General features: G+C 44.2%; 2 protein-coding genes across 2 annotated transcripts in view; both read left to right on the plus strand.

Annotated features, from left to right (window-relative positions):
* The first annotated feature begins 564 nt into the window (after positions 1 to 564).
* On the plus strand, positions 565 to 115,614 carry LOC8041528 (V-type proton ATPase 116 kDa subunit a1). The gene is made up of 20 exons (XM_029980659.3): positions 565 to 835; positions 11,929 to 12,007; positions 12,930 to 13,030; positions 16,237 to 16,365; positions 45,705 to 45,808; positions 45,992 to 46,118; positions 48,304 to 48,386; positions 49,656 to 49,749; positions 61,958 to 62,170; positions 65,928 to 66,078; positions 69,634 to 69,773; positions 71,735 to 71,883; positions 73,271 to 73,352; positions 89,341 to 89,459; positions 89,542 to 89,592; positions 90,226 to 90,460; positions 101,043 to 101,153; positions 108,040 to 108,403; positions 109,462 to 109,636; positions 115,301 to 115,614. Exons 1-20 carry the CDS (start codon positions 719 to 721, stop codon positions 115,395 to 115,397), a joined length of 2,721 nt encoding a protein of 906 aa, XP_029836519.2. The 5' UTR covers positions 565 to 718; the 3' UTR covers positions 115,398 to 115,614.
* A 25,479-nt stretch (positions 115,615 to 141,093) lies between these two features.
* LOC8042510 (homeobox protein MOX-2-like) overlaps positions 141,094 to 144,179 on the plus strand; it is a 10,857-nt gene continuing 7,771 nt past the window's right edge. Inside the window, exon 1 of the mRNA XM_040211641.1 lies at positions 141,094 to 141,541. Coding sequence (XP_040067575.1) covers positions 141,094 to 141,541 — 448 coding nt within the window. The remainder of the gene's footprint in view (positions 141,542 to 144,179) is intronic.

Here is a 144,179-nt window from a genome sequence, read left to right on the forward strand (position 1 = left end):
TCAAAATAAAAACGTAATTTTGGGGCCATTTTTTTATGTGTTCAAAAAAGTTTCTATAATGTTTCCTGGTGCGATAGGCGTCTGAGCGTGGCGAAACACCCAAATGCGAGACCCGCCTGTGACAAGCACCCATATGTAAAAAATCTGCGTTCGGTCCTTTTGGAGTAAAAACTTCATAAGCGGATTTCAGATTTGTTCTAGTGAAATGGCGGACCACCATATATAAATTCTTCGAACCTTTTTAAACCATGACCCCCACCCTCCCACCCTTTATTGTTTTGCTCGATTTAAGGCCCAAGTAGGAGACGTCACCGCAAAATGTTGATTTTAAGTTTCCAGCGCACTAAAGTGTTAAGTTTTAAATACACGTGACATTCTTGTCGGATACTCGCTCTCTTAAATAAACCATTTCAAACAAGCCAAACCCGCTCGCTCGCTCGTATGAACTTGGGACTCCCGGGCGTTTCTCGAGAGCAGCGAACAATGGACCGAGGGGGAGGCATCGAGCACAATACGATCGACTCTCGTAGCCAAGTGGGCGTCTCTCCCTCCGACTCACGTCTCGAGATTAGATAAACGCCGCGGAGCGCGACCGAAGGGGAAGCAGCATTCGATCTCAGAACGTCCTCGTATACGTAGCACATCGAAACGCGCGGTTCCCGCACGACGTTCTATCGAGTGAAAATTCCATTCCGGAGTGCTTTCATCGACATCCGCCATGGGCTCACTGTTCCGAAGTGAACCTATGACGCTGTGTCAGCTGTTCATCCAGTCCGAGGCGGCGTTCAACTGCGTCGCCGAGCTGGGGGAACTCGGTCTCGTGCAGTTCAGAGACGTAAGTGCGCCTGACTCGTTCACTCGCTTATAGGCTTTCCATGTACACATAGCTCGATACCGCTAGCGCGAACGAGCGATCGCCCGCACTTACAGTTTTACTTTCTTTAGAATCGAAAGGCTGTCTTCGAACGCTACACTCTGAAGATCCCAGTGCGTCTACTTCCACGCAGAGCACTTGAAAGAGCCCATCGCTGAAATCTATCGAGGGAGCTGGCCCATTGACGAGGCTGAACATGTGCTTAGACACTCTGGCACTGAGCAAGATGAAACGTCACACTCACAGCGGCAGCAATTGGCTCTATCAAGTACTTTACGGAAAAGTAGACCCTACAGACTCTTTCAAGTGTACGCTCAAAGAAAACGTGCATTATTCGTTCAGACGCAGTCGATGCTACGAGCTGATGAACCAATAGGACAGCGTCAAAGGTGCACCATCATGGAATGGTGTTCTTCGTGTTTCTATATACGTTTTCTATCATCGCTAAACTAATCATAAATAGAAAAGGCCCAGTGACTTCCGCTTTTGAGGCTGCCAGATCAGTCCAGTTAGCTCGCAGCCTCGGCAGCGCCTGAAACGTAGTATGCGGAGAGCAAGTCGTCTGCTTCTTTTGCGGGGGTCGCGAGGACGTCAGAACGACGCCGAGTTCTGATTGGCTCTGATTGAAGGATAGTGGGTGGAGCTCAAAGCAAGCTGCCTTGGGGTCTACCCACTATTCTTCCATCAGAGCCAATCAGAACTCGACGTTGTTCTGACGTCACCGCAACCCCTGCAAAAGAAGCAGACGAACTTGCGCTCCGCATAAGAGTTCACTTTCCTGCACTTCGGACAGATGCAACGAATCACGTCAAACAGTACAAAAATCCCAGCGAATGAGGAAGTTCAAAATACGAACAGACGAAAGATACAATCGACACCCAGAGACCATGAGAATGGCGTTTCACTCGCTCATTGTGGCAGCCCACATTGCGATTTTGAGATCTAATCGTCTGATGAGCTGATCGTCGTCTGCTCGGATCTTATCCCTTTTATTTTTCGCCTTGATTGACTGTCTGAGTGTTGTCCGGAAAAGCGAACTCGCAGATTGTTTTTTGTCAGTGCGTGGTTACGGGCAGCGTTAGTATCTCATTATCGTTCTACATTAAATGAGATTTGACATATGCGGATAAAAACGCCGAAGAATGAGCCATGAGGCAAGAGAAGTGAAGATAATAACACACGCCCTGCTGTTCTTACGCTGACGGTGACCTAAATGTGGCTGAAAATACCTATTTGCGGCATCAACATTGCCGGTAAAATGTTATACCAGTCCATTCACTTTATAGAAAGGAAATGTGAAAAAGATTCGCAGTCGCGTTCGCGCTAACACGGTCACACAGTGCTCGGACTGTAATGTCCCGCTTATTCGACACTCGTTGAACCAATTTCCTGCCGAACGGAACGAGTGTCTGGTGAGAAATAACAGTTTGAACTTTTTTCGTCGGGGGATATTTCTACCGCAGTCGTTGCAAAAGTCGTTTGAGCGACCAATAGATTACTTCGACCATTCGGGGTAAGGCTGCACATCCGCTCAGAGTGATCCTGTTAATGCATCCTAAGTATTTAATCAGCATAAAATTTGAGATGTAGGAAAAGTTCGTTGTGTTTTCGCATTTTTTTCGCATCATGGGGGCGCAATTTCACGTGACAAAAGCTTTGTAGGTGAAACGTCGATTTATGGTTACATGACACGAGCATATTTGAATAATCTTATGTGTAAAATTTAATTTTGTTGTCCTACTATCTTGCAAACAATTTTTTCGTCTCCATATACTACAATATCTTAATCACTTGACTTTCTGGTTATGTTCTTTTAACTTCTCTTTTTTTTTACTGGTTAACGAAATTAACGAGAAAAGACTAACAAAATTTCAACCTTGTGCTTGCTTCGCTTTTGAGGCACGTAATCAAACGACCTTGCTAGATAACTTTCGAGCAAAAACAACATTTTTGAGACTTCACCCTTCCAATCTAGTTTCTGGGTAGTATCATTCTGCTTTAATAGTCATGTCGAGCTTCGAGCAAAAATATATGAATAATTATTTCAGAATTACTACATATTCAAGCAAATATAACCTGAATGACATCTGGAGCGTTGTTGTGATACTTGTGGAGAGATGCGTAAAAGTGATTAACTTTAATAGGGTGAACAAAAATCGCACTGTTAAGGCAACTTCCTAATTGCGAGATAGTAACTCGGGCAGAAAAATTGACAGGAAGATTCATTGGTGGATTCTTAGCGAATGCGTTAGCATCACCGGTGGATGATGGGTCAGCCCTAATGCCGACTCCTTCACTTTTCACTTTTGGCTTTCTTTTTGGCCTTTCTCTTTTGCTTCCTCTATTTTTTGCTGCCCCTTTTTGGCCTCATTAGGGGGTCAGTGTTAGCGTTTCCCAAAGCAAGACGCCTGTGGTGTTTCCCAACGGTCATACTAACGGATTCTCTAAGAATTCACCAATGGCCTTTCCTGTAATTTTTTACCCCTTTTTGTACTCTGCCTGTCAAAGTATGCCGACGCCCTTGGCTGCGGTCATCCATATCACTCGTGGAAAGAACCGCATCCATATCACTTGTAGAAAGAACTGCATCCATCGTTTTAACTACAGACACACATCACAGCGAAGAACAACCGGCGATGGCAGAGCGGCAACTGAGCACGTCCGTATTCCACCACGCCGCGGTGCAACACCTCCTAGATAACAAAGCATTAAGGCTGAATGAGACGGAGTTATCAGAGACACAGATTGGACACGACGATTGCGTTAAGGTTCAGCTCAAACTTGACTCGAAGCTGAGCGCTGACGCAGCACTCGTTTCCAATCTGTGCCCAGCGTTGGCCTTCTCTGAAGACGCCATCCTATTCAGCACTATGGCTTTGTTACCTAGGAGGTGTTGTAGGGCGCCTCTTCCTCTCTGGCTGCGTGCCAGCTGTGCCGCTGTGCCGCTGTGCGCATGAATTTGACGAAAGGAGAGGGCTTGTTTTGAAGAAAACACGGCGGTGTCAGTCAGTCTGTCAGCGCCGGGGAGAGGGGGAGTGGTTGACGCGTGCTGACGTCAGCACTTCGGACCAATCAGAACATAGCGCGCGTTACCCTTTCCCCCTCTTCTCCTTCTCTCTCCGGCTCCGACAAGCGAAAGACACCGCCGGGTTTTCGTCAAAACAAGCATTCTAATGCTAAGGCATTAAAACGTTCCGCCGATGACTCCTTGTTTCTGCAGTGAAGAAAGTGTTAAGTACTGTTTGTTCTCTTGCCAGTTTTAAAAAAAGTGACGTATAATTTAATCGCGCCTGATGGAAATTTGCCTTCATTTAAAGATGACATTAAATCTGCTCTCCGCATGGCAAAGTTTTGCATTAACTTATAAAATTACACAAAAGAAATTGTAAGCTCTCGAAACGCTTAAAGCTTTACTTTGCAAGTAGACTTTTAAAAGTTTCATTTACTTTTAGGATTTCTTTTGATTAGAGGAAGACCATTTTTCTTTTCCCAGGAAAAATGCTGATACAGCTCAATCATGGTCATAACATAATGATAAAAGAAACGAGAATAAACTGTGAAAAATATTTTATATTGAATCCAGTTAAAATACAAAAGATTGAGTTGAAACCACATCTATTCTGAAGGCATTATAAACATTCCTTTGAGCAATTTATGAATGTGATCGGAATATTTTTCTCAGGTTATAAGCCAGAGCAGTAGCTTTTCCACGATAAGCATAGTTTCACATGCAAGAGTTTGTTAGCATATACATTACAGTATAGTGAAAAACCTTTCCTTTTCAAGCATTATATAAAAAAAAAGCTGCAAGCAAAAGTTACGAAATTCGGTGGACGAGGCATCACCCACCCAGTTCAGCGTATTTTGTTGACGTTGTAGATCTGTCATTTAGGGTTTATTGCAATAGTGTCACCACTACACCTGGCGTGCTTGGTGGTAGTGCCTCACTCCCACTTGCTGGTTCAAGCGATCACGTGACGAAAGCGGCGATGAGTGGTTTTTCCGTCGGAAGCCGGTGTACAGTTTCGGAATATAAATAATTGAACAAGATTTGGCAACCAAAAACCGTGTTCTACATATGACAATTTTGTCAGGTAAGACCAAAGTACTGCTTTATTTTTGTAAGGGATTTAATTTTAATTGTTTGGCTTTCGTCCAAGCATAGTTTGCCGCAGTCTGAATTTATGGCCCGGTAAATGTATACTGGTCGAATAAGAGGAAAAAAGACATCAATGGGTTTGGAGTGCATTGATCTTTCGTAAAGAAGTTACAGCGAACTTAGTTCAAAGCAATTTTTTCTAAGCTGGTGAGTTTGTAATTATAAAGATTTGAGAGAAGCCTACAAACTCGGTCTCTTCCACACTGCCTCTTGTACGAGGCACGAAGTGCACTAGACGCAGCAGGTGGTCGACGCAGAGGAGTTGAGTGAAGCAACTGCATTCTCCAAAAATTAAAAAAAAGTGAAAGAAAGCTTAGTAAGGAAAGGACTTTTTCCCCGATTTAGTCTCAACGTTAGCGAAAAGAAAGCCATGCAAAGTTAAATCCGCATACGAGCACTTAATATCTAACCGCCCCCCCCCCCCCCCCATTGTGCATCAAAAATACCTGGAGTGATGCAAGCAAAGCTTAGGTAAGCACAGCCAATATGAGGCGCGGTAAAATAAAATCTGCTGCACACGCGGCAGAAAAGCATCCACGTCCCATTCACATCTGTCATTCTTGGACGTAAATTTCTGTGCGGTTTACGTGTGCGTTCGGCGGAATATTCCAGCTTGCCTTAGAGATTCAGTTCTGTCTGAGACTGTCTGTTTAGCTAAAAGGTTTACTTGTATGCGTTCAGACTGTTCTAAACTTTGGTAAAAAATTCAAATTTTGATCAAGTTGTATATTCTAAACTTTTTAAAAACGTTCCTGTGCATTTTTAAAATGTCATGACTAATGAAACCCAAAGAATACTAGCTCAGATTGAACACTGAAAAAATACCCGGAAAACGTTAAAGATAACAACCATTTGCGACAAACAACACTTCCATTATTACGTTTTTTGTGAAATAAAATTGAAAAACCATGTAATCTCCCATTTTCTTCTCCCAAATTCCAGAAAAAATATCAGAGAGCATTTACAAGCTAGTGATATGGTTTCTCTAAAACAAATGTAGACATTAGAGTGAGACGTTAACTATTATAGCGTCCCTATTAATTACGTTTAGGATTGCTTTAAACGGACCTAATGTTGTACAACATATTTGATATTTTTGTTAATTTTGCGCTCTCATTTTACCGATGTCCCGCTCCAGCCCCACACTCTAAGGGGAGGCGGAAGCCTCGTCAAGCTGTGATAGTTCCCTACGCCTGCCTTGTTTCTTTCTCGCGATGAAAGCAAAACGCAAAAGAGTATACAGTCAACGACAGCTCAAGCCCAAGGCGCGTCTTGAGAATCACGTTATTTCTCCGTAGCCAACGAGACGGCGGCGTCGGCCGATAACAACGTGTAAGAACAAATCACGAAGCATCAACATAATTAACCACGCCCTGCGTTTCTCCCGCTGTCAGTACCAAGGATGCATCGATTCGATTTTTCGATTGAACGTATCGAATCGAGATATCACGAATGTGATCGGGAGGAAGAGAAAGAAGGAGAGGAACCGTGGGCGTATGGGGTCTGGTTCCCTATAGGTTAGATGTGCTACTGTCGCATCCATGTGAACGCAGCCGGGGGGAAGGGGGAGGGGGACGGACTCCAGCGTAAATAATCAAATGCAATTTTTGCGTATTTATTAAACTGCACGTGATAGTACAGGCTCTTTCAGGTGTCATGTCTTTATCTCTGCTTCTATGCGGTAAAAAATATCATTAAACACAAATACGTGCGCACAAAGATGCGGTTCTGAATACGAATGCATCTGGTATGACATAATTACTTGAATTTGTGTCAGATAGGACCAGTGCAAAAAGCATTAGGACTGAAGTTTATAACGAGATTTTACTGTACGCAACGATTTATATATAGTGTGGTTCACAGTCGTACATATAAAACGTCATCATTGCAAGTGCAGCGACCTCGGCCCTTGATTTTTTTTGTGTGTCGCGAAAAGGGCAGTATACACCAACTCATGTTTACAAACAAACCGGAGCGCCCCTAGCGGACGCCACCGGCGCCGCGCATGCGCGGTGGATGGTGGGCAAAAAGCCCGCCGTCGCCCATAAACAAACCATTGAATTGCGTTGTTGTCGGCGTCGGTGGGAGTCCCCGTGCTCTTTTTTACGTTAGAATTGTTGATTCTACGTCCTCCTAACAATGTCTGACTACTTGAGCGGCTTCAGAAAAACTATCGAGGCAAAACTTTGCGTGAATAATGTGACGTGGGGCGATTCATTTCACGTGGACGCCGCAGAATGGGCGCTAAAGCCTGACTCCCACGATGAGATTCTGCTCGCTATTTTCAGTCGCGACGTCGCTCGGACTGCAAAAGCGTGGACCGTAGCCGAGATGGTGGACATCGATACTGAAAACCGCAAGTAGAATCGGGCATTACAAGTCGGTGATGGCCACTGGTAACAATGATCAACAACTTCTTGTATCTGTTTACACCTTAGCCGACTTACCCCAACCAACCTTCAAAAGTGTTTTGAGGCCTGCACTTAGTTCTTATCGCAATTACCGGGTCAACGTTTGGTTTACGGGCCGCTGTCGTTTGAACGAGCTGACGACAAAAAGCAGCCAAGTTTGAAAGAGCAGACGACAGTTCGAACCCACGCGCAATGGAGTACGGGCAAGAAGCACCGCGTCCCGCGTCAACAAACCATTCGAATGTCACGTTGTCGGCGTCCTGTGTGAGTCTGCATACTCTTGTCGCGTTGGCGTTGTCGATTCTACGTCCTCATCGCAGTGTCTTACCACTTTAATCGCCTGAGCGAAATTATCAAGGCTCGTTACGTCGCTAAACTTTCCGTAAATAATTTAACGTGCGGAGATTCATTCGCATGAACGCCGCAGAATGGACGCCAAAACCATGATGAGATTCTTGTAGCTATTTTCGGTCGCGACGTCGCTCGTGCTGCAAAAGTGTATAAGGTAGCGGCGATGATCGACGTCGATACTGAAACTCGAAAGCGGGAACAGACCAAGCGTAACAAGTAGGTGATGGCCACCGGTACCAATAATTAACATCTTGTATCTACTGTTTACACCGAACCTACCTAAGCCTCTTGAGGCCTGCAATTACTTCTTATTGCAATCACCGGGTCAAAGTTTGGTCTACGGGCCGCTTTTGTTTGAACGAGCAGACGACAAAAAGCAGACAACTTTGAAAGAGCAGACGAAAGTTCGAACGATCAGGCGGCGTGTGAATTTGAAGACGCACTGAACCCGTGGGTGGTCCGGAACACTCGGGTGTTTTCTCTCGTTCATGTTGGAACAAAGCAAATACATCTGGCGACCACAAATTGTGGCCCGCACACGCAATCATAGTTCGAAAGCGTCTGGTTTGCCCTTTTCACGGCTACTATCCACGTTCTCGGACGAACGGAGGGTGCAAAAACACATGAAAACTGATCTTCAAACCTTTACAGACTCTATTGGTAAAGCCCCCATCGCAGCATTTTGACGAGATGGCAGGTTTTTTGTCTCGTTCCTTCCAAAGGAACACGGGAATGCATGCCTGGCACGGCGACTTCTGCCCACCGCCCCAGACCGGAAGTGCGTCCGGCGCGCCACCACCGCGGCGTGACGTAGGAGAGTTGAGTTGGTGTATAAGGCGAGCAATTTCAGAGAAAAAACGCAGACTGAGTTGTGACATTAAGCAATGCAAGCGTGACGTTTTGCATTGGTTAACGTCACAAGTCAGACTGCGTTTTTTGGTCTAAACATATGTTTCGACATCGTCATACGCTGAGCTGCCTCCGTAAGTTGCGCTGATTGGCTCTCCGAGTGTTGTGCGGGAAAGTAGATGCACGGAATTCTTTTAGAGTGTAGGCGTTCCCTTCTTAGTGTTCATATGCGCGAAGAACGCATTATAGAACACTTGCTCGCCGTATAAAGAATACAGAAAGTTCCCGAAAAAAGAGAACCGCGTTTCTCGGCCTGAATAAGTAAACCAATGCACTGCAGAAAACTCAAACTCCATGAGAATATGAAGTTACGTTTTGAAATAGAACGCGAAAGTTTGAGAGCATGAAGTTAACCGGATAAAAATATAATTGAAAACAAAACGAAATTTTTATTAGACGACGTTTAGCTAAGCCTAATATCATACAAACAAGAAACGATATTGTGAACGCCTGTTGAATTTTTACCGGTGAAACACACTTCTCAACAAGAAAGAGAATTCATTATTTTTGTTTTCTTGCTGACAATTGTTTTCCACTAACACGAATCTCACATGCGTCCACGATTTAAGTTTCTCCTTTGACAATATTAGGCCTAGGTGGACGACGATGATGATATTACAAGTAATGCAAAGGTGTAAGTGAGCTATACACGAACTCAACTCTGTGACGTCACGGCGCAGTGGTGGCGCGTCGGTCGCACTTCCGGTCTGGAGCTGTGGGCAGAAGTCCCCGTGCCAGACGTGTATTCCTGCGTTGTTTTGAAAGGAACCAGACAGAAACCTGCCTTCTCGTCAAAACGCCGCAACTGGGGCCATTCCAAAAGTGTCGAGAAAGGTTTGAAGGTCACTTTTCATGTGCTCGGTTCGTCCGAGAATCTGGATATGTGCCGTGAAAAGGGAAAGGCAGACGCCGTCGGACAACGATTGCTTGGGCGGGAAGCACTTTGTGTTGAATTCACATATACTTGTGGTCATCAGATTTATTTGTTTGTTCCAATATGAGCGCCAGAAAACCGTCAAGTTGTGCGGACCACTTGCAGACTACGTTTAGTGCGTCTTCAAGTTCAAACGGCCGTCTGTTCGCTCGAACTGTCGTCTGCTCTTTCAAACGTTTCTGCTAGTCGTCCGCTCTTTTAGACAACACCGGCCCGTAGACCAAACGTGGGCCCGGTACTTGACATAAGAAGTAAGTGCAGGCCTCATAAGCCTTAAAGTTTGAAGGTTGGTAAGCAGGCTCGATGTAAACAGTAGGTACAAGGAGGTGTTGATCATTGTTACCAGTGGCCATCGCCGGCTCGTTATGCCTGATTCACACGGTCCGACTCTGCTTTAAATTTTCAGTATCGACGTCGACCATCTCAGCTACGGTTCACGCCTTTGCAGACCGAGGGACGTCACGACTGAAAATTGCGAGCGAAATCAAATCATGCGAATCAGGGTTTAGCGTACATACTGCGGCGTCCACGCGGAATGAATCGCTGCATGTCACATTATTCACGCCAAGTTTTGCGGTGTAACGAGCCTCGTTAATCTCGCTGAGGCCGCTCAAGTAGCCAGACAGTGCCCCAGGAAGACGAGAATCAATAATTCTAACGCGAAAAAGGGCAGGGGGACTCACACCGACGCCGATAGCATCGCATTTCAATGGTTTGTTTATGGGCGACGGCGAGCTTCTTGCCCACACCCCTGTCGCGCATGCGCGGCGCCGGTGGCGTCCGCTAGGGGCGCTCCGGTTTGTTTGTAAACATGAGTTTGTGTATACGAGAACGACGAAAATAATCACTGGAGAAGGAAACAAAGGCGGTAACGGTCAAACACAAATCCCTAAACACGGCTAGGTTACTTGTGCGCGACCGAAAAAATCCACCTGGTCCTGGTATCCAACCAGGCACCTCTCTATTTCCAGTGGAGCGCTCTACCAACTGAGCTAATCAGGAGTTAGACGTCAGTAGAGCAAACGGGATTTATCAGCGTCGGCTTGTAGACGTCAGACGTTGGCTCATTGAAAAATTTCGTTTCTCAAAATTACCCTTTGATTCAGGTAACTTTATGTTTACAAAGTTTCACGTTCCATTCCAACGGCTAAACTGCCATTATCATCTTCTCACGGAGTTTGGTCTCTCTGCGATGCGTAGTATATTTACCTGGGCCAAAAAACACGATTCGCTTTTCTCGGTAACTACCTGTACTCTATTATAAAAGAAACATTTTAATGTTTTAGAAGGAACTCGTTTCCAGCGTAGTAGCGGAAACGAGTTTATTTTTTTTTTCTCATCATTTGGTTTCCTTTGATAATCTTTCCTGAAAATCAAGAACCGTTTCGTACCCCCCCCCCCCCCCCCCCCCCCGCTGAATTTCATTGTCGTGTTATATTTTTATAAAATAATTTCGCAATTGTTTTCTAGATGAACTGTGAGCGTAATGAATTTTAAACATTCAGTTCAGAAACACGATTCACATGCAGGATGCTCTGAAACCTTCTTGAAGCAAATTTGTTTTTGTTCCAGTATGTTTTTTATGAATGAGTTATAAGGCCATTTTTGTGTTAATTTGCTTGCTACAGGGTGCTTTTTGGTGCGCTATATAAGCGTAAAGGTTTCGTATAAGTAAATAAGTGAACTAAGTGCAATTAAGCTTTTAAAAATGTGTTTTTAGGCGGTACATTTATTTTACTAAAATATCAAAGGTGTCTCTAAAAGATGCAAGTAAAGTACGGTGTTTTTTATAGTAGGGAGTAAAACAGAAACAAACAGCCTGGTTGACGCTGCTGCTAAGAGATGGCGCAGCACATACTTGAATCTGATAGATCTGCATTCGGTTGGTCATACCGAAGAGGCTTTCAAGTTTTTGCTTGATGTTGTACCCTCTGCGGGTGGCAGCGTCAACCAGGCGGGGTGCTTTCATTTTCCTTCCCATGCATCGGAATAACAAGATTTATTGGCTTGACTTTTTCCAAGAAACCGACACCTACACAAGTTGTGTATGATTGTTACGCCACCTAAAGATGCATCCGCTAAAAGATTATATTACACTCCGCACCTAAGTTTGTCAATACGATATTTGTGCGTCTCAACTGCGTTCAGAAACACCGTGTAAGTTTATTATTTATCTTCGTGCATTTGGCACGCCCACTGATTTCTTTTTGTTGTATTTTCGAACGGTTCGGTTGTTAACTAACATTCGCGTTTCTAAAAACAACCTGTTTGTTTTCCTTGCTTCCTTTAGCTGAACCCGGACGTGAACGCCTTCCAGCGGAAGTTTGTCAACGAGATTCGACGATGCGACGAGATGGAACGAAAACTAAGTAAAGCAGAATCATGTCCTTGCCGCCAACTGAAACAGAGTATAATTCTCTCTGCCTTTGTAACGCGAAAGCATTGTTCCGCGCCCAAATAGAATCTGAATGTGATGCACCGTGACGTTCGCGTTGATATGGGCCTTCAAAGGTTCCCGGGAGGGGGGCGTTTAAAACCTTTCAGTCGATGTGGAAATTAAAAACAGGAGTCTTCTTAGTTGAGACAAGAATTTGTATTTTCTAATCTTGTACGTTGTGACTCATGAAACATGTGTGTGCGTTCGATCGCAGGTACTCTGTTCCACCACGTATGTGCATCGATTCTCAAAAAACCCGAAATAAGAACGAAGAGCCCACTAACGAATCTTTTTTTGAGAGCGCAGCTCTTAGGCGCCCGTTTCCGGCTTGAGCGGCGCCGCCGTCGGCGTCGTTGTCGCCGTTGCCGTCTGCGTCACCGTCGGCGTAACCACGCGTTGCATCCTGGGACATTTCCCATAATGACGTAACACGTGACGTCACGCCCGATGTCACGAGGGTGACGAGTGACGTCACATGGCGCATAAAGTTGGCGGGAAATTTTTTCGCTAAATTTAGGGGGGAAATTTTCCGCCAAACTTAGTGGGCGGTTTTTCCCGCTACATTTAGTGGGGCAATTTGCCGGGAAATTGTGGGACAATTTTCCGTTAAATTCCCCTCCGTAGCCTTCCCTCCTCCTCCTCAAGAAATACGCTCTAATTCGGCATCACATAAAATTGTAAACGTCTTCCATCCCCCCCTTCATTTAATTTCTTCCGCATTCTGGAGAGACTTTGTAATAAAGATTGACCAGCACGTCTGCTTGCTTGGAGGTCATTCATCTTTAATTATTGCTCACTATATTTTTAACATTGACTCGCGCTCTCTGGCTTCACACGTGCACTTGTCACCGCAGGGTTTGTGGAGCGGGAGATAAAGAATGACCAGCTCCCACTTCCTGAAGACGGCGATGAGGTGGGGAATCTGCCCCAAGCAAGGGACATGGTGGACCTCGAGGTCTGACAGAGTAACAGTTCTTATTTTTGGGGAAGCGGCCGGAACGGAATTGTGTCTCGTTTGTGGAGAGGCGACGAAGCTCGCTAATGCATTAATTTTTATCAGTGTAGCCAACAACACTACTTGATTACCCATTTCAGGTGCCTCGCTTACTCGCGGAATATCCGCAGATTTTGATGGGTATTTAAAATAATACCGGCCGATGCAGGAATAGCCTAGTTCAATTTTGTGTATAGTTGATAGTATTTAATACATAAGTTTGATGCAATTTCCAGAAGGCATTAGATGATAAAGGATATGTATACTCTAAAAAAGTATCAGCTTACACCCTTTTGTCTCATATAATGCACCCCAAAAAAATTCAGTTCGACGTACAGCCCACAATAGTCGAACAGACAGCCCTAAATTTTACGAGGGGCTCGATAGCGGTGCGATATACCTTATTAAATAGCTAAAGCACGTATCAAAGACCGCAGAAAGAAAACACTGAGGTTTTGCAGGAGTGCCGAGAAAACCCCGACTATTTTTTTTTGTAGTCAGTAAAATGTACATTAGCTACTTTAATAAGTTGTACCACACGGCTATGAAGCCTCTTGTAAAAGTTAGTACCGTCAGGTCGACGTCAGTGCGCCGTTCGTCGAACTGAAATTTTGGGGTGTCTTATATCGGACAGAGTGTGTAAGAATATACCCTTTTTTGCAGTGTAAGAACGCATTCGCTAGAGACAAGATTAGCAGATAAAGTGAGGAATCTGACTTTCATCTGGCTAAGCAATCATGGCTTGCTTCGACTTTTAAAAAAAGTTGAATTTCTGATTTTATTCTATTGCAGTGAAAAGTTGAGAGTGCTTCAAATTTTGTGAAAAGCTGTGCTGGGTATAGATTGTATTTTTCTGTTGGTCTCTTTTTGCCTCTTGGTGGATGACAACGAGGTATTCGGCAAGCTTTTTGTTTATACCTTAGCCTTACTTATTTGAAGCCTCCTGAAGCACGCACTGCCTATAACTTCGGCAGCAATTTGTTTATGGAATTTAAATGGTGTGTTTTACGAAGTGTGGGCGATTGGGAAGGCGTAGTTTCCAGATGAGCCCGTATAAAGCAATAGTGATGTTCAAGACTATCACGCAAAAATATATTGCGAATGGTGCGTATTCACCTACAACTGTGAATATGCGGCTTTCGGATAGGATGCATACGCCCTTGTAAATTATGCAGACACGGGACAGATGGGGATATAAAAATCAATCAAAGCAAGCATTTATATTACTCTCGGAGATGAGCACAGCCATAGCCTCCTCTATACGGAGAGGAGGCTATGGCACAGCATCATGGTACGTTTACACCTGAGAAGAAATCCGCTGCCGCGGGAGCGGATCCGCTCCTGGCGGCGGCGGCGACAACCGGGTTGCGTTTACATCTATTTCCTTCGAGCGGCGGCGGCGCCGTCGGCTACGGCAGCTATTCTCGTAACATGCCGTAACATGCCGTCATGAGTAGGCTCCCGCAAGAACGGCTACTCATGACGTAGGCAGCGTCGCGCTGCGCAAGAATGTCACTTCCGGTCAGCGAAATGCCTCGTTCGGCGGCAAAAACAGATCCCGGACCTATACGCCTCGCCGCCGCGTTTTCCGCCCAGCGTTTCGCCCCAGCGGCAAAAGCTGGGATGATTCGCTGACGGATCCGCAAGTGTAAACGTACCATTAGAGGGGCACTAAACCACTTTCTGCAGTAGCCCTCTCATTGTCCGATGGTGAGCAAATCTATATGGCACTAAGTTTGCCATCCTTAAGCGTTAATCTGGTACTTAATATTCCAACCCTTTCAGCTAAAATACGGCGTTGAAATATTATTCATGCAAACTTTTTTGTATTTCCGATAGGTGAATGAAGACTTCACATTTTATCGTGCGTTATTTCTCTGACATGAGTATGCATTTGTTTCAAAATAGCTATTTTTATGTTCCAGATACAATGCACAGGCCAAAACGAGCATCTTATTGTGCACACGTCGCGCATGGTAAAAGAAAAAGAAATTAAATTACACTAATCTACTTTTTGTCAAACCACTAAATGCAATGAATAACAAAAGCGATATGGCGATACCTATTTTACTTTAAAATAATTGGAAGTCACAAAAATTCATCTTAAAAGGGAGAAAAGTACTTACTTAAAGATAGTTTTATTTATAAATACATATGTGTATTGTGACCAATACTCTATAGTGGTATTATACGTATCCTAAAGCGTATGCATGCCAAATTTAGTTGTGGTGGGATCCCCTGTGTCCCTACATATCACCATAGATGTGAAGGGTAACGGAAAAAAACATGAATTTTTTTTTTTTTCTGTGTGTAAGAAGTGAAATCTAGCGAAGAGTGCGATGGTGAAAAGATAGCTAAGCCTTTATAAAACAAATGCAATGGTGGGTGGTGTCACAATTTGGAGAAATTCCCACCCAAAATGGTCCAAATTTACGCCATTTCGGGTCACCAGGAGTACTTTAAAAGCATATTTGACTAAATTTGCAATCGCGTAAAAACGCAAAAAGCATTGCATTTGATCGTTCACATTCATGAACAGTTCTTGCCGGATTAATGGAAAGCTGAAACGTTAAGCATATTTGAGACCACACTACAATTTTGTGCTCCCTGTTAAAGAGGACCTTGCCTGGGATATAGCGAAAAATTGGGGAAAAAAGAAACGCGTATTCCTGTTTTTAGTTTACCATTGTAGTGCCTTGTGAAATTCCTAGAGTGTGACACCAACAGTGGTTCACAGGCAAGACAACACTTACAGCAAGGATCCACGTAGTACGTTCGTGTGTTAAACAGCTAAGTGAACACAGACCATACTAACTTATCCATTTTGACAAAAAAAAAAACCAAAGCCCTAGTGTAGCGATAGTTACTGCTGCTCTAGATGAGCATTGGAACGAAGAGGAACGAACATGGGCAAAGAAAGGAAGAGGAAACTTCTGCGTTGTCGTACCTGTTCGTTTTTGTGCATATATTTTTAGTTTTAACACACTATTCACGGGTTCTGTAGATTCACTATTCGAACAGGAAGAAATGCACCATGCGAACGTCACACAAAGCGCAAAGGTAGGGATGAGTGATTTATGGGTGTGGTTAAGGGAGTGTACGCGGAGCCGAGACATCATGGCACCCAGGGAGTTGGGACTAAGCAGTGCTGTCTCCAAAACTCGTAGGCCAACGTAGACCGCTTGGAGTGTGAACTGCGAGAGATCAACGAGAACAACCGGCTGCTCCAGAAGAACTACGTTGAGCTGACCGAGATAAAGCTCCTGCTCAGGACCATCGACGACTTCTTCGACCAGGTGAGCGATCACGATGCCTGAGCAGTCACTCCTTCGAATTTCTGCGATCATACACACACAGCATGAGCAAGGCTTTAACTACAAACAGTACAACACAATAAGTTGCACAGAAGAATGCCAAAATGACTAGTTTCTTTCAATAACTTCATGTTTTTTTGTTTTTAAAAAAAAATATTTTACATATATTAATTTTAGAGATTAAATATCAATGAATCCTAAGCTCCGATTCAGTACGAAAACTTGAAAGTATAAAACAGCGAAGACGAGGACGGGAACAGGACGTCTTTTATTTAGCAACAACATAGAATGGCACATCGATAAAACCGCCCCCAAAAAGTTTCAACGTTCTCAAAGAGGGAAAGAAGATAATTGTTATAAAGGAAAGGGAATTTACTGTAAATAATAAAAGTTTAAAAAGCGCTGGCGTCACGACGAGGTATCACTAATCTAGTTATCTCTGATTACTTAGACTTCGACCTTTGTCGTTGTCAATGATAATGAAGGTGCAGAAATGTTGTTGTGTACAGTCCCAAAGGGAAATGTACTATAAATATAGAAGCTTGAAAAGCTCTAGCGTCACGACGAGGTGTCACTAATCTAGTTATTTCGGACTACTTAGACTTCGACCTTTGTCGTTGTCAATGATAATGAAGGTGCAGAAATGTTGTTGTTTACAGTCCCAAAGGGAAATGTACTATAAATATAGAAGCTTGAAAAGCTCTAGCGTCACGACGAGGTATCACTAATCTAGTTATCTCTGATTACTTAGACTTCGACCTTTGTCATTGTCAATGATAATGAAGGTGCAGAAATGTTGTTGCTTACAGTCCCAAAGGGAAATGTACTATAAATATAGAAGCTTGAAAAGCTCTAGCGTCACGACGAGGTGTCACTAATCTAGTTATTTCGGATTACTTAGACTTCGACCTTTGTCATTGTCAATGATAATGAAGGTGCAGAAATGTTGTTGTTTACAGTCCCAAAGGGAAATGTACTATAAATATAGTAGCTTGAAAAGCTCTAGCGTCACGACGAGGTGTCACTAATCTAGTTATTTCGGATTACTTAGACTTCGACCTTTGTCATTGTCAATGATAATGAAGGTGCAGAAATGTTGTTGTTTACAGTCCCAAAGGGAAATGTACTATAAATATAAAAGCTTGAAAAGCTCTAGCGTCACGACGAGGTGTCAGTAATCTAGTTATTTCGGATTACTTAGACTTCGACCTTTGTCATTGTCAATGATAATTAAGGTGTCAAAATATTTTTGTTTACAGCCACAAAGGGAAATGTACTATAAATATAAAAGCTTGAAAAGCTCTAGCGTCACGACGAGTAATCACTAATCTAGTTATCTCTGATTACTTAGAATTCGACCTTTTTCATTGCCAATGCTAATGAAGGTGCAGAAATATTGCTGTTTACAGTCCCAAAGAGAAATGTACTATAAATATAAAAGCTTGAAAAGCTCTAGCGTCACGACGAGGTATCACTAATCTAGTTATCTCTGATTACTAAAATTCGACCTTTTTCATTGCCAATGCTAATGAAGGTGCAGAAATATTGCTGTTTACAGTCCCAAAGAGAAATGTACCATAAATATAAAAGCTTGAAAAGCTCTAGCGTCACGACGAGGTATCACTAATCTAGTTATCTCCGATTACTTAGAATTCGACCTTTTTCATTGCCAATGATAATGAAGGTGCAGAAATATTGCTGTTTACTGTCCCAAAGAGAAATTTACTATAAATATAAAAGCTTCAAAAGCTCTAGCGTCACGACGAGGTATCACTAATCTAGTTATCTCTGATTACTTAGAATTCGACCTTTTTCATTGCCAATGATAATGAAGGTGCAGAAATATTGCTGTTTACTGTCCCGAAGAGAAATGTACTATAAATATAAAAACTTGAAAAGCTCTAGCGTCACGACGAGGTATCACTAATCTAGTTATCTCTGATTACTTAGAATTCGACCTTTTTCATTGCCAATGCTAATAAAGGTGCAGAAATATTGCTTTTTACAGTCCCAAAGAGAAATGTACTATACATATAAAAGCTTGAAAAGCTCTAGCGTCACGACGAGGTATCACTAATCTAGTTATCTCTGATTACTTAGGATTCGACCTTTTTCATTGCCAATGATAATGAAGGTGCATAAATATTGCTGTTTACAGTCCCAAAGACAAATGTACTATAAATATAAAAGCTTGAAAAGCTCTAGCGTCACGACGAGGTATCACTAATCTAGTTATCTCTGATTACTTAGAATTCGACCTTTCTCATTGCCAATGATAATGAAGGTGCAGAAATATTGCTGTTTACTGTCCCAAAGAGAAATGTACTATAAATATAAAAGCTTGAAAAGCTCTAGCGTCACGACGAGGTATTACTAATCTAGTTATCTCTGATTACTTAGAATTCGACCTTTTTCATTGCCAATGATAATGAAGGTGCAGAAATATTGCTGTTTACAGTCCCAAAGAGAAATGTACTATAAATATAAAAGCTTGAAAAGCTCTAGCGTCACGACGAGGTATCACTAATCTAGTTATCTCTGATTACTTAGAATTCGACCTTTTTCATTGCCAATGCTAATGAAGGTGCAGAAATATTGCTGTTTACAGTCCCAAAGAGAAATGTACTATAAATATAAAACCTTGAAAAGCTCTAGCGTCACGACGAGGTATCACTAATCTAGTTATCTCTGATTACTTAGAATTCGACCTTTTTCATTGCCAATGATAATGAAGGTGCAGAAATATTGCTGTTTACAGTCCCAAAGAGAAATGTACTATAAATATAAAAGCTTGAAAAGCTCTAGCGTCACGACGAGGTATCACTAATCTAGTTATCTCTGATTACTTAGAATTCGACCTTTTTCATTGCCAATGATAATGAAGGTGCAGAAATATTGCTGTTTTCTGTCCCAAAGAGAAATGTACTATAAATATAAAAGCTTGAAAAGCTCTAGCGTCACGACGAGGTATCACTAATCTAGTTATCTCTGATTACTTAGAATTCGACCTTTTTCATTGCCAATGATAATGAAGGTGCAGAAATATTGCTGTTTACTGTCCCAAAGAGAAATGTACTATAAATATAAAAACTTGAAAAGGTCTAGCGTCACGACGAGGTATCACTAATCTAGTTATCTCTGATTACTTAGAATTCGACCTTTTTCATTGCCAATGCTAATGAAGGTGCAGAAATATTGCTCTTTACAGTCCCAAAGAGAAATGTACTATAAATATAAAAGCTTGAAAAGCTCTAGCGTCACGACGAGGTATCACTAATCTAGTTATCTCTGATTACTTAGAATTCGACCTTTTTCATTGCCAATGATAATGAAGGTGCAGAAATATTGCTGTTTACAGTCCCAAAGACAAATGTACTATAAATATAAAAGCTTGAAAAGCTCTAGCGTCACGACGAGGTATCACTAATCTAGTTATCTCTGATTACTTAGAATTCAACCTTTCTCATTGCCAATGATAATGAAGGTGCAGAAATATTGCTGTTTACTGTCCCAAAGAGAAATGTACTATAAATATAAAAGCTTGAAAAGCTCTAGCGTCACGACGAGGTATTACTAATCTAGTTATCTCTGATTACTTAGAATTCGACCTTTTTCATTGCTAATGATAATGAAGGTGCAGAAATATTGCTGTTTACAGTCCCAAAGAGAAATGTACTATAAATATAAAAGCTTGAAAAGCTCTAGCGTCACGACGAGGTATCACTAATCTAGTTATCTCTGATTACTTAGAATTCGACCTTTTTCATTGCCAATGGTAATGAAGGTGCATAAATATTGCTGTTTACAGTCCCAAAGAGAAATGTACTATAAATATAAAAGCTTGAAAAGCTCTAGCGTCACGACGAGGTATCACTAATCTAGTTATCTCTGATTACTTAGAATTCGACCTTTTTCATTGCGAATGATAATGAAGGTGCAGAAATATTGCTGTTTACAGTCCCAAAGAGAAATGTACTATAAATATAAAAGCTTGAAAAGCTCTAGCGTCACGACGAGGTATCACTAATCTAGTTATCTCTGATTACTTAGTATTCGACCTTTTTCATTGCCAATGATAATGAAGGTGCAGAAATATTGCTGTTTACAGTCCCAAAGAGAAATGTACTATAAATATAAAAGCTTGAAAAGCTCTAGCGTCACGACGAGGTACCACTAATCTAGTTATCTCTGATTACTTAGAATTCGACCTTTTTCATTGCCAATGATAATGAAGGTGCAGAAATATTGCTGTTTACAGTCCCAAAGAGAAATGTACTTTAAATATAGAAGCTTGAAAAGCTCTAGCGTCACGACGAGGTATCACTAATATACTTATCTCTGATTACTTAGAATTTGACCTTTTTCATTGCCAATGATAATGAAGGTGCAGAAATATTGCTGTTTACAGTCCCAAAGAGAAATGTACTATAAATATAAAAGCTTGAAAAGCTCTAGCGTCACGACGAGGTATCACTAATCTAGTTATCTCTGATTACTTAGAATTCGACCTTTTTCATTGCCAATGATAATGAAGGTGCAGAAATATTGCTGTTTACAGTCCCAAAGAGAAATGTAATATAAATATAAAAGCTTGAAAAGCTCTAGCGTCACGACGAGGTATCACTAATATACTTATCTCTGATTACTTAGAATTTGACCTTTTTCATTGCCAATGATAATGAAGGTGCAGAAATATTGCTGTTTACAGTCCCAAAGAGAAATGTACTATAAATATAAAAGCTTGAAAAGCTCTAGCGTCACGACGAGGTATCACTAATCTAGTTATCTCGGATTACTTAGAATTCGACCTTTTTCATTGCCAATGATAATGAACCCAGGTAGCACGCCAGAGGAATGCCCAACTTGGGCAAAGGTCTGGCAAACATAAGGGCCCAACTTTGGCGCAGTTAGGTTTTTGCACCATGGCATTCATCAGTGCCAAAGTACGGTGCCTAACTATAGCCTAAGTTGGGCGATCCTATGGCATGCCAAAGTTTGGCTCTTCTCCGGTACGCCAGAGGAGTGCCAAAGTTGGTGCCATACTTGAGCCATAACTGCCATAGTAAATCCTAATCTGGGAGTTCGGGGCATGCCAAGGTTTGGCATTTCTCTGGTCTGCCAGAGGAGCGCCAAAGTTGGTGCCATACTTCAGCCATAACTGCCAGAGCAACGCCTAATTTCGGTATTTGGGACGTGCCAAGGTTTGGCGTTTCTCTGGTCCGCCAGAGGAGCGCCAAAGTTGGTGCCATACTTCAGCCATAGCTGCCAGAGCAACGCCTAATTTCGGTATTTGGGACGTGCCAAAGTTTGGCTTTTCTCGGGTCCGCCACAGGATTGCCGAAGTAGTGCAATACTAGAGCTATAACTGCCACAGCAATGCCCAATTTGGGTATTTTGGACATGCCAAAGTTTAGCGTTGCTCTGGTCCGCCAGAGGAGCGCTAAAGTTGGTGCCAGATTTGAGCCATAACTGCCATAATAAAACCTAAACTGGGAATTCGGGGCATGCCAAGGTTTGGCGCTTCTCTGGTCCGCCAGAGGAGCGCCAAAGTTGGTGCCATACTTCAGCCATAACTGCCAGAGCAACGCCTAATTTCGGTATTTGGGACGTGCCAAGGTTTGGCGTTTCTCTGGTCCGCCAGAGGAGCGCCAAAGTTGGTGCCATACTTCAGCCATAGCTGCCAGAGCAACGCCTCATTTCGGTATTTGGGACGTGCTAAGGTTTGGCGTTTCTCTGGTCCGCCAGAGGAGCGCCAAAGTTGATGCAATAATTCAGCCATAACTGCCAGAGCAACGCCTAATTTGGGTATTTCGGACACGCCAAAATTTGGCGTTTCTCTGATACGCCACAGGAGTGCCGAAGTGTGCCATACTTGAGCCATAACTACCAAAGCAACGCCTAATTTCGGTATTTCAGCCTCGCCGAGTTTGGCTTTTCTCTGGTCCGCCACAGTTGTGCCAAAGTAAGTGCCAGACTTGAGCCATAACTGCCGCAGTAAATGTTAATTTGTCGATTCGGGGCATGCCGAAGTTTGGCTCTTTTCTGGCTACCCACTGAAGTGCCAAATAAGTGCCAAAAGTGGCAAAGAAAGCCGAGAGGCCAGCCCAAGTTTCGAATATCTCTGGTGTGTCACAGAAGTGCTCTTTTACGCGTCCCAGGAGAGAAATAAAATAAATAAGCGTTGGAAGCACGATAGTAAGATGTCATCACCTCCGTTCCCAAGCAGCACGGCAATACTTTGCAGTATCGTGCCAGTGCCGGCCGAAAGTCGGTTACAATATCCCTCAACTGTCCAGTTTTGCACCACCGTTTGATACCCGGCAGGTATTGCCGTACAGCTGTTTCGCCCCGGCCTAGCGTTCGCGTAATATTGTGCGAAAACTCTACGATGCGTCTGCTTCGTATTGGCCGAACGTCGTGCAAGTATGTGTACGTTACATGTCATTTGTTGCATATCCAATCACTTATACGGACAAACAAATTTTTTCGATCGCTCCCAGAAGTTTATTAAACAACTATCATTACACACAGTGTATTCTCAACATATTTACAAAGGTCACACTTCTCTGTAAAACGAAAAGCAAATTATAAAATACAATTAACACTGTCCTCATGCCAGGCAAAACTCATCACACGTAAAACCGCGGAAAATGAAAGGAAAGCAGGGCGACTATCAGAATCATGCTTGCAGTGCACTTACTAATAAAAGAGCGATATCATGTAATCCTTGATAGATGCATAATCCAACTCAGGCACCCCACAAACACATTCGAGGAAGAACGTTGCGCACATTCAACTGACGTCTCGTCGTCGGCGAAGAGCAGTTTTTGTCGAAGCGTGTCCAACAAACACATCACAAGTATTCCACGAACTCCGGTGCAAAAAATGACTGTTACCGAAAAATTGGCATGGACGTATTCCGACCGTTTACGACGAAAAAACACGGCCGCGTCTGCAACGCACGAAAGCAACAGAACACTGAAGAGCCCAGTTCGAAAACCGGACCTACGTGGCCTGCTTATTTCTATAACTAGCCAAACGGCGAAAACGACAGCCCCAGAGATCCCATCAGCGTGACAGAAAACGTCACGTGACAAATTTTCGTCCAAACTTTTTTGTCCTACGCGTCCTATGTAGAGAGGTCACGCTGAGTAACGCGTTTCGCTTCATCCTTTTGATTTGCTTAAAGCGGCTGTCGCGCTCGCTGACAGCCACACGAAGACGCAAAAGCAGGTGGGGAGGATTTGCAAAAGGCGAGGTCGAAGGGGCATCAAAAACGCATAAAAGGAAAGGCCGCTTCTGCCGGTGACCTTGTCGCCTTGCCTAGTCTGTCAGCGTTCGGCTTCCATTAAAGGGCTCATGAAACGCTTTTCCAACTTTTTCCTGTTTCGCTTTCCTCCTGAACTCATAAATCGCGCATTCCACCAAACAGTTGAAGAAGACGAAAAGGGGTAGTCCCCTCTTGCTCGCACTCCCGTTTGTGTAATCCCGGACACATCCATTCTCCCCCTAGAAGATTAGCCCGTCGCTCAAAATTCAGACAAAAGTCGCTTTCCCCACCCCGTTCATTCCGAAGCTGACAGTGCTGTTGAAGCTACGTGCTCGTTGGGCCAGCCACACTTGCCACGTGAGCGTGGCAAATGTGGCTGCAGAGAATGAAGTCAGGTGATGAAAGGGAGGCGGCTGATTGGTCCGGCAAGCGTGTAGCTTCCACCACAGTGTCAGCTTAGGGGTGAAGGGAATAAGTGAGGTCCGGTTGCGTGTGACGTCAGTTTGGACCCGATAACGCGCTTTTGGGACCGCGGTTGTATCACAGTGAAAAGGCAGAGAGGTTGCGAAGGGGAGGAGGTACGAAATAGTCCGCTCTGTTTTCAAATTTTCGCACTGAAAGTCAGGCTTTTGACTTTCTACCTTTTTCTTTTGGTCCACTGAACGATGTGCTATTAGTAAAATCCCAATCTAAAATGATTTATCCCAACCCAAAAATCGTTTCATGGGCCCTTTAAGGGCCTAAGAAAGATAATCTCCTTTCTTGAGAGCGAAATGGACGGGGTGGTTATGTTTTCCGGGCTTGTCGCCATCCGATAGGCCTCAATTATTTCTCTCCCCATTTGCTCGCAGTGGCCTCCCATGGCTGTCGTGCCGGTGAAATTAGGAGCGCAAAAATACTCCACAAGCCGGGCGAAGACGTGATAAATGTAATAACAAAAACGGCTTGACATCACAAAAATAACAATTTAATTAAACGTTTCGCCTCCCATGCGGGAGGCATCTTCAGTAGAGCGCAGAGCGAGTGAGAGTCGCACAAAAAAGTTCGGTTATTTAGGCATAAAGTTTGTGTACACGTCCGGCAGGGGGCCACGGTTCTTGTTTACCAGCGATGAATCACTTCCGCGTTTGTCGTTCTGGATGAACCAAGATTCCAGCAGCTTCCTCGGTTCCCACCTTTTATCCCCCTCCAAGGTGGATGCGTTGTCAATGTCAAATTGGTGTCCTGACGTCCATGCGTGGTCGAAGTGTTCGGACATGAAGCGGGTGGCGGTCCCGTGCGTGTTCTTTTAGTCTTGCTTTTCTTTTTCGTCTCGTCGCTCCAATGTAGGAAGCGTCACATTCCTTGCACTGTACCTGGTAAATCACGACCCTTTCTGCCTCTGGCAGGGTCGGATCTTTTGGCTTGGAGATAACATTGGCGATTGTTCTGTAGGGTTTGTATACGGTTCGTACCCCCAACGGCCCAAGGCCGCGTCCCAATGCCTCCGAAACCCTTAACGTAACGTGTTCGTTCGGCTCGATCCAGGCGCCGATGGGACATTTGTTTGTTGGTCAACAAGAACGGTCTTAATGAGTTGAAGTCAGACAGCTCCATCATGATTTTAAAGGCCGACAAAGGAAAAAGAACCGTTGTGCTTGATAGGGATGACTACATGAAGAAGATGTATGAAGTTATAAACGACAGTCACTATTTCGTGAGGCTATCAAGAGATCCCGCTGCTAAGTCCGAAAGAGAGTTAGTTGACCACCTTCGAGAGCTGAAAAAGAAAGGACGCATCAGTGACGACCTATATCGTCGTCTCTTCTCCTTTGACGCCGCGACACCCAAGATGTATGAACTCCCCAAAATTCACAAACCGGGTTGCCCCCTACGCCCGATTGTATCTTTTATTAGTTCATCCACTTACAGCCTTTCCAAATATCTGGTTATGATTCTGAGCGCTCTTACAAGAAAAAATGAGTTTAGCCTCCGGAATTCCCGTGACTTTGTTGAACTTATACGCGCTCAGACCCTGCTACCGCACGAGGCTATGGTATCCTTTGATGTGATTTCATTATTTACGAATGTCCCCAACGCCCTGGTGGTTGATGTCGCCCGTGACCGGTTGTTGGCAGACCAGTCGTTGTCCACTCGCACAACCCTCCTTGTTGAAGACGTTATACTCCTTTTGCGTTTTTGTCTCAACCAGTGTAATCTTAGTTTTAATCGGGACATATATCATCAGGTCAGCGGATGCCCTATGGGGAGTTCAGTTTCCGTCACCGTCTCGAATCTCGTCGTGGAATATGTTGAGGAAAGGTAATGTCTGGCATTGATTTCCCCGTGAAGTTCTACCGTCGTTATGTCGATGACACTTTTGTAATGGTTAACAGAGAGAACGTAACTGATTTTCACCGCAATTTGAATAGTGTCCACCCCTCAATTCAGTTCACCTGTGAACATGAAACCGATAGTACCTTGCCGTATTTAGATGTACGTGTCCATAGAACTAGTGAACCTTTTTTTAAGATGGAGACATCCGTATATCGTAAACCATGTGACAGACAAAACTTTCTTGACTACCACTCTCATCACCCTACTCAACACAAAAGCTCAGTTGTAAGATCGTTACTTCATCGTTCAGAAACTGTCCCATCTAAGTCAACACTTAGCATTCAAGAACTTAGCCATGTGCGGGAGGCTTTGAAAAAACCTAACTACCCCGACTGGTTTGTCAATCGCGTTAAGAAACAAATGTCCCATCGGCGCCCGGATCGAGCCGAACGCACACGTGACGTCGTGTGCATCCCGGAGGCATTGGGACGCGCCCTTAGGCCGTTGGGGGTACGAAAGAACAATTGTCAATGTTATCTCCATGCCAAAAGACCCGACCCCGCCAGAGGCAGAAAGGGGCGTGATCTACCAGGTGCACTGCAAGGAATGTGACGCTTCCTACATTGGAGAGACGGGACGAAAAAGAATAACAAGACTAAAAGAACACGCACGGGATGTCGCCAATTCCACGAACGCCACCCGCTTCAAGCCCGAACTCGTCGACCACGCATCGACGTGAGGACACCAATTTGACTTTGTCAAGGCATCGACCTTGGCGAGAGATATAAGGTGGGGACCGAGGAAGCTGCTGGAATCTTGGTTCATCCAGAATGACAAATGCGGAAATGATTCATCGCTGGTAAACAAGAACCGTGGCCCCCTGCCGGACGTGTACACAAACTTTATGCCTAAATAGCCGAACTTTTTTGTGCGACTCTCACTCGCTCTGTGCTCTACTGAAGATGCCTCCCGCATTGGAGGCGCAACGTTTCATTAAATTGTTATTTTTGTTATGTCAAGCCGTTTTTGTTATTACATAAATTAGGAGCGCAACCGGGACATTTTCTCCCGTGAATGACTATCGGGTGCTTTGACTCCGAAGCAGCTCTTTCGGCGTCCATTTGATGTTCTCGGAGTCGGTCGTTGAGGCATCGCCCCGTTTGCCCGATGTACCTGGTCCCGCAGGACAGGGGGATCGCGTACACTTCCTTCGGTTCCTCTCCTTCCGCCAAGATTTCTCTTTCCGGTACTCCCACGGAGCGGGCGGGTTTTGAGGTTGAAGCCGAAAATAAAGTTCGCTCTTTCCACTTTTTTTTGCGTTTCCTCCTCTCCTGCCCTCCTTTCCTCACTTCACCGCCCTCCCCCGAGGGGCCAACGCGGAGAATGGATTAGGAGACGCCTCCGTTAATCCGGCATAACCCGCCGTAGAGGGGGCGTGCTGCTTGACTAAAAATTATCTCGCTGCACAAAAAACAAATAAATAAAATAAATAAATAAATAAAAAAAAAATAAAAAAGAAAAAACGTCGCGGGCAGCGATTTAATGCGCTTTGCCGGATGCGTAATGCTTCGTCCGCCTTGAACAAGCTGGTATGCATTGGACTAACATTTTTCGAAGCGCGGCAGGTTTAGTGTAGGTGCTATCATAATGGTCCTGCAAGACTTCCCTGTCCGCCCCAAGCTAGCCAATAATTCAAGGACATAACGACGGCAGCATATTCAAACAGTGTAAAATAAAATGTATATAATATTTATAAGAACACCATCGTCTTCACTGCTTGGCTTTCAAATTTTTAGCGCCGCAAATAATCGTAATCAAATTATTTTTATAATTGAAGACCCCTCGTCGTGCATCGAACCCAAAATTACGCTTACGTGAAACATGATTCGGCGCGGGAGCAACTCGAGTCACCGTAATTTTTTTTTTTTTTAACGTGGATTTTGTTTTTTAATCTAACTGAGGTACCACTGGCAGAACACGAATCGCATACTTGGAAGGATCTGAAAACTCATATAGCTGGTTGAGTGAATGCAATACTATCGCATTCGTTGAAGCTCGATTTGTTGATTCGAACTTCAACAAATCACACGCACCCATTCTCCCTATTTCTGTTTACCCAGTCATAGTCGTTCCCTCACGATGCAATACGAGTACAAGTAACGGCAGTTTATGCAATGTTGACGATACACAGCCGTGATCGCACGGTTTTTAGAAGCGCTATAGAACGAGCACAAGCGTCGAATTTCGGTACTCTGATTGATTTCTGTCTTCCCGCCGTGACACCACACGAGAAAAGCGATTTCGTTCTGTCTGTGAAACTAGGAACAAAGAAATCAAGATATAATCCCGTAATAAAACAACGCGAAATGGATCTCTGCAGCCAATACCCAACCGTTCGCGAGGTGACTGGGCAAAAGCATATATTACCTCCGTGCCTTTACCCTCTGCGCACCGCCAGAGAGAGTCATACAAACTCCTTTGCGCTATTATCAACACGATTGCGTTTGCAAGCCGGTAGTTTGACTCGGCTGGGATTCGTCCCTTCTGACTTTCATAGCTCTATGAAACCAGAAAGGTAGATACTTTTCTCCATTGGGTTGGTTTGCCCGGGGCCTCCAGTTATTTACGGCCAAAATCACATCAGAGGCGCTTCAGCAATGTTTACTCTGGTCGACACACGTGCTCCTTAAAGATGCCTGTCGTCAACTCTTTCCCAAAAGATACTTGAAGAGCCAATCTTAGAGGCCGACGGATAACGAGGCCTTAGACCTCAAAGAAATTATAACAGAAATTTGGCGTCGTCATTCCCAAACTGGTTGCCGGACGAAATCCAGGGTTGGTAATAGTAACATAAGATACGTACGGCAGAATTCCCTGCCATAAATAAAATGATTTGGCGAACGCCAATGTAACGCGAAATAGGTGCAAAGAGTTTTGCGATAGGAAGCGTAAACCGAAAAAAAAGAAAAAAAAAGAAAGAAAGAAAGAAAGAAAGAAAGAAAGACTGAAGAAAAGGAGAAATTAGAAAAAAAATCTCTGGTGACTTGGCCAAAAAAAATTCTGTTCATGTGATTTTTCTTGACACGTGACCAAAAAAAAAAAACACGAGAAAAAAAATCATCCCCTGCCCGGTTTCGAAGCTAGGCCCTCTTGATCGTGAAACTAGCGCGCTATCAGTTGCGCCAACATAACTTTTTTTTCTTATTTCTTTATTGCAGCCAACTTAACTTTTTTTTTCTTTCTTTATTGCAAGTTGCGCCAACATAACTTTGCCAGTAATGCTCACGCATTCCCACATCATAGGCGAAAGCTTAGGTGCCTTCGCAGGTTTTCATGCATGTGTTATTTTTATTTGTGGCAAGGGTTCACGTCCAGAATGCTTTTAGAGTTTTCGACCAAAACGAGTTTTCTTCATCCGAGTCACCTTCTAGAACCAGTAGACCGCACTGGGTCGTCCGGCTAATCAAGCAGCTATTTTCAAATTCTCTGGCGTGCCCGTCCTCGGATCCGAGGTCGCCGTTTGACAAGCTTAACTTTCTTCCACCTGGTAGCCGGAACCACCACGGCCAGCTTTGTTCCGTCCCCACTCCCTCTCGAGAGGATGGCCTCGCCCCGAGGCTAATCCCATTCTCTAAACCTCCTTCCATCCAACGCTTGACCTTTCCCTCCCCGTCCCCCAGCTTCGGGAGAGAAGGTTCTTCTCTGCAGAACGTCCCGTTTGTACAGCGGCTTTAAAGTTCAGAGATTGTCCTGTCTTTATCGTCCCTTTTGTGTCTCCACTTTTTAATGTTTAAAAAGTATCAACACGCTAAAATAGGACAATTTCCGGGATTTCATTTTCATCCCCCAAGTGTGATGCGGGAACCGCGCCATAGAGCCACGGTCGTTTCCGCACTTTGTTATCGCTAGGATTTGACAGTGCTCAATCACAATGCAAGACACGCACAGAGCCACGCTCGCTTTTGCAATGCGCCGCATAAAGGAATGTCCAAACAGGACACGACTCCGACAAATCGTGAAAATTGAAGCGGGCTTGAAGCGGGCGCGTCCGCTTCAATTTTCACGATTTGTAGGAGTCGTGCGTTTTGTAGTGTCCAGTTTGGACACCCCTTAATAATGATATATCTTGTTGAGACGTGCGCACATCCGTCTTGCGCAGTGTTAGCTCAATGGCAGCACTTTCTGTAAAGGCGGATTCACACCGGGGATAGCAGTCGCGCGATCCAGCTAAATCGCATCGCAAAAAAAAAAGTAAAAAAAAAGTAATTAGTTGGTCAATTTGGCGTGCGCGATGAGCGAGTCCAATGCCTTCGTTGGCGAGTCGCGTCTCAAAAACTCTCGCTCCGAACGCCGTTGGTTGGCTCGGCCTCTCCGCGACTAGAGTGCATCGCAAAACGTCGGGTCAGCAAGCGACTGCTCAAAACCCGTCACTTTTTGCCCGCGATGGTCGCTTTTGCGATGAAAGTTATGGCGCGACTAGATCGCATCGCCGGTGTGAACGCGCCATAATATCGAACCAGTCTCACGGCGCGTCCCGATATTGGCTTGTGTACCTACGCGCGAGTAAAACATCTGGCACAATTTGCGTTTGCAAAGCCTGCTCCAGCCGCGTCAAAACATTCAGCCAACCTTTGGACTCCAGAAATCAAGAGACAACCAAAATAAGATAAAGTTGCCAGCCGAATAAAACTTGATTTCTATTTAATTAAGATGAAGACCACCCGCGTACATCAAATACCTCATCAGCCGAACTCCAAGGCAGTAAGCCTAGTTCTGGCACTTGTTTGGCACCTTTGGCCCGTCGCTGCCAGATCACAGCCAAACTATCATGAAGCGAAGCCTAACTTGGGCACTCGCTTGGCGACTTGGGCCCAAAGATGCCAGATCTCAACCGAACTACAAGGTAGTAAGCCTAACTCTGGCACATTTGTGGCGATTTTGGCCCGAATGTGCTAGGTGACAGCCGAACTGTCAAAAAGTGAAGCCTAACTTTGGAATTAGTTTGGCGATTTTGGCCCGAAAATGCCAAAGCTCTGCCGAACTACAAGGTAGTAAGCCTAACTCTGGCACATCTGTGGCGATTTTGGCCCGAATGTGCCTGGTGACAGCCGAACTATCAAAAAGTGAAGCCTAACTTTGGCATTAGTTTGGCGATTTTGGCCCAAAAATGCCAAAGCTCTGCCAAACTACAAGGTAGTAAGCCTAACTCTGGCACATCTGTGGCGATTTTGGCCCGAATGTGCCAGGTGATAGCCGAACTATCAAAAAATGAAGCCTAACTTTGGCATTAGTTTGGCGATTTTGGCCCAAAAATGCCAAAGATATGCCGAACTAACGGGCAGTAACCCTAAATTTGGCATTTGTTAGGCGATTTAGGCCCGAAGATGCCAGATAATAACCGAACTACCCGGGAGCGAAGCCTAAGTTTGGCACTTGTTTGGCGAATTAGGGCCAAGATACCCAGATTGTTGCCAAGGGAGGTCAGGTTTGGCACTACTTTGGCTTCTTCGGACTTTTTAATGCCCTAAACTGCCAGACGCAAGCCAAGTTTTGGCCCAGAACTCGGTGCTGCCTGGGAAGGTGCGGAAATATTGCTGTTTACAGTACCAAAGAGAAATGTACTATAAATATAAAAGATTGAAAAGCTCTAGCGTCACGACGAGGTATCACTAATCTAGTTATCTCCAATTGCTTAGAATTCGACCTTTTTCATTGCCAATGATAATGAAGGTGCAGAAATATTGCTGTTTACTGTCCCAAAGAGAAATGTACTATAAATATAAAAGCTTGAAAAGCTCTAGCGTCACGACGAGGTATCACTAACCTAGGTATCTCTGATTACTTAGAATTCGACCTTTTTCATTGCCAATGCTAATGAAGGTGCAGAAATATTGCTGTTTACAGTCCCAAAGAGAAATGTACTATAATTATAAAAGCTTGAAAAGCTCTAGCGTCACGACGAGGTATCACTAATCTAGTTATCTCTGATTACTTAGAATTCTACCTTTTTCATTGCCAATGATAATGAAGGTGCAGAAATATTGCTGTTTACTCTCCCAAAGAGAAATGTACTATAAATATAAAAGCTTGAAAAGCTCTAGCGTCACGACGAGGTATCACTAATCTAGTTATCTCTGATTACTAAAATTCGACCTTTTTCATTGCTAATGCTAATGAAGGTGCATAAATATTGCTGTTTACAGTCCCAAAGAGAAATCTACTATAAATATAAAAGCTTGAAAAGCTCTAGCGTCACGACGAGGTATCACTAATCTAGTTATCTCTGATTACTTAGAATTCGACCTTTTTCATTGCCAATGATAATGAAGGTGCAGAAATATTGCTGTTTACTGTCCCAAAGAGAAATGTACTATAAATATAAAAGCTCGAAAAGCTCTAGCGTCACGACGAGGTATCACTAATCTAGTTATCTCTGATTACTAAAATTCGACCTTTTTCATTGCCAATGCTAATGAAGGTGCAGAAATATTGCTGTTTACAGTCCCAAAGAGAAATGTACTATAAATATAAAAGCGTGAAAAGCTCTAGCGTCACGACGAGGTATCACTAATCTAGTTATCTCTGATTACTAAAATTCGACCTTTTTCAATGCCAATGCTAATGAAGGTGCAGAAATATTGCTGTTTACAGTCCCAAAGAGAAATGTACTATAAATATAAAAGCTTGAAAAGCTCTAGCGTCACGACGAGGTATCACTAATCTAGTTATCTCTGATTACTTAGAATTCGACCTTTTTCATTGCCAATGATAATGAAGGTGCAGAAATATTGCTGTTTACAGTCCCAAAGAGAAATATACTATAAATATAAAAGCTTGAAAAGCTCTAGCGTCACGACGAGGTATCACTAATCTAGTTATCTCTGATTACTTAGAATTCGACCTTTTTCATTGCCAATCATAATGAAGGTGCAGAAATATTGCTGTTTACAGTCCCAAAGAAAAATGTAATATAAATATAAAAGCTTGAAAAGCTCTAGCGTCACGACGAGGTATCACTAATCTAGTTATCTCGGATTACTTAGAATTCGACCTTTTTCATTGCCAATGATAATGAAGGTGCAGAAATATTGCTGTTTACTGTCCCAAAGAGAAATGTACTATAAATATAAAAGCTTGAAAAGCTCTAGCGTCACGACGAGGTATCACTAATCTAGTTATCTCTGGTTACTTAGAATTCGACCTTTTTCATTGCCAATGATAATGAAGGTGCAGAAATATTGCTGTTTACAGTTCCAAAGAGAAATTTACTATAAATATAAAAGCTTGAAAAGCTCTAGCGTCACGACGAGGTATCACTAATCTAGTTATCTCTGGTTACTTAGAATTCGACCTTTTTCATTGCCAATGATAATGAAGGTGCAGAAATATTGCTGTTTACTGTCCCAAAGAGAAATGTACTATAAATATAAAAGCTTGAAAAGCTCTAGCGTAACGACGAGGTATCACTAACCTAGTTATCTCTGATTACTTAGAATTCGACCTTTTTCATTGCCAATGATAATGAAGGTGCAGAAATATTGCTGTTTACAGTCCCAAAGAGAAATGTACTATAAATATAAAAGCTTGAAAAGCTCTAGCGTCACGCCGAGGTATCACTAATCTAGTTATCTCTGATTACTTAGAATTCGACCTTTTTCATTGCCAATGACAATGAAGGTGCAGAAATATTGCTGTTTACTGTCCCAAAGAGAAATGTACTATAAATATAAAAGCTTGAAAAGCTCTAGCGTCACGACGAGGTATCACTAATCTAGTTATCTCCGATTACTTAGAATTCGACCTTTTTCATTGCCAATGCTAATGAAGGTGCAGAAATATTGCTGTTTACAGTCCCAAACAGAAATGTACTATAAATATAAAAGCTTGAAAAGCTCTAGCGTCACGACGAGGTATCACTAATCTAGTTATCTCTGATTACTAAAATTCGACCTTTTTCATTGCCAATGTTAATGAAGGTGCAGAAATATTGCTGTTTACAGTCCCAAAGAGAAATGTACTATAAATATAAAAGCTTGAAAAGCTCTAGCGTCACGACGAGGTATCACTAATCTAGTTATCTGTGATTACTTAGAATTCGACCTTTTCCATTGCCAATGATAATGAAGGTGCAGAAATATTGCTGTTTGCTCTCCCAACGAGAAATGTACTATAAATATAAAAGCTTGAAAAGCTCTAGCGTCACGACGAGGTATCACTAATCTAGTTATCTCTGATTACTAAAATTCGACCTTTTTCATTGCCAATGCTAATGAAGGTGCAGAAATATTGCTGTTTACAGTCCCAAAGAGAAATGTACTATAAATATAAAAGCTTGAAAAGCTCTAGCGTCACGACGAGGTATCACTAATCTAGTTATCTCTGATTACTTAGAATTCGACCTTTTTCATTGCCAATGATAATGAAGGTGCAGACATATTGCTGTTTACTGTCCCAAAGAGAAATGTACTATAAATATAAAAGCTTGAAAAGCTCTAGCGTCACGACGAGGTATCACTAATCTAGTTATCTCTGATTACTAAAATTCGACCTTTTTCATTGCCAATGCTAATGAAGGTGCAGAAATATTGCTCTTTACAGTCCCAAAGAGAAATGTACTATAAATATAAAAGCTTGAAAAGCTCTAGCGTCACGACGAGGTATCACTAATCTAGTTATCTCTGATTACTAAAATTCGACCTTTTTCAATGCCAATGCTAATGAAGGTGGAGAAATATTGCTGTTTACAGTCCCAAAGAGAAATGTACTATAAATATAAAAGCTTGAAAAGCTCTAGCGTCACGACGAGGTATCACTAATCTAGTTGTCTCTGATTACTTAGAATTCGACCTTTTTCATTGCCAATGCTAATGAAGGTGCAGAAATATGGCTGTTTACAGTCATAAAGAGAAATGTACTATAAATATAAAAGCTTGAAAAGCTCTAGCGTCACGACGAGGTATCACTAATCTAGTTATCTCTGATTACTTAGAATTCGACCTTTTTCTTTGCCAATGATAATGAAGGTGCAGAAATATTGCTGTTTACAGTCCCAAAGAGAAATGTACTATAAATATGAAAGCTTGAAAAGCTCTAGCGTCACGACGAGGTATCACTAATCTAGTTATCTCTGATTACTTAGAATTCGACCTTTTTCATTGCCAATGATAATGAAGGTGCAGAAATATTGCTGTTTACAGTCCCAAAGAGAAATGTACTATAAATATAAAAGCTTGAAAAGCTCTAGCGTCACGACAAGGTATCACTAATATAGTTATCTCTGATTACTTAGAATTCGACCTTTTTCATTGCCAATGATAATGAAGGTGCAGAAATATTGATGTTTACAGTCCCAAAGAGAAATGTACTATAAATATAAAAGCTTGAAAAGCTCTAGCGTCACGACGAGGTATCACTAATCTAGTTTTCTCTGATTACTTAGAATTCGACCTTTTTCATTGCCAATGATAATGAAGGTGCAGAAATATTGCTGTTTACAGTCCCAAAGAGAAATGTACTATAAATATAAAAGCTTGAAAAGCTCTAGCGTCACGACGAGGTATCACTAATCTAGTTATCTCGGATTACTTAGCATTCGACCTTTTTCATTGCCAATGATAATGAAGGTGCGGAAATATTGCTGTTTACAGTCCCGAAGAGAAATGTACTATAAATATAAAAGCTTGAAAAGCTCTAGCGTCACGACGAGGTATCACTAATCTAGTTATCTCCGATTGCTTAGAATTCGACCTTTTTCATTGCCAATGATAATGAAGGTGCAGAAATATTGCTGTTTACAGTCCCAAAGAGAAATGTACTATAAATATAAAAGCTTGAAAAGCTCTAGCGTCACGACGAGGTATCACTAATCCAGTTATCTCTGATTACTTAGAGTTCGACCTTTTTCATTGCCAATGATAATGAAGGTGCAGAAATATTGCTGTTTACAGTCCCAAAGAGAAATGTACTATAAATATAAAAGCTTGAAAAGCTCTAGCGTCACGACGAGGTATCACTAATATACTTATCTCTGATTACTTAGAATTCGACCTTTTTCATTGCCAATGATAATGAAGGTGCAGAAATATTGCTGTTTACAGTCCCAAAGAGAAATGTACTATAAATATAAAAGCTTGAAAAGCTCTAGCGTCACGACGAGGTATCACTAATCTAGTTATCTCTGATTACTTAGAATTCGACCTTTTTCATTGCCATTGATAATGAAGGTGCAGAAATATTGCTGTTTACAGTCCCAAAGAGAAATGTAATATAAATATAAAAGCTTGAAAAGCTCTAGCGTCACGACGAGGTATCACTAATCTAGTTATCTCGGATTACTTAGAATTCGACCTTTTTCATTGCCAATGATAATGAAGGTGCGGAAATATTGCTGTTTACAGTCCCAAAGAGAAATGTACTATAAATATAAAAGCTTGAAAAGCTCTAGCGTCACGACGAGGTATCACTAATCTAGTTATCTCCGATTGCTTAGAATTAGACCTTTTTCATTGCCAATGATAATGAAGGTGCAGAAATATTGCTCTTTACAGTCCCAAAGAGAAATGTACTATAAATATAAAAGCTTGAAAAGCTCTAGCGTCACGACGAGGTATCACTAATCTAGTTATCTCTGATTACTTAGAATTCGACCTTTTTCATTGCCAATGATAATGAAGGTGCAGAAATATTGCTGTTTACTGTCCCAAAGAGAAATGTACTATAAATATAAAAGCTTGAAAAGCTCTAGCGTCACGACGAGGTATCACTAATATACTTATATCTGATTACTTAGAATTCGACCTTTTTCATTGCCAATGATAATGAAGGTGCAGAAATATTGCTGTTTACAGTCCCAAAGAGAAATGTACTATAAATATAAAAGCTTGAAAAGCTCTAGCGTCACGACGAGGTATCACTAATCTAGTTATCTCTGATTACTTAGAATTCGACCTTTTTCATTGCCAATGATAATGAAGGTGCAGAAATATTGCTGTTTACAGTCCCAAAGAGAAATGTAATATAAATATAAAAGCTTGAAAAGCTCTAGCGTCACGACGAGGTATCACTAATCTAGTTATCTCTGATTACTTAGAATTCGACCTTTTTCATTGCCAATGATAATGAAGGTGCAGAAATATTGCTGTTTACAGTCCCAAAGAGAAATGTACTATAAATATAAAAGCTTGAAAAGCTCTAGCGTCACGACGAGGTATCACTAATCTAGTTATCTCCGATTGCTTAGAATTCGACCTTTTTCATTGCCAATGATAATGAAGGTGCAGAAATATTGCTGTTTACTGTCCCAAAGAGAAATGTACTATAAATATAAAAGCTTGAAAAGCTCTAGCGTCACGACGAGGTATCACTAATCTAGTTATCTCTGATTACTTAGAATTCGACCTTTTTCATTGCCAATGATAATGAAGGTGCAGAAATATTGCTGTTTACTGTCCCAAAGAGAAATGTACTATAAATATAAAAGCTTGAAAAGCTCTAGCGTCACGACGAGGTATCACTAACCTAGGTATCTCTGATTACTTAGAATTCGACCTTTTTCATTGCCAATGCTAATGAAGGTGCAGAAATATTGCTGTTTACAGTCCCAAAGAGAAATGTACTATAATTATAAAAGCTTGAAAAGCTCTAGCGTCACGACGAGGTATCACTAATCTAGTTATCTCTGATTACTTAGAATTCGACCTTTTTCATTGCCAATGATAATGAAGGTGCAGAAATATTGCTGTTTACAGTCCCAAAGAGAAATGTACTATAAATATAAAAGCTTGAAAAGCTCTAGCGTCACGACGAGGTATCACTAATCTAGTTATCTCTGATTACTTAGAATTCGACCTTTTTCATTGCCAATGATAATGAAGGTGCAGAAATATTGCTCTTTACATTCCCAAAGAGAAATGTACTATAAATATAAAAGCTTGAAAAGCTCTAGCGTCACGCCGAGGTATCACTAATCTAGTTATCTCTGATTACTTAGAATTCGACCTTTTTCATTGCCAATGATAATGAAGGTGCAGGAATATTGCTGTTTACTGTCCCAAAGAGAAATGTACTATAAATATAAAAGCTTGAAAAGCTCTAGCGTCACGACGAGGTATCACTAATCTAGTTATCTCCGATTACTTAGAATTCGACCTTTTTCATTGCCAATGCTAATGAAGGTGCAGAAATATTGCTGTTTACAGTCCCAAACAGAAATGTACTATAAATATAAAAGCTTGAAGAGCCATAGCGTCACGGCGAGGTATCAGTAATCTAGCTATCTCTGATTACTAAAATTCGACCTCTTTCATTGCCAATGTTAATGAAGGTGCAGAAATATTGCTGTTTACAGTCCCAAAGAGAAATGTACTATAAATATAAAAGCTTGAAAAGCTCTAGCGTCACGACGAGGTATCACTAATCTAGTTATCTCTGATTACTTAGAATTCGACCTTTTTCATTGCCAGTGATAATGAAGGTGCAGAAATATTGCTGTTTACTCTCCCAAAGAGAAATGTACTATAAATATAAAAGCTTGAAAAGCTCTAGCGTCCCGACGAGGTATCACTAATCTAGTTATCTCTGATTACTTAGAATTCGACCTTTTTCATTGCCAATGATAATGAAGGTGCAGAAATATTGCTCTTTACATTCCCAAAGAGAAATGTACTATAAATATAAAAGCTTGAAAAGCTCTAGCGTCACGCCGAGGTATCACTAATCTAGTTATCTCTGATTACTTAGAATTCGACCTTTTTCATTGCCAATGATAATGAAGGTGCAGAAATATTGCTGTTTACTGTCCCAAAGAGAAATGTACTATAAATATAAAAGCTTGAAAAGCTCTAGCGTCACGACGAGGTATCACTAATCTAGTTATCTCTGATTACTTAGAATTCGACCTTTTTCATTGCCAATGCTAATGAAGGTGCAGAAATATTGCTGTTTACAGTCCCAAACAGAAATGTACTATAAATATAAAAGCTTGAAAAGCTCTAGCGTCACGACGAGGTATCACTAATCTACCGGGTGAAACAAGGAGACGGTAGGCTCTTTAAATCGACCGGAAAATTCCGTTTCTTAACCAGTCGCGCTACGACTTTGTGCAGCGTTGCCCACAGGTGGTGCATTATTTTTGTAAAATTTGCAAAGAGCGAACTTACCTGAGGAAAAAGAAAAGAAATAAAAAGGTTTAGCTCCTGTGGAAACGCAGCGACGCCTCCGGTCTGCAAACAAAACGGCGCCGCTTCGCACGGGAGAAAAGAGATGGCGCTAGCGGTCACGACGCCAACTGCCGCCAACGAACGAGCAGACGACGCCGAGAGTCGACCGTTTTGCAGGCAAGGAACTGCAGTTCCTTGCTGTTACTGCGCCTGTTTTTTTTTGTTTCTGCGACTGTCGCCGCCTACGGAACGCGCTTCGCTTTTGAGTCGAAAAGATCGTTTGCTAAAAAGGCCTGCTCTCGGCGCCGTATGCTCGTTCGTTGCGGCGTTCGTTGCGCCATCTCTTGTGTCCAGTGCGAAACGGCACCGTGTTGTTTGAAGACCGGTGGCGTCGCTGCGTTTCCATAGGAGCTAAGCCTTTTTCTTTCTTTACTTTTTCCTCAGGTAAGTTCGCTCTTTGGAAATTTTACGAAAAAAATGCACCATCTGTGGGCAACGCTGCACAAAGTCGTAGCGCGATAGGTTAAGAAACCGAATTTTCCGGTCGATTTAAAGAGCCTACCGTCTCCTTGTTTCACCCGGTAGTTATCTCTGATTACTTAGAATTCGACCTTTTTCATTGCCAATGATAATGAAGGTGCAGAAATATTGCTGTTTACTGTCCCAAAGAGAAATGTACTATAAATATAAAAGCTTGAAAAGCTCTAGCGTCACGACGAGGTATCACTAATCTAGTTATCTCTGATTACTTAGAATTCGACCTTTTTCATTGCCAATGATAATGAAGGTGCAGAAATATTGCTCTTTACTCTCCCAAAGAGAAATGTACTATAAATATAAAAGCTTGAAAAGCTCTAGCGTCACGACGAGGTATCACTAATCTAGTTATCTCTGATTACTAAAATTCGACCTTTTTCATTGCCAATGTTAATGAAGGTGCAGAAATATTGCTGTTTACAGTCCCAAAGAGAAATGTACTATAAATATAAAAGCTTGAAAAGCTCTAGCGTCACGACGAGGTATCACTAATCTAGTTATCTCTGATTACTTAGAATTCGACCTTTTTCATTGCCAATGATAATGAAGGTGCAGAAATATTGCTGTTTACTCTCCCAAAGAGAAATGTACTATAAATATAAAAGCTTGAAAAGCTCTAGCGTCACGACGAGGTATCACTAATCTAGTTATCTCTGATTACTAAAATTCGACCTTTTTCATTGCTAATGCTAATGAAGGTGCAGAAATATTGCTGTTTACAGTCCCAAAGAGAAATGTACTATAAATATAAAAGCTTGAAAAGCTCTAGCGTCACGACGAGGTATCACTAATCTAGTTATCTCTGATTACTTAGAATTGGACCTTTTTCATTGCCAATGATAATGAAGGTGCAGAAATATTGCTGTTTACTGTCCCAAAGAGAAATGTACTATAAATATAAAAGCTTGAAAAGCTCTAGCTTCACGACGAGGTATCACTAATCTAGTTATCTCTGATTACTAAAATTCGACCTTTTTCATTGCCAATGCTAATGAAGGTGCAGAAATATTGCTCTTTACAGTCCCAAAGAGAAATGTACTATAAATATAAAAGCGTGAAAAGCTCTAGCGTCACGACGAGGTATCACTAATCTAGTTATCTCTGATTACTAAAATTCGACCTTTTTCAATGCCAATGCTAATGAAGGTGCAGAAATATTGCTGTTTACAGTCCCAAAGAGAAATGTACTATAAATATGAAAGCTTGAAAAGCTCTAGCGTCACGACGAGGTATCACTAATATAGTTATCTCTGATTACTTAGAATTCGACCTTTTTCATTGCCAATGATAATGAAGGTGCAGAAATATTGCTGTTTACAGTCCCAAAGAGAAATGTACTATAAATATAAAAGCTTGAAAAGCTCTAGCGTCACGACGAGGTATCACTAATCTAGTTATCTCTGATTACTTAGAATTCGACCTTTTTCATTGCCAATCATAATGAAGGTGCAGAAATATTGCTGTTTACAGTCCCAAAGAGAAATGTAATATAAATATAAAAGCTTGAAAAGCTCTAGCGTCACGACGAGGTATCACTAATCTAGTTATCTCGGATTACTTAGAATTCGACCTTTTTCATTGCCAATGATAATGAAGGTGCGGAAATATTGCTGTTTACAGTCCCAAAGAGAAATGTACTATAAATATAAAAGCTTGAAAAGCTCTAGCGTCACGACGAGGTATCACTAATCTAGTTATCTCCGATTGCTTAGAATTCGACCTTTTTCATTGCCAATGATAATGAAGGTGCAGAAATATTGCTGTTTACTGTCCCAAAGAGAAATGTACTATAAATATAAAAGCTTGAAAAGCTCTAGCGTCACGACGAGGTATCACTAATCTAGTTATATCTGATTACTTAGAATTCGACCTTTTTCATTGCCAATGATAATGAAGGTGCAGAAATATTGCTGTTTACAGTCCCAAAAGAGAAATGTACTATAAATATAAAAGCTTGAAAAGCTCTAGCGTCACGACGAGGTATCACTAATCTAGTTATCTCTGATTACTTAGAATTCGACCTTTTTCATTGCCAATGATAATGAATGTGCAGAAATATTGCTGTTTACTGTCCCAAAGAGAAATGTACTATAAAGATAAAAGCTTAAAAAGCTCTAGCGTTACGACGAGGTATCACTAACCTAGTTATCTCTGATTACTTAGAATTCGACCTTTTTTATTGCCAATGATAATGAAGGTGCAGAAATATTGCTGTTTGCTCTTCCAAAGAGAAATGTACTATAAATATAAAAGCTTAAAAAGCTCTAGCGTCACGACGAGGTATCACTAGTCTAGTTATCTCTGATTACTAAAATTCGACCTTTTTCATTGCCAATGCTAATGAAGGTGCAGAAATATTGCTCTTTACAGTCCCAAAGAGAAATGTACTATAAATATAAAAGCTTGAAAAGCTCTAGTGTCACGACGAGGTATCACTAATCTAGTTATCTCTGATTACTAAAATTCGACCTTTTTCAAAGCCAATGCTAATGAAGGTGCAGAAATATTGCTGTTTACAGTCCCAAAGAGAAATGTACTATAAATATAAAAGCTTGAAAAGCTCTAGCGTCACGACGAGGTATCACTAATCTAGTTATCTCTGATTACTTACAATTGGACCTCTTTCATTGCCAATGATAATGAAGGTGCAGAAATATTGCTGTTTACTGTCCCAAAGAGAAATGTACTATAAATATAAAAGCTTGAAAAGCTCTAGCGTCACGACGAGGTATCACTAATCTAGTTATCTCTGATTACTAAAATTCGACCTTTTTCATTGCCAATGCTAATGAAGGTGCAGAAATATTGCTGTTTACAGTCCCAAAGAGAAATGTACTATAAATATAAAAGCTTGAAAAGCTCTAGCGTCACGACGAGGTATCCCTAATCTAGTTATCTCTGATTACTAAAATTCGACCTTTTTCATTGCCAATGCTAATGAAGGTGCAGAAATATTGCTGTTTACAGTCCCAAAGAGAGATGTACTATAAATAAAAAAGCTTGAAAAGCTCTAGCGTCACGACGAGGTATCACTAATCTAGTTATCTCTGATTACTTAGAATTCGACCTTTTTTATTGCCAATGATAATGAAGGTGCAGAAATATTGCTGTTTACAGTCCCAAAGAGAAATGTACTATAAATATAAAAGCTTGAAAAGCTCTAGCGTCACGACGAGGTATCACTAATCTAGTTATCTCTGATTACTTAGAATTCAACCTTTTTCATTGCCAATGATAATGAAGGTGCAGAAATATTGCTGTTTACAGTCCCAAAGAGAAATGTACTATAAATATAAAAGCTTGAAAAGCTCTAGCGTCACGACGAGGTATCACTAATCTAGTTATCTCTGATTACTTAGAATTCCACCTTTTTCATTGCCAATGATAATGAAGGTGCAGAAATATTGCTGTTTACTGTCCCAAGGAGAAATGTACTATAAATATAAAAGTTCAAACAGCTCTAGCGTCCCGACGAGGTGTCAGTGTATAGTCATCTCTGATGTTAGGAATTCGACATCTGTCGTTTTCAGTGATAATAAAGGTGCAGAAATATTGTTGTTTACTGTCCCCATGGCAAATGATTCAATGATTTCTCTCCCAAATCTGTTGTTTTGGCCTCCCAGTATTCCAGCATTAAAGAGATAAGGAGTACAATCTTCGCACGATCGGCTGTGAACGACAATTGTGTGATACCACTTATTTGAAGACTTTAATGCCTCCAAGTTGTGTTCTCTGAGTCGATGGTTGAGGCATCTCCCAGTGTGTCCAATGTATTAACTGCCACAGCTTATTGGAATGGGATAGACCTTTCTTTTTTTCGTATTCTATAAACTTTTTGGCGTGCTTTACGTTGCACCCTCTGGGACTGTCGCTCACATCAACCTTTTTACACATCTGTTTAAGGCGCATACGACAGGAAAAAACTACACTCGTGTCGAACTTGGAGACGATAGATCTTAAACGGTGAGCGGAATTGTGCATATAGATAATCACAGCGAAACGGCCTTTCTATTTGGCAACAGCTTGCGGAAGTTCTGGTTTGAGAATGAATTTCTCAAGGGTGGAACGAGGTAGGTCAGCAGGAAAGCCTGATTTTTCTAACCTTTGGGGCTGCAACTTGAGGCTACTTTCGGAGAAATGCGCGCACGACTTGGAGAAAGAGGACTTGAAAAGTGACCTTACTATGGCATGCTTAGCTGGCTTGGAGCGGGCACTGGTGAAATGGAGAACTGGCTTCTCCGATATCTGCTAGAAGGCCCAACAAAGACCCGAGGAATGAGGATGTAACCGTAAATCCAGGAATTGTAATTCTTCCTTTCGTTGAAAAAAAAAAAGAGGCTTTCTTGTTGACGTACTTCGTTCCACCCTTGAGAGATTCATTCCCAAACCAGAACTTCCGCAAGTTGTTGCCAAAGAAAAAGAATATAAAAGGTCGTTTCGCTGTGATTCTCTACATGCACAATTCTGCGCACCGTTTAAGATCTATCGCGTCGAAGTTCCACATGAGGGTTGTTTTTTCTCTCGTATGCACCTTAAACAGATGTGTAAAAAGGTTAATGTGAGCGACAGTCGCAGAGAGTGCAATGTAAAGCATGCTAAAAGTTCGTAGAATGCGAAGAAAGAAAGGTTCATTAAGTTCCACTAAGCTGTGGCAGTCAGTACATTTGACAGACCGGGAGATGCGTCATCCATCCACTCAGAGAACACAACTTGGAAGCATCAAAGGTTTGAAATGAATCGTATCGCCCAATTGTTTTTCACAGCAGCACGTGTGATGACTGTACTCCTTATTTCTCTGATACTAGTATACTGGGCGGGCACAACAGCAAATTTGGGAGATAAATCATTGACTCATTCGCCATGGGGACTGTAAACAACAACATTTCTGCACCTTCATTATCATTGACAAAGACAAAGGTCAAATTCCTAACACCAGAGATGACTAGATTACTGACAACTCGTCGTGGCGCCAGAGCTTTTTAAACTTTTATATTTATAGCACATTTCCCTTTGGGGTTGTAAACAACAATATATCTGCACCTTCATTATCCCTGACAATGACAAAGGTCGAATTCTAAGTAATCAGAGTTAACTACTGGGTGATAGCAAGGAGCGGCCAGGCTCTTTAAATCGACCGCAAAATTCGGTTTCTTAACCTATCGCGTTCCGATTTCGTACAGCGTTGGTCACAGGGATGCATTTTTTCTATAAAATTTGCAAAGAGCGAGCTTACCTGAGGAAAAAGTGAAAAAAGGAAAAGGCTCTACTCCTATGGAAACGCAGCGAAGCCACCGGTTTTCAAACCATAGGGCGCCTTATGGTTTGACCAGTGGTGAAAACGCTAGTTTTCAATTGTCCTATTCAGTCCTTAATTTTTGTTTTTTAATTCTCGCTTGTCATTCACTGCAACATCAAACTAGAGGAACCTAAGTTTCTCGCGGCATTAGCTACAAGGTTCTTGCTGGACCCATCTTCGAACTCTATGGTCCTTAACCGTCTAAGCCCAGAAAGCAACAGGTCCTATAAATCCACGATACTGTTGCCCATATGCTTCAGTTATACTGAGCCTCAAACAAGATGATTAAAAATATGCGCGCTAGAAACAAACGGAAACTGTGAATGAGGTCAACAATCATACATTAAATATGTCGAAATACGAGAGAGTTAATTATGCACGATATATACGCGAGCTCATATATTTTTAATGCCTCCATGGGCATTCGTGCGATAGATAAAATAATTTTAAGCAATTGGAAGACAAAGTTAATCTATACTCGTTTCATACTTAGCATATAGAGCTGCTGGCGCGAGCCTGTGTCTTCATTGAGCGCTTGACTTGCAAGCGCTCTTGTGAAAATCGGAGGTTGGATGAAGGCACGCGCCCGCGCAGTGTACAATAAGTACAAAACAAAAACAAAATAGTGGTAAAATACTTCTTGATAATAGCCATTAACTCTGCTGTGGTTGTGAGTTCGCTGCTGTGCTGGGCGCAGAATCAATTAATACTGAGTTTGTCTAACGGCGTCCTCTGGCAAGTGCAGCGAGATCACGTGTTGGAGGAAGAAGGAGCCATCGTGATGCACGTGAACGAAGGGGACGCCGCTCACTCTTCAAGCTCCAGCTCGGAAGCCCACGTGCAGATCGGGTGAGGAACTCCCATCAACACGAGAGAGAAAGAAAGAGGGTGAGGCGGCGTGCGCCATCAAAATGTCTCTAATTTGACGCAGTCTTCCTATGGTAGCTTTAAGACAGGGCAGTCGGGGCACTTAACTTGCCAAAAAGAAAGTGCCCCGTTTTTTTGCGTGTTTGAGCGTTTTTTCTTTCTTAGGTTCACTGCCGGCGTTGTGCCCACGGTCAAGTTTGCAGCGTTCGAACGCATGCTCTGGCGCGTCTGCAAGGGCAACGTGTTCGTCAGAAATTGCCGTTTGGACACGCCCATCGAAGACCCGACCACGGTACGTCCAAAAGAGTCCCGTCCAAGTTATTGGAAAAACAAAGCTTTTTCGAGAATTATTAAAAATATAAAGTTGGTAAAACTTTGAGCTAAGACTTTTTTTTTTTGTCTCTACGTGCGGGAGAAAGTGAAGCTATAGGAGCGCGCACAACGCTTAGAGCGGGCCTATTTTCGACGCGTGCTCGTGACGTGAAAGTGTTGTTCGAGACACCAGCATGTACGTGCATTTAAAGTTCCAATAGCTCGTACTTATGGTGAAATGAAATATAGTTATGCTAACGTGTTCAAAACGCAATGTAATCGTGATCGTAAGATCATTTCGAAAACATGTTTTATGCCTCAGTCGAAGCGGATGTGAACTTCCGCCCACTCTTCCACAAAATAGAAGATTCTCCTAAAAGCCCATGAGCCTGATACAGAGTTCATCATGTTTAAATCTTTAGTTGTGTTATGTGTATATTTACACAGCCGAAGTTAGACCCAATCGGCGTCTTTTGTCCCAGCTGTAGAGGAGAAATTTAGCCAGTGCAGTCGGGGGAGGATTCAAGGGGGGGGGGGGGGGGGGGGGTGATGGAAAAACCGTCCCCTCACAAAAAAAAAAAAATCGACCCCCTCTTTTTTTTTTTTTTTTTTTTTTTTGGAGGGCAATTAGACATGGGTGGTACCCACCCTAAATAAAACCGACTACCGGCCTGCCAGGTGGTAGAAGGATCTGTACTCAAGGACGAGGGTTCAAAATAGGGCAGGTCGCACCCTAGCAGGCACACTTGTATTCTGAGCTTGGAGAATCACTCCGTCGCTTCAACCGAGACTGAAGTCTGCGGCGGCGGTTTCAAAGCACGGCTTGGAGCCAATAGGCGCTCATCTACGGGCCGTCGACGCAGTGTGGTTCTGCGGCGGCTAAAACAAAAGGCGCAACCGGAGTCCTGTTTATGCTACTTTACATTTTCCCGTCCCGCCCTGCCCCCCCCCCCCCCCTTTAAAAAAAAAAAGCCCTTGAGAGCAGTATAACCGCTGGCCTTGAGTTCTTAACGTGCGCCACGTAGTAGTGAAAGACGACCGCACACCCGTACGATGCTCATCCAGATCGAAGCGGTTTGACGCACTAACCCAAATGTGAATCTTTTAATTTGCGCCACTCAAGAAATTGAGGTAAGTTTTAACACATGACAAAGTTTCGACAAGGGACCTGTGTGTACTGTTGCTAATGCAATTAAGATTAAAATTGTACGCCTAATTTATACTGGCGGTATACATTTGGTTTTAAGTATACTTGATGATAAAAACGAGCGGATCAGCTTTGCGGTTCTGATTAGAAGGATAGTGCGAGTGCAACAATGCAGCTGACTTTCTCAAGCGAAATTTAAGACCGCCGCCGTGACGTCAAGAGGCGTATTTACCGCCCGTAAATTGGAGATTAGTGTACGCTGTTGCTCTTTTGAGAATAGAAAAGGCTCCAAAAACGGTGTGCCTAGTTTTATTTTATTTATTCGGACTGCCTTTACACAGGTATAAATGAACTGAGAGAAATCGGTTTAGAGACACTACATATGCGCCGCACCATCTTTTGCGTGACACTTGTTCAGAAAATGTCTACTAGCATATCGCAGTTTTAAAACACATCCCTGCTTATTTCATCTCCATAAGGCGTTCTAAAGTTTTTATTTCACCTTCTGAGAAATAAACGCGTTCACACTTTTCTTCGTAAGCACTGCCTTTATCAATCAATAAATGCGATGCTTTTCCAGAGTATGTGTTTTTGTTAATTGTCAATTACAAATCTCGTGATGCTCAGCTAGGTAATGTCAAACAATCCACCTTTTTTGGAAATCATGGTTCCAGGGGTTCTGGTATAAAAACACCGGTTCGAGTTTCATGAACCCGCAAGCGACCCCGACAGGTTTTAAAGCGAGAATCTCGAGTCATGCCTGCGCACGTGACGTGTACGCGCGTTTTCTGCGCCATCCCCTCAAACAGGCGATTTCAATAAAAATGTCAATCGATTCAGTTGATAAAAATTAAATTTTATATTTCTTATAATCTTTTAGGTCTATATTATTTTTGAAAACCAATTTTTAATGTTGCAAATGGTAGTTTTAATTTTATGAATTACTCTTTTTTGTGTAAGTATAATTTCATGGGCTATGGTGGTCGCCTGATGCTAACTGTGAGCATTCTTTGTGCAGGGTGACCCCGTGCTGAAATCTGCATTTGTGGTGTTCTTTCAAGGAGAAAAGCTGAAGGCTCGTATCAAGAAGATATGCGACGGGTGCGTTGTCGCTCCTTAGAAAAAAAGTTGATGTCACTGAGCTTCGAAAAGTTCATACTAAGCTCTTTTTGTTAATGAGGGATGCATTTGAAAGGAATCGAGCTTAGAATTTGTGGACCCATCGGCGTCGCCATAGCCTTACAGTGCCGACGGAAGCGAAACGGAAATGACCTTATGAGCAAAATTTAACAAGCTAACGTCATGCTAAGTGTAGCTAGGCGCCACGACGGGTCACGTGGTCAAATGATTAGGGCCTCTAGGGGACACATGGTTACGTGGGAGTTGCAACTACGGGTCGCGTGACATCTCGGTGTGAGGTCGTGGCGTAACGCGACGTCAGGGTATCAATAACGTTATTACGAGGGATGTGGCTAGTTTTGTCAAACCTTGGGTTCGACTGGTTTAAAGAACCTTCGGCCTTTTGGCAAAATTCGACGAAATTCGAATTTTTGTACAGTGTTGTCCGACTTAAAGAAGACGAAAAATTGGTGAATATATGTTGGAGCCAGTGTTCACACAAAAATGAAATCAACATTAAATGGTTTCATAATGTAAATAATGTGTAAGAACACTGCGCCCCTCCTCCGCCAAGCGGCGCCAGCTCGTGTTCAATATATGCGCATGTGCGGGATGGGGACTGTCCTCTCAAACGGTTTTCGTCGAGCATCTTGGTGAAAGTAAAGCAGTCGAACCTGGTCGAACTCGCACCTCGGCAGGTTGGCTACATCCCACGTATTCGATCAAAAAAAAAAAAAAGTTGTTAGCAAGAAAAAAAAAAAAAAAGCACTATCGTCTTTCTAACTGACAATTTTTTTTTCACTGACATAAATGCTACACGATCAAACAATATCAAGTTTTGGTATGATAAATATTCAGTTTAGGTAGATATCGGCTCATAAAATATTTTATTTTTTTATTTTTATTTTTGTTTAGCTAACGTCATGCGCTAAAAAAGCTTTCGCATTTTATTACCGTGTCTAGTGTCTCATTCTCACAATGTTCGAGCTTTCTGCGATGCACAGTTTATTTATGCGTGCCGAAAAACCGGATTTTATCTTTTCGCTCCAACACTAGTATTGTTGGGCGTGAAGACGTGGTGCCACGAGACTGGACGTCGCGTGAAACGACGCCTTGGCCAACACCTCTAGATGTCGAGGAGTTGCAAATGCTACGGCGATCCAGTCTTTCTTAGATCTCCCCGTTGGCCGCCTCCATGGACATAGCGCACAAGGTGGGACGGCGTCACGGGTCCTGCACTCTTTCGCGCAGGTTCCACGCCACGAGGTACGCGGTGTCCTCGAAGCCCGCCGAGAGGCGCCAGATGGCCGTCGACGTCCTGACTCGTCTCGAGGACCTCAACATGGTGAGGACAAACGGCTGAGACGCTCGGCTTTTCTAAAGACAACGTGCCCGGCAGGATGTTCACCTGGCAAACACGGGAGTGGGAAAAAACAATTCTTAGCTCACTTTTGATGAAGAATTGTATCTGAAAGATCAGATAATAAAGCGAAGAGTTTAAATAAATATCGTCGCGTTTAATGACCCAACATAAGATGACAAAAAAATGCAGGTTTGAAATAGCGTTTCTTTTAGATTCATGCTTCCCAAATAATCTCTGCTGACGTCAGCACGTGCACAATACGTATCTGAAAACTCACTATGTTCCTAAGTGTTCAAAACCTTTGTCATCTTGCGATTGATACGAGAAAAGGCTGTTGCTACTTGCCGTACGCACTAAGTACACGTTCTAGTTAAGAAGTCTGTTTATTTAAATATTACACTTAATGTTACACGAGGGAGTGAATTTTAATAGGTATGGCAAAGTACAAAGAAGTCGCACACACGTTACATAAGAATCACGAAGGATCGCAGCAAATCACCTTGAGGCACGGCACAAAACTAATGTCATAATGAGGTTTAGAAAGAACGCAACAGCATGCAAAAAACGGCGGCCCAAAACGTACGAGACATTTTCAGCCAATTAAGGTTTGGGGCAGAATATGACAGAAACAATATTTATTCTTCACAGTACTGGATATCTTATATCGGTGATCATGTTCGAGGATTGCACAAAGAATCGCTACGTTATATTAACTAGGCATTCCTATCCTCTTTTTTTGAATTTTGCGCTGAGAATGAAGTCAGAGTTAATAATTTATTAATGATAGTCATAACGTCCTTATCTTTCATCAAAGCTGACGGTGGCGATCAAGAAAACACAAACCGAGGACAGTTAAGACTGCTCACGTGTAGGAATGCGAAGCAATCCTTCACGCGGCGGATTTCTAGAAGTATAGCGCACAACGTCTTCCCTTTGCACCCGGCGCTCCGGAGGTGACATCACGCAGCCCCACTGCGCAGGCGCAACGCCCCAGTTGGCCTCGCGGCTTCCGTGACAAAGCATCTGCGTTGCTGTGCTTTTCTTCGTGTTTTATTTCTGAGGCGCGTCCGCTTTGACCTTGAGTGGCAAGTCCTTGATGACATCATACCTCGGCGAAGTCACTCACGAACTCGCTCACTCACACTTACTCACGCTCACCGCGTCATGGTGAAGGGCTGTGAATGACTTCGTGAATTCGGACCAAGTCGTGATGTGAAGGGGATGTGACTTCGTGAATGCGGAAGGAGTCGTGATGTGAATGGGCGTGACTCCGTGAACGCGAAAGAACCCGTGATGTAAAGGGGATGTGACTTCGTGAACGCGGAAGGAGTCGTGATGTGAACAGGCGTGACTCCGTGAACTCGGAAGAAGCCGTGATGTGAAGTGGATGTGACTTCGTGAACGCGGATCGAGTCGTGATGCGAAGGGGAGTGACTTCATGAACTCGGAAGGAGCCGCGATGTGACGGGGAGTGACCTCATGAACCATGACGCTCCCGTGATGCAGTGGTGAAGGACTTCGTGACTCTGGTGTATACGTGATGTGATGGTGAATGAATTCGTGAACTGAATTTGTGATGTGATGGGGACTGAGTTCGTGAACTAGGAGTCAGGACTCAGGAGATGTTGGTATGGATTTGCTTGCGTGTGCACGTACTCTTGGCGACTGATAGCCGACTAGTGTCTGCATCATGTTGGTGCCCTTACACGCACAAACATGCTGTGGCGGTTAGTATAGAGTGCAGACGGAGCAGAAACTTGGAAGGAACTTCTGTTAGAGCCCAGAACGAGATTCGTAGGGGTGGTCTGGTAACGTTTGGGGGAAGCAACTGCAGGGGCGTTTGCTTTGGAGGACTTTGAGAGAGGATGTGACATTTTGCGTGTGCGACTGTGCGCGGCGCGAAATCGGAAATGGGGAGGGGACTGTGTATTGCAGACGAAGCGGCACCAGCGCTTCCCAGATGGGGATTGGGGGGGAGGGGGGGGGATGTTTGGACCGGCACAGACTCAGCGGCGACTCCAACGAGTTTGGCGGACCTCCGCTCTTCTGCCCCGATACTGCGGGCGTGCGTACCCGCGTCGCGTAGTACACGTGCAGCTTAGCGAACGTTAGGGGGGCTTTGACTGTGCGCGGCAGACGTTTGAGCCTCCTGCATGGCCGTGGGGTTCCGTTTACGCGGCGCGGCTTGGCGGCTCCTCCTTTCGGTGTGTGTGTCTGTGTGTGTCATTGTGTGTGTGTGTGGGGGGGGGGGGGGGGCCGGGGAAGGTGTCGTTTTGCCACTGTGCTATTCTGCCTCGGGAGGGTTTCTCTTCGCGTTGATTGCATCTGCGTGCGTCCGTGCGCCCATGTTTTTGTCGTTTGTAAGCGCGTGCGTGCGCGCACCCCTCAAGGAAACACAAATAAAACCGTCTTCCCGGAGCTTTTACGCGAGTACTGGTGTGACCCTAACCGAGTATACAATGTTTGTTTTCTCGCTCTCGCTTAATAATGCTTACAAATATTCTGATGCTGGTAATATGCCGCATACGCTCGTTTTTATCCGTCCACACGAAAAAGCGTGCGCCGGATTTGATCTGTTTCGGCCGCTTCCGGATTTTTTCAAACGCTATTTAGCATCTAAGATCTCGGGAAGGCTTGACTCTATTCTAGAAAAATCACGGAAGTTTACGGGCTCTATCCATATGCCAGAGAATTATGATAATTTTAAAAATGTGAGAGAGCAGCCGATTGGCATCACGGTTTGTCGCCCACGTTTCCTAACAAGCGCGCGGACGTGTCCGTTGCAATAACAGGCGGAGAGGATTTTACGTGCTCTCAGGCATTTAGGTGGGGGCTTCGCTTGCTGTTGCCGATAATAGTTTTCATCACAGTCGTGCATATGCCTGAGTTCTTGAATTCTAAGAATACGAACAGAGTTCTTCGATCTCCGTTGAACGTGAATATTGACTAAAGAGGTTGTTGTTTCTGTTTATTTGAGCAAAAGTCAGCTACTGGCACGATACTTGTCTGTAAAAGCCGGACCCCATCAGAAAATATGCGACGAACACGTGGCGAAACTCAATTCACTAAGCAGCCTAGCCTTACTCCGTGAACAGCGCTTCGAACGCGAAGGCGGAGTACGAGTGTTCAAAGATTCTTGATAAAATGACATAAATCTTTTGCAAGGGGGGAGACAGATAGTCCGTCCCCATTTCTGAATTTATATCTTTTTTATGCTAGCTAGTTTTGCATACGAACCATATCGGCCACATTTTGCTGGAGTGCTTTTCATTTGAAATCGAGACCACTCTTTTAACATAAGCGCTTAGACATTCGTCTCCTCGTTATTTTCCTGAACAAGTGACTCATTCAAAGGTCTGCTGAGTTTTTTCAACAGCGTCGGAGCGATACGAATGGCTCTCAATTCGATCGGAAGTGAGAGCCCATCACACAGGACCACAAGCAAACCGCGATTGCGTTGTCATCACCGTCATCCTTCTGTTGCAAGCAGGCTACCAATGAAAAACAAGGTGCGCGGTCGAGGTCGAAGTCAAATTCGAAGTAAGTGTTTATATACGACGTGCAAGTAGGGGTACCAACACGTGTCTTCCGCGCTTGCGAACGTTATCGTGACCCATTGAAAAGAAGTAAATACGAAGAATATCACAACAATCAGCGGGAAACATAAAGGGCGCGCACAGAACGCGCGAAGACGAGACAGAAAAGCGCGCGCCGTCATTGGTCAAAACGAGGTGTAAATAGCGGTATGTCAGAGCGTCTGAGGGGTAAACAAACACACGAGGTGCGCAAAGAGCTGAATAAGCCTGTTATTTTTAAAACATGGAAAACTATTAAACCGGGCTTGCCGCGTTCCTTTAAACTTTTTTCATGCACGTCGCTGTGCTGTTCTGGGGCACGTATCGTCTGTTCACTCAAAGAGCTTTTAGTTTCCCACGCTCTTTAGAGCCTGGCATTGCACCTTTTTGTCAGATGAGCCGGCGATGTCCAGTTTTTCTGACAGGCTGTGTTCCGCGTCTAGAAGTGTGGACGAGCTGTTTACCCGTCCTCCCATCTTGCATTTCCCACCAGACCTTGTTTCAAAATGACCCTTCTTTTGTAACAAAAACAAAATTAAGAACCTGCCTCTATTCATCTCAAAGACTATGTTTGATGTTCACTGAAGGCGCACTCACTGGCTCTGTCTGCTTGAAGAAATCACCGGTTATCAAGGGGACCTGAAGGAGCGAAGACGACCTCTGTTTCCCTTCCCTTCGAAATTAGTTAGCTTGCTTCTCCTTGCTAACGTCGTCTTTAATTTCACTAGAAAAACGATAAACGGTAGGGAGTTCTTGTAGACGGTTTTTGTGCTCGGTAACGATACCCAATAACAATACTATGCATGCACAAAGACGACAGAGGAGTATCGGGTATCCTTACAGGAATTATTGGAACAACACACAAAACTCCCTAGTTTCTTAGACGTGTAAAGGAAGTATAAGCACTTACTTAATTCGTTTCCAACACGCTCGTTTGTGATTAGTGCTTCTGTGTTTCAAGCTTGGGGTAAGCTTTTGTGTTTCAAGCTTGAGGCAACCTGTAGGTACAAAGTTTGACCTTGCCAAGTGTAGGGAAAAGTTCGCTCTTCGGGTTTTTCCTTACGTCCTTTGTTGACTCGTTGTGACCTGTTCTTTTTTGTTACGGGTTACGTGTGGAGTCTGTCGGTTTTGGTTTTAAGGAGCCTTTTGGTTTTTGTATTGAGGAGCATCTCTGTTACGCCCGACGCGCCACCACTGCGCCGGGACGTAACAGAGATGAGTTCATGTATAGGCGAATATGTCGCCGAAATTATGTTCTGGCTATACACGAACCAACGAACTCATCTCTGTTACGTCACGGCGCGATGGTCGCGCGTCGGGCGCACTTCCGGTCTGGGGCTGAAGGCGGAAGTCCCTATGTGAGACGTGTATTCTAGGGTTGTATTAAAAAAAAAAAAAACTGACAAAAACTTGCCTTCTCGTCAAAACGCCGCGACTGGGGCTGCCCCAAAAGAGTCGAGAAAGGTTTGAAGATCAGTTTTCATGTGCTCGGTTCGTCCGAGAACGTGGATATGTGCCGTGAAAATGGAAAACCAGTCGCCGTCGGACCACGATTGCTTGGGCGGGAAGCAGTTTGGGTTAAATTCACGGATACTTGTTGTCATCAGATTTATTTGTTTTGTTCTGTCATGAAAGCGGGAATACCGCCAAGTTGTTGGGACCGCCTGCATGCGGACGTTCAGTGCGTCTTCAAGATCGAACGGCTGCCTGATCTCTCGAACTGTCGTCTGCTCTTTCAAACGCTTCTGCTCGTCATCTGCTCTTTTAGACGACACCGGCCCGTGGACCAAATGTTGGCCCGGTACAAGTTGCAATAAGAAGTGAGTGCAGGCCTCAAAAGACTTAAGTTTGAAAATTGGTAAGCAGGCTCGATGTAAACAGTGGATACAAGGAGATGTTGATCGTTGTTACCAGTGACCATCAACGACTTGTTATGCCTCAATCACTTGGTCCGATTCTGCTTGCGATTTTCAGTATCGATGTTGAACATCTCAGCTACGGTTCACGCTGTTGTAACCCGAGCGACGTCATGACTGAAAATTGCGACCGAAATTTCATCATGCGAATCGGGCTTTAGCGTACCCTCTGCGGCGTCCACGCGGAATGAATCGCCGCATGTCACATTATTCACGCGAAGTTTTGTGGTATAGCGAGCCTCAGTAATTTCGCTGAGGCTGCTCAAGTAGTCAGGCATTGCCCAGGAAGACGTAGAATCAACAATTCCAACGCAGAAACCTGCGTTGGACTCACACCACCGCCGACAACAACGCAATTCAATGGTTTGTTTATCGGCGACGCGGCGAGCTTCTTGCCCACACCCCATCGCGCATGCGCGGCGCCGGTGGCGTCGGCTAGGAGCGCTCCAGTGTGTTTGTAAACATGAGTTGGTGTATAAAATATAGTGGAAAAATGATGTGAAATGAGGTGCCACTGAGCACCACGTTTTACATGCTCACGTCACGTCATGTGAGTATAACGTTAGGAAATTCATTTTTAAAATTTAGACCTTGTCATTCGCAGTTTTCTCCGTAGGTAGCAGCCGCCTGCATTACTGGTGTTCTCGCGGAAAGTGGCGCATTAGCTCCCAATCAATCGCACAGCGCGTGCCATCCTGACTGAAAGCAATGTCAAGGGGTGAAACTAGAAGGCCCTGTCCTCTGATAAAACGCTTCGTAGAGATTCCCGCTTCAAGAACTTGCGTCCCATCAAGTTTCCGAGTCTATTATACTCGCGAACACCGCCCCGTCGGACTTTAGCAAATGATTGACTCTTTGTCCAACAGATGTTTAGTCGGACTGTGGTAAAGTTTGAAGGTAGGCCAGTCGGTGCTGACACGTGTGACGTCACTGCTCCTCGCGCATACGCAGCACGGCTCGCCAGAAGCCACGCGAAACTGCTCAACCTCGGCCAGTGTAGACTACGCTACAAAATAAACTCCTAAAAACACGCTCCGATTCTATTCAAACATGAACTCCGAAAACACAGTACGCTACCTATAATACGAGTCTATGCGCAGCCAAACCCCGGCGTAAAACAACGAGCGCGAGGCGCGCGTGAGTCGCGCGCCTCGCCTCGGTTCAAAGCTGAGAAAAGTGGAGTCGACCGCCATCATTAGTTATCTCGACTGCATTTCGCTCAAAGTAGGTTGAGCGACACGAACACGCTCGGAACTAAACATATTGCTTTGAGGTGAATGATCCAATGAGTGGTTTAATTAATGATGAGATGTACTCTTACCAACGGGTTCGAATAAAACTCAGATTTCATTGCTTCGGCAAGCTACAAACCTCAGGTTTTTCAGGCGAGGCACTTATTTTTTTTTTATTTATTTGTTTAACTGACATACCCTCAGGGCCATCAGCATTACAGAGGTGAGCGGGAGTTAGAAGAGAAGAGAACAAAGCTGTACACTTTGGAGCTCAGTTTGAGCTGCATAGATTATTTACGGCAATTTTTAAACATATAGTAAGTGGCAATTGTGGCAACAGATGTGGGAAGGTAGTTCCAGTCCACTGAAAATTTTTGGGAATGGATGACTCTTGTTTTGGAATGTCTACTTTATATATATATATGATGAAATCCGTGACAAAATATTAAACGGGTGATTCAGCGGTCGGTTGTGAAGTACTGCGTTATTATGGTATCTCTTATGAAAGTGACATCAACGCGCTATTTTACGACGTAAAGTGAGGTAGGCAACGATAGGCTGGTTGCCATGGATCATAATTATTAAGATAAAATACACAGAACAATTTTGTACTGATCGAACGACGGTTTAGCGAGCGAAACCTGGCCCACGACGTTTCATCGAATGCCACTTTAGCGAATGGCGGCGTTCATTTGACCGAATAGATAAAATGAAGGCCGCCGCTGTCCTGTTTTCGAGCTTGCCGAACCTTTGGCGATGGACGCTCAAACTTGAGTTCATATTATTTTCGCCAAACTATAGACCTTTTCACCCTCCGCCGCATGGGCGCTGCCATCTTGGAATCACGTGATGCGGCCGCCATTAGGTTGCTTCAACTTGTTGCTCCGCTCTCCCGTCCGCACCTTGGCGGATGCGTTGAAATCGTGTTTTTCGTCGCGTTTCACCGCGTCTCTTGCCTTACTCCGTGAAGTGTCGTCCGATACTCATACTTACCATGCAATTGCATTACATCATTATGCGCGCAACTTCTGTAGTTGATTTTGTAACACGTTTTGAATATTTTTTACCGTCGGCGTGCGAAATACGTGTGAAGAGGTTTTATAGAAACAGGTATCAGCGTTAGCACTTGCGCACATTGAATACATATATAAGTTGAAGAGAGCCTCGAGGGTTCAAATACCCATAACTTATGAGAACTGAGGTTTGGTTACTAATAAGGGCGGAACATTTGCAGTAGGAAGCCTAATGTTATTATATATATGAGTGCGCATTGGTGTCAAGGAAGGAAACAAAAAGATTCAGCATAATTAGCCACGTGTTTTTCCTGAAAGCATGGTATTTTGTAGTTACAACAGATCGAAAACAGTTTCTTTTGATTACACTAGGGAACTTGTGGACAAGACTCGGGAACAAACATTTTGTCTGAATTATTTTTATGCTAGAAATAATGGTACCTTAACATTAAGCACCTTGTTTGTTCGCAATATCACACCTATACCTGGTTTACGTTCTTAATCGCGTGTTTTATATAAGCATTCGCTTTATCGGTTTATTTATGAATTTTACGGAATTGTATATCGTGCTTGGTCCCATGTCCATAGTATTTCAGTTGCTTAAGTCATTTTTTAATATAACCATGTAGTTTCAATTAATTTATTTCAACACAAATATTCCAACTCCCCGCGTAAGAAACTGTCACAGACAGCTTGATAGTGCCTATGATTCACAAAATGTGACGCCGAAAAGAATCCTTCTGCATGAAAATCACCCGTGTGCAGCCGGTGGTCGACTTTGAATAGGGAGTTACTTTCAGTAGATGGCGACGTCAAAATGTGCAAAGCGCCGTTTCAAATCAGTGAACAGCTTTCTACACAGTACCAGTGGGTGGCGCCTGGCGTTCGACTTCAGCCAAACCTATCGGAGATCATTTCTTTTGCGCTCTTCAATTTCATTCGGCAAATTTTACGGAAGATGAATATCAGACTTTATTTGAAGTCTGGCATTCACTTATCTTACCATTCTCATAACTTGAGAACGTCGTAAGCAAATGTCCATATTACAAGAAGTTTATTTCATAAGGCCAATATCTTGAAATCCTGTAAATGAGTACTTTAGTTAAAGACATTTTCTAGTCAGCCTAGGCTAGTCTATCAAAATATTTCTCGAGCGCTTAATTTCTTTAAATAAAACAGACTGGGACAATATCACTTTTTTATATTATCTACGTGATTAGATGAAACTAGTCATCATAAAAGACGTTTCCAGTCTCGAAGTTAGAGAAAGTTGGTGTTCGGAAACCAAAACAGTAAACTTGTCAGTTCATCTGTTCTTGGTGATTCAGCAGATTGGTAATCATGTTGTCGACCTGCTTTTTCACTAAGCACTCATGCAATATAGTCTGTTGCAATATAAGATGATCAGTTCGATATCTGACTTGAGTGCGAGCTACCTACCTTCCGTACCGCTCGGTGCACGCACAGCCAAAGCACGGCGGCAGGCAAGAGCGCACGCTGCAGGGGAAGCTTGTCCTGCTCTTAATTTTTTTTTCTTCTTGAACTTAGTGTCCGAGGGTACGGCGGTAGACAACGGTACTTCTCCCTGTGCATCAGCGCAGTTGTTTCACCGCCGAAACTGGCCGCATTTAAGGATGGACGGAATCAGACGCATATAGTGTTCGTAAAAAAAGATCGCAATTTAGGCTCGAAACCACTTCGTGGTTTGCCAAGTGGCTCAATACTATTGTTTCATTCGCTGTGTGCTACTAGAAAGAAATTCATTTCGCAAAATTAATCGAAAGTGGCATGAAACAGCATCACGATCGCGTGCACGTTGAAACCGAAACCGACCAAATTGAAGCAACCTAATGGCGGCGAGTGCGCCAGCGCCCTCTACCCGCCGGTTAGGCAACTACTGAAATGAAAAGGTCTATAGCGAAGCACCCCTTGCTATCGTTCTGAACAGACCGCCTGGCGCGGTCTGTTTGGATGCCCAGTTTGCCGCCCCTACAAATGCCTAAACGTCGACTCGCGTATATGATCTCTATTCGCTAAACTCTAATGCGCTAAAACGTCTTCATTCATATAAAATGGACTCGTATTAATGTTTGTAAGATGTTTTACAAACATCGTGCAGGCAGGTTCGTGTCTGTCTCTCCTTTTTGCCCCCTCGGCGAGCGGTCGTTGGCAAAAATATAAGCGCCTTCTTGTTTTTTTCGTAGAAAAAACCGTGCGCAACAAAAGGTAAAAAAAAAAAAAAGGACAGGCCAGAAGGTTTTGAGGTGGGGTCCCCTCCACAATCAAAACGCCGACAACGAGGCGAAGTCTAGGGAGCCTTCATGCGCGCTTTGCTAGAGTGATGCCACCCTTTGTAATACCGCTCGCCCACAAACCAGCAGCCATTTTGGTTCTGGGCATCCGTGAGGCTAATAACTCTCCCGGAAACAAGCACCTTATCTCACAAGTTCGGAGCAGGGAAGTCAAGAAGCCGCTCGCTCTCCACAGCATGCGCGCTCGATGAAGAAAGCGCGAAACAAAACGAAAATAAAAAAAACGGGACAACAAAACTAAAACCAGAGGGAACAAGCTAAACAAAGAAAATGACAAGTGCAGGGTGCGTCGCCTGGCCCAGCCCAATACCCCCCTCCCCCTCCCCTCCCCCCCCCCCCCCCCACACACACACACACACACACACACTCTGACACACACACTGGAGCCGTCAGCGGCGCTGCGAAAGAACTTCGAGGGTGGCTGAGAGCCGGAGGCAGTGGCGGTGGCCGCGGCTGCAGGGGCCGACGCCGCTTTCCGTGACCTCGGTGACTCGGTGAATGACAGTGACTCGGTGAACGGCTGTGACTCGGTGAAGGGCCGTGAAGTCGAACCGGTCGAACGACTTCATGAACGGGATCAGTTCACGGACGTGAGGGGAACGACTTGCTGAACTCGATGAGCTCGTGATGGGACGGTGAGCGACTTCGTGAATTCAGAGTTGGCGGTGATGGGATGGGGAATGCTTCATGAACTCTGTCGGATTCGTGATGGGACGGTGAGCGACTTTGTGAATTCAGAGCTGGCGGTGATGGGATGGGGAACGCTTCATGAACTCTATAGGATTCGTAATGTGACGGTGAAGTACTTCGTGAACTTGACGGATTCGTGAAGTGACGGTGAATGACTTTGTGAGTTCAGAGATTGAGGTGACGTGATGGGGATGAGTTTGTTGTCCGGTTGAACTCCGTGATGTGAATGGCCGTGACTTTTGGACGTCGGTGTACTTTGTGATGTGAAGGGCCGTGAATATTAGACATCGGTGTACTCTGTGATGTGAAGGGCTGTGACGTTTGGACGTCGGTGTACTTTGTGATGTGAAAGGCCGTGACTTTTAGACGTCGGTGTACTCTGTGATGTGAAAGGCTGTGACTTTTGGGCGTGGATGTACTTTGTGATGTGAAGGGCTGTGACTTTTGGATGTTGCTGTAATTAGTGATGTGATGGTGAGTGAGTGGGTTCGGAAATGCCGACCTATGGATGACATATGTTTTAATCTTTCGGGTACAACGCCGACACCGCCTCTTCACGTAATGGGACATAGAAGAATTGTCGCCTTAAAAATGGACGTACGACACAGCTTGACGCTTTATTGACCCCGTGCATGGCTCGGGGACAGAAAACAGAGCATGGAAATAAAACGATATAAAAGAAGAAAACTAAGTTCACGTACCGTGGCTGTCACAAATTGTGCGACATATCTTCTAAGCATAACCCTTTCTTTCTTAAAGAATAACAAACAGTAATGATGCATCCAAAGTCAAAACTATAGACTGAAAACAAAAACAAATAACAAACCCTCGCGATCATCCACGAAATAGCAGTTTCGAACTTTTCGCACAGACGGTTTATTCCCGCCCAAACTTTAAACTACGTATAATTTCAGTAATTTTGAGATTGCCTATTCTAGAATTTGTGTGAGATCGTTTGTTCAAGGCATAACAATCCCGCAAGGTTCAAACCGGGGGGGGGGGGGGGGGGGGGGGGGGGTTATTTAAGTTATAGTCGGTAGCAACAACAAAAAAAAAAAGCAGGACGAGCTTTTTTCTTAAATTCCTCCACTCTTTCCCTTTTAGCAGAGCGAGCGGAGTGGAGGAGGCGATTGCAGAGGATAAAACAATTAATCATGGCGAGCAGAGAGCTTTTTTGGAGTTGTTTGTCCCACTTTTCTTAATCCCCAGGAGACTATACTGCAAGCTTAAATAGATAAAAAACCGCAAAAAGAAAAAAAAACAAAAAAACAAAAGCAACAACAAGAAGGGACAAGTTAAAGAGAGCAACACCACGGAGCGCGTGTCCGTTGTTTTTTTTTTTTTTAGCGTTTTTATCTTCTAAACTATGAGTCACTAACCAGCGCAAGTGCATACCCTTCTACTATAGTGCGCATTGTGTAATTAGTAAGCTGTTCCCGCGTGGCACCCTAGGTCCTGAACCAGGCGAGGGACCACCGAGCCAAGGTGCTGGCCAACGCGGCGCGTTTCCTTTGCGGCTGGCAGACCAAGGTGGTCAAGATCAAGGCCGTGTACCACGTGCTCAACCAGTTCAACCTGGACGTGACGCAGAAGTGCCTGATCGCCGAGGGCTGGTGCCCGCAGGCCTCCCTCGCCGAGATACAGAGGGCGCTCAAGAGGGGAACCGTGAGCCTTCCGAGTTTCTTTGCGTCCACTGTAGACCGTTCAAGTAATCGCCCTCTGTGCACTGCCATATTTGTTTACTAGCCTGCGGAGCGCGTTGCGAGCATGTAGTGTAGCTCTCCCTCTCTATGCCAAACATCAGACGCCACGCATGTGGTCACAGCCCGATGACTTGGCATTTTTTGGAATTGATGATGAACGCTGGAAAGGTATGGAGCTAAATACTGCTAGTTTAGAAATGAATGGGGGTGGCTAGATCCAGCCCATCCATGGGCAGCTCACGTGAGCGTAGTAACTAAGACGTCGAATGCCGTTATAATTAAAGACACTCTGTCGTTCTTGAATCTGCACAGAAACGTTCTTGATTGACTTGGTTAGTACGGAACCGACTCAAGTAATAGTAGTTTATTACGATACAATACAATACCCTCAGGGGAGCAGATATTGATGTTTTTAACCCAAATTTCGTAGCTTTTAAGACTTTTGCAACTAACCTGTGAACATTTTGTTGTGCATCATTACCAAGGCGTCAAGCCGTTCATGAGCACAAAAAATAACAAATGAATGAATGAATGAATGAATGAATGAATGAATGAATGATTGAATGAATGAATTATTTAAAGAAATATAGGAAATGATCATGATCTGCTTCATAGGTAAGGTCATCTTTGTACTTCTGGTTTGTCTAAAGGAATTTTCGTGCGTTTAAAAAGCAAAAAGAAGAAAGATAATTTAAGAAGTGAGAAAGACTGGGGGGGGGGGGGGGTAGAAAGGAGAAGACGTAAAAAAAGTATAACGATAACTGAGTTAGGGCCATACATGACGAATTGATGATGAAGATACCGTATGCATGAACACGGGCTTAAAAATCGGAGCAAAGAAGCAGGCTTCGGTAAGTTTCTTTCAAGAAGTAATGTGTTCCAGTTACAGTTACCTTCAGAAAAAATGGCGAAGTTACTGTTACTGTTACTAGAACGAAAATGTTACAGTCACAGTACTTTTAAAAAGTCACGGCGTTATTTTCAGTTACATTTCCTTAACACAATATAAAGATTGGTTACTGCGCATATGTCGTTTCAGGGCTGACGTGTTCAGTAATGATTGCTGAGAAACAATATAAAACGGCAGCCAAGATAGTCCTTCGAGCGATCAATGTGTCGGGAAAAAAGATCAAAATGTCGGAAGACGTCATTGAGAAGGTATAAGGAGTGCCTAAATTCCACTCGTCCTATGATATCTTAATCTTAAAGAAGCTGGGAAAAGCAACGATCAAAGTAGAGTCGTTTAATTTTATCGTTACTTCAGAAAATGTTACAAAACTAGTTACTTTTACATCTCGAAAAGTCACGAAGTTACGGTAACACGGTACAACTCATGACTGCGAAGGAGTCTCTAGCGAGCCTTTAATCCGCGGTCATACGGCTATGCGGAGAGCAAGTCGTCTGCTTCTTGCGTTGAAGCGACAGTGACGTCAGAATGATGCCGAGCTCTTATTGGCTGATTTAAAAAAAAAAAAAATGGTGGGGAGACCTCAATGCTCAATGCCTTAAGCTCTCCCCACTATTTTTTTTCAATCAGCCAATAAGAACTCGGCGTCGTTCTGACGTCACCGCCACTCCTGCGCACGAAGCAGACGACTTGCTCTGCGCATTGCATCATACAGACGACAGTATGCAGACAGTGTCTGAGGCATGTTCGTTCCCTGTTTAAAGGTCCCGTCACATTGTTAATACAAAAACCCCTCTGCAGACGTGTTCGAAGCACACACGTGTGTGAAACAGCCATAGTTCGAGCATGCTCGAGGAACGTTGGTAGATAATTTTGTCGTCCCGTCTGTAGTCCGTGTCCTTTGTGCGATGTATGGACAGTGGGACTGCGGCATTACGCTGGCCGTGGTCATTGACGCGAGTGTATTTTTACGAGGCGGCAGGATTGCGTGCACTCGTCGCGCCTATTGGGAGTTTAAGTAAGTCGTTCGATAACTCCGATATCGGATACCCGATACTCCGTCCGCGCCTTTGCGCATGCGTCTTGTCGTTATCGAAGTTGCTGGAAGGACCGATTCGGAAAGTCCCTTACGGGACCTATCTTCACAACGGTGAGCCCACTGCGCATGCTCTGCGCCCACATTCATGCCGTTTATGAGGAGGAAGTGCGCCCGTGTAGAACCGCGTCGGGTGGGAGTTCCAAATAGTTTGCTGTAGATAATAGAAACAGGGGTTTATTAAAAATTTATTTTACGTGCCTCTGCGTGAACTGCAAGCTAAGGTAAAACTAAGGTGGGCAACAATTCACTAAAGGAAGGTAAGAATAGAATGGTAAGAAAGAAGGAACTTATTTGCTTCCTTTATTTCTAATTTTTTTAAAAAGCTTTTTTTTACAGTGTTAGTGTCAGTTGTGTTAAATTTTACAGCATCCTGCTGTACAATTTAACACAACTAACAATGATTTTTTTTGTTGTGTTCTTGTGAAGAGAGACAAAAGAAACTGCTCGACAAAACCAACATAGAGATCAGGCCTAAAAATAAATTTCCTCTCTTTTCTACTCGAACTATTCGTCCAAAATTTTTATCCGCGTAAAACAATGAAGAATCAGGGTATCCGCTCATTCTACAGGTAAAAAAGCCGAGCAGTGACGGTCTTTGATGGGGCTCCACAACCATCTATAGTGGTCGGCAAATAAAGCAACAACGGGTATTTTTGCCCTGCCCAGATTCACAAATAAGTCTGATGACGTCACCACACCACAAAGGCGGTCTATGGACCACCCAGACACAATACTACTCAGACTAAAATCTTCGAGACCCACAAAGAAATGAAGGTCCTTCCTTCAGCAACACGTGTCAGAAAGAATTAAACAGTGTTTTAATATTTATTTGCTCTCACATGAAGCTGAAATCATAGTTGGTACCTGTATCTCCCGGAACATGTCAGCGACCCACGTTGACCTTCCTGTGTCGTCACGATATAAAATTCATGGGAGTACATGATACCAATTGCAGAAAAACAAACGTATTTGTTTTTATGGCGTGTGCATGCTCTAAAGTCAGGCGTTTCCGGAACATCGGTAAGATAACGCGGGGCTGAAAAACACTAAAAAAATTTTGTGCGATTTACTTTCACGCACAACGCTCGGAGAACAAATCAGCGCAACTTGCGGGGGCAGCTCAGCGAATGACGATGCCGAAACATCTGTTGAGACCAAAAACGCAGACCGAGTTGTGACATTAAGCAATGCAAGCGTGACGTTTTACATTGCTTACTGTCACAACTCAGACTGCGTTTTTTGGTCTAAACATATGTTTCGGCATCGTCATTCGCTGAGCTGCCTCCGTAAGTTGCGCTGATTGGTTCTGCGAGTGTTGTGCGTGAAAGTAGATGCACAGACTTTTTTTAGAGCGCAACCAGAAGACAAATTAGTTGTTTGAGTCCTGGTGACACTTTGAAAGAATAATTCATGCTTACATACTGCATAACTTCTGCATATTCCATTTATACTTTTTTTTTTACTTTGGGTGCTGCATTAAGTTTGTATATGCCTATTTATATTGATCGTATTTTATGTGCCGGTGTTCCTGCCGTCGTTATTTTAATATTTCTTTTTATTTATTTCTTCTAAATGTGTTGTTGGACCTTACACTTCTATCGATTGGAACTTATAATATGACAAAAAGAAATAAAGTTCTCTGAAATAAAACCAAATGCGAGCGATTTCTTGTGATGGATCGAGGCCGACGTGTTCACCTGTCCCCCGATGCAGGACGCGAGCGACAGCCACGTGCCGTCAATCCTGAACCGGATGGAGACGAGCGAAAAGCCACCCACCTTCAACCGCACCAACAAGTTCACCAGGGGCTTTCAGAACATCGTGGACGCCTACGGGGTCTCCAGCTATCGGGAGGTCAACCCCGGTGAGGGAGCGACACGCTTGCGTAGGAACAGTGTCTTCGATATAGTTTATCCAGATTACAGGAATTGATCGATTGCGATTTCGCTACGCCCCAAGCATTGGAACACGATCACGGGATACCAAAATATGTTATGATAACTGGGCTTAAACACGAAACCTACTACCTAATCTGTGTAGGACAGAGAGAGTGTTGCCTTGCATGAGGAATGAACATTCTGGGGTTTGCAAGGAGTACCAAAGAAGGGCGTCTGGCACGCCAATGATTACGCCTGAAGGATACTTTAGGACAGCTGGTGCTTATTTGATGGACAACCGCAAGCTGAGTTACCCGGCGCCTACACTTCAGTGAGCTTCCTTCGGATTCCAGCAATTTCGGGCGAGATTTGGAAGTAAGAATCGTCGCACATGGGGGTTCAACGGCCGTCACCTTCTCTGAAGCCATTGACGTAGCTGGGAAAATGAGATTCAAATTCAAATTCGTTTATCTTTGCCACAAACGGTACATTTGTGACAGCGGCGCTGGAAAAAAAGCTGCAGGTCTGCAGCTTGACGAGTCCCAGCGCCCCAGAACAAGGTAAGAGCGGCACCGGCACACACCGACAAAAAAGAATGGATATGCGCACACATACATAGGCATAAACATATACAGAGGATAAACACGAGAAAAACATAAAGAATTCAACTTCGCAATCAACAGTATACAAAAAAGTGGTGGTTACTTATTATAAAGCTTCTTGAATGGAATAATGGCTAACGGAGTGTATTTCAATATCACGGGAAAACAGGGTGTTTAATAAAAGTGGTGACTGGTGGCGATATCTTTGTAGACCGAAATTTGTCCTTGAAAAGGGAATACGCCAGGGGGGCCTACGTCGCGATGGATATACAGACTCGTTTGCTTCTAGATTACCAAGATCTAAAGAAATGACATTATTTTCTCTTACGGATCGTTGATAATTAGCTATCAGTCTATGTGCATACAAATTGGTTATATCAATGACTTTATGTCATTGATAAAGTCATTGATATAACCACAAAAGCAACCCTGGATACGCTCTAAAAAATTCCTGCGCATCTACTTACCCAAAAAACACTCAAAGAGTCGATCATTGCGATCTAGGAAATCAGTTCAGCGAATGACGAGACGGAACGTCTGTTTAGACCTAAAAATGAGGTCTGCGCTGTGGCATTACGCAATGCAAAACGTCATGCTTGCATTGCGTAATGCACAGCACAGACTTCATTTTCAGGTCTAAACGGATGTTCCGCCTCATCATTCGCTGAGCTGATTTCTAAGATCGCAATGATTGGCTTTTTGGGCGTTTGGCGAGTAAGTAGACGCTCAGGAATTTCTTAAAGTGTACGCTGGGAACAGTTTCGGTGATTTGTGTCGATGTATTTATCTCTCGTAATATAGAAGATCGATGCCAGCGCCTGAATAAAGAATTCGTTTAGGCTTAAACATCCGTTTAGGCTTAAAAGTGAAGTCTGCACTGTGGTATTACGCAATGCAAACCGTCATGCTTGCATTGCGTAAAGCCATAGCGGAGACTTAATTTTGAGGTCTAAACAGATTTTCCTCCTCATCACTAGCTGAGCTGATTTCGTGGATTGCAGATATTTGCTTTTCGAGTGTTTTTCGGGAAAGTACACGCGCAGCCATTTCTTACAGTGTTAACTGTTAAGGCTCTGTTATACACCGTCGTTCCGTCGTTGAGCGTAGCAAACTCGGCGTAGCGCAGAACACGCAGATACTGATTGGTCGCAGATATCGAGTTCCTGCTCGCCGGCCAGTGAAAGGCGCTCGTTCTGCGCTACACTGCGTTCGCTGCGCTCAACGCCGGGTGTAACAGAGCCTTTAATACCTATAGCGTCCGTTGCCCCCTGTTTTTTTATTTTTTTATTTTTTTTTTTTATTTTAGAGCGCAGCTTTTAGGCGCCCGTTTTCGGCTTGAGCGGCGTCGCCGTCGCCGTCGGCGTTAGCGTAACCGCGCGTCATATTATGGGACGTTTCCCATAATGACATCACACGTGACGTCATGAAGGTCACGAGTGAAGGTAACTACCTCTACAGTGAAGGTCACATGAAGGTCACGACCTCTACAGTGAAGGTCACGTGAAGATCACGACCTCTACAGTGAAGGTCACGTGAACTCATGACCTCCGTATGACCTTTATTCGTTAAGGTCAAGACCTTCACGAGTGACGTCACGGGGGAGTAGGGGGGTTGGAGGGAGGGAGAGGGAGGAGGAGGGGAAGGAGGAAGGGAGGAGGAGGATGGAGGAGAGGGAGAGGAAGAATCAGGAAGAGGGGGAGAGGAAGAGGTGAAGGAGAGGAAGGAGGAGGAGAAATCGGGAGGAAGAGAGGGTACGGAGGAGGAGGAGGTATACCTTTCTCTCCGTACCCTTCCCTTCTGCTCGTTAAAGGGGCCCTGCAAGCACTTTTTTACTGGTTTTTAATTTGCACCAAACCTGAGCGCACTGACCGTAGTAACTTAATGTAACTTTTCTTTTCTCGAATTTCGCTTTATTTTAGAAGTTATAGGCAAATTAAAATTACAAAAACAAGCAAAAAATAACCTCCCTCATGACGTCCTTGGTTGCTTGAGTGGCCGTGAACTAGAGGAGGGATAGTGAGCTCAGCGAGTGCTCACGGCTGCCGCACACCGTGTCGACGGCGCGAGAGGGCGGCACTAAGGCGTGTTCTGGATAGGCTGTATACAGCGGGCAGCCAGAGCGGCCCTCATTGCATTTGCTGCGCGATTAAACACTAATTCGGCATGGCACTTCATTGGCCACAAACGACAGCAAACACGGGGTAAAGATTAGTTCAGAATGGGAGCCACTTCGCGCTGCCATACCGCGAAATGGCCAAAACGCAAGACAAACCTACTCGCTGAAGGCCTTCGGAACGCTCGGAGCCGGTCAGATCCTCCAGTCCGTAAACGACCGCAGCGCCGCCGCGTACATCCGGGGCCTTTCCGTGTCGGCTCCTGATCCCACTACTCTTTTCTAGTATGCGCCGCCTTTTCAACCGCTTGGTGGCGGGTACGTCGATGCGTTATTTCTTGTTTCCGTACTTCATAAACTGCATTTCTTTCCTTTCAGATGTAAAATACTGAACAAAAACTACTTTTAGAAATAATTGAAACGGTTTGCGCCACTTATATTTTGTATTTCGACTAAAAAAAAGCTTTGAGCGGCTAGTAGTAGGCCAAGGACCAAAGACGTCGCATTTTGCGCGCTTTCGGTACCGCGGTTCGCCCCCGTCGGTGGAGGAGGTTTCCGCATCGCCCGGTTAAAATATAATGCACTGATATTTAGTTACTCTCTCCGTGCGCGCTGGCTTGCCCGAACCCCGAGGGACGTGGAAACCGCAAAAAAGGTAGACGCTTAAATATGATTGCAGGGCCCCTTTAAGAGCTGCGCTCTAATTCGGCATTACATGGAATGGTAACCGTCTTTCATTTTTTTTATTACTTTTGGTTTTGTTTTAGTGAGTAAGCTTTCACTTTACAACGAAGGTTTTTTCTGAGGATTACGAGCGTATGTTTCAGCGCCGTACGCCATCATCACGTTCCCGTTCCTGTTCGCGGTGATGTTTGGCGACGCCGGCCACGGCCTCATCATGTTCCTCTTCGCCCTGTTTCTGGTGCTTAGGGAAACCTCCCTGCAGAAGATCAAGAACGCCGGAGAGGTGAGGCGCCGTCTCGGTGTTACGCGACCATAGCAACCAATCGAATCCTCGTAGCTGCGTTAGTGAAGTGCCCATCTTTCGCTTAATCTGAGCAAGATGTCATTCCTTCCACCTATTCGTTTTGACCAGAATCTAAGAACTTTCTCACTGTTCGTTTTATTTCAATGAAATCTGCAGGGCATATTCATAGCTGGGAAAGAGAATTACATACAAAGTTTTGAGCTTCAAAGTTTATTCTTCGAAGAGTTGTGCAACATGATATCAATTAAAAAAGTGCGCCCCCTGACAAAACCTTTCGTTTTAAAAAGGTAATGATAATGGGCAGTTATTTCTGGTGGAACATACAATATAACTCCCGCGTCACGCGGCTTTACAAAGCAATCAGAGAAATTATACACTGTATAATTAAAAGTGAAATTGTAAAAAAGTCGAAATTTTTAAATGAAGATACTGCAGCGTTTTATAACAAAATAAAAACATGAAAATGTAGAAAGTAAGCTTAGAGCCCCGTTCCTTACAAAATTTCAGTACAGGAGCTTTAAAAAGGGGCTCCATGCATCAATTCATTCTCAAATTATAGTTCGTGTGAACCGAGATTTGATGCCAAAAAGAATTAAGATAAGCGCGTTTAAAAGTTCAGAAAGCTGCACTTGAGATGGTGCCGTGCCGGCATTCGAAAATAATATATCCGAAACAAAAAAATCTTTAGTTACAAGAGTGAAGCCTTCTGTCATGTAGCATCCATCAGGATATCTGAACGCTGACGAGAATACTTGTGAAAAATTCGAATTTTTAAAAGAAGTATGGTAATTTTAAGGTTGTCCCCTCTTAGGAGAAGCAGGACAAGCCCCTCCCACCAAGCCCTTTACTCTTTCCACTTTAGCAGAGGGAGACGAGGAGGGACTTGCCTCCTTTCCAGTGTTCGCCGAAAAAGTGGAAAGCTTTTTAGGAGTTATTTGTTCGGCACACTTACCCTGTCAGCGATTAAAGATGCTATACTCCAGCGAACCAGAGAATACGGTAGCGAATTTCGCCATAATTGATTCTGAGACTCCTTGTCGACTTGCTGTGCGAACGTTATACAAATTAATAGGATGACTTGTGTAGACAAGTAACAAACTTTGTACTTACAATTTGTCATGCATAGTTTTATTTTTCCCTGGCTTACAGGCCCTACATTTGTTTACACGTTCAATCATGTTTCGTCCTATGTAGTTTTTCAAGATTGCTTTTCGTTTTTAACAGCCAAAAACTACGCGATTTTGCTTTCTCGTGTTTAGAGAGAAAATGAGTGATCTTAGAGAAACCGAGAAGTATAAAAATAAAAACTTACTATTCACTTTATATCCCAGCTTATGTGATGCGTTTCTAATGTGGGGATCAACTGGTTTAGCAAATTCAAATATGCTCAGAGTGTTACACCAAAGCACTTCGAGCAGTAGTTAATGTTCCTTCTAATTCCCCTTCATTACCTCTGTTTTATAGATATTCAATAACCAGTGTATCAAAGGTTTATTCCGAACAATCAATATTAACATATTAGTCTGCCGTAAAAGGTAGATTCGAAATGTTTATCAATCTCGCCGACCTCCGATTGCGCACTTCAGTACGTCAAACTCGTCAGATACATTCAAGGCATATCGTCAAAGAGTTAAACATACACTGCCTGAACTATTAAATCATCATGCATCCCTGGAAACTAATGTCACCTCGCTTAACAAGACTACTTGCAGATAATCATCGCTTTCTCCTCCTCTTCGCAACTCGTATTTTGAACTCGGCATACAGACTACGCGACCTCGATCTGGCCGGTGGAAACACTGAAATCTTGGCACAGAAGAGTTTCGATTCGGCTAACGCTAACATATAGATGAGTAAAAAAACATCAGAATAAAAAGAAGTCCTGTCTTTTTTTTTTTTTTTTTTTATAACGCAGAAAATCGCATTTTTCTTTCTTCCAGATTTGGGACACGTTTTTCAATGGACGCTACATCATAATGTTGATGGGCCTGTTCAGCATCTACACGGGACTCATCTACAACGACATATTTTCCAAGTCGGCCAACGTCTTCGGGTCCAGCTGGCACGGTCCGAAAGACTTGCCCTTCGGGTAACGTGAACTCCTTAAAACTTCAAGAAAATCTGGCACAGGAAATATGTTTGAACATAAATTATGCCAGCCAGAATTTATTGCAATATGTATATATATAAGAAAGACTATCAGAACTGGCCGTTAAAGTGTCTACGTAGTGTGTTCCATGCCGGCGCATAATTTTAGAAGAAAAAAGAAACCCCCAAAAACTAACTATTTAGATATGGCTGAAAATTACAGTAGAGAACTCAGCACGACAAGTGTGAAGCAATCGTTCGGTTTGGAATCTTCTGAAAACGAACTTAAGCAATTACGGTTAAAATTATTTCGTGACATCTATTACTTTAGGGTTGGTATACACAGCGAAAAGTAAACATTTTGCCCCACTACGTACGATGGTGTCGATCATAAAAGGAAGTTGCGCGAATACAGATGCAACCCAAGCCAGTTCACGTTACCATTTTTTCCTAAACTTTTGGCGAATGATGCCAATTGTCTTCAGACGTTGTAGAAATTATGAAGAACATGAATATTTGCGCCGCAGTGTGAGATTTTCCTTTGATTTTGAGTATTTTTTGTGTGTGCATTTCTTAAAGACTAACGTACACCTCACGCTTTTCACTTTTTTCCCACCTCCTGCTTTCCTCTATTATCGCCATTTTTCACCTTACCCCAACGTGGGTGCCCAGAAAGCTTAGGAGAGGTGGAGGAGCGCTAAAAGTATGATATTCCGTTCAGAAAACCGAGGTTGTACTTCGGCCTTTAATGTAGGCATGTGCGCATTTTGAAACGCTAATTTTGTTCCCCTGCTGTATTGTCTGATCTTTATCTATAAATCCCCCTACTGGAATGCCGCACAGGCGCTGTGGGGTAAGTAAACGAATAATGAACTAATTTCTATGTTCACACGACCCCTGATGTCTGTGACCAAAGGAACGAATCTGATCATACCATGTCGCGCCGGAAGATGGGAGGTACACCATTGACTGTTTGATTGATTAATTGATTGATTGTTGAATGAATGAATGAACTGAGGCACGTTGGGGTTAGTTTAGGGAGTAGTGACAATAGCGCAGTCACAAAACAGATGTGATGTGCAAAAAGCGTTTCGTTGTGGAAATTATGGCACTTTCGAATGGGTCGGCCCGAAGCGATCACAAGGAACATTATTGTGACAACATAACGTTTGGCGTTAAGCATTGATTTGTTGAGCTGTTCATTGGCGGGCTGTTTAAACACTTTTTACCTTCCGATTTGTTTTGTTATAAAACAAAGAAGGTTGTGCGCTTTTTTTCTGGAAAAGGCTCAGATTTTAACATGTGATGCCCTTACGATAATCAATGAATAAGATTCTTTGTTTTTGAGGTGTATAAATATTTTCTTCTTTTGGCGTTCCTGTTTTTAGAAACAAAACGTCAGATCAGCCCATCATGCTGAATCCAAAAGAAAACTACGCGGGAACGCCCTATCCCTTTGGATTGGATCCAGTGAGTACCGAATCCTCCACAAGATGTCGTTAATAAATATTAGTATACATTAATAATAATATATTAAAACACGCACAAAAAATCAAAGCCGTTTACAACTCCCTGTAACACTGAATTAGAGCGCAGCTCTTGAGGAGGGGGAGGGAAGGGTACTGAGGTTCACGTGTTCCCGGGGGGGGGGGTCAAGGGACCTCGGCGGGGGGGGGGGGGGTCACGTGACCTTGGTGGGGTCACAGGACCTTCTCCCCAAGGTCACCTGGGGTCACGTGACCCCCCAGAGAAATTTTTCCACTAGATTTAGCGGGGAAATTTTTTCCGCTATATTTAGCGGGGAAATTTTTTCCGCTAGATTTAGCGGGGAAATTTTTCTGCTAAATTTAGCGGGGAAATTTTTCCGCTAGATTTAGCGTGGAAAGTTTTCCGCTAAATTTAGCAGGGAAATTTTTTCGCTAGATTTAGCGGGGAAATTTTTCCGCTAGACTTAGCGGGGAAATTTCTCCGCTAGATTTAGCGGGGAAATTTTTCCACTAGATTTAGCGGGGAAATTTACCCATAATGCACCGCGCGGTTACGCCGACGGCGACGCCGCTCAAGCCGGAAACGGGCGCCTAAGAGCTGCGCTCCAAAAAAAAACAGTACGTTTTATGATGAACGCAGCGGACACCGACGTCCAATCTCGGCCTTCCTGGCTCGCGCCGCCTTGTCTTTTCAAAGCGTTGCCGAGGCCCCGTCCTCCTTTCCTACGACTTCGTTTTCTTGTTTATTACCGAAAGCTTTTACCAGTTGGCCAAGTATTTTTGAAGCTTCCCGGAGACACGTCGTCCCGCTCTCCCGCTTCTTCTATTTTATTTCTTAGTTGTTGTTTCTGAAAGGTTTTTCAGAGCTGGCTTCCACTTTGCGACAAGGCGAGGGCTTCAGACGCTCACGAAATATTAGTTAGCGTTCGTAAAAATGTAATCCTTTATTAATATAACAAAACAGTATAATGTTGAAGTGAAGATGAGTGGGATTCTATCCGATTTACAACGTGTTGTTAACAGGAAGCCAAGCCCCGAAGAGCCGGTAGCGAAGTTTGTTGAGCCATTCTGACAATTGCACAATATATATTGATCGCGGGGTCATTCGAACGCTCAGATTTTGGTATTTATTTGGTTAGTTTTGCATGGCGGGCTTCAGACAGCCTATTCGCAACTCCAGCGCGCCGCTCGCCCTCTCGCGGACGAACGGAGAACCAGAGGAGCGGGGACGGTAGCGGTGGCGGCGGCGCGGAGACGGTGGCAGGGACTATCGGCCTTGATGCGTGAAGCCGTTTTAACGAAAAAAGTGAGCGCGTTAAAAAAGGAATTCTTATGCTCCGCCTTGCAACAGCTTTGCACGAAGGACCGGGATGTCTAATTTCATAAGGGCTTTTCGTGTATCGCATACGCTGCAGATTGCTGGTTTTGTGCATGGCCGCCAGCTCAATCTGGGCTCAACGTGACGGCAAACGCTACCGTTAATAATGAAGAACTCTGTAGTACGGTCTACGGAAAGTCTATTCTTTGCCATAAGTATAGAGAAAACTCGTCGCGCAACGGTATGTAGAGGAGTACAAATCGGGAATGGGTTCGCGTTTTAAGGCTGTTACAAGGAACATGACCATTTATTCCAAGCACTTTAAAAAGATAGAATACCCGTAAAGATAGAATACCCGTACTTCAGGTAATTAAAGGCAAATAAAGAAATGCTCGAAGCATTTTAAGCGCGTCTGTGTTAGCCAGCCGTTCGGGACGAGAGCTTAGAACGCGCAGTTTTGTCCAGAGGGACCGCAATATTGCAAATAACACGGTACAAAAAATGTACGGTATATTAAAATATTTATTTTTGATAGAGCAATACATAAAACCCCTAAACACGCCGATTATGTTAATAGGCAGCTTTTGCATAGCGTGCGACACCCCTAAACTTCAGTTGGACGTACAGCGCACTGACGTTCAACCGGCGCTACCAACTTTCACAAACGGCTTGATAGCCGAGTCATACAGCTTACTAAAATAGCTTAAGTATGTGTAAACGACTGTAAATAAAAAAGTAATCGTTTTTTTTTCTTTTGGTTCTACTACTTGTAGTAGAACCAAAAGTGTTTTTTTTTCTGTACTCTTTGGTGCGTACTTTAGCTGTTTAATGTCTTATATTGCGTCGTCATCAAGCCTCTTGTAAAAGTTGGGGCCGACAGTTTGACGTCAGTGGACTTCACAGCGAACTGTAGTTTTGGAGTGTCGTATATGTGACAAGGGGTGTAAGGACTACAATATATATATATATATATATATATATATATATTTTGAAAGTGGAGGAGATCCAGGAAAGGCCTTTCTTTACTGCACCGACGTTTCAAGCGGGGACCGCTTTTCTTCAGGGTGAATGGTTGTGAAATGTCCTCTTCTTCTTGTTGATGTTCGTGTGGAAGAGGAAGAGTTACTATGAAGGGTATTAAAAATATTCAGAACAGGAGCAAAAAAATTATCGTAAATCTTCGAAATTAGTAATTATAAACAATGTTAATCCAATTCAATAAAACGAAATAAATTGATTTGTAGTATTTGGCACAGTCTTTGTTACAGCTCCTGAGCACAATCACCCCCGAGCAACCGGAGCGCACACAAAAGTAGCAATGAGGATGTGTTCGGCATTAGCACCGCTTCGGGAGCGGAGATCTAGACCACGCAAGGGTGCCGTGGCGGTTTTTTATGAAGTATTTATGTCATATTTGAATGATGCTTACGCGCCCAAGAATTTAACGCAGCGGAAGGATTACCACGGGATGCACGCTCACGAGGATGTTCACGAGAGGCGTGGAACGAGCTCACGATGGCAGGCGCCTTTGGTGCAACAATGTCATCGACGCGCTCGGCTAGTACAGTCCGTGCAAACCCAAAATAATTGTGTGGCCTCGGCCCTACACACAGCGTGGCAGCCAAGTGAGCACGCCTGGACTTGCATTAATACCACAAGCAACCGAATTGAATTTGTGAATGAAAAAAGCCTCCTTCAACTCTCTGTCGTGATCAGAGCTAAATCCAGATTCCAGAAGGATGACACGTATTTTTTCAATGCTATGCTCTTTAAGATGCATGTGTTTTGAGAAGGGGAGCGTGGGTAAGGACTTGATATGAGACTTGTGATTGTTGAAGCGCAACCGAAATGAAGTACTGGTTTGTCCTATATAATCCATGTTACATAGTTTACAGCGTAAAAGATAAATAACGTTACGCGTACCGCAGTTGAGGTTACCAGTGATTTTGAAAGAAAAGCCAGAGTTCGCGCTTGTGACAAGATTGGTGGTTTCGACATATTCACAAATTTCACACCTGGGCGTCTGGCAAGGTCTACAACCAGAAACGTCAGAAGTTCTATTTTTCGAGTGCACCAATATGTCCTTAAGGTTTCTACCTCATCGATATACCACGCGTGGTGATACCGAAAAAAGGGTGCGTAATTTATCGCTTTGCTGCAAAATACTGCGGTGTTTCCTGAGAATATTGTTTAAATTTGGATGGCGGGCTGAATATGTAACCACCAGGTTGGCGTGCTCGTTTTGTGACATTTTGGGTTGGGGTTGATTGATAACTTGCTCTCGGTCGAGAGCACGTGCTTTTTCAATGGCTTTATCGACAATGGCTGGTGGATAATTCTGCTTGGATAGCACGAGTTTCAGATTGCTGGCGTTGCGTTCGAATTCATCTAAACTGGAGCATATTCTCCGGAATCTGTGAGCTTGAGAATAGGGAATACTTGTTTTGCAATGTTTAGGGTGGGAGCTCTTGAAGTGCAGGTACTGTTGACGGTCCGTCGACTTCCTGAAGAGTTTTGTTGTAAGAGCATTCCCGCTGATCTCGACTGTTACGTCAAGAAAATCAATGCTCGTTTTAGAATAACTGTGCGAAAACGTAATACTGGGGTGGAGACCGTTGAAATCCCGAATGAAGTCTGTGAGTGCTGACTCCCCGTGTGCTCATACCATAAATATATCATCGATGTATCGCTTATAAACCAGAGGTTGCAGAGAGCGACTAGACAAGAAGCGTGACTCTAAATCGGCCATAAAAAGATTTGCATAGTTAGGGGCCATCTTTGTGCCCATTGCAGTTCCCCGAGTCTGTAGAAAGTGTCGTCCTTCGAATTCAAAGTTGTTGTGTTCTAAAACTAACCTGAGAAGTGCTGCGAGGACGTCGTTGTTGACACGAATTGTTGGAGGGTCATTGTTATACGCTTTGATTACTGCTTCGATGCCATCCTGGTGAGGGATGTTTGTATATAAGGACGCAACATCCATGGTGACCAGGATTGCGTCAGTAGGAGTTACAAGTTCTGTTATTTCTCGAAGAAAGTGATTTGTGTCCTTTATGTATGATGGCATCGTAGGGGGAAGGTTCATAATAAGGAAATTGACAAAGCTAGAAATTCTCTCTGTCACCGTGTCTATTCCGGATACAATTGGTCGTCCTGGATTTCCTTGTTTGTGAATTTTAGGTAATGTGTAAAAGCGGCCAGCCTTTGGATAGGCCGGCTTCATTGCTTTATGCATCTCCTCCGAAATGTCTCCATTATCCAGCATTAAGTCCCAAGTGTCCGTTATTAGTTTAGTGAATTTTTTGGTCGGATCTGCTTGAAGTTCTTTGTAAAATTGTTGGTTCATTAGCTGGCGAAATCCTTCATCTAGATAGTCTTGCTTATTCATAAAAACTATGGCTCCTCCTTTGTCAGCAGGTTTAATAATAATATCATCTCTTGAGCTGAGTTCACGCATAGCGACGCGTTCAGCTGGAGTGAGATTGTGACGTAGACATTTTCGTTGTTGATAGTTTCTGATCACATCACGCTGTACCGATTCGATGTACAAATCAAGGTACTTGTCGCGTTGCTCTTTTGGAGTCCATGACTTATTCAAAGTATTAGGAATGCGCTCTCTGGTGTCTTGCGGATGATCGTGGAAATACTCTCTGAGTCTCAGGTTTCTTGCGAAGTTATCGAGGTCCTTATATATTTGGAATTCATTGTATTCTCCTGACGTGGGGCAGAAGCTGAGGCCTCTGGATGATCATCCAATCGCTGAATATTATAAACTTGTCCAGTGTTATTCTATCCGCCACAGAACTCTCATTGTGTTCCAGAGGCCTCAGCTTGAACTCTGGGCCTCCCAATGTCCGGTCGGGTGTGCTAACCACTACACCACTCCACCTTGGCTTTCTGGCGTTTCCTACCTGTCTTATTAATGCACAAGAAACGAAATGTATCCAATCGGAGGTGTTCTGGAAACACACGCCGCGCGTGGAACGCGGTACGACGCTTAGTGTCACGTGGTACGTGCTCGTTTGTGCTCCAGAAATCCTCCCACTGTTTGTCTCGCCCCGTGTACATGTAGTAGTATTCTTTGCTTATGAGCTTTAGAGACACGGTATCATCATCATCTGCGAGAATCAAGAGCCACCTTATTGAATATACAACACGGGCACTTCACGTCATCGTACGTGGTCTCCGAGGAGGATATGAACGAATATGTGCAGATGAATGAACCGTACTTAATCCAATGAATTAAAGAATCCAAGTTTTTCAGGAACCCGCCGAAAGCCAAAAAACGGCGGAGCCAGGATTTGAACTCTGGGCCTCCCAATGTCCGGTCGGGTGTGCTAACCACTACACCACTGCACCTTGGCTTTCTGGCGTTTCCTACCTGTCTTATTAATGCACAAGAAACGAAATGTATCCAATCGGAGGTGTTCTGGAAACACACGCCGCCGCGTGGATTAAGTACGGTTCATTCATCTGCACATATTCGTTCATATCCTCCTCGGAGACCACGTACGATGACGTGAAGTGCCCGTGTTGTATATTCAATAACGTGGCTCTTGATTCTCGCAGATGATGATGATACCGTGTCTCTAAAGCTCATAAACAAAGAATACTACTACATGTACACGGGGCGAGACAAACAGTGGGAGGATTTCTGGAGCACAAACGAGCACGTACCACGTGACACTAAGCGTCGTACCGCGTTCCACGCGGCGGCGTGTGTTTCCAGAACACCTCCGATTGGATACATTTCGTTTCTTGTGCATTAAGAAGACAGGTAGGAAACGCCAGAAAGCCGAGGTGGAGTGGTGTAGTGGTTAGCACGCCCGACCGGACATTGGGAGGCCCAGAGCTCAAATCCTGGCTCCGCCGTTTTTTGGCTTTCGGCGGGTTCCTGAAAAACTTGGATTCTTTAATTCATTGGATTCAACGGTTCATTCATCTGCACATATTCGTTCATATCCTCCTCGGAGACCACGTACGATGACGTGAAGTGCCCGTGTTGTATATTCAATAACGTGGCTCTTGATTCTCGCAGATGATGATGATACCGTGTCTCTAAAGCTCATAAGCAAAGAATACTACTACATGTACACGGGGCGAGACAAACAGTGGGAGGATTTCTGGAGCACAAATGAGCATGTACCACGTGACACTAAGCGTCGTACCGCGTTCCACGCGGCGGCGTGTGTTTCCAGAACACCTCCGATTGGATACATTTCGTTTCTTGTGCATTAATAAGATAGGTAGGAAACGCCAGAAAGCCAAGGTGGAGTGGTGTAGGGCGTTGGAAATGGGCTCCGTAAAGGAAATCTCAACGGCTAAGCCTAGCCGGGAATATTCTGATATCATTTCTGCTTCTGCCTCCTCTGCACCAAGTACAACGGAGTACAAGATTTTACTGCCACCTCTTCCCAACGGTAAGCTGCTTGAAAACTCACTGATTCTTCATGGGGACCCATCAGCCCGGCCATACCGCATCGACGATTTCGGTCCTGTTTTGAAGAAAATCCTTAACCCAAACGAGCTAGCTTCGCTTGGGGCCTACCAGTACAATCATGTGTGGCTGCTCACAGTGCGTTCTGCCAAAGAAAAAGAAAGATTGCTGCAGCTTCGAGAGATCCAAGTAAAGAACAAGACATGTTTGATAATAGACGGCAGCAAGACTGCGCTGTCCATGAAGGTGCACTGGGTCCCAACTAGCGTCCCAGATGCAAACGTAGCAAGTGCTTTTTCTACGTTTGGAAAAATAAAAAGCATCGTACGAGACAAGTGGCACTACTCCGGCTTCGAAGAAGTGGAGACAACCACAAGAATACTGTCAATTGAATTGAACGAAGGGGTGACTGCGGACAGCTTACCGCATCAGCTCAAGATCCTGGGGACCACCGTACTTGTCTCAGTACCTGGCAGAGCACCGCAATGTCTACGATGCAGGCAAGTGGGACACATCCGAGGCCAGTGCCGCGCTCCTTGGTGTAGCGTATGCCGAAAATTCGGCCACGATCCCGAAGACTGTATTCAAACGTACGCCAACCGAACGGCTGCATCTCTCCAGATTCCTACAGAATACCTGATGGACGCAGAAGAAACAGCCCAAACAGAGGTTTCGGCAGAGGTCAGTAGCGCTCACAGCACAGCCCACGTACAGGCAGTCTCACGGGCTGAGAAGTGCGAAGACAGGTCGGCGTCGTCACGCTCTGCAACGAAGGAGACAGTGAGCAATGTTGTCATCTCCAACTCGTTCAGTGCTCTTGTCCCTGAAGACCAAGTTGAAGAGCCAGTGAAGTCAGACGAAGAGGCGTCCGAAATGGATGAAACCAGCGACAAAGAAATGCTTGGGAAAAGAAAGGGAGAACATGTATGCACGTCAGATCCTGGCTGCACATCTCAAGGGGAGAGGGCGGAGTCAAAGAGGAGGAGGAAAAGGCGAACGAAATCGTTATCTCCCAAAGCTCCCATCACCGAGCAGGATGCCATCCTGTCCGGCCACGATGACCTGAAGAGTCAATTAGTTGGTGTACTTTGAAATTCCTACGGCTGCACGACGAAAGGACGCTGACTGACCTGACGGAGATAATCATGGTTTTAGGCCCATATGCGCTAAACGTAGACATGACAGTATGCACACAGAACCCTTAACCTGCGTGGCGACACTTTGCTAACAAATTAGACGGGACTATTTAAACTTTAGAACCAGTTGAAATAGAAAGACAATGTGAGAAACACTCTGGGAAAAGATCAAAAGGTAGCAACAAATATTTATGCTTCAAGATGACTATCCGTCGCCTCCGCAAGTGCCTCACTCTAAAATATTTCTTTAAGATCTTCGAGTGTAATACATATCCAGAGCTGAGGTTACTGCACTCTTTAACAATGTTGCAGCCTTTAACTGCTTTACTATACACCTGGGTCGTTGAATGCAATGTCTAAATTATGTAACGTTCTTTTTTTGCTCTAAGATATGTAATACCTCATTTTTGCATTCTTGCTACTCATGTTTTTAACCTGTAAATAAACATTTGCTAAAAAAAAAAAAAAAAAAAAAAAGGTGGAGTGGTGTAGTGGTTAGCACACCCGACCGGACATTGGGAGGCCCAGAGTTCAAATCCTGGCTCCGCCGTTTTTTGGCTTTCGGCGGGTTCCTGAAAAACTTGGATTTTTTAATTCATTGGATTAAGTACGGTTCATTCATCTGCACATATTCGTTCATATATATATATATATATATATATACATTTTTTTTTTTGAGTGATGAGCACGGCAACATTCCTGGCGCGCACTGAAAATTGTGCTTCAAAGGCGCACCGCGAGCTTGCGGCTGTAATGCTACACCGCACGGTAGCCTGTGTTAACAAACTTTCTATCAATGGGCATAGAGCAGTTTGATTACGTGCTGCAATACACTAAAACCGAGACGGTGAGCAGCGAGTTGTGAGGCTGTGACGCGAAGACACCAATACTCTGAACGCTGCTCTCCCGAAGCTTGACTGTCACCGTTCGTGGCTCCCTTTTTAGAGCACTAATGGCCAGGCAAAGCGCAAACATATCTTCATCACCCTCAAAAATATTCTTCCACAAACGGTAACATGGCCGCTGCCAAAACGCGCTTGCTCACCACAAAGCTTTGCAATTTGAGGTTTCTGGAACTTCTAAATAACAGCATGCTCGTTTTTCTAAGCTCCATCAGCGTCTCTGTCACCTGTTATATATATGATCCCTCCCTAACCGCTTCACATTTGTAGACAAATAAATCATTTTCAGCGCGCTGAACAGCATCAGCGAGCAGGTGCACGGGACATCCTGGAGAATCTATCCCCGTCTCTTCCGCCATCTTGAAACTACCGCCCCGCCACCTATAGGGCGTTGGAGTTGCGAATATAGTTGCCACTGAGTAGCTTTGAGTAGAACCTAACACCTGTTATGGTGTATATTCATGGCGCGAACACTGGAGCCACACATCCCCCTACTTTAGTACACTAGCCCACCAATAGCCGGACTGGTGGACCGGCATATTGCTGCGCGCTTACGTAGCCCAGTCGGGAGTGCGTTAGGCTCACACGCTGTTGGCCCGGGTTCAATTTCCGCCACTGCATGTCCTTTTATCTTACTTTTTGTACGTCAAAGATTCCAGAAGGTTTAGAGAACCGTCTAGCTTGTTCATGTTCAGAATGTAGAGTTTGAGAAAGATCGAGGCAGAATATTCTATAGGCTCCCAGGGAAAGCTTAAAAGAAGCGGCACTGCGCCGCATATAGTCAGTCTTCCACCTGCGCATGGTCCTGCCGTTACGTCGCGGTCCACGTAAGTTATCGTCCGCTAAATATTAATTTGTTTGGGAACAGGTTCGTTTTATTAAACGTTTAGTTTACTTCAGCGTTTTGTCCCCTCATCAATAGCCATTCATGACATTTTGGTGGAGGTGCGGGGTGCTGCCTTCGATGCCCGTAAAACGTAGCCATCAGAAGATCTTTCGTACTCGAGCTTTTGCAAGTCCCGGCAAACTAAGCTTCATTGATGAACCCGAAGCCTGGACCAGCAGCCGCAGCCAAAGCATGCCCCCGGAACTTTACCCTCCACCGGCCAAGCCAAAAAGGACTGCGGCCAAGATGAATAGCACGTCGCAGCAAGACGAAACTTCACCTACTTCCACTGTTTGGCTACAGTCCCCGCCACGAACGCCGGCGACTTTCTATGGTAACCTTTACGAAGATGTTGACGACAGGTTGAGCCAGTACGAGCGTGTCGCCCGGCTCAATGGATAGAGGGCTGAGCAAAGCCTACAAGATGCCTACTTCCCTCTTGATAACACTGCATGCACCTGGACCGAAAACCACAATGCGTCGATTTCGTCATGGGAAGACTTCCAGACCGAGATTCAAAGCACTTTTGCCAGCCAGCAGTGAAGTCTGCGGGCCGAAGAACTTCTCCAAGTAAACGGCCAAAGATGGAACGAGAGTATCGCAGGTTTTGTCGAAGACGTTCTCCACATGATGAACCGCACCGACTCAAACGCTACCAAAGAAAAAAAGCTGCAGGTTTTGATGCGGGGAGTGAAAGAAAACATCTTCGGAAGTCTTGTGGGAACACCGCCTACCACTATCAAAGGTTTCGTCACTGAGACCACAAACATCGAGCGTGCCCTGCAAACTCGAGCCACTCACTACCAGCGACTACCCGGCGTCGCTGCCCTCGCGCCGTCTAGCTGCGATCTAGGCTCCAGCATCGCAGGCAATCGCGAGATCATTCGCGACGTCGTCCGGGAAGAACTCAGGAAGTTACTGCCTGCTGCTAACCAGCCGGCTTCGCTGTCGATAGCCCAAGAGTTCCGCGAGGAAGTTCAGCGGGCATTCCAACCGGAGGTTCCTGCCAGCGTAGCAGCATTCAAGGAGACCACCCTGACCTGCGTCGCCTGAGCTCGGATACCAGCGCCAGCTTCTCGGCAGTATTCAACGCCGCCTCGACGTGACCTGCCAACGCCGCACACTTACCGACGTTGCGAAGGGTAGCCCCATCTCCATTGCACCGAGCAACCGGCGCCTAGGAAGACGGATATGTTGCACACGGCAGATCGACGACCGCTGTGTTACCACTGCGGCGAGGTCGACCACGTCTACCGGAGGTGCTCATACCGACAAATGGGCCTGCGAGGTTTTGCGCCGAGCGACCCGTGACGCCGCCTTGGGGAGCGACCAAAGGACATTGGGGAGTACCTCCGACGACCTCTGTCGCTGGTGCTGCCATTGCCTCGACGTGCGCTTTCGCCCTTTCACCACTCTCGTCGGGACAGCTTGTCTCCCCTGTCTCGTTGGGAAAGCTAAGGGCGGCAAATTCTCGAGGTGGAGTTGCCGTGTGACGACGACGTAAAAAGCTCCAAGAACGCCGGAGCAACGTTTCCGCAACTGTGCCAAACAACCTCAACGTTGTCATCAAAGGCTACAAGGCGTCGGCACTCGTGGACACCGGAACGAGTGGGAGACTCTCTCGAGGACTCCAGAAAGTCACTATAACGAGATTGTCCGAAGATAGGCACCGCTGGGGGGTACCTTATTACAGCCGTTGGAGGTTTCACCGCCCACGTCAAGAATCTCGGCGAAACCTTTCCGGTGAAGGTCGTCGTCCTTCAGGCCTGCGCGGGGTGCGAGTACGGTGCTGTCATCGTCCTAGGAGAGAACAGGTTGACACTCCTACAACCTGTCTTAACGCCGGAAGTTTCTACGGTAAAGGCAGCCATTGTTCGAGTTCTCGCCAGTCATTTAAATTTGCCCTCGCGGTCGAGTTTTCTGATACCCGTCGAGTCCGATAAAGCTTCCTGCTTACAAGTTCTGTTTGAGGGCGGCGTCCAGTTGCTTCTTGAAAGGGGAATTGGAGTGGCAAGAGGTGGAACAACGTTTAAGGACAGACGTACCCCACAGTGCTCTTTACAAACTTCCTACAAGAGCCGCAACACTTTACCAAAGGTACCGTCGTGGGCCAAATCGAGGAACTCTGAGACTCAGGCGTGATCACTGCACTCTCCGAAGATAGAGATGAAAACTAACGAAAACAGGACGACGTCTCAATTCGAGACGTCTTCCTGTCTATTTTCTGTCTCTTCTACATTTTGATATTTCTTCTCTAAACCAGTCTTAGGTTAATTAAATATGGTTATTATTCACCAGCTCGCCTGGACCCTTACCATATTTCCACCTCTTTAAAGCTTTTAGGCACATGTTCGCAAACGCTTCCGGTTTCTGGAACTGTGAAGCGTTCATCAGATTATGTCGAAAGTGCATGTTCAATATACTCTCAGGGAACAAGAATGCTTCTTTAGAAAGAAACAAAAACATATTTTGATTATCTTCCGAGAAAGGGCGCTACCAATGTGCAAAGCGCAGTGGTTTCAGAGGGAACGCGACAGAACAGCACACGACAAAACAGCACGCGACAAAACAGCACGGTCAAAACAGCACGCGTCAAAACAGCACTGCGTCAAAACAGCACGGCGACAAAACAGCACGCGTCAAAATAGCACGCGACAAAACAGCACGGCGTCAAAACGGCACAGCGAGAGAAGAGCACGTGCCAAAACAGCACGGCGTCAAAACAGCACAACGACAAAACAGCACGCATGTAAAAAGGCTGTAATAGGTAGCGTTTTATGAAAACAAAACACAACGTAAAGGAAAAGGGTTGGACATTGCATGCCATTATTTAACAGCTAGTGGAGAAACAATAAAAAAAAAAAAAAAGGTACGCTGGCGGCGACGGGATCGCACGTGCATTTTTTTTGAACTTCAAACGCTATATTTAGGGTTCAGGGTTTTCGGGTTAAACCGAATATAACAGGTAAAAGTACGCCGAATTCATTTTCCCACATTCGGTCTTAACTGAAAAAGTTCAGAATTTTCCAGGGCGTTTGGGGTGGTGTGTGTGTGTGTGTGGCCGGGGGGGGGGGGGGGGAATGTGACTCATAACTACGTTTTCGAGTTTTCGGATAAATTCGAAGAACACCCGCCTGTAAAAGTTTCTATTCGGATTTATCTGATAAACCAGGGCTGGCCAAGCTGACCCGGCCTAGGAGCCGCAAACAAACCCCCGAAACTTCCAAGAGCCGCGAGGGGGGAGGGGGGGGAGGGGGGGCAAACCTTTGTCTAGAGGAATAAACGAAACTCGGACTACTTGCAATCTATCCGAGTCAAGAGCAGTCCAACTGTACGTAAAGTAGCAGTAGCATACGACAACCAAACCGCAACCTCTCTCACTCTAAAACGCGTTCCATTTCTTTTTTTGGGGGAGTGCTCACGTGACCGGGAGGGAGACGTGTGGTGTGTGGGGGGGGGGGGGGGGGGAAGTTGCTAGGGGAGGGAGACGTGTGGTGTGTGTGGGGCCGCACTTTAACGCACGAAGAGCCGCATGCGGCTAGGGAGCCGCAGCTTGGCCATCCCTCTGATAAACTCTGAATTTCGATGTGCCAATCCTCCCCCCCCCCCCCCCCCCCCCGCCCACACACACACACACACATATATATATTTTACAATTAATGGTTTAATCAGCGCGTAGACTAAATGTCCTGGGAAAATGTCACCACACATATATTTCGAATTTCGGTCAGGACAACAAGTCAATGTACTATCGGGTCAAGACAAAAGTACTGTTTATGTTTCCGGTTTGGGTCATACTATTTGTGCCTGAGGGGAAGGAGAGGTTGTGTTTTTGTAACCGCGAAAGCTATGGACCATAGAAATTACATAAAGTGAAAAAGAGGACAGTTGAAGCTTCTCTATTTCATCCTTTCCTCTCTATCTCTTGCGGCCGCGCCATAGGTTGATGGAATAGCATGGAATAAATACAGGCTTCCCAGCGACTACCTCCAGTAGGTTATTGATTTTAAGGTAGAAAGGTAAAAAACACAGGCGAGACCAGGGCGTAAGATAGACAGGTGGGGAAACGAGAGCCAAATGAGTGACCGGATTGTGTTCCCCTCGGGTTTCTCTTTTTCTGTGGCGCCATCTATGTGGAGCACCGCGAACTCTCACTCCGGGTGGGCGACCGGTGGCGACCGGCTAAACTGACGGAGATGACTTATCGTGGATTTTCAATGAAGGAATCTCGTGCTCTCGGTTTATTTTGCGCACTCTCCCATAAAGTTCCATGCAAATTCGATTCCAATTTTTTTCCTCTCGACGCAGCGCCATCTGTCGCAAATCGGGGGTACCCGCAAGCAGACGAGTACACAATCCGGTCACGGCGCTGCGTTAGGGTTCTATGGGCCGTTTCCCCACCTGTCTATCTTACACCCTGGGCGAGACTTCGTTGTACTGTCCGTTTTTTTCCTTCGTCTCAGGGTTATTACGGATATGATTTTAACGTATTGACGCTTATCGAAATAACACTTGTGTACCACTTTTGTTCTAGGACAAATCAGTACTGCCAGTAGTAATGGCACCAACGCTAAATCCAACTGAAGAAATATTATTTGATACAATCGCTTTTTTTTTTTGTCCAGCGTACGTTTACATTTGGATATTATGTGTTTATTTTTACTAAGAAACACTGCGAATTTGAGCTCCAAATTTCGGAGAATTCGGAATAAAAAAAAAATAAACTCCGATAAACTCCGAATTTTCGGCAAAAAATAAACTCAGAAAAACACCCTCCGAACTTGACGAAAACTAAACTCCGAATACACGGAACCCTACTCATTACTGACCATATGACCACTTCCTTCCGCAGTTTTTAGCTTGTCTGCGAGATCGGTTCAACTTTCAACATAAGCTTCGGGGGCGCAGGGGTCCTCAGGACGAAATCTGGGTTTTTTCAACTGATAGAGATTTGTGCCGGATTCTTTGTTAAAAGAAGAGAGTTTAATCGTGAAATCAAACAACGGAAATTAAGAGCGTCCGTAAATGCCGCGCATTGTTTTACACCCCTAGCCTCCGTCTATTAGAGCAGGGCATAAATACGAGTGTTTTATTGTCATTTCTGCCGTCGGCGCGAATTTATCACCTCTCGCAGTCGTGAAAATGGGGGAAAACGCACCGAGTACGATGCTTGCTAATTTCTCCATTTTGATATTTGCCTCTCCTACCGAAGTGGTACTGAAGCTCATGCTCGTCCTGTGTACAAATGCGAGCACACGACGATAATGTCAGATAGGATAAGGCCCCAGTGCAATTTACAGAACAGGTCGCGTAGGCTGCCAAAGACGGCAACAAATAAGAAGATCAGTACTTGGTACTCAATATACATTTTACACAAACGCTTTTAATTATTGCATTTTCGTTAGTATACTGGTTTTCAATAAACCTAATATAACTGAGACGTTTATGAGCCTACAAATATTCACCGATATAAACCGAAAAATTTTGTTTGGAATAAAAACCGAAAAAAGTGCGCGGAATTTCAAATAATACAAACCGAAAACACCGAACCCTAGCTATATTGTCAATGTCAATATTTGACGCTGCACTGTTTTTTCGCTGGGCTGTTCTGACGCTGTGCTGTTTTGACGCCGTGCTGTTTTGGCACGTGCTCTTCTGTCGCTGTGCCGTTTTGACGCTGTGCTGTTTTGTCGCGTGCTATTTTGACGCGTGCTGTTTTGTCGCCATGCTGTTTTGACGCTGTGCTGTTTTGACGCGTGCTGTTTTGACCGTGCTGTTTTGTCGCGTGCTGTTATGTCGTGTGCTGTTCTGTCATGGTGCCGGTTTCAGATTAAAGTCACTGTCCGTTGCAGTTTGACCTTGTTTCTTTGGTGGTATCATTTTAAACCCCCCAACAGTTTAATATATATATATATATAAAATGCGTGGTTGTAAATTACTATATTCTTTTTCTCTACTGGAAGGATTATTGTAATATAATATTCAGCCTCTCTGCTTTGTTGGACACCAGAACCATTACTAAAACTGCCGAGATAATCCGAATGCACTGAGTGTCTGGAAGTCAAAATTTTTATGTGATTTTTGAGCTATTTTTATGACGACCACTAAGTTGATCACTCGCACAACAGCAACTTTGGTGACATTAGAAGTATATTATATGAAGTTATACAACTCATGAGGGGCGTCCAATGGCGGGAGCAGGATTCGGTATAGACCCAATTTTGAAATTTATACGTATTTGGAGCTCAGTGTATAAAAATAACCGAGAGGCAAACATGTGTGTCCCATATTTCAGGTGTGGATGATGGCCCAAAACAAAATTCCGTTCACCAACTCCTACAAGATGAAGATGGCCATCATTCTTGGCGTGATGCAGATGTTGTTCGGCGTTGTCCTTAACATTTGGAACCACCTGTAAGTCGCTATTATAAGGTTAAATGTTCAAACAACATTTTATTATTTCGGTATAATATCAATGCATTTTGGTCCTAACCAGGTACTTCAAAGACCAAACGCCCTTAGGACCAGCAAAGTCTAATATGGAGCGGTGAGTTGATATGTTGTATGTCGTTTTATTTGAGTTCAATGCGGGCTTTTTTTGCGGTTTTCCTTTCAGTTAATTTATATGGTATATATACACCTTTAATTTTATACTACACACAACTCTCGACAAAAGAAATTTAAAATTCCGCTTGAGTGGCGCAGATTTAAAGAAAGCCAAGGTCTCAGGAATCATCGGAATTATATAATACTAAAATAAATATTACCAAATAAGTAATACCACCCAAAATTATAACTGAATATTGCATAAATGGCTTGACTCAGCGTGATGCTAATTTAGCATTCAGACTTTGATTAAGTGTCTAGAATTGTTGGTAATAAAACAATTTCAATATAAATGCTGAAAGAAAACAATTATAACAAATGAAAATAAAATAAATTAATTTCCTCGAGACCACTATACGATGGTTTTCTGATGATCCTCGTTATCCTATCCGACTTACCAAACAACTTCATTAGGCAATAAACACATGTTTCTTCCTGTGCTATGTACTATGAACGAATCTAGCATATTCAGTGACCATTTAATTTAAGTTTACTTGATGTACTAAAACTTAGAAGTATTACGAAGGTCGGATTACGTTCACCGGCTGAGCTCCTGTTCTATGGCATGTCCCAGTTTCCTGCGCACCTATATGAACATCTGGACAGAATTCGTTCCTGAGGTGATCTTCTTGACTGCCCTCTTCGGCTACCTGGTGGTGCTCATTGTGTTCAAGTGGACACTCCCAGATGGCGCTCCCAACGGCGAGGGCGCCGGGTGTTCTCGCAGCCTGCTCATCATGTTCATCAACATGTTCCTCATGACGTACACAAAGGACCCTTGCTACCAGGACTTGCTCTATCCGGGACAGGTGCTTCTTTTTTTCCCCCCTTCTTCTAATAGTCGGACTTATAAGGCAAACTTGCTGTTTATAAACGAGTCTTCGTCGCCCACGCCAAGTGTGCGTTCTGCGCGTGCGCTGAAACGAGATTCGCGTTAGATAAACCGTATGTGAGAGACCATGCTCCGATTAAAGTAACTCGAGAAATAAAGCTATTGTGAAAATGCTCTCCGGGATTCTAAAATTAGACGAAGCCTGCTATCATATGTGGGGGGTTGGAGTGCACTCAGGGTAGGACCCTAGGTTCCTCAAAGCGGTACCTTTTCCCAATATTTGCGGACCACGCCCCCTTTTTGACCGTTATTTACTGCTGGGGTCGAGCGGCACCACCGTCACCTATTGCTTCACACAAGGGAATGCATGGAACTTTACGGGAAAAACGGGGAAAACTGCTACTTCTTACCTTAGTAAGCTGTTCTCGACGATGAGACTTTTATGTTATGTGGGAATGAAAGTTAATATTTTCGTCGCAATTATCAAAAGCGATACAATACTAATATATTTTAATAACTGATTTGTGGTTTAGGGTCGAGGGTTGCGGCTTAATTGTTGGGTGTAAACTGTGATGCGGTTCAATAAGACAAGAGTTGCCGACAGACAGTGTGGAGCCGTTCATGATCTGGACGTCGTCAGAGGCTAGCAAGCGGTAAGTTGGCCTTTGCTGAGGACATTTGCATCGTTTCGGGAGCTTGCACAGACTATTGCTGGGGCGAGCCTTTGCTTTAAACTTCAGTGAGGGCTTCTTTGACGATTTAAAGCTCGGAGCGTGCCGTTCATTTGCTGAACGTGTCATTTATTTAGCAACTGAAGCAAGCGACGCCGGCACAATCGGTGGTGCTCTGGCGCTTTTTTTTTTTAATCTACGTTCGAATACTTAAATTTTACCGATTCAATCTCCAAACACCTTATATAATTATCGCAGCACATCATAAAATACTTGCCTTCGAGCACCGCGTACAAGCTTCAATATTCATCTCCTTTGTGTTTCTCCCTTAGACTTGTGTGTATCACCTGGGGTCAATCAATGTCCCCCTGTGGCGCCACCGACGTTCCCCTGATCCGCATTCCAGCCTACTATACGCCGTTTAAGCTGAGACTAGAAGCTCCACCTTCCGCGCGAGCTTACTGCCCTTGCTAACACAAGTGTGAACGCGCAACGCGCAACTAAAGCTCTGTGGAAGCGAGCGAGCTCGTGCTGAAGGCGGAGATTCTAGTCTCAGCTTAAGGGGTATTCACACGAGGGAGAAATCCCGGGGATTTCTCCCCGGCACGCGCGCATCACGAGATGAAAACGCGAGGCTTTTGCACATCGCAAAGCCTGACGTTTTCGTCCTGGTATGCGCGTGCCGGGGAGAAATCCCCGGGATTTCTCCCTCGTGTGAATACCCCTTTAGGGGTGAACGGAGTACACAATACAGATCTGTATTGCCACTACTGGCTAGAAGCTGACATGCAAAGCGACCATCTTGCGCGTGTCACGAGCTCGGAGCGTTTTCGCCGATAACATATTCAAAGGCAACACCTCCCGCGGCTCGCGCGATTTCGCGTTTAGGCGGTCAATGTCATACGTGTAATCCCGCTGTGCTCAGAAAGCGTGACAAGTTGTCACGAGAACCACCTCTAAAAACCGTCAAACACCCACAAAATATAGCTAATTAGGTCCCGCTAAGTTAAAAGTTACAGAATGCATTGCAGAAATGCTAAATCACCCGCCAAATTTAGCGCACGATCGTCACGTGACATTACAAGCGAGGTGTGGCCCAGTTACTTCATCAGCATAACGTCGTCCCGTGATACTAACCATGTGACAACGTCACGCAATACTACACAATGCACATGACTTGACACCAAGGCGTGAACTAAAAATCACGATGTCAAGATACTATGACATAACTCTACAATGTGTCACGTGACGTGACGTTATGACGCGACACTGAGACATCACGTGCCCCAACCACGTGATCATCGGACATATTGTGCGTACGAAAAGGTTTAAAAAATCTCAAATACCCAGCGCAGCTCATAACACGCTGCTCAATTTCTGTCTTGAGTATGCCCAAAGGATCAAGATGAATTTTAATTAATTATATTAAGGTCATATTTAAATAACTCGTTCAAGAACGGCAAGTCAAAAATGTATTCTCACGTGCACTTAAAATCACATCATTATTATAACTGCGTGCTTGAAGTCCGCGTAATAATTTTTCTTTTCGTGTGCGTGGCGTTAGTGCTGCTTGATATATATATATTTGTTACCTTGATTTGAGAAATTAGATGTAATATCGTATCTTCCTTACAGAAAAATGCTTTTACCTTCCGGAGAAACGTTCTTGCCCCACCGTAAAACTAATTCAAATTTCATTTATATTTTTTTTATTCAGGAACTCCAGGTTCAAACCCCGGGGTTTTGGTAAATATGTGCTAGGAATGAATGATGCACATTTATCATGTACTATATATGGTAAGATTAGTTTATTGAATTTGTCATTATGCGCGAGAAACTGCTTTTTACTGCTCTAAGCGGCCCTTAATTCATTTGGAGAGCCCTGCTTTTTGTTCTTTTAATGACGAGGGCACTTCGTAGAATTAACATATCTCAAAGAAAATAGTACCATGATGTAGCTGGGGAACTGGAGCTTATATAACCGTAGAGAGCAACTCGCGATACGGAGTGGTTAGTTTGTAAATCAAGTTTGAACTCAAATATCTCTCTGTAAATCACAGTACTCCCATAAGGATAATGCATTTTTTTCCGGTTGCCAGTTGGCTCTATTTATCATAGACATACAGTCCTTAAATTTAGCACAATGAACAAAAAGGGTATCTATCAAAAAAGGTCGCTGAGAGCAAAATAATGCAACGCTTAGAATTTTGTGAAATAAAAAAATATATAGTTCGTCCCATTGAGTTACGGGCCGTCCCGCCACCGCTGCCGATAGATGGCGCAAGTAGTGTCGGCGCGCTCGTGTCCTCGAATCCTGGGTATGGGGCGCGCGTGCCGACAGTAGCGCCCCCACAGCGGTGAGACGTCAAAGCAGTGCCAGCGGTCTATTTTAATCCGTACCCATGTGCACGTAAAGGTGGGGCAAACATGGCAAATTCAACTTTCAGAATAATTGATGTTAGTTTACACTTTACAGATGTCTGACAACGTGCATAAAAAACAGTTTATAGGTGAACCATTATAGAAGGTCATGTAGCGAACGTGAATTTTTACATTGATGTTTCTCAGTATGAGTTATTTTTGCCAACTTTTGGTCTTTAGTTGGTGAACGCGGATGTGATTGCACGTATTTGTGGCCGCGTGTTAATACTCAAGAAATGAATCTCTGTAAAAGGGAGTAATTAGTAAGCGGGGGAAAAAAAAACCATGACCGAAAGTGTCGAGTTTTTCCGGCTTATTACTCTGCCTACATGTTTTCTCGATGTGAACACACTCGTAACCTTCGACATTTTGGTGAGCATTGGTTTACGGTGCAAACGAGATAACGTAGCAGCTTAATCGAACAGGTGAGGACTGTATGGAGGACAGATTAGATGGTCAAGGCCAATAAAAAAGAAAGTGTACCGGTTTTGTACTCGTTACGAATAACAAAGAAATTGATTGCAATCACAATTACTCGCGCTTAAGAAGTACACAATTAGATCATTTGAATATTCTAGACGAAGATTAGTTGGCAGTTGCTAAAAATGTAACCGTTCCTTCTCCGATAACTTCAGATTTTTAAATTACCAAGTTTTGTGCCGGTTTAAAAAATGGGTTTCTCGTTCAATCCATCATCGGCTTAAGACCACCGAATTATAAACTACTCATTTTCTTAATTCACCAATTGTGGTAAACCAGCCTCGTGCCGGTGATTTGATTCGAAAATTTTTCGGTAGAACATTTGTACGACAGTTAGAAACGGAATGGAAAAAAAAAGCAACTGTTACAAGTAATTTTAGTAGTTCCAAAAGTAACGGGATTACTCTTGCGATTCCTAACCAATAAAAGCAATCGAATGACTACAAAATTACTAGAAAAAGCTATAGCTCACAAGTAATTTGAACACTTGAAACGAGTATCGTACAAATCTGACACTGTCATATATTGCTATTTTACTAAAGTTCTAGCATGTCCATAGCGCTACGCTGTTTGTACAGACCAGTGTTGTACACGTACTTCCAAAGCACAAACTTCTTCTCCATCTTAAAACGAATTCCCGTTACATATCTCTGGTGGGTTCGAAAGGAACGCGTTTCCGTTGCTATTCAAAGACTATAAAATTGTCGTTACCCTTTATGTTCGGTTCTCCTATCTTTGTTAAATATTCTGCAGGATAATCCCTAGAGAAAATCGAGCGAGCGAGTGAAAATATCCACATCGAACTACATGACGTGACGCCACGATCCCATCTCTACCAGTTTTTTTTTCAACAATTTCTCGGACAGTTTCACGTCCCTTGGAAGTCGTAAGTTGAAATAATCGATAATAAAGAAAGCCTAAATGCCTACTAAATTCGCGTAATACTGTATATATAAAGAGAGAGAGAAAAAAAAAAAGGGAATCCCGTTCCTCCTGCCGTTCTCTCGGAAAAGTAACGATTCTCCGCTCCAGTTGCACCGATGAAAGATGGAACGGTGGCGTTCCTCCTAAAAAAAAAAAACCGCGTTCCAGGAACGTCGTTTCTTAGAACGCCTTTCCGTACAAGCATGCGATAGCCAGTTTTTTTTATTGAAACGGGAGTCATCAAAAGGCTAGTGGGTTGGAAAGTCCTCATTAGGGACCCCGATTCAAGTGGTAGATTTTGTTGCGCATAACACTCAATCTTAAAAAATGCAAAAAAAAAAATATATATATCGTGTGCGTGCAAACAGTGGGCGCGTTAAGTCCGTGCTCCGGAGCGCGAGAGTTTGGGCTCCTTTCATTAAACGGAGAGAAGTGCCACCGGAGACTGACACTCGAGCGCGCTTTTCGTGCACCGAGAATTTTTCGGAGCGCGAGTGACTTCTTCGCGCTCCGTGACGTCACGGAAACAAACAAGAGGGCTGCGCTGCTGTTGAGACCGTCAAGACGAAAGGCGTAGCCTGACTGCTGCACCTTTTGAGTTGATTAGTGCTTAATCCATCAGGCAAAAACGATTTGATTTGAAAGCCAAGACAGCAATTAGCGTCCCGAAAAAGATTTGTTCATGCATCTCGCCTGAAAAAGAAATTCATCTAATAAACGGTAGCGTGCCGTTAGCACAGCGACAGATAAGTTTCCGAGATGGTAGGAGACATTCTGACCGCTCTTTCCCTTTTATAATGCTTAGCCCAGCGAAAAAATACTTCAATTTGAAAGCCGAAACATCAGTGAGCGTTGAGGAAAACGATTATTCGTGCGTCTTGCCTGAAGAAGAAATTGATTTATCGAATGAGCGTGCCGATAGCTCGCGACAAAAACGTTGTGATGAAAAGCCAGTCAAACCGCTTAGTATGTTTACCCCAGCCGCGGCGAATAAATATACTTAATTGGAAAGACGAAACATCAGTTAGCACTGCGGAAAAGGTTTGTTCCACACATCTTGCCTGAAAACGCGAATTCATATATCGAACGGTAGCGTGCCGTAAGCTCAGCGACAGAAAAGTTGAGATGAGAAGACAGTCGGAACGCTGGCCCTGCTCAGTCCAGCGAATCAAGATACTTTGATTGGAAAGCCGAAACATATCAGTTAGGTGTTGCGGAAAAGGTTTGTTCATGCATACTGTCTAAAGACAAATTGACGTGCTATCGAACTACGGTGTGCCGGTATTCGCGTAGCTTCCGTCTCGCGCTGCGAAACGGAACCACGGAATCTCTGACAAATTTGAGGGCTTCCGGCGTCGACAAGGGGGTTCAAGAATGTTGTCTTTAATTTAAATCGGAACAGCATGCATGGTCAATAAATAGACCGGTCAAGGTGTGAAGACTCGCTTCGTGCACATACGTGCCGCGTATGCGCACGAGCCGAGTCTTCACACCTTTCAGTAATATTAAAACGTTCGTAGAAACTTGATAACGTTGCCGTCTCTTCTCCATTAGACTAATCATTTCGGCTTCTGCCACCCGCGTCTAGGAGAAGCCGGGTTCGTCCTAACCGTGCACCGTACGGTCGAAAGGAGCTCGTGTGGCTCGTCGGTAGTTTCAGGCCTTGTTCCAAAACTTATTTGATCTTACTCTAGGGTAAAGGTGGCTCTCGAAAACCTACCCGCGTCCAGCGTCTCTCTGTTTATGTTGTCACGAGACATAATCCACCAGGGTAACTCGGATCCATTCGAGTAGGTTCAGAACGCAGCCTTGGTCTGTCGCGCTCCTGTACGCCAAGCGCTGTTTAGTTGCTTCGCTCAGCGTATGAAACTCGGAGTGTCGGAGTAGGAGTCGAGCAGGGTACAGTGCTCTACGAAATGAAATGGACCAGCGGAGCGCGTGGTCTATAGGCCACGCGCTTTGCTGGTCCACAGATACCGCGGCAGGTACGCTATAGCGTACCTGCCGCGGTATCTGTCGGGAGAAGCCGTGGTGCAATCTGGTGTTGCGAGTCATAGATGCGCGTAGCTGAGCCAAGCAGTCAGTGGCTGTTCGTGCTCAGAAGGCAGCCCCCCATAGGTTATTACTGCCATAGCCTCCTCTATACTCACAAAGCCTGGCAGTTCGACGACTGAGCAATACAGTGCCCTGTCGCAGATTTGGGGCGCGAGGATCTGGTAGCACAGAGCATTTCTCGGGGAACCTGGTCGTCAGCGCACAGCTTTTGCAGCGGCGAGGACCCGAAACATGGTTTGCAAACCCGACGAGAAAAGAAGCGGCAGCGCGAGGACCGGGAGCTGACATTCCATCGCTGGGGAGAACTCTGTTTCGGCGTCTCGCCGCAACGGGGCGCCCGTCACGTGGCTCTCCTCTCATCCGTTGTCTGCCGCTCTATCTTGTCCATTTCGGTGGCCACGTCTCGTGGCGATCTGCCTGGCTTTGTCAGTATAGAGGAGGCTATGTTACTACAAAGCAGGAATCTCGAGCTTAACCGCTTTTTTTCAATCATCGCGTGTCACTCGCAATTTTTATCTGTCGTTTAAAACGTGAAGTTACGTCGCAATAAAAAATAAAACAAAAAGTGCGAAAAAGGAAGACATCCTATTTATTCGGTCTACAAAACGGACAGACGTGTCATGACACTAGACATTTATTTTTTTGTGAACAGTGAGATTACTGCGACTGGAGGTAATTTTTTTTTTTGCAGCTTTAACATTTGGAAACAGATATATCTGTTTACGCTATTGCAAAGGAAAGGCAAAGCAAAAAAAAAAAAAAGAAACGCTGGCATGTTGCAAACTTATGGCCAGCGTTGACCAGCTATCAGGGGTTGTGCACCGAACACGAACAGCCGCTGAGTGCTTGGCTCAGCTGAGCGCATGTGCAATTCGCGTCACCAGATAGACCGCTTCTCCTGGCAGGTGGCGTCACAGGTGCGCAAGGCCACGCGCTCCGCCGCTCCATTTAGTTTTCTTGAGCACTGTGCATATAAAAAATCACATTGTTTAAAGCCCATGCGGTTTTTCGAGCGTTCAAAAAAGGCGATGATGAAACCTAGAATTTCTTAGGTTGTACAGAGAGTCTTCGGTATAATATAATTCTATAAAGCATATACGTCTACTTAAGGTAGTGAACAAACAGAAAAACATTGCGACAAAAGAAAGAGAGAGAGAGAGAAAGAGAAAGAAGAAAGTGTTCGGGGAATGAATAACCATTTTTACAGCGGTAGCTGCTAGCTCCGGCCTCCAGCATAAATGCTCATGTACGAACGCAAAGCCCTACTCTACAGCAGAGGCACTGCTCTCCCTCTCCCCGCCGTTCCTCACACACGGCAAAACTCTCTCTCTGTCCATCCTGCCTTCTCCCCTGTAGTCTGCCGCTGTTCCGAAAAACTCACGTGACCACGAGACGTGCGCTCTCCTCCTCCCCACCGTTCCGGCTGCATCTACGCACTCTCTGACAACGCTCTCCCTTCCTCCCCCCTTTACCCTTCCGGCAGCCGTTGTTGCGAAATGCCTACCTACTTCGACATACCTTTGCACAACACAGCACCAGCTACGTCGACTGCCGTTGTACTTAAAGGGACCATGAAATGATTTTAAAATCGAGTTTCATCCACCGCACGTCGTAAAAGGTGTGAAAAGAAACACAAAAACACAAAAATAGGGAGCCCAAAAAAATTATTTGCTATAGAACTTTTAAAAGAAAACTGGACTCTTTTGCGCCTTCCTTCCTTCGCCTGTTCACTACGATGCATACGCAGAATCGGTGCACGTCAGCCGAATCCACATCGCCTATTGGGTAAGAGCCTACCTCACCAGCACCGCGATCGTAAACAATAAATAGCCGGCGAATGTTTCCTAAAAGTTTTGTTAAATAATATTCAGATCCACATTTTGTAGCATAATTAGAGATGTGTGGCGAAAATTGCCAAATTTGATAATGCTGAGAGCCAAGCGCCATTTATCGTGTGGTAAACGAAGCAACTACTGCGCGTGCGCAGTAGGGCAGGGCCGCCAGTTACTTGGGTGACGGCGACCAACGAACATTTATTTTCTTTGTTTTCCTTCCTCTCAAAACTCTGACTGACTGAACGTTTATTTTTCTACGTGTTCTTCCCGCGCGTGCCGACTTCAAGCAGCAAGAAAACAGTACTTAAAACAGACCACGACGAACAAGAACGCTGGATTCACCGACTCCGACGAAGCGTATAGGCCTAGCAGGCATTCCGACTCGGCGCTGCGTTGCTTCGTCGCAAGACCGTCTGCCTACGACCGGCTGGCGTGCTAAATGGAATATGCCCGCGCGACCCTTGTGGACCCTTCCCGTATTATAGTTTGATCACTGACCTCAATTCTAGATTAAGAGGTGAGGAGGTCAATCTCTTCCCCTTGTTTTCCGAGGCAGCGTTGACGAACACTCGTCGAAAAGGGACTCTCGTCGATTCTATCTTCTTGTTTTGTGTGATATAGAGCTGAAATAAACGCCGTATGGATTGCCTTCGTAACACGGTATGTACACTTTGTTATTGGTATGCCATTTTTATTCTGACAGACTGCACGTCACTGTCGACCCCGGTCCAACCTTTCTTTGCCGAGTGTCGCGTCAGTATCGAGTTGCAATCGTAAAAGAACGGTCCCGAAGCGCTTACCAACAGCGCGAATACAAGACTTCCATCAAGCGCGCGCGTCCGCTCCGAGTGTAAACAGGTATTTACGTGGCTCTTGCTGACACTCGTAGTTCAAACGTATCTTTTTTAACGTCGGCTCCCTCCTGCATCTCCGAGGCCGCGAAAAACGCCATCTACGTCGCTTTGCAAACGACTGACACGGGCCGGCCCTTCTGCCAACAATGACGGGGTGGTGACAAGACTCGCTGCACTTCCCAACAGGCATACCGGCGTATGGGACTAGTCCCATGCTGTCGCTGTAGCGCAACATATCTCATTGAATTTCGCTCAGCTGCGATGCGGCGATGCGAGGCGCCGATTCAGGAAATACGTCGGTGACATCAGCGCAGTAAAACCTACCGGCGCACCCCAACTCGTTGCCGCTAACACTCCCATTCTCCTACTGCCGAGAGAACTTCCGGTTCCGGAAACGGTCTACGTCACGGCTTCTTTTGCGGTCAGTTGGAGAGAATGAAAAAGTCGATATTTCAATAATTTTTTGTGTAAAAGTTAATAAACCGAGACGAAAACGGATGCCTGTTCGGCATTCAGTGAACATTGACGGTTTAATGTAAAAGTTATCTGGAAAAAGTAAAAAGGTCATTTCATGGTCCCTTTAAAGGGGCACTGACATCGCAAAGGTTGTATTTGTTATTGTCGTCATAAACGATGCAAGGTGCACAGTAGAAAAGGAGCTTCGGGGCACCTTGTCGAGTCAGTCTCGCTCTCGGTTGCTGTTACGCCGCCAAATCGCCGCCCGCTTTTCTGCTGTTTCGACGCTTGTTCTGGATTTTGTTCGGCACAAGCTCGCCCCATTAGACCTTCAGTTTGAAACGGGATTTTGGTTTCTTCTGCTCCTGTCATTTTTGACAATATAATTTGCGCGACAATTGAGACCCGTCGAATTGCATCCCACAAGCTTTCTGCAAGTATTACTTTCCGCAGACATCTGGAGAAAAAGCGACAGAATGAGGATAAAGGTGGTCACTCGAATGAATGTTCACTGCGCTACACTGTTAGCGCACACAACCAATTCCCGCTAAAAAAAAATGTATATCTTAAAATTAAAAAGCCGATTTTACAACTTTTGGTGATGGAAAGTGCTCATTTGGGACACAAGCATAACCTGTAACGGTCAGTGCGCGCCAATGAACTTCTAAATTAAAACGCGAAAACACGCCAATTTTGTGTTTGCGCTAAGAGTGTCGCGCAGGGTACGTCTTAGGGTTAAGTTTCCTCTAAGAGCGTGATGTTTGAACAAATCATTAGATTTGTTAAGATGCCTGCATGGATATTTAGAGGAGTCCATTGTATAGAACCCGAAAGGTCAATGTCGAGGTGGCGTTCTCTTTCAGAAACCGGTGCAGATGGCCCTTCTTGCCGTGGCCTTCCTGAGCGTGCCTTGGCTCCTACTGGCTAAACCGCTCTTCCTCTACTATCTGTACAAGAAGCACTCCTCGGACAAGGTAACTGGGTTTCAAATGTCTAGAGCGCATGTTGAAGACTCGTGTTTGTTTTTATGAGTATAATAAATTGCTATTGTGCTATGCTCGATTGAAAATGTTCGGTAGCACATGCATGCTACAATGATCAAAAAAAAAAAAAGAAAGAAAGAATATAATGAGTTTTAGTCTAGCGTATGGTACTGAATTTATAACAATATTGCGCACGGGCATTTTATCAAAACCCAAAACCATATTATCTTAGTCTGAAAAACAAAAATAACTTGCTTAAAATTTTATTGGAACCGGTCTGTTGCGCTCAATTGACAATCGAAGTGCCATTGACATATTGTTTGCTTGGTTTGTGGATTGAAGGCGTGAACCACTGGAATGGCAAAAAACACGAGAATATATTTTATTTGGTGTTTGTTTAGCTGTAACCAACATAGACCTACATTCGTAAAGATACTAATTTTTTTCTTCCAACTACGAGGCGCGATTAAAAATCTCCGAGGCTAATTTTTTAGCGTACAAAGAGAGGGCATCGCCGTAATGTGCGCGCAGCAGTCGAAAGCAGAAACCTTCGTGTCTCGTTGATGCCAAAAAATGTCGTTCTGTGAGCATTCGGAGCTGCGCTACACAAGGTTTTGGAAGCACATGCACAACAACAATGACGATTTCAGCGTACAGTCGGGGACAAAAGTCTCCAGGACACGCGAGCTGCGGCTGAAACGCATTGCTCTGCCATCTGCCGGCGGGTTGCCTGGTTTCGAGATCACACAAAAGCGCATGCGCGTCCTACTCTGTCTGCAAACATGTGTGTTTTCCCGCTTTTCTGCGGCACAGCGCCTACCTCGGAATCGGGCGCGTGGTACCGCCTCGGATATAGCGCTGGCGGCTTACGAGCGTCTGCTACACATTCCGAAACACGAGATACCACCTGGGGCATTGCGCCGCATTTCGCTGTGTCAGCGCACCTTGCTTTATAACCAGTTGAGTTTATCGCTCAGTTGAGTTGCCGTGACTTCTTGCTTTATAAGTGCCATGTCAGTAAGCGCTATCTCCGAGGCGGTACCCCGCGCCCGATTCCGAGTTAGGCGCCGCGCCGCAGAAAAGCAGGAAAGTGCACACGTTGGCACGCACAGTAGGACGCGCATGCGCTTTTCTGTGGTCTCGAAACCAGGCGACCCACCGGCAGATGGCAGAGGAATGCGTTTCAGTCGCAGCTCGCGTGTCCTGGAGACTTTTGTCCCCGACTGTACATTGGAAACCAATGTAAGAACGAACGTTAATTCAGGTCAAGCTAGGCAAAAACTCATAGGTTCACTTATAATTCATATTTCGAAGAATCACAAATTTCGCTGTTGTATGCTGCGTCAGGAGCATACATGGGTAAATTACTTTCAAAATGTAATTTAATTACAATTACAATTACTTAGCTCCAAAAGTAGTTTAACTACAATTACAATTACTACTACGCAAAAGTAGTTCATTGCAATTACAAATTACTTTTTAAAAGTAATGCAATTACTTTACAATTACTTATTTCTGAGAGTTACCCCCCACATTGGGCCATATAACTGTAAACGAGTTATATGGCCGCTGTATAAATGTCACGCATTGTACTTTCCTTTTATGAAATTTGTTAAATGGAATATAGAACTTAATAGTTTGGAGTAATGAACTCCTGCGTTCATATATTCTCAAAACATAAAAAATGGCGACAAAATTCACAGGTGCGAGGTGAATCTCCTTAGAGCTTATGCAAATGGTATCCAAGTCAAACCAAGAAAAAATAAACTTAAAAATAATACAAGGAAACAAATATGCGACAACACTGGTATCATAAAACTCACGTAAAAATGGCTAATAAGAGAAACTTGTAAACGACGTCAAACATTTAAAGGATACGACAACTTACGAAAACATTTCAGCCACGATGATTCGCTGCCTCTCCCTGTCTGTGGACTTGTTACATGCCGGATGTGGGTAACCGTAGCACACGAACTGTGGTCGCTTCCACAAAACTAGTGTCACAATATCAGCAACTCTATTGCCAGGGATTCTGGGTTAATTCAGTGCACGGTAACACCCAAAAAGCTCCCGAGATAAATAATAAATTTAGGATCGTCATGTAGCTAATCATTAGGATAGCAATGATTGTATCGATGTTATGCGTCTCATAAAGAAGACCGATTTGAGTTTAGCATGGCAAGAACAACCTCGAAAAATTCATGATACACTGCAAACGACTTTATTTTCGCGAATTTCGCGAAAAAAATGTAAACACATTGGAATATATCGCGACCGCACCGCGTCGCGAAAATTAGAATCCGCGAATTATTCCAAAACTGCGGCCTCTTGGACGCCTCGATTTCACGATTTACTTGAGCGCGTTTCAGCTGGAAGATATAGATGAGCTATTATTATTTTTTTTTTTAAACTGTAAGTATTATTCAAAGTAACAAGAAAGTTGCCTACCTGCAAGTGTTTCCGCAAATTGGAGGTCGCCTTTCGGTTTATTGAATTTGTTTTCAGAAACGGTCCGGAGAGTTTGCTCCTCATGATTATAGTTTTTTACATTGGTGCTAATCTGTTTAGAGAATTTTTCGCAACAAGGCCCCGGCAGCCTTTCCTTTTCCATTGTAGATAAGACTGTTGCAGCTTCTCAATGCAAAGCAGCACTGCGCGCCTCGGGGCGGTTCCACAGGCCAAGACGAGAGGACAACGCGTGGAGGGTCAGGATAGAGGTGTAAAAACAATGTGCAAGCCAAGCCCTTTATAAAAAAAGAAGCCTTCAACGAACAACAAATGCAAAAACAAGCTCCCTAGAGCTAAAGCCGCGGTTTGTAAGTTTTGGAATCTCGTCCAATCAGGCTGACAAACGGTTGAAAGGGTTAGGTAGAGCGAACACTAAATAATGAAGATTTATACAAAAAGGTAGACGAGGATTGGGAGAAGGAAGAGCAGTGTAGCAAGAACAGTTGGAAGTAAGGCAGGGTGAGTCGTGTTAATGAGACCTGCTGCTTCTTTGCTTCTTCGCCTCAATGTTAGAGTAGCACGACTTACTGTTAATGGTATCAACATACGAGATAGAGGAGAAGGACGTGAAAAACTCATAAAGAAAAGAGAATAATTTCATGAACAAAAAAGTTCCAAACTTGACTGAAATATGTAAGCGAATATGCTAGCGGCGAAGACGCGTAAGGAGAACCTCTAACCTCCCCGCCTCGACCGGATGATGTGATCGGAGCCAACCAGCTCGACTTCGACCTCCGATGCCCCCGTGTGGAAATAAGAAATAAGAAAGACCCCTAGAAGCAGGAGCAACAGGAAGCAAACGAGACGAAGAGTCAGATTCAACTACGACAGGAAGGAAAACGGACGCGAATGTAGCCCTCATTTATCAAATTATTTTTCAAATTCTTCATTAAATTGTTTTACAGTCTACAAAATCCTTCATTCCGTTCTATCCCAGCATCTCTTTCCCATCCCTCTTTTCCATTTTTTTAGCAGGTTGGGAGACGCTCTCTCCCCTGTCGCTTTGGCTGTGCTGTCGTCTCCGTGGCCAGGGGGGAAAAGCGCCGCCGCCACAAAATCTTGCAAAAGTAATTGTAATTGTGCCTGAAATTTAGCAATTACTGACGCTAGAAAGTAATTAAATTACAATTACAATTCCTTTTAGCCAGAAGTAATTATTACAATTACAAATTACCAGGAAAAGTAATTAAATTACAGTAATTTAATTACTGTAATTGAATTACTACCCAAGTATGGTCAGGAGTGCCTGAGTTGTCATGGTCGAATGTGAGTATAGCGCTTACAATATTTACATAGCGCAATACATATCAAAATTTGTGTAAGCTTGATGTCTACAGTGTAATGTGAGCCGTGACAGAAGACAGAATCACGTGAAACTTATTCGCGAAGACGTTTTAAAATATTCCTGTTTACTGCGAACCGTTTGCGAGTGGAACGAGTTCCGCCGCAGCGCGGTGGGTGTTGTCCCCTTTGCTACATTTTATTGCGTAATGGATGAACTTTTCTTCCTTAGGATGGACTCCAACGACTAAACTGCTTACTCGTTTTACTGAATGCTTCAGTGTATTTATTTGATTCGCTAACTTTTTTTTTATCGTTTTGCCTATGCATTGGCCTTCAAAAGTTGGCCGGCCGAATCTTTTATCTAAATAATAAATAAATATATCTAGAACAGAATCGACCTTTGAAATGATACAGCTGTCTAATGGCGAAAAGCAGTGAATCGTGCGAGATGTTTTCAGGACGCTCGTGCTTCACAAATGTTTAACAACTGTTTACGTTTTCTTTTTTTGTCTGAGTGTTTAAGATCACGCACCCGAAGTTACCCACACCATCTGTTTCACCTCAATATATCTCTACGGGGGTGGGCGACCTTTCGGGTTCTACATAGTTACGCATTGTCATCTTTTACAACATTACGATTAAGCGTATTTGGCATTTGAGGTTTGTTCCTTTAGATTGTCCGTTTAGGCAATGATGGTGCTCCGCGGCGACAGAATTTGTTCTGCCAAAAACGACATCATTTGTTTTGATTGCGATACGTACGCTGGGAACTGTGGGCTCACATTTGTCCTTGTTTCGACACGTACTTACGAAAATGTGCGGATATTGGCCTGTAGCTGGAAGACAACGCGTACGAGCGTAGGACTCTTCGAGGAAAAGTCTAATCAAAGACAGGTGGGCTCAACCAATGGAAAAAAAAGTTTGTGTGTAACGTGAAGGCTATACATTCATAAAATCAGTAATTTAACCTATTTTTTTATTTGGTCGCATTTTTTTGACAGATTGAATGTAATGAATTCTGATTTATTTGACTCAAGTCAATTTGGTGTTTACCCTTTTTCGTTTTGAAAGTCTACTTTCATTGATTTCGTGTCATTAGGAAAGCTACATATCGGCAGGGTCTTGCATGAAACATCTCTAGTTTCTACAGCGTGCTTTAAAAATAAGACCGCGGCGCGCTAACACGATTTTGTGTATGAGGAAGGCTATTAATCTTTCTACCGATTCAACTGCCGAACGAGTAATGAAGCATATCTAATTTTAACATGTACAAATTCCGAAACAATGTGTGAGGAAGTAATAGACTTAATCAAGGCGTGTTATGGTTATTAAAAAGACAGTGCTAAACATTAAGCTGCCGATAACCTACTCATTTTGTCTGGGTCGCGTGCTGTGTGGTCACAAAACAAAAATGATAAAACGTTTGATTGCAGAGTAGCCCTTTGGAATAGACCCGCTACAAAAATTACCCACGTCTCGAGTACCTTGTCGAATTTTCTGGCTGCACTTTTCCACACCGGTCGATTTGTTATATCAGAAATGTCGTTAACGCTTCATTACAAAGTACGCGACTCCCACGAGACTATCCGTTAATTTCAGGCTTGATTTTTTTCTTGATACTAGTAGGTAGCCAAAACACCCTAACTAAAGAGAGGCAGCTTCGGTAAGTATTTACGCGATGGAGTGGTTCAAACTCTAGTTCAAACGATCTACACTAGCCAGGAGGGTGCCACTCCTCTACGTAATGTGTACGCTAAGCGGCAGAAATATTATTCCCCTTCTACCGTATTTACTCAAGTAATAGCCGCACTATTTATGAAAAAGGTCCTTGCGTCTACTTTCCTACCAAACACATATACAGCCTATCATTGCGTTACGCATAAATAACATAGCGAACAACCAGATCGAGAACACAATTCTTCACACAAATGCATTCTTCACAGATGGTATCTTCACACAAAGACGTTATCTCTGTCCCGTGAACAGCTGGAATTATGCTGTCGGTCGCAGTGATTGGCAATCTGCATGCTCCGCGGAAAAACGAACCCTCAGGTTTTCTTCATAAACAGTGCGGCTATTACTCAAGTAAATGCGGTATATGTGATACTACACATCAGGAGTAATATAAAAACAAGCGTCAGACAGTGACATAACTTTTGATGGCTATTTATCTCGCAGTTCGGTGGCAATAATATTCGACCTGCGTCCATCGCCGTTTTCTATAGTCACTGAGAAAACGTAGGGTGCCGCGTGTTTTGTGTGTTCCCACGCTTCGTGATTCGACTTTCGGCTTTCTTATTGGCTAACGACGAAATATAATTCGCTAAAGAGCAATAATAATATGCACTCGCCATGCCAGATGCCAAACATTCGAAAAATCCACCTATAGTTGCCGACGAGTTTTAGTGTCATTTCAGTCGAACAACGATGTTTGTTGCCTACCTGCAGCGTTTGCCCCCAGTGAACCAGAAACATCTTACTTATTTACATGCCAGCAATTCACAGTCGTCTTATATGCCAGTCTCTCGCTGTCTGAGTGTTGCTGCCCGATGGAGCACAGCCCCGACTGGAGCACTTCATCGTCTGACTGCTCAGCGATAACGTGCCTAGAAACTCTGATCTTCGACCCGTGTTCCCCCGCTGTGTTCGGTCTGTGTACGACAGTGTGGCGGCGTTGCAAGACCACCCCACAAGCAGCCGCAGCAAAGATCAAAGAAAAAAAAATAGCACCATCACCCGCAACGTTACCACCTTACTCTCGCCCACAACCTCCACTTAAACAATTATCCCAATTTTTCTTATCTGTACAATACCATTTCATCATCCTGTGGAGCCGCGGCTCTCCGGAGGCAAAAATAAATATTAATATACATATCAATGTAAATATATTATTATAAAAACAAGAGTTCACATGCACAGCTTTGGTCGGCGCTCACGGTGCGTGAGCGGCAGTGTTCTCATTGCTATGACTGCTTGGCCACAAAACGTTGCCCGCGAGTATAGTACGACGCGCGTGTTATACACCGAAGAGTGCGGTTACCAGTGACTGTACGTAACCTAAATGTGTTATCCTCCTAACGCCCAGGGCAGCTCCCAGGACGTGGACATGACGTCGGACGAGACGCCCTGCCTGGAGTCCGAGTTCAATAGTCAACAGGTCGAGTCGGACGCCGCTCACGGGCACAGTCGGCTCCGATTGCGCTCGGACAGTACGCTTCCACCGCCGTCCCAGGACGAGCAGCTCACGGCCTCATCGTCGTCGGCACACTCCCCGGTGACGGCGAGCAGCACTCCGGAGGAAGCGCTCGTGGAGCCCCAGGACTGCGGACACGTGGACCTGGGCGACGTGTTCATCCACCAGATCATCCACACGATCGAGTACTGCCTGGGCGCCATCTCCAACACGGCCTCGTACCTGCGACTATGGGCGCTCAGCCTGGCACACTCCCGTGAGCGGACGGCTACTTCTGTTTTGTAGGGCTGTGCCAGTAAGGAGCGTACATTCGCTGACGAAATGTATTCCGCCGTTTTGTTGTCATAAGCTGTAGGGGAGTGCAAAAGGCGAGCATTCCCAGGATTCACAGGACACCCTCTAATGCATGGTGTACATATGTCCGTACGTCTTATTATACACTGACATTAAACAAAAAAATTACGGATTAACGTCTGAATACCCGCTATACACTTATAATCAAATAGCGGAGTTATCTCCAGTTTCAACTCTTTCACAGTAGAGGATATGAATGACTGACGCAACCAGTGATTTCTCTACACCTTCCTCCCCCTTACTTTCCTGAAGGCACCCTCTTAATTCGCAACGACTCCTTTACTCTCAATGCCCCCTCCTCTCCCCCCCCCCCCTTCCCCCCCTCCCCCCATCTCCCCTCGTAAAAATTTAGACACCCACCCTAATTTCAATTCCTAAGGAAACCCTACACTCAACCCTATTTTATTCGAACCAGTATTCGCACGCCTCTGACTTTCGTCTCTTTGTTGGCAAAGCGACTAAGACGTATTCACACGAAAATGATATCTTTCGATTTGCAAGTCTTCAGACGTCCGCCGAGCTCGGCGCTCCCGGTCCCCCTCAGCGGAACGCCGTTTTAGTTCCAATTATTTTTAAATTCGATTGGTGTACAGATTTTGAACAATTTACATTTTCTCGCCAAATGCAAGTGGAAAGCACTTCTCGATATCTATATAGTGAATAAATCAAATTGGTGCGCAGCTGTGCACCAAATCAAATTTTCCCCGCTATGTTTGCTATGTCTGCCGACAAAAAAAGAAAAAAAAAAAGAAAAGACTTTCCGCCAAAGTTAGCGGATAACTGAACTTGATGTACAATGATACGCAAACTTTAGTTTTCTCCTTAAATAAACTACTCTAGCCGCGGCGGACGGACGCCTCCAATGCCGAGTTTTGATATAACCATAAACATGCTATCTAAAAAAAAAAATCGATGCAAGAATTGGTAGACTGTCTTCACTGTCGGGGGTGACCCGCGCAGAGCTGTCGGAGGTGCTGTGGCAGATGGTGATGCGCATCGGGCTGGGCATGTCCGGAAACTTCCTTGGCGGCGTCGCCATGTTCCCCATCTTCGCCGCCTGGGCCGTGCTCACCGTCAGCATCCTGCTGGTCATGGAAGGGCTGTCCGCCTTCCTGCACGCGCTGCGTCTCCACTGGTACGTCGCACGTTTGAGCCGGTCTCTAAAGACAAGAACCGTGCGCAAAGACCAGTGACTAAGCTAAGAAAGAATAAGTTCAAAAGAACGTAGGGCGTGTTCAAGGAGCGCCAACATCCAGATGACGCGAAAGGCCTGTTCACACCACATTCACACATTCAGCAGAGCGCTATAAGCCTAGCGCTGACCTCGCTCTAAGCGCGTGCTGACTGGAGCGTTCACAAGCTTAATATCGCACTGTTAAAACTGTTGCTCATGGCAGACGATAAGTAGCTTACGACAGGTGAGCAGCGCTACATTAGCGCTTCGCTGTATGTGAAAAGTTGAGAATTATATGCCACTAAAATGACCACAATTTACGAGGGGTTAAAACACGTAAAACCGTAAACGTACGCGCAACATAAAATGTGTTTCTCTTTTTATTATAGTGCTACATTTATCGAGCAATAAGAGGTTTCTGGTTTTCGCTTTTTTTTAAATTTTCGAGCATGCAAACTTGAGTTCTGAACACTAGAACAAACTTACCTTTGCACCCTTACGTGAGCATCAGACTGAATAAAACGAAAGTTAGTTATTGCACATTGCGCTCGTTACTTAGCTTCACTTTATTTTGATCGTCTAGGTGCGCAGGTATGTAATGATTCAGTGTTAGTGCGTAGTTTTGGACGCCTCTCGATTTTCGAGATGCTCTTCATTGCTTTGGCACGTAAGCCTCCTGCAGGAAACCGCCCATATCGTGTTCGCGCTAACAGTGTCGGACAGTGTGCATTAATGCATGTACGAAGCCATTTTAGCAGCGTTTTTAATGCCCTGAGTTTGAAATAAAAACGTCGTAACTGAATAATATGTTTGTCTACATTACTGAGAAATTTTCCGAGTGTTACGAATATAAAAAGCGCGAAAGACAAAAGCAAGAGGGAGTCTAAGGGAGTGTACACAAGACTAAAGTTTACACAAGACAAGCGCTTACTCGCAACGTGCTCGCAACTGACGTTTTAATTCGGAAGATGACGAAGACGAGAACATTAAAGACCCTAACGTTAAAAGTTACAAATATTTATGAGAAAGGAGTGAAAGGATCTAAAAAGACAGAATTAAAGAAGGTAAAAAGGAAATGAGTAAAAACAAAAGGAAATGGTGGCCATGATTAAAGTAACAGTGAAAAAATTATCATTTTTTCACTGTCACTGTCATGAAAAAAAAAAAGGAAACAGAAAAAAAGAAAATGGTGGCCATGAATAAACAAACAGTGAAAAACAATCATGCCAACCAAAGAAAACCAATTGTAAGTTATTTTCACGGCTAAGACCCACAAGGAAGGGTGTCCTTTTCGCGTAATTGTTACTGAGAAGGGACCTTGGCAGGGTGGAATGTCCCGATACCTTCTGCGTCATTTGTCTGTCCTCCAACTTGATGACCCCTCCTTGATATCCAACTTAGAAGTAATGATTTAGCACCTGAAAGACGACTCAACACAAACACGATATGGGTTTTCCCTAGATGTTGAAGACTTATTTTATTCAATACCACAAAGAGAATTGTTCGACGCCGTCAGCGAATGCATCGACTCCAATGGAGCCCTTGGTTATCAGAACACCTGTGGCATACCGGTCGCGTCTTTCCTAGAGCTTTTGTAGTTTTATTTGTGCTCGACGTTTGTCACGTTTTCAGGAGAAACTTACAAACAGAAAAAAAGGAATCTGCATAGGGTCATGCGTAGCCCCCATTTTGTGTGACATTTTTCTTTCAAAGTGTGACTGGAGCATATTCCAGAGTTTGACTTCCTATCCAGCCGCGCGCATATTCAAAATATTCAAATACGTTGACGACTATCATGTGCTCATGACAAAAGTACATCACGCAAACGAAATTAACGTCATAAAAAACATATTTCTAGACCAGGCCCAAGGATTGAACTTCACCCAGGAAACTTCGGCTAACAACAACCTCCAATTTCGTCATACGCGACTCACCGTTCAAAATGACCACGTCTGTTAGATGGATTCACCTAGATCCAAGAAACGAATACTCCAATATTAATCTGCACACCGGCGAAACTAGTCAAAAGGGACATTGTGTCTAGTTGTTTGAGCGCTGCCGTGAAAAAGTCTTGAATACATTCAGCAAGGGAGAGCTTTGACGCGCAAGTATCAAAGCTCAAGGCGTCAGGTTACCCCACCTCCATCCTGTCTGACGTTGTTGAATGTATGGTAAAACCAAACAGAACAAGCAAGAGAAGTAGAGAAAAAAGAAGTCGATCGGCGGTCGTCCCTTACATCCATCGCATCTCTCATAACTTCAAGAGAATTGCCTGTAAATACGGAGTGCCGGTTGTGTTTTCAGCCCCCGACAAGCTTAAAAAGCTCTGCCCCAAAGTCAACACCCCGCGCACGAAGCCTGACAAATGCAGTGTTAGGCACTGTCACAGATACGTCAACTGTTGCAGCGGGGTAGTGTATTTGATCCCGTTCACCTGTGGGAAGGTATATGTGGGACAGTCGGGAAGATGCATCAACGTAAGGCTCAAACAACATGCGCTATCTCTAAAATCCTCTCCGTCGGGGCATCTCGCTTTACATGTGAAAGACTGTAGATGCGCCCCGCTACTGCCCAGCACAAGGATTTTGAGGAGGTGTCCTGATAAGCGAACTCGCGAGATTTTTTAGGCTGAGGTCATTGCAGACTTGGACGTAGTTCAACTGCTCTACTCAAACTACTGTAGTTTAACTACTTTTTCGAGTAACTTGGTAACTTTCAATTACAACTTGATTTGGGTAATTAGTAGTTTAATTTAACTACTTTTTTCAGGTAACTTCTACTCAAATTACTAACTACTTTCGAAATTATATAGTGCTAATTTTGCCCATCACGAAAGTTTGAGGGCCCTCTTGTTCGGGAAGGCGTCCTTGGGCCAAGGTGGCGACGAGCAGCCAAAGCATAAAACCGGCACGCACGAACGCAGGAAGACATGCTTAACAAGCCTTGGTCGGGTATTGAACTAATCCGGTAATGCACGCAGGCGCCGCGTTTCCAGCTGCAACCGTGAAAGACGGGGGCACTCTGAGAGTTGTTGTTTTCGTGCTGTCTGTCTTTAGTGAGTTCCGACTCAAACGGTAGGTTCCATGGGAGGCGCCACTGGAATGACCTCGCAGCTGAACGCCTTGTCGTCAGCGCATACGCCTTTGCAAAGCCGGACTCCCCCGCGCACAAACCCTGGTACGGATAATCCGTTCATGGGAGCACGTTCCCGCTTACAGCTGTTCATGTAATCCTTCGCGTCCTTCCGACCATCCATGCCTGGGAGGCCTCCTCTTTGTTAAAAATGATTCAGGCGCGTCAGAATATTGTAGTCGCCGGCGAGGGTTGCGAGTTATCCTTGGGAGATCCCAATGTTGGACCCGGCGTTAGCCATTATCTGTTAAACCAAAACAATTTTTTTTTTTCAGTAGCGTAGCACTAGCACTACAACGGGACGCGCAGTCGTCCGGATGATCTCATCGTCGTGGCGCGAGACTTGAACCCTTGACGGTCTGGTGCACCCGCTCAGCGTACTCACAGAACGACGTCGGAATGAAGAGGGGCCAGACATAACAATCTCAACTTGACGAAGAATAAAAAAAAAGGAGGAAAGTTTGTTATTAAAGACCCTCTACCCGAGGCAAACCTCACAAGTTTTGTCATGGACACCTAAGATGCCGACACTCGCTTACCCGACCCTGCACAGTCTGTTTCTCAAATTCAACGCTGCCGTTCCATCCAGCCCGTCGATGGAACGTCTATTTAGCTTGGCTGGGGACGTCTTTAGAAGGAAAAGGGGAAAACTCTCCTATCAAGAACTTTGAAAGTCAATTGCTTCTGCGAGCGAGTAAACTATTTGGCGAAAACGCAAGCCATAAATAGACTGCATTTATTTTAGGCTCGCAGGGTTTTTCATTGAGCAAAGCTGCTGCTCATTTTGCTACCACAAATATATAAAGAAGTAACTTCGAAAGTAACTTCAAAGTAACTCGCTACTTTTTACAGTAGTTAGTAGTTTACTCAATTACTATTACGAATGCGTAATTTCTACTCTACTCCAATTACTTTTGGCGTCGATACTCAGTAACTTAACTACTTTTTTTGAGTAATTTGTACATGTCTGGGTCATTGCGACCAAAGGAGACACCTGCATCAGTGTTACATCGGTGACTTCGTCATCCAAAGATTTAGAGTACATGAAATATTTTCCTTAGATATTCTTAATTCGCTTTACCTTCCTCTTTCTTTTTTTTTAATTTTTTTCACTGTCATTTTTTTAATTTCCTTTTTTTACCTTTTTTAATTCTCAGCCTTTTCAGATTCTTTCACTCCTTTCTCATAAATATTTGTAACTTTTGACGTTAGGGTTTTTATTGTCTTCGTCTTCCTCATCTTCCGAATTAAAACGTCAGTTGCGAGTAAGGGTTTGTCCTGTGTAGTCTCCCTCTTGTCCTTGTCTTTCGCGCTTTTTATTTTCGTAATGTTTAACCAACTAGGCCAACAAATCCTTTTGGTACTGGTCTAAGCTACCTAGTAGGCACGAATCATTCGCGATAATTGATCTTATTATCAACCGCAGGGAGAAGATGCACTCTCCCTTTCCTATAGGAATGCCTTGCCGAAAATCAATTTCAGACTCGTTACCATTTGCTTCATTTGGAAACCGCACTCCAGTGGACCTCTATCGTACATTATAATAACTCTACGGTGGAGACAAAGGCAACTAGCTTTAGGTCTACCCACTAATCCTACCAATCAGAGCTCGGCGTTCTGACGTTTCCCTCTCGTCTCCTCCTCTCCCTCAGTTTCTCGACACATTAGTTTTTCAAATGGTCTTACTTCGTTACTTGTACCATGGTAAATACTACGCACCATTATGCTAGTAATGCCGAAAATTGGTGTGTTGCAAGTCCCCTTGGAAAGTATCAAAGCTACTCAATCGTTTTACTCGCAGTAACTTTATATCACTATGCTTTTTTTTTTGTATGTACTTCCCGACAATAAATAGCCACTTTAAGAATGCCATGCTGATTGAAAGTCCGGAAAAATTACACTAGGAAAAGTCACGTATGCACTTTCGTGAACAGTATGAGCGGGAACGCCGGAGCGCGTGGCCTTCGATACATGTTGCGATACCTCGAAGCTGATAAAACTGCGAGAGTGCGCACACTGAAGTAAGCGCACACTCTCGCACCCCCTTTTTTTATCAGCTTCGAGATTTCGCAGTTTTATTAGCCTCGAGAGCGCATGTCTGCATCAAAGACCCCGTAGTCCGGCGTTCCCGCTCACGACAGTTGTGAGTTTTTTAGTATTGCGTATACGAGCAAACGCAAGCGCCATGCGTTCGCGGTTGCGTTGCGTTCTCCACGCTGCGCATGCACGAAGTCGCCATGCGCCAATGCAAGGCCGCAGTTGCGGCTCCGCGCACGCGCAGTGCGGAACACGCAACGCTAACGCAAACGCACAGGGCTTGCGCTCGCTCGTATACGTACTACTAAAACTCATTATTATCATGCCCTTGATAGCGTTACCGTGAAGCACGGCCCGTATTTTTGGCTTCGAAGATTGAAACCACACGAAGTGACTAACGTAATTTAATTGCTCAAAAAGCCATCTACGAGTATGTGCTTGTTTTTGTTTGTGCAGGGTGGAGTTCATGAACAAGTTTTTCAAGGGCGAAGGTTATGCTTTTGCTCCCTTTGATTTCAAGGAAATCTTGCTGGCTGCAGAATCGGTGTGCTGATCAAGGGATACTTTTCTGACTCGCACTGCTGGCGCAGTGGTCAGATGATTTTTCCAAACAAAAATAAAACATAAATGACCATGACAGAATCAAGCTTTTCTGAAGCGGCAGGTAATAAATGCAAGGATCTACATTAACAAGAGTAAGGGTTTAAACTTTTATTTTGAGTCAGTGTTATAAACTTTTTGGGTTCAATAAAAATGAAAAAAAAAAAAAATGTTTCACGTTTTAATCACCTCAATCTCTGACATCGAATGAAGGTTATTGCCATAGTAGATGGCTCGCTAGAGATACTAAAAAAAGTATTCTGAAATACAAATACTGAATTACATCTGAAAGCAAACGTATTTTGAAGAAATCTACCTCGTTGGGTAAGAGTTAAAGTCCGAAAATGTAGCTCCAACCAATACTCGCCAGGAAACCCGACGTTTCGAAACCAACTCGGTTTCTTCTTCAAGTGTGACTGAAAGCACGCGGAACAGCAGCAGCTCCTAACCTCTTCGTCTTCAAAAAAGAAAAGAGAAAGAAATGAAAGAAGTAGAAAAAAGGAAACTAAAAAATAAAGAAAAGAAGCTTTTAGCTATATGGAGACGGACATCGAGCTTTTTCGTCAGGTTACGGAGGTCATGTGCGTACACAGAGGGCAAAGCGCCCAGGGACCTGTTAGGGTTCCTGGCGTACAGTGGATTTGCCATCATTCCAAGAAAAGTCTTCTTTGGAAACTGGGCTCTGTGTCCATCTCCTGCGCGTTCGCGAAGTCATGCGATGGTCTAGCGCATCGCAATGTTCGGCAATATCACTGCGTTTACTGTCGAACTTCCGCACGTCGTTCTTGTGTTGGCGAATTCGCTCGAGAAAGTTCTTCGTCTCGCCGATGTAGGTCGCGGGGCATTCTGCGCAGGGAATGATGTAAAACCATGTTGAATATACCTGAGACTGGGGTAGAAAAGAACATAAAAGTCGAAGAAACAGAACGGGATAAGACGACGTCTCAATTGGGTTGAGACGTCGTCCTGTCCCGTTCTGTTTCTTCGACTTTTATGTTCTTTTCTACCCCAGTCTCAGGTATATTCAACATGGTTAACATCCAAGAGCTCTCCTGCACCCTTACTATTGTATCAATGATGTAAAACACGCCCTGAGCTCTTTCTTTTGGTAGACAACCTTTCGGCCTTGGCATGAGCCTTACCAGTGCGGACGAGGGCTTGTGAGCCATCAGAATACCTTCCTTTCCCAGTGCTCGTGCGAACGCTTCGCTGGTTCCCTTTAGGTAATGAAGCTGATGCGCGCAACTCGATGGGGCTGTCTTTCTTCTACTGGCATCTGGTTTTGTCTTGCGACACCTTGGCGTCGGGCGATGCGCTCAATGGAGCTACTAAAGTAGCCATTTTTCTTTATTTCTTCAATTATAGTCTTCCTCTCCTTCTTTTTATTGGTTTCCGACGAGCAGATAGTCGTTTCCCTACGCAGGAGGGTTGAAACCACAAAGGCCTTATGACTCGTTGGATGGTTGGAGTTAAAATCGCGGTATACATATATATGTATATAGCGGCTGGTGTGTGTAGGTTTTCTGTGCACCGCAAACTTTAGATCTGGCCCTCGTCGATTCACCAGCACATCAAGGAACGGCAAGGTGCCACCCGTCTCACACTCCACGGTAAACTGAATGGTCGGCTCGATACAGTTGAGATGTGCCAAAAAATTAGTCACGTCCATTTTCTTGAAAATGCAGAAACAATCATCCACATAGCGCATGAATGCTTTGAGGCTGTTGGGGACAGAGCTCAGCGCTTTTTGTTCAATTGTTTCCATCATGAGATTCGCCGTTGTGACCGAGATTTCTGCACCAATTGCAGTGCCACTGACCCGTTTGAAAAGCTCCCCTTTGAAGGTGAAATATGTGCTGCCGAGACAGAACTCGAGCAGACGGAACAATTCATCCACACTGACGTTGGTTCTTGTAGTCAAGGTTACGTCTTTTTCGAGGGCTTCGCGGGCTGCAGCAACTGCAAGGGCAACTGGGACACTCGTGAAGAGGGACACCGCGTCGAAAGACACCATGGTGTCATCGTCGCTGAGATGTATTTGCGAGACGCGCTCCACGAAGTGGCCCGGAAACTTTTCCGCACCGTACACACTGAATTCTGCTGAATTTAGCGGGAAAATTTCGCCGCTAAATTTTAGCGCACGCTTGCATGTGGATGTGTGGGTGTCGGGGGGGGGGGGGGGGATGTTTGGTGTGTAACATGAACCTTCCGAGAGTCTTGATTCCCATTTGCGCGCTCCTCCTGTGTCTCTGTTGGCTCTTCTTGGCCACCCGGGGCGCGCTGTAGTGCCCACTTATTTTTGTTTTCTTCCCTTTCGTTCTGGACACTGCCGACCTCCAACGGCACCTTGCACAAAGTGGTTTGGGGACGGATGCATTGCCCCTTCCCTGGTCGCGGGCTTCGTCCACCCATGGTCGGTTCTAGGAAGTTGTTTCCGTTCCTCGTTTTTTGTTTTCCTTTTTTTTAAATTTTTTTGCCGTTGTTATGAAGTGGCGGGCTTCCAGCTTCAACTGCAATATTAGGACCCGATAAAAAAGAAGAAAACGTCTCCAGGTGGTCTGGAACCCACAGCTCGACGGCCTCTGAATTCGGTTCCTTAAGTCACCCTACTGTCTGTTAGAGTGACCATTTACGAATGTTCCGGTGTTTAAACATTGTACTACCCTTTTTACACAATAAAAAAAAAGTTCAGTAAAAAAAGTTAAGGAAAGGAAATGTACCATTAGATGAGGTGCAGTTTTTTGACATGGCTCAGGACTCCAGCAGGAATGCCGTTAAAGGGGCACTAAGGAAGATTCTGCGATTTTCTGTTCTCGGTTATAACTGACTGTACGGGCTTAAAGCATCCTAAAAATCCAAAAATTGCGATCACACCACGCCGGTTTCCCTATTAAAGAGGGAGATGAAAGGTCGGGACACGCCCTTCTCTGAGTGGATTTTTCCGCCCGGGAAAAGCGGGGCACGCCCAAGCAGCGGTGTCAGAGCGGTGACGAAAGGCGCTTATCGGTCAATCGCAAGCCGCCTCTCAATTGCGAACAGCCTCTCCGAGAGAGGCGGCTTGCGGTTGGCCGACAGCCGCCCATCATCACCGCGCTGACACCGCTGCTGGTGTGTACCCCGACTTTTTCTGAGCGGAAAGATCGGCTCAAAAAGTGGTGTGTCCCAGCTTTTCATCACGTATCTAATAGAAAAACCGGCGTCGCGTGATTGTACTTCTTGGATTGTTAGGATGCATAGGGCCCGTAGAATCAGTTATGGCCAAGAACAGACGAATCCGGTTTAGTGCCCCTTTAGCTTCGGTGTGACCCCGGGAGACGGCCTTGCTGGCTTTGCTGGGGTTTATCTAACCGAAGTACCTGTACGAAAAGTAAAAGAAACACACGTGCCAACACTCACTATTCACGAGTAAGGTTGTCAACCTCCAAAACGACCCATGGGGAAAATTATTGAGAGAACGTTATGGTCACGTTGGCTGAGTCATCTCTCGCGGTCATTGTTCCCATTACAATTCCATTTCCGTGAACAATTGCAGGGCCTATTATAAACAATGCGTAATTTGGTTTTGTATGAAATAACAACCCACAAAGCGAAACTCTACTATGGTGTGTTGATGCACGTCTGAAGAAACTCCAGAGTGCATGGTGCCTCCTTCGGATACCTGATGTCGAGGATGAAATATGCTCTTAGGAGTGAACAGACAGCGACTTCCAATTTGTTGGTCTGAAACACAGGCGACCTGTTGTCAAGGGGTTCAATCCGTAGAGGGTCGTCTGTAATTGTACAGCCTAGAAGAAAAAGCAAGATGCAAAGATCATCAGAATTAGATCTCACCAAAGAGGCTCCCTTGTAGTGGAACAATCTGCAATCTAGGCACACTAATCGGGAACCACAGGGCGAACAGCAGCGATTCAATTTGCGTTGACTGAGGAGAAACACGGGCGACGGGAAGCTTAGAAAACGCATGCCGTTTTCTTCACTTCATTCGGTTTTCGCAGCCGATAACAGGGCTGTTGAGCGGCGTCACGATAATCTGTCAACCCTTCCTCGGCGCTTGACAATACCTTGGCGCCGGTGCCCTTCCGTACTGATGGAAACAAAAACTAATCACTCGCTAGCGTTTCTCAACTTCGTTTGGCGCCATTCGGCAGCACAGATCAGTGGTCGGTACTCATGGTCTACACGGGAGGAAAATAATAGGGAGTTGTAGTAGGTCGTTTTTCTCGCCCGCTACGGTATCCCCGAAGAAAACGCCACAGCTGCGCATGCGCGCCGCCAGCATTGTCTGCATAGTTCAAGGTCTTGTGGCGGATTACGGAGCGCTATCCGGGTGCTTAGCGGGCTGCGGAAACGGTCTACTACAATTCCCTATTGACGTGCGCAGAGCCGAGCGCTTGTTACGAAAGAAATGTTCTTGAAACGTGAGAGGGCGAAAAAAAACTCGCCTTCTGTAGCCCACCCGTTTTCGAGCAGAGCAGCTGCTCTTCATTCACCGAGCCGTTTGGCACGCCTTTGAAGCGCATCCTCTGGAACGCCAAAATGTGTGGTAGCAGTGAAAAGGGAGTGATGCTCCTGCTTGACACTTTCAAAAATTTTGTTCATGTCACTTTCGCGCTATAAAGACCCTGTGTATTTTTTTTTATACGTTCGAACCATCCTAGACACTCAGAGGAGAAAAAAAATATGGCTCAGGAGCCACGAGGAGACTCCTGCGTTATTTGCATGTGCGTCATTAAAGGGATCATAAAACGCTGTTCCAACTTTTTCCTGTTTAGCTTTCCTCCTCAACTCCTAAATCGCACATTGTACCAAAAAGCTCAAGAAGACGGAAAAGGGCGAGTCCTCTCTTGCTCGGACTTTCGTTTGTGTACCCGGACACAAACGAAGATTAGCCTGTCGTTTAAAATAGCCCACAAAAGTTGCTTTCCCCGCCCCATTCACCTCGAAGCTGGCAGTGCTGTGGAAGCTACGTGTTTGTTGGGCCAGCCACACTATTGCCACGTGATCACGCTCTCTCGCGCATACCCACACGCATAGAATGAGGGCAGGTGATAAAAGGAAGACGGCTGATTGGTTCGGCAAGCGCGTAGCTTCCACCGTAATGTCAGCTTAGGGGTATAGGGAATAAGTATGTATGTATGTATCTTTTATTTCAGACACAAAAAGGGTCTGGGGGCTGGGGCAAAAAAAGACGAGTTGTCTTCTGACGAGGCTCCAGCCCCTTTCTTACAACACTCGGAGAGAAACAGGAACATAAACAGAATAAATATACAAAGATACAGCAATTTTAAAATCCATAACAAACACAACACACATCTGTCAACTTCGTACTAATGCAGATCATGAGTGATTTAGTATATATTCTACAATCCTTTTTTTTTTTTTTAAATGGAAAAACGAAATGTGTGCTTGGGCCGATTCTGCTATGTTTGGGTGTTTGTTTAGATATTTAAGGTACTGTGGGTACTAAGTTTGAAAGCTGGGCTAGTTGGTGATCGTTGTACATAATGGAATAAAACAGCGCGAAGATAGAAATAGGAAGAGACACACCAGACAGGACAGAGCGCTGACTCGCAACTACGGCTTCTTTACTCAACGAAAAAAAGAAAGAGAAAGAGAAGGAAAAAGGTAAAAATATACAGGAAAAGAAGAAGAAAAAAATGAAGAAAAAAAGAAGAAAACAGACATTACTGTACGCAATCACACGCGCACCTTTCACCCATGGTAGCTGACTACGGCACGTGCTGGACCCCCATTGTCAAGTTCAGGAATTCCAGCTCCTTGCCTGACAACGCCACTGATGCTGCGCTGATACACTTTTTTCCTCTACTCTGGATGTGGAAGGCCTCCAGCACCTCGCGTGTCACTTTGTCCCTGTGTCGTCCCAAGATGGTCGTGGCCCTAAAAAACGGCTCGCACAGGCACTCTTTACAGTGAACCGATAGGTGTCCTCCCACTGTCGCTCCGAGGGAGTACCTGTGCTCGCGGAGCCTTTCATTCAGGCACCGTCCCGTTTGTCCCACGTAGGTGGAGCCGCACAAGAGGGGAATACTGTAGACTACTCCCGTGGCACATGGGACGAACGGCCTGGCGTGCTTCCTGCTACACTTGTTTCTGGCGATTCCCTCTGCCTTCCCATGAACTCTGGGGCAGATCTGGCTCATTTTTTCTGGTGCGGAGAAAACCACTGGGATTCCATATCTTTTTCCAACATTTTTTTAAATTGTGAGAGATCCTGTGTAAGTACGGGATAACTACAGGTCGCTTGCGTTCCACATCCCGTTGTGTAGACTGGCTACCCTTTACTTTCTTCAGCAGTTTGCTTGCGACGTCTGAAAGTAGTGTCGTCGGATAGCCAGCTTTCCTCAGTCTTTCTGTCTGTATCCTAAAGCTGTCCCCCAGAGTGTGGAGGCAAGATTTTTTGAGCGCTGAGCTTAGACAAGATGTAACGATGCCCCTCTTCACAACCTTCGAGTGGGCCGACCTCCAGTCGAGGATGCCTTTCTTGGATCGTGGACGATAGGTCCAGCAGACACGCGAGTCTCCTATGCGCAGGGAAAGGTCCAGGTACTGGAGTACCCCTTCTTTTGGGACCTCAAAGGTAAACCTAAGGCCTCCCCCACACTTCTCGAATACCGCCACCACTGTGTCAACCAACGCTTCCAACGTTTCCAATGTTCCAGATCTTCTGAAAAACACCAAAAAGTCATCCACATAGCGAATTATCTTCATAATGCTCGTGCCGCCTAGCTCTCTTTCAAGTGGACTGTGGCATTGAAAGAGAGCTAGGCGGCACGAGCATTATGAAGATAATTCGCTATGTGGATGACTTTTTGGTGTTTTTCAGAAGATCTGGAACATTGGAAGCGTTGGAAGCGTTGGTTGACACAGTGGTGGCGGTATTCGAGAAGTGTGGGGAGGCCTTAGGTTTACCTTTGAGGTCCCAAAAGAAGGGGTACTCCAGTACCTGGACCTTTCCCTGCGCATAGGAGACTCGCGTGTCTGCTGGACCTATTGTCCACGATCCAAGAAAGGCATCCTCGACTGGAGGTCGGCCCACTCGAAGGTTGTGAAGAGGGGCATCGTTACATCTTGTCTCAGCTCAGCGCTCAAAAAATCTTGCCTCCACACTCTGGGGGACAGCTTTAGGATACAGACAGAAAGACTGAGGAAAGCTGGCTATCCGACGACACTACTTTCAGACGTCGCAAGCAAACTGCTGAAGAAAGTAAAGGGTAGCCAGTCTACACAACGGGATGTGGAACGCAAGCGACCTGTAGTTATCCCGTACTTACACAGGATCTCTCACAATTTAAAAAAATGTTGGAAAAAGATATGGAATCCCAGTGGTTTTCTCCGCACCAGAAAAAATGAGCCAGATCTGCCCCAGAGTTCATGGGAAGGCAGAGGGAATCGCCAGAAACAAGTGTAGCAGGAAGCACGCCAGGCCGTTCGTCCCATGTGCCACGGGAGTAGTCTACAGTATTCCCCTCTTGTGCGGCTCCACCTACGTGGGACAAACGGGACGGTGCCTGAATGAAAGGCTCCGCGAGCACAGGTACTCCCTCGGAGCGACAGTGGGAGGACACCTATCGGTTCACTGTAAAGAGTGCCTGTGCGAGCCGTTTTTTAGTGCCACCACCATCTTGGGACGACACAGGGACAAAGTGACACGCGAGGTGCTAGAGGCCTTCCACATCCAGAGTAGAGGAAAAAAGTGTATCAGCGCAGCATCAGTGGCGTTGTCAGGCAAGGAGCTGGAATTCCTGAATTTGACAATGAGGGTCCAGCACGTGCCGTAGTCAGCTACCATGGGTGAAAGGTGCGCGTGTGATTGCGTACAGTAATGTCTGTTTTCTTCTTTTAGAGCGCAGCTCTTAGGGGCCCGTTTCCGGCTTGAGCGGCGTCGCCGTCGGCGTCGGCGTAACCGCGCGGTGCGTCATGGGAAATGTCCCATAATGCACCGCGCGAGCCCCCCACCAAGGTCACGTGACCTCGTGGGGGGTCACGTGGCCCCCCGAAGTCACGTGACTCCCCTGAGGTCACGTGGCCCCCTCCTCGAGGTCACGTGACCCCCGCCGATGTCGCGTGACCCCCCGATGACGTCATCGTCACTGATGACGTCACCGGCATCCACATCGTCATCGTCATCGTCACTGATGACGTCACCGGCATCCACATCGTCATCGTCATCATCACTGATGACGTCACCGGCATCCACATCGTCATCGTCATCACTGATGACGTCACCGGCATCCGCATCGTCATCGTCATCATCACTGATGACGTCACCGGCATCCACATCGTCATCGTCATCATCACTGATGACGTCACCGGCATCCACATCGTCATCGTCATCATCACTGATGACGTCACCGGCATCCGCATCGTCATCGTCATCATCACTGATGACGTCACCGGCATCCACATCGTCATCGTCATCATCACTGATGACGTCACCGGCATCCACATCGTCATCGTCATCATCACTGATGACGTCACCGGCATCCACATCGTCATCGTCATCATCACTGATGACGTCACCGACATCCGCATTGTCATCGTCATCATCACTGATGACGTCATCAGTGACGTCACTGATGTCGTCACCGGCATCCGCATCGTCATCGTCATCATCACTGATGACGTCATCAGCGACGTCACTGATGACGTCACCGACATTCGCATCGTCATCGTCATCATCACTGGTGAAGTCATCAGTGACGTCACTAATGACGTCATCGGTACCAGCATCGTCATCGTCACTGATGACGTCATCAGTGACGTCAGTGATGACATCATCGGCATTGGGGGTCACGTGACCCCCAAGGTAACGTGACCCCCCCCTCGGTTAGTTTAACCCCCCCCCCCCAGTGCCCTTCCCTCCTCCTCCTCAAGAGCTGCGCTCTAATTCGGCGTTACAGGGAGTTGTAAGCGGCTTTCATTTTTTTTCTTCATTTTTTTTCTTCTTCTTTTCCTGTATATTTTTACCTTTTTCCTTCTCTTTGTCTTTCTTTTTTTCGTTGAGTAAAGAAGCCGTAGTTACGAGTCAGCGCTCTGTCCTGTCTGGTGTGTCTCTTCCTATTTCTATCTTCGCGCTGTTTTATTCCGTTATGTACTGTGGGTACCGAAATTAGTTCAAACCCTGGGTTTCGTATACTGTGCACTTCTTAGACTGTGATTTGCCGAGGTTTGATCGAAGATATAACTAAAGGACGCTTCGTTTTGTCTAGTTTTATTAAAAATAAAAATAGATAATTATAGAATCAGGAGTTGATCTATTTAATATTTTATACTTTCGAAATGCTGGGAATGAGTGTTCGTACCTTTTAAGGTTCTCAATAAATCGAAGAGCCTTCTTTTGCAAAATAAATAGTTTTTCTTTATTTGTTTGTATATTGGTTCCCCTTACTAACATACAGCATTGTAAGCGTGAGTAGACCACCGAATAATATAATTGAAGTTTCACCCTTTTTGGTAGTAATTGTCGGAATTTGTTTAATATTCCTATTGCTCTTGCAATATCAACTCTCATCTTTTCTATGTGTTCAGTCCAACTGAGTGTTTCTTCGAACCATACACCAAGACACGTGATATTTAACACCTTCAATTTATTCTCCGTCAAAAAAGATGTTCAATGTACGCGAAATAGGTTTGTTTTTTGATCTGAACAACACATATTTTGTTTTACTAGTGTTAAGATTAAGCTGGTTGCGCTTTAGCCACAATAATAATTTACTGAGCCAACTATTTGCAAATTCCTCGAGCTGATCCAGATTTCCACTATAAAAAAAAAAACACGTTGGTATCATCAGCACATAAAAGAATATCACGCGATTCAGGTATATTCAAAATATCGTTTACATAAATTAGAAATAATAGAGGCCCCAGCATGGAACCTTGCGGAACGCCATATATTATCGGTGCGAGTTGAGATTGAAATCCATTAAGTACCATATATTGAGAACGCGAATATAAATAGCTGCGAATTAATTTTAGTGTATTACCTCTAATTCCGTTCGCCGATAGTTTCTTCAGTAAAATTTCATGTTTTATTGAATCAAACGCTTTTCTGAAATCCAGGAAAATGCCCAATAGTATATGCATGGTTTTCTATATCAGTAATTATTTTATCTTTGACATATATTAGGGCTGATTCTGTTGATTTCCCTTTCTGAGAACCAAACTGTATGTCAGTTATAACATTATTAATAGTAAAAAACCTGTTAATCTTGAATTAATTATTTTTTCTACAACCTTGGAAAAAAGTGGTAGTACAGATATAGGCCTGTAATTATGAAGGTTCTCATATGTGCCTCCCTTGTGGATAACACTGACTTTAGCAATTTTCATTTTTTTTCCGGGAATATACCAGAAACCATTATTTTAATACAAAAATCAACAAGAGGAGGCAGCACTAACTCCGTTACTGCTTTAATAGCGGTAACCTTGATATCATCAACACCACTTGCGCAGTTATTTTTTAGGGACATTAGTATGTTGCGAACTTCTGTTTCATCTGTTGGCTCTAAAAATATTGAGCTTAATACCGGAACAGATAAGTAATGGTTATCATATAAGGTCACTGATTCACATGTACCAGATGACAGAAAATGTGTATTAAATTTATCTGCCAATAAAGCTTGCGTATATAGAGTACCATCTATTTTAAGTTCATCGGGGGCGAAAACCGGATTTATTGACATTAATTTCCTCATAGTATTCCACAGCTTAGCTGGGTTTTTATAAATTTCAGAGAACGTAGATTTATAAAAGTTTATCTTCGCCTTTTTAATGTCAAGGGAAAGTTTGTTTCTGCATTTTTTATATTTCATAAATAAACTCTTATTTTAGTTTTGATAAACGCTGCGAACATCTGATCACGTGCGTTGATTCGGTTGTAAAGTTTCAGCGTTACCCATGGCTTCCTTGACTTTTTATGTTTTTAAGCTCCGATTTTGGGAAAGCTTTATTATAGTATTCTTGAAGCTTTGATATAAAAATATCGTAAGATTTTGTCGGGTTAGGTTCCTTAAAAACGTCATCCCAGTTTTCTGTTGAAACCAGATTATAGAAATCTTCCAAAGTGGTTGCGTTTATGAGTCTGAAAAATACTGGGTTTTGTACAGGAGCCTCTGTTGTGAATTGTGTTGGGGAAAGAAGCAAAAAAAAATGGTAAGTGATCGCTCAGTTCTGCAATTAGAACTCCAGAAAATACATCAGTTTTTTGGTAATTCGTTAAACAAATATCGACTAGTGATTCCGTACCTTTAGTTATGCGAGTGGGAACGCTGATTATATTTTCAAATCCGCTTGCTTGAGCGATTTCTAATAATGCTACACTCGCAGGTCCATTGGTCAACAGATCAACAATGTTCATGTCTCCAACTAAAACTATTTGCTGATTTATTGACATAACATACTCAAGTAATTCTTCAAGAAAATTGAAAAAGACATTTAAGGCACCTAAGGGTGGGCGGTAAACCGCAGCTATTACACAACCTCCGTAACCTACAACCAAAGATTCAAAATCATTATTCATACAAGTGAAATCATGTAGTACATGGTAGTTTAGTTTGTTTTAAATGTACAAGGCAACACCGCCCCCCCCCCCCCCCCCCCCCCCCCCCCGACGAGATTCGCGGCAGATAACTTCACATTTATAATCTTGGAATCGCACAATGTCCGATTCTCTTGAGTACCACGTTTCGGTAAACGCAAGAAAATCAAACGGAGTACAAAGTGAATCTAGGAAAAAACATACTTCATCAGATTTATTCCGCAGACTTTGTGCGTTTAAATGAAACAATTTTAGTGTTTTTGCAGTCACTGCTTTATCAGTGATGCACCGATTGAATAACGAGCTGTCATAGTACGTAGGTGCGACGAAGCTCGATTGGTCGTCGAAATATATCTTTTAATGTTTGGCTCCGTTGAGGCGTGGTGACATTCTTTTTCTTTTCCAGCTCGATCTTCTTCTTCCTTTTTCTTTTTCTCCCAGCGTTCACGCGACACCGTCACATGCCGCCGCCTCAAAAAGGCGTCGACCCGACGCACACAACACGCAAAGAAACTGGTGTTATGAAGACACTTAAAGCACACACAAAACACGCGATAGTTGCAAGTGCTGTACACGTATAAAACAGTATTCAAGTCCACGCAAAACACAATCGTCCGAAGCGGTAATTGCAAGTCCTGTACACATATAATACAACATTCAAGTACAGACACGACACAATCGTCCTACGTGGTAATTGCAACTCCTGTACAAGTATAAAACAGTCTTCTATTGAACAGTTTTAGGAGAGTGAAAATTCTGCAACAGACTCTAGATACGGTTTTAGTTTTTCTACGTGCACGATGTCCCGCCCTGAACCATCACCGAACTCTATTTCATAATTCACCGGCGATAGCTTGGCCACAACTCGATGAGGCCCAGTGTACATTGTCCGTTTTTTAAGCCGCACTGGCGGGGCCCTCAGCAGCACCAACTGGTCTCGTTCTAACGTTATGTCAGTTCGGTGTTCGTCAAATAGTCTCTTCTGCTTCTCCTGAGCCAACTTGATGTGTCGTGCGGCCAATCTACGCGCTTCGTTCAAGCGCTCATGCACGAGCACCGCGTATTCGGAGCTTGCTTGCAGTTCTTGCAGCTCTTTTCTGTTATAAGCCACATCCAAGGGGAAAACAGGGTCACGTCCATACAGAAGGAAAAAAGGAGAAGTACGAACTGTGTCCTGATATCCTGTGTTACAGCAGAACATTATATAGGGCAAAACATCAGCCCACTTCTCTCCAGATGAGGTGGTGATTCGCATCATCTGTTTGAGCGTTTTGTTGGCTCGTTCGACGAGGCCGTTGGCAGCTGGGTGATAAGCTGTAGTCGTTGCGTGACGTATACCACGGTACTTGAAATAATCGGAAGTTTATCTGGCAGTCATCTGTGTGCCCCTGTCCGTAACTAGTACTGTGGGGCATCCGTGCTTGAGGATAATTCTCCTCTCGATGAACTTCTGCACCGTGGAAGCCTCAAAGTTACGAACAGCTTTCGCCTCAGCAAACTTGGTTAGGTAGTCTATGGCAACTATGACAAACTTGTACCTTCGTGAAGCCTAGAAGGGCCCAATTATGTCGAGTCCAACTGTATGAAATGGCACATCGACTTCAACTGGCTGCAGCAGTCCGTAAGGGCACGTCGTAGTCATCTTCATCCGTTGACAGAGGTCACTGCTTTTCACGAACCGTTGGACATCCAGATACTGTCGAGGCCAGAAATATTTACCTTGGATTTTCTCGTATGTGCGACGGATTCCCATGTGTGCTCCGAATCTACTTCCATGAAATTTCTTGAAGTACTTCCGCTCGCTTCGTCGCCGGCAAGCATAAAACAAATCGTTCATGCGTTGGTCCTGCATCCCTTTTGTAAAATACATCATGAAAAAGCACGAATTGTTTACTTGCTCTCTTCTGCTGTTTCTTTGTACCAGCCTTTTTCTGCAGTATCTTTATGATTTTTGTACAGAACGGGTCCTCCTTCTGCTCGGAGGTTAAGTCGGGCTCTTTGACCTCAAACACATCGCAAGTGCGGGTCCTCCCAGTCTCTCCCGAGCCGTTGGTACTCGAAGGTTCCCCTGAGCAGAAGCGGCTTGGAATATGGGACAGACAATCGGGGGCAGTGTGACATGCGCCAGACTTGTACACAACTTCAAAGTCGAATTCTTGGAGCAGGAGAGACCACCTGAGCAGGGGTTAGTTTCCCTCCTTGTAACGAAGAACCCAGCAGAGCGCATGGTGATCTGTAACAACATGAAACTTTCTGCCTGTTAGGTAGGGACGTAGCTGTTCCAGGGACCACTTAACTGCAAGGGCCTCAAGTTCAGTGGATGTGTAGTTCTCTTCAGCTCCGTAAAGAGAACGGCTGAGGTATACAACAGGCCTGTAATCCCCAGTTTCATCTTCCTGGAGGAGGATGGCGCCGAGGCCGGTTCTGGAAGCGTCAGTGTGGACCTGGAGGCCGTATTTAGAGTCTTCTGAAAAGTGTTTCAAGACGGGAGGTCCACATAAGGCAGATTTCAGTTCATGGAAGGCGTGTTCTTGTGGAGCACCCCATGTGAAGGCTTCTTTTTTCAGGAGCTTTCTCAAGGGGGCTGCGATGGCACTATGGTTCCAAATGAACTTACGGAAATAGGACGTCAGTCCCAAGAACGATTGAACTTCAGCCGTAGTTCTAGGAACGGGGAATCGCGTTACGGCATCGACTTTCTCTGGATCAGGTTCAATACCTCTCTTGGATACAATATGTCCAAGGTAAGTCACTCTTGTGCAAAAAAAATGGCACTTCTGCGGTTTGAACTTGAGATTGGCGGCCTCAAAACGCACGAAAATATTTCCCAGTTGTCGAAGGTGATCTTGGAACGTTGTGCTATAAACAATGCAGTCGTCCATGTGGAACAGTGCGTTGCGATACTTTAGATCACCGATAATGGCATCTGCAGTTCGCTGACACGTTGCCGGTGCCCCTTTTAACCCCAACGGCATTCTCAGAAATTCATACAGCCCCCACTGCGTAACAAAAGCTGTCTTAGCGGTGTCGCCAGGTTCCACCTCTATTTGGTAGAATCCTGAAAGGAGGTCCAATGTTGAGAAATACTTGCTCCCACTCAATGCCGCCAGAGCATCATCGATTCGTGGTAGTGGATAGACAACCTTTTCAGTTACAGCATTTAGCTTCCTGTAGTCTACACCCATCCTTGTCGACTTGTCCTTTTTTTTTAACTAGAACCAGTGGTGCTGCCCAGGAGCTTTTGGAGGACTGGATTATTTTTGCATCCATTAGGTCTTTTATCATCGCCTTCACCAAATCTCTTTGAGCCGGTGAAATTCGCCTTGGGTATTGTGCAATCGGTTTTGCACCACCAGTAGAAATGGAATGTTTCTCTATCGTACAAGATCCCAGGTGTGCAGTGTCGGTTGCAAAACTAGAACGATATTTTATCAAGAGTTGTTTTACTGCCTCCAGCTCTTCGGAGTTCAGCGAAGCTCCCACGTTGAAGCTCAACTCATCAATTATTATCTGCTGCGTTTCGTTGCGGACTTTCGGCACATCTTGCTGGTTCTCAAGATCAGAAAAACTGGAACATTGCAGGACTGATTCCCATTCGATGGGAGACAAGTCAACCGCTTCAACAGCTTCTACCTTTTCTGCTGATCCTAAAGATGCCCTCGCAGGTATTTTGGATGGCCTCAAGGAAAAGTTTGTAGCCAAAAGTTTGAAAGTCTTTGTCCCTGCATCGATGACTGTCGGTTGCAGTTCCAACAGGTACCGTTCAACAGCTGATAGAGAACCGGTTATGTATAAGATATCGCGACTTGTCTCGCCGTCTGGGACTTCCAAAACGACTTCGATGACTTTCCGGGAAAGAGGCGGTACTACTTGGGTGGTCGTTGCATAAACCTTGAGTGGTTTTTCGGCTTGGATCGAAAACGTGTCTGTACCCCAGTCGATAAATGCTTTCCAAGAGCGTAGAAGGTCATCTCCAAGTAAGACTAAGTCTTCCTTTAAATGTGGGACAACCACAAAATTCTGTCGGAATGACCTTCCGTCCACCGTAATGTCGACACTCACTTCTCCATTATTTTCAAGTGGCAGCCCATTTGCTCCCACAAGTTTCAGGGAAGATTTTGAAGGTGTCATCTCAAGTCTCTGGCAAACAGCTTCATTCACAAGGCTTCTGGTGGAACCAGAATCCAAAACTGCACTGAGTTCAAGGGATCCCATAAAGACTGGGACCCGTTTGATGCCCACAGAAGATTCACAGCTAACGCGCTGCACTACTGGTGTCTCCCCGCAGGCCCCGAAGACACCAGGTCGGAGTTTTCCAGGTCAGTCGGAACGTTAGGCTCCGCTTGAAATGCGCGCTGCCATTCCAGAAATTCTTGCTTGAGAGGCTGGGGGCGCCATGTAACAAAGTGGCCTTCCTGTTTGCAATTTAGGCAAAGCTTGAGTACTTTCCGACGGGATCCTTGAGCCTTGGTCTGGGCTGCATTGTTCTGGCGACGGAATTCCCTTTGGTAGGTCAGGCTTGGTCGTGGTTTGTCATTCGCACTGCTCGCTGCATCGTATTCCTGACGTTTTTCCCCAAGCTGCTGTTGCCGATCAAGTTTGACGAAACCGCACAGCCCACCGGCCCCTCCTTCGTGGAAGTTTGAAACTTTTAATGACTTCTCTTCGGGCTTCTTGGGTTTTCCGCTTGCCCGATAAAACTTCATAAAAGAGTCAAGGAAGTCATCAAGTGATGTGAAGCTTCTATCGAAATACATCCGCTTTGCCTTGTCGTTCAGCGATCCAAGAAGCAATTCGCACTTCTCGGCTTCGCTTCCTGTGAAGACACATTCTTCTATCAGTTGCAGCTTCTGAATAGCGTACTCCATGCACGCTTCTGTGGAGGTCTGTCTTCGAGCGAACATTGCTCTTTGATTTTCCACAGGGCTTTCTAAATTGTAGTGCCGCCGAAACGCGGACTTCACGTCATTCCAAGTGCTCATCTTCTTGGAGTTAAGCTCGAAGCGCATCCAAGCAAAATCTTTGGAAGGTAGCTTTGATATGAGCAGTGGCAGTGCGATATCTTCCGGCAGCCCGTAAATTTTCAGCCAAAATTCGACCTGATGGAACTAACCAATTACGTCAGTGGCAAGGAGGAGAGCTGCACTTACGGCCGCGGTGGATGGCTGAACTCGATGGTTGATGGTATCTCCCAGTCCACTCCCCTGGCTTTGCTGGTTCGAGCCCTTGTCTCTGCTTTCAGATGTGCTGCATGAGTTTGGAACGCTCTCTTGTAGTTCGGTACGCAGCGGCCGCTGCTGCCGTTTCTTTTTCTTGGATATTTTATTATATCGCCCTTGGTGCTTGGAGCCCTCGTCGCTGCTTTCAGAGTTGCTTCTCGAGCTCGCGGCCTCCAAGCAGTTGAGTCTCTCGATTACTGGGGACAGTAATCCGCACACCAGGGTCTCCATGGCTTTCAGAGAAGCGCTATCCCCAGCAGCACTTGCAGAATAGGCAGGCGTCGGTGCGGGTACAGTCTTTTGTCGGCTGAGAAGCTCTGCGATGCGTTGCCTCAATTCAGCGATTTCTTCGTCCCTCCTCGAAAGGATCTGCTGAAGTTCTTCGCTCCGTGCAACTGCCGCCTCAACTTTAGCCTGCAACGACGCGTCACTGCCGCTTTTTGCGCCGTCTTCATCCATCGTTGCTGACGTTGTAGTTAAGCCTTCTCGTTGATGCGAAGAGCTCAATGGGCGATTTGATAATGACCGCCGTCCCCACATAAATTTACCTCATTACGGAGCCCCACGTTGGGCGCCAAGTGCGACGAAGCTCGATTGGTCGTCGAAATATATATTTTAATGTTCTGCTCCGTTGAGGCGTGGTGACATTCTTTTTCTTTTCCAGCTCGATCTTCTTCTTCCTTTTTCTTTTTCTTCCAGCGTTCACGCGACACCGTCACAGTAGGTTCATTATAATCGCGCGCTATTGCTGTGTTTATTTATTTAGTAGCTTTATACTTCCGGAACGTTTACTCAATTTTAGCCAGATCATTGTCATTGTCAATTCGGATAGGGCGATCGCCGGGTTGCCTCCTGACAAAAATCCTTCTGCCCTTCTGCCAAACAAACTGATAACGTCTTTCCGCTGCCTTCGTCTTTGCATGCCAAAGGAATCTTTTTGTTTGCGCTGTTAGGTTGTCCATTAACCAGATACCCGACGCGTTATTTTTGAGTACAGCCCTTGCCTGGAACCATCCATCTCTAGTAAGTCGGGACGTGAAACGAACGAAAATAGGAGGAACCTTATCTGGCTTTCCGGGCCATCCTGTGCAACGCTTCTACATCGTTTTCAGTCAGTTCAGCAACGCCTAGCTGGTCCGATACTTCTTTCAGTTTCTGCCACATGTTTTCGTATGGGAGACATGGAAACCCATGCACCTCAAGGTTCTGTCTGCGGCTGTATTGTTGAAGCTCATTTACTTCCTGTTTTAAAGCTTCGACTTCTCTTTGGGTTCCGCTATTTTACAGTCTTTCAACACGTTCCCCGAGTTCTTTAATATCTTGGTTTTGCTTTTTCTTTTCCACAAGTATCTCATCATATTGGTCTGACATGTGCTGCACAGACAGCTCAAATTTTGTCTACTGTTTCTTTCATGGAAAGAAGCTCGTCCACTTTCGCTCCGATTGACATTAAGACATTCAGTTTTCTTGTTATTTCGGCCAACTAGTTCTCGGTTTTCTCTACCGGATCTTTTGATGAGGTTTGTCCGTTTACTTTTGCAATGGTGCATGTTGAACATTGTCAGGACTCTCTTGTTTCATCGGTCATTTTTTTAAAGCACTTTTTACCACACCCGAACATTTACCCATGTGATAGCTAAAACCACACTTTGAACAAGTCATGCACACCCCCACTGGCAAGACTTCATGACAGGACAAACATTCTTCTGCCTCTGCCATTTTTAGCTTCTTTCTAATATCAACTAATAGGCAAAAGCAACAGCAGCAGCGATAACAACACCTAAAAGATCAAGCGTATGTACCAACCTGTAACGTGGAGGGCAACAAAACTATAGGCGTCTGCGGAGCAACCTGCCATCGCTGCTGCCGAGTGCTTGTGAAGCCTGTCGTTGAGCGTAACGGCTTTTTGTTTGGTGTCTTGCGATGCCGTCACTGCCACGTAGTTCGTCGCAGCCAATCAGATGGTTCCCTTGACTTGCTATGATGGCTCCGCTTGACCTTGGCGCGTGTACAGCGATCAGGTCGGCGAAGCAGGGTAGATGAGTCGCCTGTAACGTGGAGGGCAACAAAACTTTAGGCATCTGCGGAGCAACCTGCCATCGCTGCTGCCGAGTGCTTGAGGTCCGGTGTCGTGTGACGTGCGTTTGGACCCGGTGACGCGCTTTGGGGGCCGCGGATGTATCACAGTGAAAAGGCAGAGAGCTTACGAAGGGAAGCAGGTACGAAATAGTCCGCTGTGTTTTGTGAAACAGTCCGCTGTGTTTTGAAATTTTCGTACCGAAAATTAGGCTTTTGAGTTTCAACTTTTTTTCTTTTGGCCCACTGAACGATGTGGTATTAGTAAAATCCCAATCTAAATTGATTTATCCCAGCCCAAAATTCGTTTCATGGGCCCTTTGAATGCCAGACTGTCGCGTGTTTCCCCGCGCATATCCTACTACAAAAATAATTAGTTCATTAAAAAAAAAGCACCCACAGATTGCTCAAATTTGGTCCGCATGGAGCTAATAAAGCATACCAATAAAATTGAAGCTCACCCTGGCGGAATAGTCGGTGCCAAGCGGGGTACCCATCTCGAAGCGAAACCTCTCGCTGAATTTTGCGCCTCTTCGGCGGGGGGTAAACACGTAAACCTCAAACCCGCATTTATTTTCTCAGGAAAACTCATGGCGATATCTCTAAATTTTTAAATCTGCAAAGTTTATAGGTCACGGCAGCTCCATTGAAATTAGAACGTACTCCACTTGCTTGTCTAGGAGATGGATGGCGCTAGACACGAACTGTCGCATTTTGTTCCCCGTCTCATTTTACCCCACCTTATTCTATATGTAATCGTCCGCGACAGATGCAGAGTCATATAAAAAATTACAAAATAAAAATCTATTTGCGAGACAGCGAAGCTGAACGAAGACTCATTCCGTTCCGAGAAGCCGCGGCGGCGTCGGAGGAGCCCACACTTTGGGTTGTGCCGGGCCTCCGCAAGGTGGCGACTCCAAAACTTTTCTCCGGGAATAATAGTGCTATTCACGGATTAAGAATTCCAAATCAATTTACCAGTGAGCTTTATTTGGTTAATTGCTAGCGTAATTTGTGTAATGCTTATCGAATCGTTAAATCATGGCGAAATGTTAAGTATAATTTAATGGCTTGGGAAAGGCAATTGCTCGAATTCGTGTGGGCTTGGCAACGCACGTAGAGTGATTAAACCGTCTTACTTAATTTCGGATTTTTTGGTATGACTTTAAGTGCCATGGCTTGATAAAAAAAAGAAAAAAAAAAGGTGAAAAAATAAACATGTTTTACATTAAAATTTTACGTTAATCGTACCCTTATAATATTTGTTTTTGTCATTGCCCCAGTACAGTTCTTGTATAATGGAACAACCATACATAATAGAACATGAAAAGTAGAATTCGCCAAGACGCTGCTTGTCCTAAAGAGGGTGCAAATTACAGTTAAGTTCATGCTTGAAGATAGCAAATTTCCTGAAACGTCCAAACAAGGCGACGCTAAATGATGGAACAAAAGACGATAAGAAAAAAAAAAAAATGCGGAGAATGTCTACATTAGCGAGAAGGAACTTTTGTGTGCGTTAACAGGGCTTAACAAATCTGCACCGAATCGACAGTGCCCCAAATAAAGTATCAATTGACTTGTATGAAAAAAAAACTTTCGCAGTAATATATTTTGTAAAAAATAGCCTCTTAAGTGTTTATTTGTAATCCGAATAAAATATATTTTATAATGAATGTCATAAGCGACAAGAATAAAATATGTTTGAGCAGCTTCTATTCGTGACGCACTAGATGTTGTCTGCGAGTTTCATATTGCAAAACCAAATTCAAATTTTGCACTTACCAGGTAGGAGAGTAGTCAAACAATGCGCAAAAGCTTAATAAATCCCTCGGCAACTATGAGAACCAAAGTATGATTCCAACACTGGAGGAAACCATCTGCGTTGCAAAATGAAGATAATCCACTCTGTGTCAAATTAGACATTAAATTTACAAAGCAATGTAATTCGCGTGATATTAGCGGATTTCAGCAAGGTTAAGAATAACGAGTTTCTCGAGCCTCTGGGGCGTTGATAATAGTGAGTTTTAGTATTGCGTATAGGAGCGAACGTAAGCCCTGGGCGTTTGCGTTAGCGTTGCGTGTTACACTCTGCGCGCGTGCGGAGTCCAAACCGTGGCCTTGGATTGGCGCATGGCGACTTCGCACATGTGCAGCGTACGCAACGCTAACGTAAACACATAGCGCTTGCGTTTGCTCCCCGTACACGAAATACTAAAATTCCCTAATGTATTAACGCGAAAGCGTAAATACATTAGGCAGGGTCATTACGTCACAGTCCCATAACCTCACGCGGGAATTTCGAACATCGAACAGCGCTCACATGAAGCGTGATGTCACGCGGGGAATGAAAGTGATCATAACATGCCATCTAATGCGAATGAAAGGTCGCCACATGTCTCAAATAATTTCACTTTATCCAGAAATTCATTTTTCGAAAATCTCACCTAAAATTTGAAGAATTTTAGATGGGATTCGATCCTACGACCCTTCGGTTGGTTTCAAGCCAGACACGCTACTGACTAGACCACGGAGACACTTTTTTTTATTGTTTAGGACACGCAGACACACTTGCACGGCTTGGGAACGAGGGGTAGTTTATATTTTTAGCTCTCGCATTCCACTCTTAAAGGCGAAGCTTTTGCGCCCTCCTCTAGTTTGTTCTTGACAGGATTTTGTAAAAAGAAATTTCAGAGAAATTACTTGGATATGCGTAATATATAATCTTGTAATAAAGGGCAATCATCAGATGGGTGCATGTCTGTGAAGATCCTAATGTATCCAGCAAAACACTAGGAAGTGGGAGTTTTTGATGCAACATTCAGCATACTTTACAAAATACGAGAAACAACAGGTGGATCTTTGGGGGGCTTCAGGGATCCAAGAATGATGGATTTTAGATTATTTAGTAGAACACGATTAGAATTCACTGATGTTTTTAGGGTTGTTATAAAGAATAGTTCTACATTAAGCAGCCTATTAAAATTTAGGTAGCAAAATCATTGCTGTTTTATACCTTGAATACATGGTGTCCCGGGACACAAAAAAACTCGATGATGGAGTATGGTTTTCTCTTGTGCTTTATAGCAAGGACGATACCCGGGGCAGCACCATAAAATATCCCACCTTCTGATCGCGACTAATCGGCTACAAAATAGTCGGAGATTAATGTATGATTCGATTAATAGGTGGCTTAATGATTCATATCGTAGATCTAAACATCAGTAGTCGCTATATACTGTACCACTCAAAGTAGTACAGGACGGGTAGCTTCCTGTCAGTTCAATCACGCCTGGGTGGAAAATTCACTGATGAACTCCTCCTCGTAGATACAAACCACATAATACATTTCTTTTTACACGAAACGATACGAAAGATTTGACGATCAGTTGGCTCAGACGAAGTAATTTCCCTATCAAATTGCACGAAGAAAACTCGCATTTCGCACGACAAAAGACGCGCTGACGTCACTAAATTGGTTTGCCGGTGAGCTCTCAGCAAGCCTGCAGACAGGGATTAACACAGAGAATGGCGATGAGCTGTCTCTGGTCTGGCTTGTTTCTTTTCTTTCAGTTTGTTGCAGTTAGCTATATCGAAGTAGAAAATGAGGTACGTAAGAAATAAAACAGAAATGCTAACTTCTAGTACTAGAAAGTTATAACTAGGGTTCCGAGTTTTCGAAAAGTACGGATAAACACCAAGGATTAACATCTAAATCGGTTATCTCGAAATAAAAAAAAAAAACACACTGCCAAAAAAAAAAAAAAAAACTCGTAATTTAAGGTGCTATTGACGAAGGAACACCCAAGTTTTAAGGAAAAAAAATGTTTGTCAAGAGTTTTATTTTCTGTTGACCGGAAAGACAGTCCCCAATGAACTGTCCGCAAGGCTCCTCCTTTATTCGGAACAGCACGCATTAACTTGTTTTTCTTTATCATCGGCATGGGGAAGTTTTCGGGAGACATGTATGCTCCCGGAGGGTTAAGACATTCCATTTCTGTGCCCAACTTCTTTAACATAAGCCCCTATAAAACCCGATTTCTCGGCAGTGACAAAAAATGGATACAGAAAAACACTGAATACGTGAAGAAAACACCCCCGAATGTTCTGAAAATAAGCACAGAAAACTAGGAACTCTTGTTGTAACTTATAACGCAATGAATGTCGAGGATTAACTTTTTGTTTCTTACTTTAATTTTTCGTTTCTAAGTTTATATCTAAAAATGGAGGCATTCGGTCTATTCCTTACGTAATCGGCTCCAGAATAGATATTGAACCAGGCACATAGATATTGAACCAGGCACAGGGGTGCCAAAAGAAACTTCAACATAAGTCTCGAAAACTCATCAGGACATTGGGCTATGTTTGTAAGAAGGCTTTCCAGTCGACATGTGCATTTTCATCATTACCCGTGCTTCTCAGGTTTGCTGTGGTTATGATCAAGGTTGAAGGCCAATGTTCACTTCCGTTTGGTCTAATGGCTGCCAGCTTCTAATTACTTCAGTTTCCAGAGCGCTGCACGAGTCCTGGAGAGGTTCCGGGATCGAATCCAGGATCAGATGGGTTTCTTCAACGGCCACAAGTCACTTAGAGGGCGCGAGCTGCACGTTGTTTCAGGTGGAAGCCATTTTACTCGTACGTACCCGAGCTTAAAGTTGATAAAATTGAGTGTTTTCTAAATCGCGCTATTTGCTTTTGTTAGTTAATTTGTGTACGTTTTCGGGGGCTCATCTTTGAGTATTGTTTCTTGTCGAACAAAATACTGCCAACCTGAGTAGACAACCTAAGTGTGACGGCATCCTCGCTTTGCTCGAAAAACGTACTGCGTAGTAATTGCACTCTCGGCGAGAAGTGCACTCAATACAAATCGGTGCTAAATAACATCTAAACTCACGTCAAATCAGTTAAAAAAGTACTAAATTGGCAATAAAAATAACTTTGGGTCTGCGTTAAAACTGGCTGCGCTTCATCCAGCCGGTTCTCTTTGGCCTGTCACCCATGATAAAGATTTGTCTTCCCGAGGAGGACCCAATTACCATTGCACACCTAAACAAAAGAGAGCTGACTTTGTATTAAAAAAACAACGAAAAAACACCGCTCCTTCTCTTAGCTTGCTTTTGCTCACTGCTCTTGCTTCTTTAAAGTAATATTTTTAATCGTATTCTTGTGTTGAAGCTGATGGTTTACATAAATCTAAATCAATATCCATTTGACTTTAGATCAGTAATAAGTGCGTAATCACTCAACCAAATCACGTTGAAAAAAAAGACAAACAAAGAAAAACGCTGAACCGCACGAATTCTGCGCTCGACAATGCATCACTCGTCGTTTTCGACCCCGGTGACAAGGCGAGGGAAGACACAAGCGCAGAGGGGTGCCGGGTTTTCGTCGAGCGGCCCAGCTAAAAGCAACAAGCCCGTGCGTGGCGGCGTGGGCGGGACCATGGGAGGACCCCGTGACGACCCCTCCGACATCCGACACCCCAGCGGTCCCTCTCCGCCGTGCCCCACGGCGGTCCCCGGGGACACCGGCTGCACGTCGACCAGAGCCTCGAGACGTATCTTGGCCACCACCCCTCCACGACAGCCAGACCACACGAGGCGAAGAACGAGGTGCAGCTCTGCGTGGAGACTTGGGCCGCCTGTTGGACAGCGTGACGATTGGTGGCGTGTCCTGGAGTGGTGGGAGCCACGCTGAAGTTTTGGCCGGCTGACAGGTTCGAGAGAGGTGTCTACTTAATCACAACAGGTAGGCGCCTAAATTTGATGGATTGCTCTCGAGAGTCAGGTGGGTCTGTTCAAGGCGGCATACGTCTTAACAAACGCGCACTGTGGCAATGATATAACACCACTTGATTTTTACCGGCTTCGATTGTTTGAAAGCAGCTTCATAGCATGAAGTTTGCGGTGCCAGCTAGACGAAGCGGGTTGCTTATATTAAAAAGTGACATATTGTTTAAAATAAATTTGTGATAACGGTTTCTTCATTTTCAGCCACTTTTTTTTTTTTTGTTGACATGTTGGTGCACAAATGCCGTCGGATAGCGGTCTTTATATTCACCTTGTATATAGGTTGACTTTTTTATTTTTTTATGTTAGAAAATTTGAACCGGCTGTCAAGAAACAAAGATTTAAAAGTGCAACGTAACCTTTGAAACAATTTTATAGTATTTTGTAAGGACGGTTCGTAGCCTCATATGTCGCATCGTTCAGTCGACCTTCAAAGGACTTGAGTGAAAACACGTCTGCGACACGAAAGGGACCAAAACTTTTACGTGACCACTCAGGCGAATTAGATGCAACGAAATTAAGCAGGATGACATAACGAATTGAGAGGAATTTAATTTAATTGAATTAAAGTAAATCATCTGTCATTCTTTAATGCATCGGCGCTTTGGCTTTCGCCTTCAAGTCGTCTTAGTGAAAAATAACAGACCTTATGCATTTTTCTGACAAAGCTTACAATACGGTTTCAAATATAGGTACCGCTTTCTGCAACAGGATAGTGCAAAAGCGCAGTCCGTCCTGGGTCATTCTAAGAAACCACTTACGTCGTTACAAACTTGCATGAAAGGTCGTACTTATGTTGGCTCTATAAAAAACTGTTTCATCTGAACTCTTCTAAATATATTGTCTTCCAAATTGATATTTCTATGTCTTAATAAGTTTCGCTCCTTCACGATTTTAATTTTTGTGTAGATGGAGGCCCCCCAGACGGTTCTAGAGAACACGGACCAGCCCTTGTGCCATTGGCGACAACCGACTGAGTCCTGTCGACACCTCTCTGAGCATGCACTGTCAATGGCGAGCCCTTACCAGCAAACTGCCGGCCTCCAAGACTGCTCGTCTAACACTGGCAGCTCGTCCGAATCTATCTACGCGACTCTTCTCCGAGCTGGCTTCGCCCACAACTGCTTCGAATTCCCCGACCCGAGTTACGTGACGTCGCCGCCATTCGCTGATTGCTTCTATTCCTCCGGAGAAGAGGACCTAGCCACGTCATCCGATGGCGCGTCGGGAGTCTGCGAAGAGCTCGACCTGGCCTTTGAGCCACCCCGACAGCCGACTTCTCCAGGCCGTGTCCAGGAGGATAAAGACGTGTTCTCTGCGACAAGAACTGTCATCTGTGACTCGGACCAGAGCTTGAGTAGCAGCAGCAACGGGAGGGAGTCTATAACACCGGAGGAGTCGGCGTCCATGGCGACTGCAGTAGCGTGCCCCAGGGTCTTCGAGGTGGGGGAGGCTTCAGGTGAGAGCTGTGCTTTAACACCGGTTTTTAAATTACTACTTGAAACGTAAACAAGGACGTGTCTTTTATTGCCGAGCTTGGACTGCCTTTTTGAGTTTCTTATTTTTCATTTAAAAACACATTTAATTTTATTTAAATGTGTTTAAGGCGTTGTTTTTTTTGTTTTTTTTTGTACGAAGCAACTTACCGAAGCTTTATCAAGTAATATAGGGTTTCAGTAACAATGTCTGCCCTTCTATATTCTCTTGGTATCATGCTCAGTAGGAATTGCAGTCTGCGGTTGCCAGTCATCAGAGAGTAGGGCTAAATTGAGAAGATTTCCATGCACCGGCAGAGTGCCGAAACATAGGAGTAGTAACGGAAGTATAGCTGTCATTTGTGGTAGAGGTTCACGCCGGTACGCAGGTCAAACAATAACATTTTTGCTCAGATCCGTATAGAGCTGGAGGCCAGTCTGATATAAGGCATGATGCTTGGTTTCGCCACCGCTGATGTTAGGTGATTGTGCACTGTGGAACAAAAATATTTTACAAACGTTTGGCGGCATGACGCAGTTCCACACTGAAACTCGAACGGATTGGTCTTAAACCTACAGTGAGAGCTTTTGCTACACCTGTTGGCGAGCAGTGATTTTTTGGCAGTTTTCCCTTCCGGCCTTACTGAGCGCTTTATTTTGGTACTCTTTCGTGCAAGCATAATGGCAGTGCCTTTTATAAAAGGGTATATTGTGCATGCTACTGCATGTTCGATTCCCAAATCGTCGATTGTGCTTGCCGGTGCCTTCACCTTGAATGCTAATAGCTGTGTCTTTTTTAAGTTTCGCTCCTATCGTTGATATATTTTTTTTACTCCATAAACTGGATTTTTTCCGCATCGCAGTTAGCAAAAGCCTATTCATTTTCTGACCGCTTTCGCAGAACTGCACCTCTTGTAACGAATTTTGTGCTTTTGCATGTGTGCCCATTTGGTAAAGCTAATTTCTTTGAGGCCAGTTACCCGGAATATATTTATCTTCATTTAAAGAACACGGTTATAACAGCTGTGTGACTTTGGACAGCTCATTTTGAATTTAAATGCCATGAAAGTCACCCGCAGTTTTGTAATCCTCCCAGTGGTTTATAATTACGCATAAATACCTGGTTTGCGATAAACTAAAGGATATTTTTGTTTTACCACTTCAATTATCTTGTCCCCAAAGTGCATTCTAAATACTCATGCCCATATTCATTAAGCGCCACTATAACTTGTCTAACAAAACAAAATAAAACTGTACGTCCTAAATGACCAGTTGGTTGACTAAAGCCGGGGCCTAGTCTCGATTATTGTTCGTCACGTAATCAATTTGAGTGACGGACGTAGTTAGACTGAAGCCTCGAATCACGCTTCATTGCTGCTCGTTCTTATCACTTATAGCCCCCAACTACAGCAGGCCATCAACACTTAATGAAGGCATTATAAAAGCTCCTTAACTGTAACCGTGTGATGGATCCAGTGTAATAGAACCACGGTAGACACCAACGTTTGTCAGGATGTCTTGATGACTAATTTTATAAGCAACCTGGGGACCTTTTATGCTTCTCAACCATATTTTTGGCCATTCAATTGTCACTGTAGTTTAAGAACCACGGGGCGTGGCCTACTAGTCATTCTTGATTTTCGTTTTTCATCGTTATTGTTTGCTCATGCCCCCATCTCACTGGCGGCACAGCGATAATAAGATGTCAGGGTCTAGTCACGCCTTGCACTTCTGAGGCTTTCAGATCATAATAGAAGTTACCAAAGTGATCAATTGCAGTCATTGTTGTTTGTGGCCATCGGGAATATATATGTTTACTACCCCTTGATCCATGTCAAATGGTTAATTCAAACAAGTTCAATTTTCATGTGGTGTTGAGTGTTTAGCTCTACACACTTTATAAGCATTAAATTTCTTTATTTTTGCTTTCCTTAATGCTTAATGAGCCGATGAATGAACGACAGAAGCTTCATAGCTGACGCCTTCGTGTGACTACAGTTTATTTGCCCTAGCCGCTGGTTTATTACGAACACGTGAAGAAAAACAAGTATATGCTTTATCTCGCAAAACATCTTCAGTGCTAACAAAGACAGGGGCGCGAGTGCGTGACTTTAAAAAGTGCCTCCTATTCACGAGTGACCGTACAAAGAAAGCCAACTTCTAAGCTAAGCTCATGCACCCTTGTCTTTGTCTGCATTGCAGACGTTTGTCTTGGTTATAGGGACGCCAACTCACGCGTCACCGGAACATTGCTGAATGCAGGACGTTCTCACCTGAGTCCGCATAACCAAAACATCTCCCACACTGCAAAAAACGAAAAAAAAAAAAAACTTCTGTGTGCCGTCACAAATTGATATACTCTTCTAGCGACATCTTGGCAACGCCGGAAGCCTGTAGGAGGAAACAACCCGAAATTCAAATCATACGCGCACCGCTATACGGCGTACACGTTCAATTGTTCTTTGCGCACCTCGTGCGTTTATTTACCCCCAAACGCGCCCACGTGCTTTTGTTTCCCCTCGACCTCCACGAAAGATGTTGTGCGCTTGGCGGTCTCGTCGTCGCAAAGTTCCCTGCGCCTTCTCTGTGTTCCCTTTTTGTCGGCGTCCTCCTCCTCCTCGC

This window comes from Ixodes scapularis, unplaced genomic scaffold (assembly GCF_016920785.2).
Source record: "Ixodes scapularis isolate PalLabHiFi unplaced genomic scaffold, ASM1692078v2 PGA_scaffold0__279_contigs__length_252992795, whole genome shotgun sequence".
Lineage (NCBI taxonomy): Eukaryota > Metazoa > Arthropoda > Arachnida > Ixodida > Ixodidae > Ixodes > Ixodes scapularis.

Coding starts and splice junctions, on each gene's coding strand:
- LOC8041528 (XM_029980659.3), top strand. CDS start 719: ATGGGCTCACTGTTCCGAAGTGAACCTATGACGCTGTGTCAGCTGTTC. Junction 48,387..49,655: donor ATCAAGAAGATATGCGACGG/GTGCGTTGTCGC, acceptor TCTTTCGCGCAG/GTTCCACGCCACGAGGTACG. Junction 71,884..73,270: donor CCGAAAGACTTGCCCTTCGG/GTAACGTGAACT, acceptor TCCTGTTTTTAG/AAACAAAACGTCAGATCAGC.